Source organism: Pipra filicauda, unplaced genomic scaffold, assembly GCF_003945595.2.
Source record: "Pipra filicauda isolate LSUMZ 115617 unplaced genomic scaffold, ASM394559v2 scaffold342_size772408_pilon, whole genome shotgun sequence".
NCBI classification, from domain to species: domain Eukaryota; kingdom Metazoa; phylum Chordata; class Aves; order Passeriformes; family Pipridae; genus Pipra; species Pipra filicauda.
In genome coordinates, this window is record NW_024104468.1 from 109,977 (window position 1) to 254,155 (window position 144,179).

General features: G+C 40.9%; 4 protein-coding genes and 1 long non-coding RNA gene across 9 annotated transcripts; 2 read left to right on the forward strand and 3 right to left on the reverse strand.

Annotated features, from left to right (window-relative positions):
- Window positions 1–14,141: 14,141 nt before the first annotated feature.
- On the forward strand, window positions 14,142–24,757 carry SCCPDH (saccharopine dehydrogenase (putative)). Its single transcript, XM_027729749.2, has 12 exons — window positions 14,142–14,409; window positions 14,590–14,702; window positions 15,498–15,578; window positions 16,058–16,187; window positions 17,696–17,745; window positions 19,394–19,524; window positions 20,044–20,161; window positions 21,103–21,222; window positions 21,338–21,394; window positions 22,367–22,478; window positions 23,313–23,394; window positions 23,837–24,757. The coding sequence occupies exons 1-12, from the start codon at window positions 14,184–14,186 to the stop codon at window positions 23,940–23,942; spliced, it is 1,326 nt and encodes a 441-aa protein (XP_027585550.2). The 5' UTR covers window positions 14,142–14,183; the 3' UTR covers window positions 23,943–24,757.
- Window positions 24,758–24,831: 74 nt separating this feature from the next.
- Window positions 24,832–47,180, reverse strand: LOC113992455 (protein ELYS-like). Of its 4 annotated transcripts, none has more exons than XM_027729744.2 (27): window positions 47,076–47,180; window positions 45,752–45,878; window positions 44,316–44,569; window positions 42,788–42,968; window positions 41,812–42,019; window positions 41,077–41,193; window positions 40,345–40,429; window positions 38,571–38,721; window positions 36,734–36,866; window positions 36,465–36,646; window positions 35,939–36,000; window positions 35,024–35,152; window positions 33,645–33,735; window positions 33,469–33,558; window positions 33,166–33,306; window positions 32,521–32,625; window positions 31,965–32,058; window positions 31,450–31,573; window positions 31,288–31,344; window positions 29,978–30,124; window positions 29,050–29,237; window positions 28,729–28,873; window positions 28,501–28,632; window positions 27,237–27,384; window positions 27,002–27,152; window positions 26,323–26,518; window positions 24,832–24,994 (listed from the first exon to the last, which is right to left on the reverse strand). In XM_027729744.2, the coding sequence occupies exons 2-27, from the start codon at window positions 45,870–45,872 to the stop codon at window positions 24,965–24,967; spliced, it is 3,462 nt and encodes a 1,153-aa protein (XP_027585545.2). In that variant the 5' UTR covers window positions 45,873–45,878; window positions 47,076–47,180; the 3' UTR covers window positions 24,832–24,964. The 4 variants fall into 4 exon arrangements, with proteins under 4 accessions (XP_027585545.2, XP_027585541.2, XP_027585543.2 ...); XM_027729740.2 differs by having other exon boundaries at window positions 35,018–35,152; XM_027729742.2 differs by lacking the exon at window positions 47,076–47,180 and adding an exon at window positions 45,986–46,005 and having other exon boundaries at window positions 35,018–35,152.
- Window positions 47,149–49,282, forward strand: LOC120323788. The gene is made up of 2 exons (XR_005564632.1): window positions 47,149–47,430; window positions 48,514–49,282. It is a non-coding gene; the product is annotated as an uncharacterized LOC120323788 (long non-coding RNA).
- A 966-nt stretch (window positions 49,283–50,248) lies between these two features.
- On the reverse strand, window positions 50,249–95,716 carry AHCTF1 (AT-hook containing transcription factor 1). 2 transcript variants are annotated; one of them, XM_027729739.2, is made up of 36 exons: window positions 95,644–95,716; window positions 90,447–90,573; window positions 89,011–89,264; window positions 85,254–85,434; window positions 84,279–84,486; window positions 83,344–83,460; window positions 82,549–82,633; window positions 78,075–78,225; window positions 77,223–77,355; window positions 76,954–77,135; window positions 76,505–76,566; window positions 75,496–75,624; window positions 73,888–73,978; window positions 73,712–73,801; window positions 73,409–73,549; window positions 72,569–72,673; window positions 71,461–71,554; window positions 70,948–71,071; window positions 70,786–70,842; window positions 69,503–69,649; window positions 68,563–68,750; window positions 68,242–68,386; window positions 68,014–68,145; window positions 67,017–67,164; window positions 66,781–66,931; window positions 66,137–66,244; window positions 65,472–65,667; window positions 64,371–64,568; window positions 62,689–63,118; window positions 61,068–61,170; window positions 60,056–60,162; window positions 58,679–58,839; window positions 55,813–57,622; window positions 54,917–55,050; window positions 54,364–54,470; window positions 50,249–53,705 (listed from the first exon to the last, which is right to left on the reverse strand). In XM_027729739.2, the coding sequence occupies exons 2-36, from the start codon at window positions 90,565–90,567 to the stop codon at window positions 53,516–53,518; spliced, it is 6,780 nt and encodes a 2,259-aa protein (XP_027585540.2). In that variant the 5' UTR covers window positions 90,568–90,573; window positions 95,644–95,716; the 3' UTR covers window positions 50,249–53,515. The 2 variants fall into 2 exon arrangements, with proteins under 2 accessions (XP_027585540.2, XP_039240187.1); XM_039384253.1 differs by lacking the exon at window positions 95,644–95,716 and adding an exon at window positions 93,161–94,060.
- A 19,614-nt stretch (window positions 95,717–115,330) lies between these two features.
- On the reverse strand, window positions 115,331–141,092 carry SRD5A2 (steroid 5 alpha-reductase 2). Its single transcript, XM_027729750.2, is given in 6 exon segments — window positions 115,331–116,643; window positions 117,193–117,343; window positions 118,322–118,423; window positions 120,193–120,356; window positions 140,711–141,047; window positions 141,050–141,092. Coding segments are annotated over 6 exon segments (864 nt in total). The 3' UTR covers window positions 115,331–116,576.
- Between the last annotated feature and the right edge of the window lie 3,087 nt (window positions 141,093–144,179).

Sequence of the window (144,179 nt, forward strand, 5' to 3'; positions counted from 1 at the left end):
GAAGACACATGTGGAGGCTGGAGGCAGAGGGAGTGAGCTCTGGGCACAGCTTGAGGGTTTCTAGGAATTGGAGGAAGACAGGGGGAAAAGCTAGAGACAATCTTGTTCAAGGAAGAGGCCAGATGTAACAGTGCTCCTCTAGTGTTTAGTCTAGTTTTGTGTACATCCCCAGTCTTAGTTTTGGCAGAAATTATTTTCACTTTCCTTCCTTCACTCTTCTCCACTGTTCCTTCAAGAGAGAGAAAATTTGGTGTGTATGGGCTGATGATTTGAGAGAAGAGAGTATTGAGAACTCCTATGAAAAGAAAATTACACATAGTCTCTGAGAATGCTAAGCAGAAACCTCAAATCCAAACAAGCATCCAGATTTTCATTTCAAAACAAACGCTGACCTTTGCGCAGCAAGCATTTTCTAGGCTGCTGCTTGAAAAAACTTTTACACACCTTGTTGTTCTTCGGGTTTTTCCAATTCCCTCCCTGCTTACATCTAAAGAAATAGCATCCACTCTGCAGTCCTGACCCTGGGGACGGGGAGCCACCCCCAGCCGGACAGAGCGGCCCGTGCCGGGGGACAGACCCCTGTGACCTGCCCAGGCCCCCGCGGGCGGTACCACCTGCTGCTCCCGAGGGTTCGGCTCTGCCCAGCACCTGCCTCTGACTGGGAACCTGATGGAATCACACAATAGCCTCAGCTGGAAGGGACCCACAAGGATCATCAAGTCCAACTCTTGGCCCTGCACAGGACCATCCCCAGAGTCACACCATGTGCCTGAGAGTACCAACCACCCTCTGGGTGAAGAACCTTCTTCTGATATTCAACCTAAACCTCTCCTGGTGCAATTTCAGGCCAATCCCTCAGGTCCTGTCGCTGGTCACTACAGAAAAGAGATTCCTCTTCCCCTCACAAGGAAGTTGTAGACAGCCATGAGGTCTCCCCTCAGTCTCCTCTTCTCCAGGCTGAACAAACCAAGTGACTTCTTCTGCTCCCCATACAGCTTCCCCTCAAGGCCCTTCAACATCTTTGTAGCCCTCCTTTGGATGCTCTTTAATAGCTTTATATCTTTCTTATATTATGGCACCAAAACCACAGTTCTCGAGCAGTCATTGCCTGTTTTCAGGTGACTTCCATACTTAGATCCTAATTAGTTATTTTTAAGCTAAAATGTCCTAGTTTCAGTTTCAGCCTTCACTTGCTGCATCTTGTTATTTATTCCTCTAAAGGAGATTATTAATTCTTCAAAAAAGCAAAATTCCAGAGTGTTGTGAAAAAAAATTTATAGATTAAGAAGCACAACCAGAGTTCTTAATGTTTACTATGGATATGAAATCATTCTAGCACCAATGAGAAAGTATTCATTAGAAATAACCTTTCTTTGCTGCAGCAGGTATTGCTGTTAGGTACATAATGAAATATAAGGGCACTCTGCCTCCAGGCCCATTAAGTAGCTTTTGGTGGTGCTACATCAGCACTTGCTTTGTTTTAGTGATGTGTTGTTTTTTAACAAGGCCCTGGCATGCTGCCATTAACTTGGTTTTATGCCTCTTTGCTGCTTTCATAGCCACATGCCAGATGGTTTCAGCATTATATTCTTCCTCTGATATGAAATCTGATCATGGTTATCCAAATTACCTTCATTCCACATGCTATATATTTTGTTATATATCACAGTGCATTCAGCTTAAATCAAACCTAGAAAATTTTGCATATCGTAGGCAGCATGTAGCACTGGTCAATGTCTTTGGAAGCCTCAATTACCACTGGATTTCCAGGACAGGGTAGAATGCTTTGAAAAGCTCAAACATTTTAGTGCATGATCAAATGGTGAACTAGCCTGGGAGGTGGGGAGACAATGCAGCTGTTTCTACTACCAGTCTTCAGGTGCTTCTCCTTCTGCTGAGATCTTTTGTAAAAACTAGTAAACAAAACTCCTGTTGGTGAGTCTGTGATGAGCCTGATGTGGTGAGCAGGGAAATATTGCTGCTCAGTAATGTCAAATGCAGAGCTCCAGTTCTTTATTCTCTTTCTCATTTAGGCAAATTAACTTCCTCTACAGCACTCATCCTTGGCAGATGGGGTAACACTTCTTGTTCTGCTCTAATTAACTTCATACCCGCTCCTAAATGTGTATCTGGATTTAAGAACTCTGGAAATGAATTCTCAGTGAGGCAGGGCAGTGTGAGGACAGGAACTATGAGGGAACTACTTCTCTTATGCATCCAGAAAAGAGTTGGACTGTAAAAATTGTTAGTGGCACATATCTAGGAGACAGGGATTTTTTTTTTTTTTTTGTGAAACAGCAATCTTGAAAAAAGATGAATATATATATATAGCAGAAGCTAATTTGTGGTTGTGGCTGAAGGATGCAATAAAATGCAGTCCCATGAGCATAGCAGAAATGATAACAAGACAAAGAACAGCAGCAGCAGGAAACAATAATGTTGGTGTCCACAGCTTGTCTAGACAAGAGGTTACAACCAACACAAGAGGTCCCACATTCCTCTGCTATTTAAGCTCATTGCATACAAAAATGTCTCTTTCATTCCTCATTTCAGGAGGAAATAATGAAACTGGCAGGCTGAGAACACACATCTCAGGCTGCATGTTCCATGAGAATTATTTTTGTCTATTTTAGATTTAAAAAAAAAAAATAAAAATTGAACTATTTTAAACATTTTCCAAGGTTTATAAATGGGATATTATTGTAGTAGAACCCAAATCCTGACACTTAAATGAATTGCACAATCTCCTCTTTAGGCTTACAGTGGACATGTTTTAGAGTTCATATCTCATGTAGGAAATTAAGCAGCCTGAATTTAAAGAAAAAGTTAGTGATTGACCCATTTGCTTATTCTGTAAGATATCGGGTAAAACTGATCCATATGCCAGCTTTATTTCTGACAGTTGTTTTGCACTTGTGATGTCAAAAGCCCTCTACTACACTCCCTTCTGTGTTTTAGAAAATATTTGTGTTACCTGCAGTAGGAACTTATACAAGCCTGCTGCTTTTTGTTTTTCAAGTGTTCTGGAAACAGTTTCGTTTCAATACGTCTCCAACACCATTAAAACTGAATTTGTTCTTTTTTACTTTTCTAGAACTTCTGAAAAGAACTTAGCTTTGTGCAGCAGAATTGATGTGAACTATTACCATACAGGTACAAAGATCGTTTGCCAGTTTATTTGTTTTGAAAGTGTTTGCGTTTGAATTTAGCTAGTCAATCAATAGGTATATGATAGCTGGTAGTAATCTTTGGGCATAGAAAACCAACACAACTCACTAGAGGGAGCCCAGACACAGTTTCTGAGCTGAGCAAGGAACTACTACAACTCACCTTGTTAACTTGCCGTGTGTTTTGACGGTAAATCTCTCCAGCTGATTAACTTACAGTTCCTGTGTGGGCAACTACATAGCCTGCATTATAAAAAGTCCACTGAGCTTTCAAGTGCAGATAATTTGCAAATCAATACTGAACTGGGCAGGGAGGTCTCAAACTTTAATTTGTTTTTTAGCACTGGTAGATATTACCACAATACTTTTTCCCAGACCACAAAATGGGTCAGAGGAGGTTAGTTTCACCTTCAGTCTGCCTCTTCCCTCCTAGTGCGTTCTTCCCCCTCCATTAGGTCCTCAGATCCATGTACTGACACCCTTCTGCTGCACAAAAGGGTGCTGCTCCTACAAACTGCCATATCTCCCTCAGACTCTCTACTCTCCTCTATAACACACCTCATTCAGAGCCCAACCTTTCACCTCTGCCCCCAACCTAATCCACTCACCAACCTGCAACACGTCAGGTTTCACTAATACCCTGTGCTTTTTTTGCTTTCCCCTTATCTGTCCTTGCTCCACCATCATGAGCTGCAAGTGTAGGTTCAGGCACCACTTGTGTTGCTGCTGGAGGTATTCTGAGGGGAGTGGTTGAATGCATGATGTACAGCAGCGAGGTTCTGTTGACTCGCCATAATTGCTGTTGTGAAAGTGTTTACCTAATGTTTCAGAAGTGATTAAGGAGTAAAGACCTTCATCAATGCACTTGCCTTGTGGTTAGGCATTATCTGCCATCAGGCAGTTCTCCCCACCTCACCAAGTTGGTGCTCAGGTGGAGGCATTTGTTCTTGTTCAGACACAAGTCAGCACGAGGCAGACTTGGGATGTGCTGCTGCCACCATGTTAGCTCTTCTTTTCTTTAGAAAACACTTGTAAGAAAGTTTGTCTGCCACACCTTCGAGAGCCTTTTTGCTGGAGAACACTGAAATACTAATATGAGTTAGAAAAATCATCCAAAACACTTAGGACAGTCTTCGGCACCTGCTAAAGGGCAGATGCTACAGGAGGAGGTCAGAAAAGATCAGATTGGGGCCTTTTATGCTTATCACCCTACACATGTTCAGCAATATAGTGAAAGTGGTTAATAAGGCCAATTCATTATTTCATATGAGTTGAGCAAGCTTCAATAGGTGACAAACAAGGCATTATTACTCAAGTAAAGCATTAAACAACTGATTATCACTCCAGGTTAGACACCTTGATGATATCCCAGAAATTCAGAAAAGTGGGAGGTAATTGTGTCTGTGTTGTTAAGTGAGACTCTGTCCTCAGTGAATCACAAACTGATGCAGGTCTCTACATAGGCCTTGCAAAGACTTACCTGGTGTGTTGGAAATGTCTCAAGAACACGACAAAATGTGCTGCAATGCAGATATTCCCCATGTTGTAGGACCATTTTGTTCTTTAGTATTTCTCAAATTTCAGTTACTGACCCTGCATGCTGCTGAGCAGGCCAGTTCTACTAAATGAGGGGAATTTGCTGTCTCTGCATTACGTTCTGTGTTTTTGTTCTTTCCATCCTCACAGTAAATGCTACGTGGTCTGGCTGCTCAACTCAGGATTAAACTCAGTCGTGAGGCAAGGCAGTGGTCTGAAAGTTAAATTTTTGCTTTCTACAGAATGAACAAAAGGATGTAGTTGGTCATTCTTGTGGCAATTCTCAGAAAACCTCCGTGATGAGATGTATTTGTGAGCAGAAGATTTCAAAAAATGGGCCCCATTCCAACATTACAGACAATAAAGACCTGTTTGGACCTTTGCTATGAGGAAGATGGAAGACATCTTGCCTTTGTCCACGTTACAGACAGATCTAAGTTCAGTTGAAGCTGTCCTGTGAGAAGCTCAGTTAGGGGCTGTTGAATAGCTGCATGGGAGACACAGAAGTAGCAGCTTTGAAGTGTGGCTCCTCACCCTAATTTCAGCATAGGAATACCTCTGCAGGGTGTGGTGGCTGAGAGCACAGGACATTTGGGATTCTGCTCTCACCCCCAAAACTCTGCAGCAACTCTCCTGCACAAAACATCCACACAGAGCAAAGGCAGCTGCTCTTCTCTCCCGCTTTCTCTCACAGGAACAGGAACGAGGGAAGAAAAGCTCTACCACTGCACCATTTCTTCTCCCCTTATCAGTGATTTCCTTCCCTTCAACCTCTGACAGTTCGTGAGGGTGTAGCATTGTGGTGGTGCAACATCAGCCCCCTTACCCCTCTCTCTGCTACTTTACAGTCTCAGGAACGCTTATTAGGCCTCAGCCTTGATTAATGCTTCCTGCACAGTTGGCTCCCCTTGAGTTTATCAGAAACACTGTCTGCTCCCAGGAACTTCTATTGCCTATCGAGCTCCTGTTTTCTAACAAATAGCCTTGAAAACCTTTTTTGTCTGAATAACAGCCAAAGTGGAACAATATTATTATTAGACTTTTCAAGGAAAATTCCTGTAACTTCCAGCCTGGATTGTGGCCAGGATGGAAATTAACTGATGACCAGAGTCAATCATCTTGCAATCCTATAAACAGTGCCCTAAGTGAGATCCTTTGAGCTCTTCTGGGCTGCAGTGGGCTGCACTAGCATCTCCCTCTGAGTGGGACATCTCTAAAGCTTGACAACTCTCAAGTTTGTGATACTCAGAGGACCACTGATGACATGCCCTGGGCTGATACTCCCCATTCCTTAAAGCTCAACCCTTTTAGCTGTTGAAAGATGCAAAGGTATCCAATGTGAATACTTCACTGAAATCAAGGGAAATTTTTCACAGGTATATCTTTGTATATAATTCTTTGTGTCTGTGTGTTTGCCTGTGTGAAGTGATTTAAATATGCTACAGCAAATGTATTATGAATGTTCCCATCTTAGATTCATAGTTAAATTAGATTAATAATTAAGTTATTGTTGTGCTTATAGCAAATCCTATTGGATAATTTTGTTAAATGTTAAATTAGTCAATTATTAGATTGTGCTAAATTCCTTAGTCATAAATCATTGATCAAGTCTGAGGCTAAGTTTGGCAAGGAGATTCCCTCTGCACCTCATGACTCAACATGAGGGTCTTCCTTACCCTTTGGCACCCTTACCAATATCCATCCCCAGCCTCCATGTAAATCATGCTAGATTTGGTTCTAATCTGATTTTCCTTTGTGTGCTTTATCTATGCGATCGGCGGTAGAGTGAACCTTGCCATTGAACTTTATCATGCTTTTGCAAATTTATATGAAACTTTCTTCTGCTGATACCTTTGCCAGTGATTCTGCAAATGACCCAGACCACTTGTTCATGACAAACATTAGTGAGAGAGGGTGGCTTCAGGAGAAGTTATGATTGCACAAAGGTTTTAAAACTGCTATAAGATTAGACAAAATAACTATGTGCTCTGCTTGCAGAATGAGAGAGGAATATTTGCACTCAGCTGCTACAGCTTCTGGGATGAAGATCAGAGTTTTGTGAAGGACCGTCCTTCCTAGCCCTTAACATAAAGGAAACAAGTGCAGTGGATAGCTGGCCTCACACCAGAGCTGTTCAAGATAGTACTGGGAAAAAATAAGTCTTTGGAGGTCAAAAGATGGAATATATTATCATTTCAAAGACAGCTACAAGGCTTTTGAGAACAGTAACACCTGTATAGTTCAGCTGTGATTTATAAATGTGACAAAAATAAGTGGTTGTGATCTTGCCAATGTGTAAAGCAGATAATCTGATAGTCCTTCTTTGTCTGCGAACAGACAGTATATAACCTGAGGGAAGAAGAGTACTTGTGGATATGCTGCATGAACACTGACAGACCGTTCGCATGCACTTTACAGAAGCACCTGGGTATGGGGTCAGGCCTTGACTGACTTCCAAGAAGTTCTGTAGGCAAGAAAAGCCAATAGAGTACAGAGAATAATATTGAGGAACTGAACGTTTTTGCCTGCAAGCAGTTTTAGCTAATTAGAACTTACAGACATTCTTCCTTTATAATGACCTTGCTTAAGTAAGATACAAGGGATATTTCAAGGACTGTTAGACTCTGTTGTTATATTCACAACATACTTGAGGGAGAGGTAGCTAGACAATTTTACAATTCAGTCTAGTACTGAAGATTGCAGACACTAAAGAACGGGTGATCTATCCAGCCATCCGCTTACTCTTGCTGCAGCATATGGCTTCCTCACAGTTAACGTTCTGGTGCTTTGTCCCAAAATCCCATGGGCAGTTTCAGACAACCTGTCCATCTGCACCCATCAGCTGGTCTTGTTCTCCTGTCAGCTCCTCCCTTGCTGGGAGGAATGGGTTGTGCTGCTCACTCTATCAGCCACTGTCAGTTTGCTCAGGTGGGCACTTGTCTTTCAGCCCTAAAAGTAACATCCTCAGATATTTGCAAAGTGTTATCATGCCTCTATAGCTATTTTCAGTTTAATAATATATACCTTGAACAGTGGATTTTTCCTGGAAGGTGTATCCATTCCTATTCCCAGATAATTCATTATTTCCTGGATGATTTTCATGAAATTGTCGTCAATTTGCCAGTCTGTTCATTGTAGCAAAGTGGCTGAACTGGAACACAATGTTTTAAAATACACTTTCAAATGGAAATAGGTTTTTATATCCTTCTATGCAATCTGATGCTCTACATTGCTAATGTCTCCCACATTTTTCATCCCCTGGGGAAAACATTTATCCTTTTTTCTTTTAGCATAGTGTATTCCAGGTTTTAACTTCTCCAGTATAGATTAGTTTGCATTTTCTGAATATTTTCACTTTTAACTTCTTACTTGTCTTTAAATTATTTCTCTGCAACTATGGCAGAAAATTTCAAGTCTTTAATTATTGTTATCAAAATGACTTCTGAGCTGAGAGGTAGGGCAGAGCCCTGCAGTACACAGCAAGAGAACTCTGGTATTTAACTCTATGTCTTCATTTACTGTGCGGCCACTTTTATTATAGAGCATTCTGATGTAATGTTGGTTGTTATTCAGTGTCATCAGAGAAAATGTGTTCTTCCTCTGCACTTTCTTTTTGTCTCTCTAAACTGACAAAACTGTACATTTATCAGTCATTTCATACCTGCATTTCAAGTTCAGTGTGAGAAGTGACAACTGCAGTAAGTGTTGAAAGAAGAGCCTGAACTAGGCAATCAAAAGCTTTGTACTTCTATGGGTTAATGGTGTACTTCCTTTCTTTATTCAAGAAATTGTATGAAGTTGTGAATGAATGGAAATGTGTATAGAGCTTATTAAAAAATAAAAAGATGGGATCAGCAAGTGCCATAGGCTACCATCTGTTGTTTTATATTTCCCAATTTAGAAATAAACAAAACAGGTGGAAATAACTTTGTTCATTTGATATTATTATTATTAAATGGCTGAATATATATTAAGTTGAATAGATATATGTATACGGTATACATATTCCATATGGGTATGTATATGTACCGATTAAGATGGTGCTGCACTTAATTCACAACAACTCAATGCAACACTATGGGCTTGGGGCAGAATGGCTGGAAAGCTGCCCAGTGGAAAAGGACCTGGGGCTGTTGGTCAATAGTGGCTGAACATGAGCCAGCAGTATGCCCAGGCTGCCAAGAAGGCCAAAGGCATCCTGGGTTGTATCAGGAATGGTGTGGCCAGCAGGACTAGGGAAGTGTGCTCAGCACTGGTGAGGCCCTACCTTGAGTACTGTGTCCAGTTCTGGGCCCCTCACTACAAGAAGGACATTGAGGTGCTGGAGCATGTCCAGAAGGGCAACGGATCTGGTGAGGGGTCTGGATGCAAGTGTAATGAGGAGCTGCTGAGGGAGCTGGGATTGTTTATCCTGGAGAACAGGAGGCTCAGGGGGAACCATATTGCTCTCTACAACTACCTGAAAGGAGGTTGTAGCCAGGTGGGGATCAACCTTTTCTCCCAGGTACCAAGAGACAGGATGAAATGGCCTCAAGTTGTGCCAGAGGAGGGTTAGATTGGATATTAGAAAGAATTTCTTTGTGGAAGGAGTGGTCAAGCATTGGAATAGGCTGCCCAGGGAAGTGGTGGAGTCACCATCCATGGAGACATTTAAAAAGTGTGTAGATGTGGTGGTTAGGGACATGGTTTAGTGGTGGACTTGGCAGTGTTAGATTCACATTTGGACTCGGTGACCTTAAGGATCTTTTCCAACCTAAATGATTCTATGATTCAAGGTTGTTTGGGTTTTTTTCAAAGAGATTAGATGATATTTTAATTTTAAAATGAAATTAAAATAAAAGAAATAAAGCATTACTAAACTGCCATATGTGGCAAGCAGCTGTCTGTTGGGTTGTCTGCAGTCTTTCAAGCTTTCTGAGCATTTCAAGCTCCTCCTTTTTGTCCCAGTCTAAATGGTTTGGTTTATTGCCAGTTCTAAGTATAGGTTGGCTTTTTGGAGCCTATTGTCTCTAGATTATAAAGTAATATTCTGCATAAATTAAGAATAAGATACATCATGGCACTAAAAACTGTGGGCTTTGTTCCAGAAACTTTTGTTCTCACAGTCTTAGAGTACTGAGTAACTGTAGCAGGTACATAGATGCCTGTCTTTTTTTTTTTGTAAATCCCTTATATACTCACCCACATAACTCTTCATACCCTGCAGTGAATTATCTGTGCATTGTTAATCAACCTTATTTCCCAACACCTCTGCTTACTCTTATGCTCTGTTTTTCTTGAGCTCCGTACTAACTTTTGCAAAGGTTCCAGCCAACTATCTTATTTCATCCTTTGAGGTACAAGACAATTACCATGTTGTGTTTAAAAAGATTGCCTTCATGCAACATTGTGTAATTGACATCGTATTGCACTCTTTCTGCTACCTTATTATTATTATTTTAATGAAAAAGTAGTAATGGAACATCTGCATTTCCACTCTAATTAACAAAAAGTATCCTAAACTTATGAGTATAAAAAACTTTACCACAAAGATTGGTGTCCAAGAAAAATATGAAATACATGAAAGAAATATAGATATGAAGGATTTTATCTAAACAACTGCTGCATGAAATGAAGGAGCACATAGGTGTTTTTATAAATGCTTACACAGATTCCTTAGATCCTGTTAGAGGCTCTAGGTGGAACAGGAGAAGCTAGCAAAGGGAGGCATGACCCTTTTTATTTAAGGAATTTGAAAAGATACGGTGAATTCACGCACGGATGTGGGGGTGTGTGCACATGTTCACTTGTATGCTTTTCTATGCCAAAAAAAATTGGCAGAGACCTCTAGTAATTGAAGCTATATTAGACTGAGTCAGTCTAGCTAAAGCAGGCTTTAAAGAAATGAAATCTGGAAGTATCTGTATGCAGATACACACGGAAAAAACCAAAAGACCTTCAAATCTGAAAAAGAAGATTTTAAAAGAAACAGCAGTATCTTTTTTTTTTCTTTTTTTGGTGAGCTTCTAAAGCTGATTCAGGTTGGAACTTTCTTTGCAGAACTGCACTTGGCAGCAGATCTGACACTTCTTGTCTTCCTATTGGATGAGGAAAAACTGTAAATCATCCCACTGCTTTCCCACAGAATAATTTTTGCAATCCTGCATTGGTGACACTAACTAGGAAGACAGGTTAACCTTTGCCTTTAGTCAAGACTGCTCTAAGCCTTCCATTTAAAATCAGAGCCTTGACATCGCCTTGATGTTTGAAATCTACTTGTTATTTACACAGTCAGGAATGTAAACTGTCTTAAGAGACTTTGATTTTTGTTCTTTTTTAACCCAGAGAGCTGGAGGAAAACTGGAGATGTCTGCATACAGAATTCTTCAACTTGCCAAAGAGGGAGCTCTCTCTCTCAAAAAAAAAAAAGAGTTGGAGCTACCATAATGATCTTTTATGTAAGCCAAAAAAAGAAAAAAACGACCAAAAAACCCAAACCAAATCAAATCACAACACCCAACAACAACAAAAAACCAAACCCAAACAAACCCCAAGTTTGCCTCATGTTTTGATACCTCTCTAGTTGTTTCTCAGGTACCCTTCTGCAATTCTTAAAGCCTGATTTCTTGCTTGTGCAAGCTGCAATTTACAAGAGTCATGTTGTTCCCGCAATGTGTTTTAAAGAACAGAGATGACACTGAAAGAGTAGGTGAAATTTTGAGAGTTGTGAATTGATAAACAGGGTAGGTCTGCCCAAGCTGGTGAAATGTTTCAGTCATCAAGAGGAGACAGGGTGCTCAGCACTGCATACAAGCCTGTGCTTGCCAAGCCACTGGCCTATCAATACAATGAAGGTCTTATCAAATACGTGTGGCCCGAGGAAGCTTGTGCAGTCCTGATTCTTTACAAATGGTTGAGTCAGAATCATACATTTATAAATCGCCTTGTTTTCTGGGAGTGACAGGAGATAATCTGGAAGAGGGAGAGTAGGCAAGAGAGGCAAGCATCTGGAGCAAAGGGATGCAGAAAGCAGTCTGAGGATCCCAGTCAGACCTGCAAGCTATGTCAAAATCCCTCAGTAAATTTGCAGACTTCTTACAGCCTCCTGTCACTGAATAATTTTAAATACTAAGGCAAAGTCTGAAGAAAAAATATTTTTGTTAACTTCAAATTTGGGGAAAAATATATATTGTTTATTGTTGCAATGTTTTACAAAAGAGAAAGGAGAATGGAAGACCAAAGTCAGTGGCCTCAAAGAAAACAGACTTTACTTCAACAATTGGTGGCAGAAGAAAAAAACTGAGAATAAGAAGAAAGCAGCTCAGAGGAGTTCAACACTCTTGTGAGCACAGATGGAAATTATCCCTGAATGTAGGAAGGAGTGGAAGGTAGAAGAGATCGGCTTGACTAATAAGATGTTCAGTGACCTCAAAGACAAGAAACTGGTTTTGCAGGGTTGATCTGTAAATCAGATCAACAAAATTATCTGAATTAAAAAGGAACACAAAACCCGTCTTTGTCCTTCCCTCCCCCACTCTTTGTTTTTTGTTAGACTGATTTGTTTCACTGCCACAGCTGATGGTGTAGGCCTACAAACAACTGCATCAGCACTACTCAAGTACTGATACTGATGCTTAGAGGAGAGGATATACTGCCTTGGAGATGAGACGTTTAGCATGTATTCAGAAAAGTCATTATTCTTCGGGCAGATCTGAGATGGGAAAAGACTAGTTAGGTAGCAGTAATTTGAAAAAGCCTCCGAGGTGGAACAGATCTTGAGATTCAAGTGCAGCAACAATGACACTTGCAAAAAGGAAAAAAAAAAAGGCTATGTAGAAAAAAAAGGTATGTAGAAACAGTGGTAAACTCCACCCCATCAACTAACCTCAATCAATTTAGCACTGACAATGTGAATGTGGGGTCTAGTAGTGGACACTAGGTTATCAGTAAAATGTAAAACAGTTGGAGAAAGTTCAGAAGAGAACAGGAAAAATGTATGTATGACGTGGCCTGTATGGAAAAATCAAAAAACTCTTTTTAGTATAGGGAAAACTGAGGAGATGCATGGCAGTTTCCAGCTGTGCAGCATCTTTGTACATACTCCTCCGAGACTAAATCTTTTGCCAAGATGTCCTCAAGAAACAGGATAAATAGTATGGGGCTAAAACTACGGGTCTTAAGATCTAGCTTATTGTCTCTAGCCATATGTATAAGAAATGCAGGTGGAGACTGCCTGAGGAACAGTGTGAAAGCGTCTGTCACTGGAGGTTTTAAAACAGGTTTGACAGGCCTCTGTTGAGAAGAGTTTAGATACGGTAGATGCTACCTGGAAAAAAGGGCCAGAGAGCAGGATTCACGAGGCTGTTCCCACGTGACTTGCTGCGAGCCTCTGGAATCAAGGTGAGTAGCCTGGCATGGAAAGCACAGAAAACACAGCCATACCTCACCACTCAGTGCAGTCTTGGATGCTCCATACCAAAGTGTCTCTGCAGGGCCACTGCTTCTCCCCACCACAGCAGAAACTTCACATTTTTTGTTGTTCTGCTTTTGTTGTTGAGCAAACCATAAATATTTGCTGCAATTTTGGGGAAAACAGTGTGTTTCATTTTACTTCTAGGTAATTAAAGTTTTCTTTTTTATTAATTGCAGACCATCTGCATTACCTGTGCTGAAAAGCCTATAGTAGTAGCTCATGGCAATGAGCCATGCTCATCGCGAGAGAATATGTCTGTTGTGGGACCAATGATGGTGATCCAGAGGAGGGCCACCAAAGGTGATCAGGGGGACGGAGCACCTCTCCTCTGAGGTGAAAGGCTGAGAGAATTTAGATTGTTCAGCCTGTAAAAAAGAAGGGTTCAGGGTGACCTAATTATGGTCTTCCAGTACTTGAAGGGAACTTAAAGGAAAGATGGGGCAAGACTATTTACAAGAGCATGTAGTGACAGGACAAGGGCAAATGGGTTCAAATTGAAAGATGGTAGGCTTAGATTAGATTTTAGGAAAAAATTCTTTACTGTGAGGGTGGTGAGACACTGGAACAGGTTGCCCAGAGAAGCTGTGGTTGCCCCATCCCTGAAGGTGTTCAAGGCCAAATTGGATGGGGCTCTGAGCAACCTGGTCTAGTTGAAGGTGCCCCTGCCCACGGCAGAAGGCTTGGAACTAGATGATCCTCTAGGTCCCTTCCAACCTGAACCATTCTCTGATTCCGTGGTGGCTTCTCCCAAAAAACGTTGTTGCGTACACCGCCGGGCTCCAAGCCCTCTCGGCCGTACCCTGACACGTTTCTATTCACTTATGGTATGTCACCGCCCTCGACAGGCAGCATCCCCCCTCTGCCCCAGCTGCCGCAACGCGACCCAAGGTGGTTTCTCCCCCAGCCGGGGCCGAGAGCGCGGGCGGGGCGGGGCTGAGCCCGCGGGGGCGGGCGGGGCGGGGCGGTGCTGTGAGTGCTGTGATCGCGGCCATCCCGGCGCTCCCTGTAGTGCGGCGGCTGCTCTCGCCATGGCGGCCGGCAGCGGCACGAAGGCGGCCGAGCGGCTCTACGACATGGTGGTGTTCGGCGCCTCGGGCTTCACCGGACAGTTCGTGGTGGAGGAGGTGGCGCGGGCGGCGGCGGCGGCGGCCGCCGGCGAGGGTCCGCTGTGCCGCGGCCCCCTGCGCTGGGCCGTGGCCGGGCGGAGCCGCGAGAAGCTGCGGGCGGTGCTGGAGCGGGCGGCCGAGCGACTGGGTACGGGCCGCGGCCGGGCCGGGGGCGCAGCGCCGGGGCAGGGGGGCAGCGGGTCGGGCCCGGAGCCGCCCGCGGGCGGGTGTGCGGGGAAGGGCTGCGGGGCGACCCCGGCGCTGGGGCGCGTAGGTGGGGCTCGCCCCGGGGAGGGCGGTGAGGGTGACCGCGGTCTCCGGTGCGCAGGGAAGGCGACGCTCGGGGCAGAGGTCGACGTGCTGCTGTGCGATGTGGGCGACGCGGTCTCGCTGGCCGCCATGGCGAAGCAGACCCGGGTGGTGCTGAACTGCGTGGGCCCGGTGAGTGCGGGGTGCGGGCGGGGCCGCGCCGGGGCTCGGGCGGCCGCGTTCCCCGCCCCTCCTCGGGGCGCGGGGGGCTGCCCGCGGGCTACGCGGCTCCTTGAACCCGAACCCGAAGGACGGCCGCCTACTGCAGTGGCCGCAGGGTGTGCCACTGCAATGGCTGGTGGCGCGATGCGCGGACAGATCTCCTCACTCAAATACAGCGGGGTTCGGTTTAGGTCTTCCATAGGAAGCATAAGAAACTGATGGTAAAGTTGGCCCAACGTTTCATATTGGGCCAGGGTGTTTCGAGTGGCACTAGGGTTAAAAGTAGAGCAGGAAGAGGGGCCCACAGGCTTGCTGCTGTAAGCTCTTGGCTCTTTTAAAACTTCCAGCGACAGTATTTCCAGTACATTCAGAGGGCATCAAAGTATGGGAGGTGGAAGTTGGGTCATGGCAATGTCTTTGAAATTAAGAGTGTTTGAGCAGAGAATATGCTGATAATAAAGCACAAAAAACATAGAGTGAGACTAGCAGCAGTATTCAATTGGTCTTGGTGATCTGATTTTATGAGAGATCAGGTGTAGTAGCCTGTGCAGCAAACTCCATTATCAGTGGTGGAGTTTGTTATGCTGTTCCTTCTCCCCACACCCCCAAGAAATAAAAGTGCTATTACATTTTAGCCCCACTTAGCAAAATCAATAGCCACCAAATTTACTTTTATTGTAGAGGTGTACATTAGATAAAGCATGTTGGGTAAGTTCTGGTGTGTGGGTTTTCTTTTGTTACGTGTGGTGTTTTTTCCTTCTATAGTATAGATTCTTTGGAGAGCCTGTGGTAGAAGCTTGTGTTGAAAATGGTGCAAGCTGCATTGACATCAGTGGAGAGCCCCAGGTATGTGCCAGTAAAAACCACTACCTTACATAAAGGATCTACGAAAGGAGTGTTTATTCAGTGTGCTTCATGTTTCTGCTAATGTTTCTGAACATGAACACAAATTCTGCCTCCTCATCTACAATTACTGTAAAAGATGCAGTAAGTCTTTTAAGGTACACTAATGTGTGTTGGTTGTATAGTTTCCTTGCTTGTAAGACTAGAGCCTTTTAGGTTCTCTCTGGAAATCCCAAGTTGCTGAATTCTGTTTCAAGCCTCAGTTGTGATTCTGCATAGGAATTCTATACATTTCTTTGCCCTGATGTGAAACTTTGATACTTGACCAGGACTTATATATATATATATCTGTCTTAGAGGTGCATGTAGGTGGTTTGAAGCATGTAGGGTGCTATAACGTGACAGTAAAGCACTGATGGCTAATATTGCATATGGCCAAGAATGGATTTCTGTTTAAAATACTTGTTCTGACTGTGTTTTAGTTCCTGGAGGGAATGTACCTGAAATACAACGAAAAAGCTGCGGAAAAGGGGGTATATGTCATTGGAAGCTGTGGCTTTGACTCCATACCAGCTGATATGGGAGTACTGTACACCAGAGACAAGTTGAAAGGTGACTTGAATAAATACATCCTTATGGTGAAAAGGAAATGCAGATTATGCTTTCATCTGGTTTCCTAAAGCAGCAGTGCTTCTGTGGAAACTCTTTCAGTGACTCTTTTTGCCTGCCTTTATCAGGTGACCAGTTTCAACCAAATGTGGTAGAGAGAAATTTCAAAGTAAGTCATATTCCCGTATTGGAGAAGATTGGTAGATAGGGATTCAAGGTCATGTTGCTCACTGAGAGGACAGAACCTTCAGCTATGAGCTGTTCAGCCAGTGTGTGGACTTTTCTAGGCAAGCCTCAGCACACTGCCACTTGTGCAGAGGATCTTGTAGGGAAAAGACAGTGCAGGGGGGGACAGCTGTGGGAAAGGGTCCACAGACTGGTAGGTAATCAGGTTTCCTAAGTTTTCTTTTTCAGCTGCAATCTCTTAGAAGCTGTCATGTAAGTAGCAAGACAGTGCCATGCAATGCCTTTTGCTTTAATAGCAGCTGAAAGAGGACAAATATATTTGAGAAAAGACATGAAAGGATTTAATTCTCTGTAAATAATACTTGATCCTGGTTTCAAATGAGGATAGTCTGTTCCTCAGGTCTGACTTTCAGTTGGGAGGGCCGATAGGAGTATCCAAATGTTTTGCTTTTATGGACTATGAAAAAGACTGTTAAATGGGGTTGGTTTATATTGTAGTGTATTGTGAACTTTCAGTTGAAGAAGCCTCAAGTGGGATCTGACTGGAGGGAGAAGCAAGGCATGGAAATGAGTATCTAGTTGCTCATGAGGTTGTAATTTCATGTTTGAAACCTCTTTTGAATAAAGATGTCTTTTATATTTTCTTATTTTGACTTTATGGCATTACCACCTGTTTATCCAGTTGCTTGTTATATGGAAATTTACCCATACAAGTAGTTTTACAGTCTCATAAGGAACTAAGCAAAGCAAAACAAAACAGAATTTGGAGGCACTGTTTTGTGCTGCTGCTCATCACAACTAAGCATTCTTTGCAAAACACAAGCTATGCTAAAATGAATGTTTTAGGATGTTTTGTTTTAGGCTACTTGTTTTTTGGGGGGGTTATGGGTTATTTTATTTTGGGGGGGGGGTTTTGGTAGTTCAGGTGTACCAAATTTTTAGTCCATCTTTGCTTTCACAGCCAACATCATCCTTTATTTTGAAACTTGGAGGAAAACGAAATGTGGCTCTTAATATTCCTTCCTTTTTTTACCCCAATGAATTTTTTACATTATCTCATTAACTAGGTAAGACAAATGAAAAAAATTTAATGAGTGCAGGTAGTATTAGTGACCGTTATTGAAGTACTTTACACAAGAAATTTAATACTTGCTTACTCAAATAGCTGTGCATCCTATGTTATTTGGCTTCGAGATAAAGAGGTAACTCTGCCTTTTCAGCTGATAGTGTCAGTGGCCTGCTATTTGAGTCTACCAGAGCGTAGTGTGGTCTTGCAAACTAATGGCTGAATGTGCCAAGTAATATTTTCTCCTCTCTTTTAACAGGTACCTTAACTGCTGTTGAAAGTTTCCTGTCGGTAAAATCTGGGCCTGAGGTTAGTTGGTTTCTGCCTTCTTGGAACTCAGAGGTTTTTGTGATAACATCAGACTAGCCCATCAGAATATCTGTTGCTACATTAATACAGTCCAAAGAGCAAGCTGGCAGTTATTTGAGTCAAAGAACTTTATTCTTTAGGTGCTAATGAAAGTTTCCCAAGCAAACACCATTTTGTAAGGTCTGTTTTCAGAGGGTGTCTACCTAGAGTTTGTTGTGGTAAGCTGTTTCAAGAATTATTTTGGTTTTGCAGAGGTGTGGGAAGGATTCTTACACAAGTAAAACTATAACAAGATCCATAGTGTGTTGCCAGTAATCCTAGTGTTTGTCTTTGGGTTTTTTGTTTGTTGGGGGGCAAGTTGTTTCAATATACTTAATGCATGTAATCATGATACAGGTAGGTAGTAATTGTAATAATGTGAAATATATGTAATAATTCTAATGTCATTGTTAAAACAATGCAATGATGATCCAAGCCAGTCTTGGTGCCCAGCAACCAAACATGCTATTTCTGGCTTAATCACCCATCTTATTAGATAGGGCCTAAGTCACAGTCTGTTCTTACAAACATCTGGAGGAGTGGAGGAAGACCTTGGAATGGGAGAATAATATCCATCTATTAATGAACAGGGAATAGTAGTGAATGAGTATGTATAAATCTGTATGTTGGGTAGAAAGATGGTTTACCTATGTGTGGTGTAACTTCTAAGTGTTGGTAAGAAGAGATATCAATAATGGGAATTAACTGCAGTGGGATGGTTAGAAGAGATACAGATACGTATTAAGTATGTGGGGCCTGAGCATGTTGTGGGTCATATGGAATGAGGGATGGAGGTTGCCTTGGGTGTGGCTGAGTTCATTTCCCCATAGAAGCCATCGCTGTGCTGTGCTTCCTGTGGTAGCTGCAGAGGTGTTGATAACACACCAGTGTTTTGGCTACTGCTGAGCACTGCTCCCACAGCGCTAAGGCTGTCTCTGCAACATTCTCCCCCTCATCCAGTAGTCTGGGGTGGGCAAGATCCTGGGAGGGGGCATAGTCAGGACAGCTGACTAAAGGGGTATTCCATGGCATGCAAGTTCGTTCAGCAATAAAAGCTAAAGGAGGAAGGGTGGGAGGCATTTGTTACTACGACACCTGTGTTGCGGAGCAAGCGCTCTGCATACTGAAGCTCTGCCTCCCGGGAAGTGGCTGGACATCACCTGCTGATGGAAAGTAGAGAAGTCTTTTGTTTTCCTTTGCTTCCATATACAGCTCTTGCTTTATTAAGTTGCCTTTGTCTTCACACACAAGGGATTTTTCTGTCTTATTTTCTCCTCTCCCTATCCTAGCTAGGAAGAGAGTGATAAAGTGTCTTGGTGAGCACCTGGCATCCAGCCAAGGTCATCCCACTGCACTATAATGCATGTAATCATAACACATATATTGTATTTTATTGTATTGACCTTGTATTGGCCTTTTAGCCATCAGCACGCTTGTAACAAACGTAGGTAGAGCCCTCCCCAAATCTTCGTTTGCGAAGCCCAGCCATGAGTGTGATAACACATATATGTAATAATTGTAATATGTGTAATAGTTCTAGTATCATTTTTAAAATAATACATGAAACCTTTAAATACTGAACTGTTTACTGTTTTGGGTGTGTCGCCAGGGTGTTTGTGTACACGATGGGACCTGGAAGTCAGCTGTCTATGGCCTTGCGGATGAAGACAACCTGAGGAAACTTCGAAAAAAGATAGGATATGCCCCTGTTCCAATAGTTGGTGCAAAGCTTAAAAAAAGGTATAAGTGTAAGATGTGAAACATGCTGTCTTCTAACAGTATTTATGATACAGATTGCTAACATAGTATTAAATACTGAAAGGATGCATTTAGGACTTCAATATAATATGAACACATAGATGCTCATCTAGTAGAAGTGAAGATAAGTTCAGCTTTACTGATTTGTTCATATCTTAATGAAGAGAGAACATCTCTCAGCATCTACTAGGTTTCAAAATTCACTTGTTCGAAGACTTTTAGTGACATGGCAAACTTTTGATTTCAGAAGTGATTAGTAGAATGGGGGGAAAAAAAGGAGAAGACTATTATATTGATTATCAAATTCATCCTTGCTACAGTGCATGGAATTTTGAGTGAGCCAGGGATAAATTTGGCATTGTTTGCTTTCACTGAAAAGAGATAATGTCATAAAAATGCTTCAGAGAAAGCTGATAATGGTAAGGCCAGTATGATCAGTTTCTTTCAGTTTGCACAAACATTGGAACATTTTTAATGACTTTATTTTTTTTCCATTTGCAGAGGATTTTTGTTTTACAATCAGGAATTCAAAGAGTACTCTATTCCATTCATGGGATCTGATGGTTCTGTTGTGAAACGGACTCAGCGTTATTTGCACACAGAGTTGCAGGAAACACCTGTAAGTTACTGTTATTTGTGTACTATGTCTTCTGGGTGCACTGGCCTGCTTTATACTGTGGCTGATGAGCCTGCCTTTGGCTGCCAGCATGATACTTATGAGAGTGTCTTGTAGGGTTGCCCTGCTCTCTGATTTCTGGATATGTATTTGTAGGGAATGGAAACCATGAGTCACAGTCCCATTTGAAAGGTTGCATTAAATGCATTAATTTCTGTTTCTGTGCCGAGGCTTTTCTTGTTGTACCAGTAGAGCTTCTAAAAGGATCATAATTTTAGTCTGCGTAGCTGTAGCTAGGTCAGCACATAGTGTAGAAATTCTCTGGTAAAGAATTCATATGGTGCTCATTTATATCTTAAGACTTTGATGCTTGGGTCTCCAGTGTGCAGAGTAAAGGCAGTGTGAAGTGATGGTGGTGGAAAAGATGTTTAAATGTTTGTGTTTCATGGTTTCCTGAGAGAACACCAGCACCAATAGTCTGTATAACTGCTGTGCAGAACCACACGCATCAGTTAAGAGAGTGAGATAGTGCTTTAAAAATATCCTTGGAAGCTACTAGTGAGAAAGGCTTGCCATTGCTATTTCAGTTTCTCTTACAGAAAAGGATAAGGAGAAGGAAAGGAGGATCTAGGAAAGAAGGCTGAAATCAGATACCAAAAACATATCTTTCTGTAAAGTTGTCCATTCTTATTTACCATGCCTGCTCCCTCACCACTCTGTAGTTATATTATCTTCTCAGAATGAATGACAAAGTGAAGCATTCTTCAAAGAGTTGCTTAGAACTAAGACACTTGTTTAAGGCTCTATTTAAACTGCTATCTGTTCTATGAAACAACTGCATCTTAATTTGAGGTAGATTAATTTTTTTTAAATTGAAATTTGATGCATTTTAATGCAAAAAATTTACTGTAGATCTTATCAGTGAAAATACGTTTTTGCTTCAGGTCCAGTATGGTGCTTATGTGAATGTAGGTGGTCTTGGCTCTGTTATCAAACTGATGTTTGCTGGCATGTTATTTCTTCTTCTGGTGAAGTTTAACTTTGGAAGAAAACTTCTGACAAAAGTAAGTTTTCAAAACACAAAATAACTCAGTGTTTGGAGATTTTTTTTTTTCTCTCTAGTTTACTATTGGTCTTTTTTTTGTCTTTTTTTTTTCCCCCTCCCCTCTCATCATGTAGTATCCAGAATTTTTCTCTGCTGGACGTTTCACAAAGGAAGGACCAACCCAGAAACAGGTAACTGACTGTTTTCCATCACAGTTGTTCAATACATTTGTTATGGTAATAGTGGAATAGTAAATTAGAATCAACTAGTTAGTCTCAGAGAAATAATTTCTAAATGAATCCAAGAATATTCTGAGTTGGAAGGGACCCACTAGGATCATCAAAGTCCAACACAGGCCCTGCACAGGACAGCCCCAAGAGTCGCACCATGTGCCTGAGAGCATTGTCCAAACACTTCTTGAACTCTGTCAGGCTTGGTGCTGTGACCACGTCCCTGGGGAGCCTGTTCCAGTGCTCAGCCACCCTCTAGGTGAAGAATCTTTTTCCAACCTAAACCTCCCTTGATGCAACTTCAGGCCATTTCCTCGGGTCCTGGTCACCACAGAGAAGAGATCAGTGTTTGCCCCTCTGCTTCCTCGCATGAGAAGGCTGAAGACTGCAATGAGGTCTCCCCTCAGTCTTTTCTTCTTCAGGCTGAACAGACCAAGTGACTTCATCTGCTCCTCATACGGCTTCCCCTCTAGGCCCAAATGCACATTTTGTGTGCCTGTTCAGATAGTTATAGAATATTTACATAATCATGCCTTCTGTTATTAGACATCAGAATATGTGTAACTCCTATGAGGAATAAATGGATAATATTGCTGTATTTACATGGGTATTGATGTATTTACATGGGTGGCTCAGAGCACTCTATCAAAGGTGATGACTGAGGGAGACCGATTAGCAAAAACCTAGGACTGAAAGCACTGAGAGAATAAACAGACTTCAGAAAAAGAGCAGTTCCAACAAAGTGGAAGCAATTAAAAATTGAGATGATACCTTTTAAGCAATAACTCAGAATAAGTGCTCTTATGTTTAAATGGATTATAGTATTTGGCAGAATTCTGTATATAGAATTTGGATACTTATATTTACTACTTGTGTTTGCCTGATATCGGTGAGTTACTGTTTTGGTGACCATGCTTGTCTTGTTCACTACAGATGGATGGAACCTCTTTTACAATGACTTTTTTTGGTGAGGGTTACAGTGAGGGGCAAGATCCCCAGAGTGGCAAACCAAATGTGAAGATCTGCACTGAAGTGAAAGGACCAGGTATGTATGTTAGTAGCAGCTGACTGCTTTTGCCTGCTCCAAAATAAGTTTATGATTCCACTGCTGTCTCTTTCACCCTTGAGAAGGACTTGCAACATGAACAAAGTCACAGGCTTTACAGTGTATTACCTTGGATACTAGAATTCATTGTGACTTGGTTTTTGAAATGGCCAGTTCATTTGCATTCTTGTCATTATCTTTCCTCTGACTTTCCCTGTTCCAATTCTCATGTTTGCCGAGTGGAGCCATTGAAGGGAGAGGGCTTTAAGGATAGTTTTCAGTTGTTATAGCCTGGACTTACTACTTGTGTTTTTTCCAGTTCCCTGGGAGTGAACCTAACCAGGTCTGGTGTGGTATAATTTCTAGCTGTAGCATACTTCTGTTCAGGTCATTCCTTGAGGGGAGACAACACCCTACATGGTTTGGAGAGAGCAAGAATCTACGTTCAGAAAGGAGTTAATCTACCATAGCTTCTTTAAATAACTAGAGATGTAGCTGAATTCAAGCTACACAACAAAGGTCTGAATTTAGGCACAGAATGGAGTAAGTTCTTGCTGTATTGGAGAGCCCTCTCTCACCATGATGTAGACACTCAATGATTGTGGTGTGGTTATAAGCCTATATGTGAAGCAGTATTTGTCTGGATTAGATCTTAAGGACTTCACCAGCTACTTGGGCTGATTACTAGGTAAAAAATGCTGTTTTTAGATGGGGAAGGCCGTTTCATTGCCAAAGAGATTATTCTTCTGAATGCCGTAGAGAAGAACAAAATTACATTCTACACTTCAACACACTGTATGTCATTTGGGGTTTTTGTTTTGTTTTGTTTGTCAGAGCCCGGATATGTTGCTACACCTATTGCAATGGTTCAAGCAGCTGTATCTCTTCTGGAAGATGCACATTCTCTGCCTAAACGGTAAGTACTTTCCCATTCTGAGTAGCTTGCTCTTCCTTAAAGCTACTGTGTGCAAATGTTTCTGTTTGAAAATATGCATATCAACCCTGTGGATTTCTATGTTACCTCACCCAACTGGCTGTGCAAGGGAGATGCTTCACCCCAGGCTGATTTAAAGCCACTTGGTCTTTCCCAGTCTTTCAGTTTGAAAGGATGTAGTCATAGGCTTTTAGTCAGGCTTTTGCATCAGTGTCTATATGTTCAGTTAATGGAATGGTTTCTGTTGGGTTTGCTGGATGCAGAAATGAATCTATAATTATAACCACCTTGCCAAATTTCTTATCCACTCTGTTCTGGGACAAAGTGGCTTTTTCTTTCTTAATCATGGAAGCACATCTTTAACTTCACAAAAAGGTGTCCCTCGATCACCGTGCCACTAATGTTTTTCTCTTTTCACTAACAGGGGTGGTGTATATTCTCCGGGAGCTGCCTTCTCCAAAACAAAACTGATTGATCGCCTCAACAGACGTGGTGTTGAGTTCTCTGTTATTAGCAAGCCTGAAGTCTGAAGACAAAACATAACTATGAATTAACACCTTTACTGGGTCTAACTCCAATAAAACTCATTTGGCTGCAAAAGCCTAATCATAAAGTAGTTTCACTGTGCAATTGTTTGCAGCAGAAACAGAAGAAAACTTGAGTTAAATGTATAATACTATTTGCTATAGTGAGAAAATCCCTAAAGGGTGGGTATTAAGTTTTAATTCACAGACATATTAAATTGGTAACTTCTTGGGTACTAGTTCTAGAATTTTAATGTTGCTCATCTAAGTTTTTCAGGTTCCCACTTAGTGGACCAGCTATAGTGTCTGCTTCACAAGTAACCATAGCCACCTCACTTTACCCATTCTGCAACTATGTAAAGCAGGCAGGCCTGGGATAACAAGTGCCTTAGCAGATGAAACCACTAGTTAGTCCTTGTGTTTGGCATGTCTTTAATACCATTTTCAGTTAATCTTTATTTAATAACTGTTCTTAGTGCAGATCTGTGTGTTAGGGTTTCTACAGTTAGGTAAGTAGTAATAAACTGTATTACTTTTGCACATTGTAACGATAGAGGCTTGTTCTTTTGATCATTTTGGAAGCTGTTTGACCTGATGCAATCCAGGTTCTAGGTGCACTGGCCTATTTCATGCTACTTGATACTGTAACTGATGAGTCTGCTTTTTGCTGCTAGCATAATAATGACAGTGTGATGTCGGGTTATCTTGCTCTCTGGGTATGGATTGGTAGGAAATGGAAGCCTTGAGTTACAGAAATATTGAAAGGTAGCCTTCTTGATTTTTGGGAGTGATAAATACATTAAATTATTTTTCTCTGCAAAGGTGCTTTTTTTTTTATCTTGTAAAAACTCTGAAAATTAGTCTGAGATATATAAAGGTCTATATCTCAGCTGCATCACATTCACCATTTTTATTATCAGGCAAGCCACATAAAAACTGATGCTTTATAGAATCATAGCTGTATTGAAGATTGCCTTATGGATGTAGTTCACCATATAATGGTGGTTTAGGTGCTGCTTCTTAAGCTTTTATGCCTTCACTGCACTGTCTTCAATAACCTAAAGTTAAAAAATGCCTGTTAATACTTTATTCCTTACCAAACAGACAAACTTCACACTGATGAAACTGAAGACAGTGAAAAGCTGCTTTTCCTTTCAGATCACTACCAATTTGAAAGTTAGAAACATACAATGTACTCTCTACTAGAGATGATAGTTCATTCATTTAAGGGGCAGAGATCAGAGCAGTCAGTGTATGCAATTCACAGGCTCCCTTTCTGGTATTTCCATTCAGGACTAACAATGTGCCACTGCCCATGGACAGTGGGCAGTTTTACAACACAAGGTGTGTATGCAACTGGCACTGATCATCACATTGCAGTGCCTTCTGCACTACTCCACACCCACACAGAGTGACCCACTCTGTGTCTGACAGGGTAAAACACAATTATGTCCCCGGAGTTTAAAGTTTTGGTCGTGACAACAAAAAGAGTATTTTTCAAATTAATTTCCTGAAGAAACAAGAATATGGCATCTCCTTGTCTGCAGTGCTATCTCCTATCCCAGTACTTTTTGCAACTTCCACACTGCTCTTCCAAAAGGCACACAACATGTTATTCCGCAGAGCAGCATTTCCAGTTGCTGTGTCCAGCACGGCAACTCAGCAAAGCAACGGCCACAGCTTATTTCTTCACTAATTAATCAGCTGTGCACAACATGAAATGAAGTGACTGCTATAAAAATACCTTCACATCTTCATGTAGAAGTGTTCAGGCCTTCTCAAGTTGGCTCAGAAATGCTTTACAGTATTGAAAGGGTTTAAAAGGAGGAGGAAGAAGCTAGTTCAAGGATATGGGTGATATTTTGTAACAAGAGAAAGGTCACAACGATTTTGTTCAGGTAGGCAAATGCAAAAAGATTAAGTCAGGTTTTATTGCCTTGCATGGTATCAATTTGGTGGCAGTGAATAGAAATGCAGCTTAACACAAACAACTGATAACTAAAATTATTGCAAAACATCATCACTGAATTTGACAGACACTTGGCTGATATTGCTTAGTTGTCATTCACGTAACTGTATTAAGAATCTGAAGCATGCATATGTGGCTTCTAGAAATGCATGTCAAGCTACACAGAGCTACTGAGCACTTAAATACTAAGACGGTTAAGCTACAAATTGCATCTTTTAAATAGCGAACTGTGGATTGAAAAGTCCAAGTTTAATTTACTTTGTTCTATGCAATAAAAATAAGTGTATTTCTCCAAGCTATGGGACAAACTGATGTTAACTGAGAACTAAATTTCCCTCTTCAAGACTGTTCCAAACTTACTGTTTCCAGTATGTTTTTGGTTTGGTTTGGTTGATAGCAGCTTTTTAAAATACAAACCTTAGCCACAAGAGGAGTCTCCAGTAAATTCAGCTTTGATGCTCCTGGAGAATTCTTTTGTGAGCTAGAGCGATGTGTCTTTGATTTCAGTGGGCTGGATACCACAAAAGAAGTAGAAGCTCTGCACAGTGTCTGCCAGCTTTCATCCTGTGCCGCAGAACAGGAAGGAACAGGACGAACCACCAAATCCAGCAATCTGTTAGGACACACAACTTTAACTATGAATGTAAATAAATAAATGAAAAAAATGCTATGTTCATCTGAGATGATACAGAACAAAAACGTTCAATGATCAACAAATGCAGGTGAAGCCTCACTGCTGGGGTGATGTATCAGGGTCACAAACAAGTGACAGACACTTGAGGTGTCAAAGTCTATACACCCAACAGCTTGATGGTAGTTTTTAGTCTCAGCTATCTTAAACTCTGTAAGCACATTTACCGTAGTGTAAATACATGTATTTGCATAAGTAAGATTGTCATACCAAAACAGTTTCTCTAAATATTACTTCCGATTGATTCATAAATGTTATATATTGTATGTGCAAAACAAGTGAAGCAAAGCTTTATTCACATGCACCTTCCCACCAAAACCCTAACATAATTCAAATTTCTCTCTTTCATTCTCTCTTCCCCCAAAAATGTAGCTCAAGACTAAACTTTGTGAAAAGGCTGCTTACCTGTAATATTGTGAGATACCTGTTTTCTGCTCATTTCCCAACCATACTTCTCTAAATTTGGACAATACTTTACCGATGAAAGTTGCTCGTGTGTGCACATTTCCTGCATTAGCCTGTCGTGTTACTGCTGATAATGCCTTTGGCCTTGGGACTGTAAAGCAAGAGGGAAAAAATACCAGCCTTGTGTAATCAAGGTGATGGCTGGTTGTCAATAATTCCCCCCTCTTAAAGTTACCTTCTCTTAAGAGCGATGAAGGCACACGGTAAGGCTTGGTTCTCTCTACAGCCAGCTTCCTTTGAACTGTAGGAAGGATTTTACTATATTGGTCTAGTAGAGAATTTCTGGCAACTGCTCTCTCTCTCAAGCGAGGATCACGATTATTCTGATAAATGAAATGAGTAAAGCAAGAAGTTATTTACAAGAAGTTTATTGCATGGAACTATCTCTGCTCTTCCTAATTAGGGCCTAAATTTGCTCTACAGATACAGTAAAATATGTCCACTGCACAGAACTGCAGCAAGGTCTATCCAGCCGCACACCAGTTTCAACCAATAGTTGAAAAGTGCAAGGAAGATTGAAATAACAGCAGAACCTGCAACTCCCAGTTAAAACTACTCTGGCACTCTATAGAGCTTTATTCTTATATACTTCGTATCACCTGCAATTTTCAAGTGGCTTACAGAACAGCAGGTTTCCCCTGGTTTTTCTGAAATACTAATGTCCAAGACAACTGAAGACACAGGGCAACTGCAAATTATGTTGGACAAAATTATGGGAAAATTAAGTTAGAAAAAGCTGCTTACACAAACCTGGTTGGAACACAGTTTTCACATGCAGGAACTAATATTCCAAGACCACCTTATAAGTTTGATTTTTCAGGAAAACTATGGTTCCAGAAAACAGCAAATGTGTTAGAGATCCCCAACGGAAGTTCACATAACACAAAATTTCATCTTAATATTTTCAGAAACATGAGTAAGACTTTACATCATAAAAATAACATGAAAGTTGTGGAATCACAAAGCTTGCACTTTAGTTAGAGAAAATAATAATACAAAAAACCCAAACCACTAACCAAAGCCCACTGTGCATATTTTACCTGTGGAGCATCTAGACTGCTCTCAGTTCGAAAAATAAAATTGTGTACAAGACACAATATACAACATACATTTCATTCCACAGAAATGAGTGACACAAACACCTTCCATAGTCTAAGCCATACATAGCAAAGGGATCTCAGGAACTGAAGGAACAGATGGGCTGGTAAGAAAAGATACATATTTATTCCTCAGATGCAAACAAACTATTTCAAGTGGAGTCAACCATGGTCTGTAACATTTAATTTACAACTTCACAAAGCAGCTTTGCCATAGTAAAATTATTCCTAGTCTTTCAAAGAATGATACAAGAAATAAAGCAGGCCTTTTACTGAGGACTATCAAAACTGGAGAACCACAACTACAGAGACTTGCACACTCGACAGGACTTCTACCCTTACCATAAGATTAACCTTCATTGACTGATTCAGCTGCAGTGCAGGGATATAGTTGGCACGCTGCAGATGGTGGACTAGAAGGAATTCGTGATTCTGAACACCAGCATTGGTCTGTAAAAACTTCTCCAGACACTCCTGCGAGAAATAACACATTACAAAAACCTATTAGGATTCTGCCTCTTCTCTTGACAAACAGACCATTCAGACTTTTTTTGTCTTCTCCAAACTTACTTTTTCAGTGTCTGTGAACGGCAGCTTCAGTAAATCTTCCATTAGCCCCATCTCCTGACAGATTTCATACATGTGCTTTAACAGCTCTTCTACATTTAATTTAGTGGTATGTTGCTGCAACAGACCCCAAGCCTCCACCATGCACCTGCAGTTAATTTTTGGGAGATGGAAAGGAATGGGAACAGCATAACCAAAAAGATGCCCCAAGGTCATTGTATTCATTCAAAGATTAAAGGAAATGTAGAGGATCACCATTTGTATTATCTGCTCTCGCCCTTTCCCAGGATCTGAATGCCAAAACGGTGGGACAGATTTCCTTACCTATTGGACAACAGTACAGTGAGGAAAAGCCGCACTTCGCTACTGCTTGACATGGATGGCTTCATCATCTGGATGTACCTGAGGGCTCGCCTGTGCTCTCCTTGGCACATGAGGGACTGAATAATTCTCGTGTGTTGCCACGGCACAGTTTTGATTGTAGCTGGGTGGAAGAGCAGGGCCAGTGAATTCTGCACAAGTCAGAGATCACGTTTATCAGACTATATACATGCACACTTGCCACACATACAGGCCACACTTCCTTAAGCAAGGCTGCAGGTGGGTTAAACACACTTAGATGTCTAATGAAATATTTGGTCCGGGACACATCAATAAAAATTCCAGTATTTGCAGAGAAATAATTCAGTTGGCCGTACGGAACAAAGCAAATGTTTTAAAAGGAGGAATTCAGACTTTTCTAAGTTAACAAATCTTTGTGCACAAACATTCCTTTTTACAAATATATTACTAAATAAGAAGTTACTCTACAAATTGATTCTATTGATATGGTGACAGGCAAAGAACAACCTCCAGCATCAGGAAGAACAGGAATTAGGTTGAAAAGTCACGTCTGCAGTCTTCCACCTCAAATCTTGCTGATACCCTCATAGGTTTCACATTTAAAGTACCCAAAACATCTTAGAGAAAATGCTTAACTGCTCTGCTGAAAACCTCCAACAATAGATAGTTTTGAAAATTCAAATATCAAGTGTTATTAAAGTTGACTATTCCTTTGTTTTAAGTAATTTCCTGTCAAAGCAGTTAAAGTAAAATTTCAAATCATAGCTTACTGCTCCACAGTGCAGTGTTACAAAAATGCTTCTAATGTTTCAGTATCTCCTAATATCTAAGCACCAATTTTTCAAAAATAGTTTTATCAATTACAGCTCTGCACTGCAATGTGTATCTAAGTAAACTGTTACATACTTACTTCGTAATCACTGTGATCTAGAAGCCAAAACCCTTGAATAAGTTTAATGAGACCCCAAGGGATAGCAAAGGCATTTAGAAAAGAGTCAATTACACTTTCTGTTTTATTCGGAGAGGTATGCATGATATCCAACAGCAAGTAAATTGTCTGAGAGTGAGTACCCTAATTAAAGCAAATAAATTGGTAAGACCAAAAATTTATCACATTACATTTAGCAAAACAATGAAATGAGAATATAAAAATGGTAGGAAGCAGAACATACTAACATATTAGTCTTGCTATTTTAAGCTATTATAACCTGAAGGTAGCCAGGTCCTAATCACAAATTGCATTCTGAATAAACAGCCAGAAAGAAACACTCCTGGATTTCTGTAAGGCAATCAAAAAAGCCAAATTTGAGCATTTAAATCCTGCTGTTATAAACTTAGGCTCCTGCTTTAGTCAGTGGAGCTAGCAGTCAAACATCCAATAATTAATTATTAATTATTTTGCATACTCTGGAAATGAGGAAAAATAACTATGTAAATTGTGGTGCCCTTAAAATACAACTTAGCACTGAATAATTGAAACTAGATTTAAAATGGTATGTGGATCCTGCATTTGAAGTGTCATTTTCCCCTTCTGACATCGGTTGTTAGGGACATATTCTAATTAAAGACAGTGTGGGAGTACAACAGTATTTAAACTCCTTGCTCTCTAGGCTCCCCTTTTGGTTTACCTGACAAACAACAAAAGCAGGTCTGCATGTTCCAGCAGCTTAAAAATTAGGTTTCTGCCCAATGACTGTTCCCTTCTCCCTCTTTATTATTCTGTGTGCCTGCAACTTTCAACACAACAAAAGCAAGCACAGTTAGCTGGGCTAGAAAATGGATGATTTTGGCAAAATCACGTACTGGAAAACCACTGTTAGAAATCCTTTGGCTCTGAAGCAGCACGTTTTAGTGCACCATTCTAACACACAGTCATTTGCTACAGATATGGGTACTTAAAATTTAAAAACTGGTAAATTTTGAGAAAAACTAAGGGAGGTTTTTAACTTGAACTTTTCTTAGAGAACCTGTTTTCTCATATCAGAAAAGACTTTGCAATAAAACATTAAAAAAAAACCAACCAAGAAATCAGAAAAGATCCAAACTAGAAAGAAATAAAGCAGTGCTTCTGTCTAGGACTTAATTCTATACTAAATATGATCACTCACATTCTGTTTGAAGCATAAATTTAAAAACATTGTTAAACATATAAATGACAAACACATAAGAACAGTTATGTGCCTATTCTGAAGGCTCAATGAGAAAAACTAGAAAGGATACAATTGCATGTTTGTCACTTTCTTCAACACTTTCCAGCAAATAGAGATCCAGCAGTGCCTGAAATGAAAAATTAAAAGGTTTTCTATTGCTCCTGTCTTTCAAAATCGTTGGCTTTGGGGGACTGCTGCTGCTGGTGGTGCTTTCAGTGAACAGAACACTCACATGTAAACTAGCAGGTGGGTATTTCCCAGTTCCTCCTTCATCTCTCTGCCACAACTTCTCAACTTGGTCTCCTAACTGGGAAACCATTCCATCAATCATCAAGCAGTCAGAATCCCATTTTCCTCTGCAACAAAAAGGAGCAAGGATTTGGACAGAATAAACCACTAAGTCCAGCCTCTCAGTGTTAACAGATTTCCACCAGTCAAAACAAAAAACCCCCTTCCTATGAATCAAAGAAAGGAACACATGCACACAGGCATGATTATGGCTTGAAATGCACATGGCAGATATTTCTGTGCTGGAGGAAAGATGGTCTTTAGGTCACAAGAATTAGTAAAGGAGTCTAAAGTAGAAATCCAAGAGAAAAGTTGCAATGACCGTTTATAGGTTTTCTTTGCTGTTGTATTACGTGTAAAACCAAGGAAGCATAGGCAAAGGGTTTTAAGTGGAAAAAAACCCCACTCTCCTACAGTCTAACAGAGGAAGTTTTTCCAGAGCTTTCCTGCAAGTCATACCTTGATAAACGCTCAAGTTTCTGTCGGTGACCAGTATAGTAGCTCTGAATCAAAGGATAATTGTAGAAAGGTCTAGACAAATGCACATGGTCATCTACAGGCAAGAAAGTGAAAGCAAGTTAAAGTAAGACCATTTCTTTAAGTTTTAAGTTTTTCTCAACTAAAACTTCTCATTATAAGACAGAATATCAGACAAGCATCAATAAGCTTTCAACTCTCTAAGAAGCCAATCCTGTTTCTGCCTTTGCAAGGAGAGAACTAAGACAGAATATTTGACTACTACCTCTTGTCCGAAGATCCATTTCAAGTTTACAGCTAATGTGGCATTCAGAGTATGTAGTGTAAGCTCAAGTTCACTATTAAACAAGCAACTATCAAAGGGAATGGTTTTTTGAATGTGACATGTGAACATTCATAAGACAATTAAGGCTGATAATAGAATTTATAGTCTATTTAAATTAAGGGTATTTCAAAGTATATTTTCATCTCAAGCAACAAATACAGGTAATGCTTCTACTGTAAAAACAAGTGTTCCAGTATTACAGTATAGGCTTACCTAGATCCTCAGGAGGGAGACTGGATCGACAGAACCAGATGACCACTTGTGCATACAAAGAAATGAGGCTAGTTACCAGCTGCTTATTTGTCAAGTCTGTAAAACCTGAAAAAAGGGCATGAGATGATAAAACTTGAACTATTAGATACAGTAACAAAGAAGACATCTGTTTTTTATGTAGCAGAGATTTTTACTATAGCAAAGGGATGGTTGTCTTCTCCCCTCAAGATGCCAACAACAATTTCTAATAACAGAAGCTACAGAAATTCATGCAACTTACAAATTACTCACTTCAGCTTCCTTTATATTTTCTAGCCATTCGCACACAGCTATAAATTGCTAGCTAAGAGTCAAGAATATTTTTCAGCATTACCACACATTACCATAAGCTTACACAGCTTATTGCTGAATCAATGTAGCCTCCTCTACCCACTCACATCAACTCCACAACCAGCCGTTCCCCTGAACTCAAAGCACCTTAAATCATAGTCCCAACTTCTCAGATTCAAGCCCCTCCTCCCACCTCAATCCGACTGCCTCCCAACCATCCAAAACAACAAAAGTTCATGTCTCCACAGTTACAACCCAAGCATCCTTCCAGATCTTCATCAAACAGACCGAAGATTTAGCAGCGCTATCACCAACCTTTCTCAGTAAGCTCTCGTGCTTCTGTCAGAAAACAGTTTAAGACTGTGCTAAGGCTGCTCAAGAGCAACTGGCAGTGCTGAAGGGACTGTAATGTCTGGGGGTCAATGAAGTTGCAGGAGCCGTCAAACAGCGGAACACCTTGTCAAGAATAAATATGAAATCATTAGTCTACAGAGCAATTGTAGACTTCCAAAGGACACTTAAAGAACTGGGTGCAGTGTCATATACTGGCAGATCACTGAATAAGATCCTTTAGGAAGAGTTATTTTAGGTTTCAAAAAAGACAACAGGAGTACTCACATATTTGGTCCAGTTCATCTTTTGTACAGATTACTTTGTTCCATGTCCACTCAAGAACAAACCGTAAATTAACAGCAGAACTTGGCTGCTCTTTAAAAAGAGAAAGCAAAAAAGAAATAAATACACAAGGTCAAACTAAAACATACAGAACATAAAAATAATGTCAAGAGCATTACCCTCACAAGTCCAGTGTTTGATGCATCCAGTCAGAAGTTCTAAAGAACCTGTCTGGACAGCAGCTGACAATACTGCTTCCAACTGCTCCTCCTAAACAGAACAGACCAAATGAAATGAGAACCTCACAGACTTCTGATACCTTTTGAACCATCCACAGAAGTGTTTCTTTCCAACTGGATACTCATTCAGACAGCACAAAGTCAACTAGTGCACATGCAACTAATTCCACATTCTTCTTCTTAATTCTAGCCCTGGTTGGACTGCCTGTTGCTCTGAGGAACACAGCAAAATTTTCCTCTGACATTTCAACTTACTGCAGGCTAATTCTAATCTGCATTTCCATGCCTCTGTGTTTTAGTCTCCATTCATTGAGTTCCAATAACTATTTTCAGGAACATCTTGTGCTAATATCCCTCATGCACTTTGTGCACATGTTTGCCATCAGGAACACGTGAAGGGGACAGAACTAATACAACTGTGTCTGCATGGAAACAGTGAAGCTCAGGTCAAGCAGCTTCCAGGACTCACAACATGAAGCAGCTTTGACACCCAAAACATTAAGTCGTAATTTGTTAAAGTGCCAGAAGAGAAGTGAAACATTTCAATTCTAAGGGGCTGTTCAAATACTGCAGTATAACATCATGGCAATCATTGAGAAGGACAATGCACAGGTGTGCACACATCTGAGGAATCAGGTAGCAGCTTATTTCAGGTGGTGTTCAGACACTTCTTTCAGGTAAAATGATCCTGCATACATTTTACTTTTTTCTTTTTATTTTCCTCTATGTTTGTTGTTTTGGTTTTCTTAAATTCAACAACATGTTTGCTTTCTAGATAAATTGTTACATTCAAGGAGATTTCTACACATTAGAAATCTTTTTTTCTGAAAATGGGTTTGAAACAAGGAAACACACCAAATACTACTTACAGTGGCAAACAAAACTCCAAATCAAGCTTCTTGACCCTTATTCTGAAATTTATCTTTCTAGCCTTTAAAAGCAACCCCCACTTGAAAGCATAACAAGTCTCCGACAATATAGTCACAATTCAGCAAAGGTCATCACAAAATTTTTTGCTTTCCCAAGTTATTTCCAAACCAGAATTAATACCAGAACATCTAACGGGAACATAAGAGCCCTCATCAGGCTCGCAAAATAAGTGTTCTATGGGTTGGGTCAGCTTTCAAAGAGGGTTGTTCCCAGTCAAACTCAGTGGTTTGGATCTAACAATACTTTTACTTTTGCTAACTAAAGTCAACAATGCCTTTCAATGCAACTGGCAAAACACATAAAAATCAGACGATCATGTCTTGTAGCCTCGACCATCCCATCAAAAAAGATGGATGTATTTTCCCCTGGATTCCCCAACGTACACTTGCCTGACTCAAACTGGATGGCTGGACATCAACCAGTCTTGGAGACAGCGAGCCACCTACGAGACATCTGCTGTAGCTGTCATGAATGGCTACACTTGTTAGCGGGCCAGATTTCTTCAAAGACTTCAAGGTCTGAAACATAGGTCAAAAACCACTGATTAAGACAGTATTAATACTCAATCACTAAGGTTCTGTCTTAAAAACAGCAGCCAAACTAACAGTTCCAGTTTATAAAAAATATCCTGTAGAGGAAGATATGAAAATATCAGCCATTGCAATGCTGAAGGAAGGATTTTCTAGCTTCTCTGTCACTACACAGGCCCTGCTTTTTCCCTGACCACTGACACAAATTATATTCTGTAGAAAATAAATCTAACACACAACTTTAAATCACACTTTGGAAGATCCCTTCTATGCTTGTTTGTGCAGAAGCTGATTCATGTTGGAATATTTAGTGAGCTGGAACTTAATTTGAAAGGATTTGTCACAAGTTGTGCAGTGGCTCAGAAGTTATAATTTGGCTGATGTGGGGAGAAAAAAATATTAATTTCTTCTTCAACTGTTAAATAATTTTTCCTTTTTTCCATTCTGTCTTTCTTTCTCAAGTTAATCAGGGATCAAAACCTAACTCCAGACTGTGCAGATAGTTTGATTGATGGGCAATGAAGTAACTGCTTTCCCCAACTTCCACAACACTTTTGTTCTTGCTCCAACAGCAATGTTACATTCCTTTCTAGGCATTCAATCCCTACTTGTGCTTCCCTGAATCAGAACTATTTGCATAAAACTGGCAGGACATAACTGCAGTTGTGCATGTGGACAGACAGGATGAACATGGAGTGATCTCCAACCCTCAAGGCAGTACAAACTTACAAAAGGTTAATTTCATTCTCAATATAGATACAGTAAAAAAGTCACCTCTTTCTGGAAGCTGGTGCAAGTCATGTGAACGACTCCTGAGTTCAGCAAGCACGTAACATCTGCAGAAACAATGAGTGTTCAACAGCCTTCAATATTCCCACTGTATGACCTGTTTCTGTTCTTTAAATAGCGAGATCTGGAAAGACATACCCTGAGTGCCTCTTTTCTTCATCAGATTACTTTAAAGCTTCCTTAAAAAATCATTTCTGTCTGTAGAAACTTTATCTGTAGAGCTACCGAGGTGCTGTGCTTTGTACCTCAATCCAAAGTCATTTCATCTTATGACCATCAGCCCTTCACAGGCTATGTTACAAAAGCACCAAAACCCACAACTCAGCAGACTGTCAGATATGTTTCACAATACTGAAGAGCTTGTTAGCACAAGGTAACCAGGTTTGTGAGGGTTTGGGGTTTTCGTTTGTTTTGCTTTTGGCAGGACAAATGAGGAACAAGAAAGATAACCGCTAAGTGGCATTTGACCTCAACTGAAGCTTGTCACTATTCAAAGCAGTGAAATACCTACCAAAGTTATAGGTGCTTGGATTAAAAAACTGCTCAGGTGGTGGATAAGAAGGAGGAACTCCCCGACTTAAACTCCGCTCATGTACCAGAATATCCAAAAGGAGGTTTGGAGAAGTCATGCTTATTACAGCATCCAGTGACCACAATGCAAAATAGGGGCAATCGTGAAGGAATTCTTCTGGTCTTAAAGAAAACAAGTGCATCAGCTAAACACCAACTTTCAAAGGACTTACTTGTGGGGATATTGAAAGCAGTCTAATAAAAACCTACCTCAGTGAGTCTGGCATTTGAGCATGATACCAGCGATTGATGTCAAATACACCCAAATAAGTAGATGGTTTTCCCTGACCATATGTATTCACTTGCCAACTGAAGATTGATACACTGGTGTCAGGAGAGATTACTGTCAAAAACAAGCCATTGTTTCTTATTGTAGAAAATACAAAATATTTGTTGTTTTTAAAACACCACTTTCTATTTTGGTTTAATTCTGTTATTTCACTCGTGAAACCCGACACTTCACTAAGAATGATAAAAATAATTTACAGAATATCGAACATCTCAGTGACAGGTTTCAGTCATACTGTCTCTTTTGCTTGTTCAAATTGTATTTGTTCTAAACCAAATCAAATACATAACTGTTAATTAATTAAGTTTTGCATGCTAGATTAATAGTTTAGGGGGAAAATAGGCTAGGAACACATACATAGCTACTTTTAAAAAGCATACATTTATTTATCTTATACAGTTGTATCACTCAGCTAGCATGAATAATTTCCAGATTTGACTCAATTACAAGTTTAAAGGATAACTCCTCTCCATCATATTCAGAATGAAATAACAGCATTATCACACTAACTAACTAACTAATTATTATAATTAAAAACACAAACAGGAAATTGGAATAAAGATTTTGACATAAAACATTCATAGTCTTCTATTTTGGTTCTCTCAATAAGTGGAATGCTCTGTCTTCCCTGGGGAGAATGCCCTCTCTAGACACAAAACAAAGTATGTGAATATCATTTACCCTAATAGAGTAAGGAACAAAAGCAGACAGTATATTTGGCAAAATGTTTCTCTGTTCTCTGTTGAATTCACAGTTACTATTTAGGGATCCTCACAGACTTTGCTGTGTCTCATTAAGAACTTCTGTGCCATTTCCATTTTGTTAGCTGCTGAAACTGTCTTTGAATTTAGCAATTACTTTCACAATTCAGAAGACAGCTTCACTGCTAGCCTCAACACACATCCAACACAAGCTCATGTGTCCCCCAAACCTAATTTAAGCAGGTTCTCAACAAAATAGAAACCACCAGAAAACTCACAGGTATTTCGCTATGCCTTTTGATTTAATAAAAACGAGACAGAAAAGGATTTTCTTCTTGTTGTTATGTTGGGGGCTTGGGGTTTTTTAGGGGTGTGGGGTGGATAATATTCAGCAAGTTGTCATCCAGGACTGCTTGACCCTTTTTACCAGGCAGATTTACAGACACTCGTCCGCAATCCTGTAGTGTTGCAAGGGGTTCTTGAACCTCATAAAATTGGCCTTGGCCCATCAATCCAGCCTGTCCAGATCCCTCTGCAGAGCCTTCCTACCCTCCAGCAGATCAACACTCCTGTCCAAGGTGGTCCCAAACACCTTGAGGGTGCACTCGATCCCCTCGTCAAAATCATTGATAAAGATATTCCATAGGACTGGCCTCAATACTGAGCCCTGGGAAACACCACTAGTGACCGGCTGCCAACTGGATGCAGCCATAGGCTTGAATGGGGAAAAAAAACCTCAGGTAACATTCCTGAGCAGTAGAGAGAACAATCTTACTGTTCAAAGATGACAGCTGGTTGAATAAACTGACTGACCAGCATTATACAGATGACCCCACTATACATTCCTCTAGCATGTCAGCAAACATAAAATAAAACCTATTTTTCCCTTAAAAAATGATATTCAGAGGAATAAAAAAGTTCCACATAACTTAAGCATCCAATTTCTTTTAAATAAGCCCAACAAGCTTGGCTAGACAGTGGGTACAGAACAGCATTCATTGCTTAGATTCCCAAACCATGCAGTTTAGAATAATGAAACATGAACATCAGAACAAACCTTCATTAACGCTGTCCTCTTTGTCAACATGGTTGCAAAATTTTTCTATGGTCTGAAAGCTGAGGAATTTAGTATTGCTGATCTGCCCTCTCAAGGGAAAAATTCCACCAGTAAGATCTAAACTGTACAGTTTAACACAGTATTTAAAATCCTGGGGGGAAAAAATTGAAGAAGAGAGAAAAGGTCATTTTGAGATAAAAACATACATTATACCTAAATATGAAATAATGCAAATATCTAATATAATATGCAAGTTATACTGTATATTTCCTATGAATAGAAACTACATCTGACATGCAAGAAAATTAAGTGTCAAATCATAATGGGCAAGTCTGGTTGTAAAGAAAAAAAAAAGAGTTACTAGAGAGAGTGGCTAGAGAGAGAGTTACTAGAGAGAGAGTTACTAGAGAGAGAGTTACTAGAGAGAGAGTTACTAGAGAGAGAGTTACTAGAGAGAGAGTTACTAGAGAGAGAGTTACTAGAGAGAGAGTAACTAAGAACCTTTTACAGATTTAACAATCTTCTTTCAAACTTCATAAACTCTTACCAGCTCTTCCTCTAATCTTGTAGGAGACTAATGGGTGAAATATCCCTCAATTCCTTATAAAGAGGACATGGAGTGCACATGGACAATGTGTCTAGGATCACAAATTACTACAGAGTAAGCAACCTCTTTGAGATACACAGAAATGGACATAGAGAAAGGATTCTCTTGAACCTCTGATATCACCATTTTCTAAGAAAACATTAACTGAAATACTGTCTTTCCAAATACAACATTCATTCAAATTGTCTACCATACAACATGTGAATACTGTACTTCTGAGGGTTGAAAGTCCAACATTAACTACACCGCAGCTTTCTCAGGTTACAAACACAATAACAATATTTAATCACTTTGTGTGCTTTTTTTTGAAAAATGAGGAAGGAACTTTCCTATACATAAGGAGAAAGGGACAAAATTTAAACTCATTCAAAAAATTCAAAATGTGTAGTCCCTATAGAGTACTACAGTTGAAGAATCACCTCAGTTTTATTCCATACCTAATGAGAAAATGCAAGACAAGGTATCAAAGTAGGAGGAAAGACTTGCTCTGAATTAAGATTACTTTCCCACCAAAAAGATCTTAGAAAAGTTTCAAGTACACTTCTGAACAGAATTAAACATTGTACAGGTGCCTCTCATAGATGTTGGACATCTGAGACCTCACCTATCTTTTAAATACATCATCTCTGGAACCAGTTCTAAAAGTTTACGGAGACTCTTTGACCAAATCATATCACTATTCATTGAATTTACATATTTTGCTGGCTTTAAGAGTAGACTTCAGGGGCAACCCAACCAAATAATAAACCAGTTATATTTACAGCTACTGAGTTTCAGGATCAATGCTTAAGAGACACTTGTAGCTATGTGTTATTTGAAGTTCAGTTTGGTTACACAAAGCTATTTGAAGTCCTGTCTTCTCTTCCTACATGCCATTCATGTGACATTTAAATTAAAAATAATTTCATTGTAAGAGTTGTTTCCTCTTCAGGAATTGAATGTAGTTTGCAGATGAATCTAGTTGGAATACACAGCTCTGTAGCATAAAATTGTATGACTTGTTTTTGAAAAGTACAGACAAAAGCCATGTCCAAGAAAACTCACCAAAAGACTTTTTCTTTTCTTCAGTTCCTCTCTGAAGTTTCATTGTAAATATTAGCCTGACCAACTCAACTGATACTCAGAGAAAATCGATCTTTTCATGTCTCACACACAGGCATGTCTTACCTCATACATGACTTGTCCAGATGCCAGGCATTTTCTGTCACCAAATGCTAACTGCAACAGATGTAAACTCAGAGCATTCCCTTCACTGAAAAGGGTATAAATTAGGAAATTTGATTACAAAGTTGCTTTACAGTCCTCATTATCATTTTAATACGTTTAGGCTGAAACTTACTCAAGAACATGCTCTTGCTGAAAAGAAAAATGCCACTTCCCAAAACATGATAGTTAATTTAGCCATTAAAACATAAAGAAGAAAATTTTGACACTAACAGCTTCCATACCATTGGAAAGTTCTAATATGTTGTATGGACCTAAAATTTTTGGAAATAGCTCTTAACAGTAAAGTGTTCTCCATCAGAACTGTTTTGAAGTCAAACTTAAGACTGCCACTCTTTGAATAGCTGGGGCTGATTAAATAGCTTGCTGAGGCTGAGAGAGAGAGAGGTATCCTTCTCCCCTTGCCACCAAAGTTTATTCCCTCTCTTGCATGCACTGCACCCTTCCACACTGACTTGATTCCTTAGCCCAGCAGGAAACCATTCATTTGTCTGCTCAACACTGTTTGTTTTCTGCCAGGGGAGCCAAACAGGTTCACAAAGGCTCCAAAGACTGCTGAAGCCGTCACAAGGCAACCAGCAATACTGTCACCTCCCTCCCTTGGGGACAGCTGTATGTGAACAAGTGTTAAAAAAAAAAAACTAAAATCAGTGGCTTATGGTAATTTTTATTCACCTTTGTTGTGTAGACTGAACAGCCCACAAGTAGCAACAATTGCAAAGATCACTCTCAGGCTCTTGAAAAGTAAGAGCACAGACAGGAATCCTTCCTCCTGCAAGCCTAGTGTAGTGCCTACAGGTTTGAAAAAAGAAAAAAATTGATTCATGTACATACTTGCCTTGGAATGGGTTAATCCCCTATTTCCATCAAGACTGAAATGTAGAAAAGGATGTGTTATCAAGCACAGATTACTTATTGATTTTTTCATGTTTCACTTGTTTAATCCTGGATACTTTGAAGAATATTATCACAAAAATCACATTATTCACATACTGAAGCCTTTCAGTGTATGCCCTAATTGCAGTAACTCATTCTGAAAAATACATTCTAAAACCTGTTTCATCAAACTATACGCATTACCAGATTTCACTGAATACTACTGGATAGAACAAACTGACTTACAAAAATCACATCCCTACTGTCTGACATAACTGAAAGCAGCATGCTTTCCACAATTCCTCAATCCACAGACACAATAAGGAGAGCAATCTTAGTCCACTGCAGAGAAGGTGCTCTACTCCACCCATGTAAGACCTAATATTTATTTCAAAAGAGGATTTCTGAACATTCCAAGGTTATACTCAACATTTCAATCACAGAAAAAGATCTCTTGAAGTTAACATACTTTCTGAAGCAAAAAATTGAGACCACTGCACCTCCAACCATGGCCAAGTGGAAAGTAGTACTTACGCCCTCTTCAAAGTTCTCATATTTCCCAGTGACAGGTAGCCATCAGAAAAACCCACAATGAGTTGATTGCTTCTGCTTATGTAGCTCAGGGTTGACACTGCTATTCCTGAAGGACTTCGTAATTGAAAACAGAGATGCCTCCCTTCTCTGGTCACAGCTTCTCTTCTTTGTGGAATTTCAGCAGGAATTCTAGTGACAACTTCTAGATCTACATACATAAAAGCAGGCAATAAATGACCATGTTATGCCATTTCAGTTGCATTTTAGACTCACGTGACAACATGTATAAACTAATTCTACCATCCCAGGCAAAATACCCATTTCTGCAAAATCTTTTTTGCTGTTTCTGTATCTATTCAAAGAACAGAAGAAGTCTGCCATTGGACAGGTACTCTCACTCCTATTTCAAAGCTGGGTACAAGTGTAACTTTTGTAGACAAATTCTTCTTGGACTCTATAAATCAGGAGTATGGGTCTCAGATGAATCTACCTGAAGGGACATCAACACCTGAAGCCAATCTTGAAATAGCCAAAACAGTCTGTGCAATCTGAATACACAATGCACAGTGTTCAATCAATGCAAGACTTTTTCATAAGTCAGATTTATTTCAAAACCTCAAGTCTGCCCCAAGTCCATTAATGAAAACAGAACACTCCCAAGAAATACCTCTGACACAACTCCCTATCAGGCAGGTGCACTGACTCAAATGGTAAAATTCCTATATCCCGCTGGCAAGTATCACAGTGACAAAGGGATCTGGGTAGGAAGAGGCATTTACAACACCAGGAGAAGTTTTAAGCCACTGCCATTTTTGATCAGGATGTCAAACTGCCATCTGCAATCTGTAGGCAGAAATGTCAGTAATGTCAGTAGTGAGCCTGCACTCTGGTATCTTCAGAGTGGGACGCAAGCTGGTTTTTTACAAGACACAAATTTTCCTACTACTAAATTCAAATTTAATAACTGCAGTCTTACCTGATGCTTCTACTTCATTCTGACTGCAAGATAAATCATCCAAACAAAGGTCAACCAGAAGGACACGACCAACATCTGTAGCCACTGCTGCCACTCCAAAAAGCCATCGCAGACTCTGGTGTAGGTGTCGAGTGCTCACACTGGCTCCTCCGTCATTGCTTATGGGTTCTATTGCAGTTACCTTCAGGAAAACTACAAGTTAATATTGGAGCTGTTTGACAAGGTAAACAGCAATCACTCAGAAGTGAAGCAGTATTTAGCACATTAGAAACAAGAAAGTAAATACAGAATCATAAGACTTAAAACCAAAGCATTCGTTCCAATGATATCAAGAAAAAGGAAATTTATAAAAAGAAAGCTCTGTACAAAAATCTCTTTCTGCCTTCTATTTACTACATTTCCTACAGTTATTTAGCTGAACCAATTTCCATTTACAAGGTGCATTCTGTCTTTATAGCTCACCAATTTCCATTTCCTACTTAGAAATAAGTCTAAGAAAGCACACAAAATCAGTTACATGCAAAAAGCTTTATCATATCTAAGTGATTTAAGTAAGACAGACACAGCTAAATCCACTTCTCCCACTGCTCACAGACTGTCAGCACTGTGATACAGTCCAGGCCTTCTTTGCCAAACAGGTAGTGGGATAAATCAGGGCTGCAAGTCAAACGAGGCAGTGGCCAAAGGGCACAGTGGACACACCATTTCTATGGGAATCAAACATTCTTAGAAAGGGTTGAAGGGAGACCCTGGCTTAGCAGAAATTACACTTATCCTCACTTAGACTGAAAATACCCAACAGACAAAGACAAATTTTAAACGCACACCAGCAACTGTTGTGGATGTCCATGAAATCTGTAAAAGCCAACCTCAACCAGCCTGAGGCACAAGTGCTCTCTGCTCCCTGACGTGCCAAGCAGTCTGCACACTCTTCCAGGAAAAGGTGAAGACAGACCTTTCAGCACCCGCAGTACACCCCAGGACAACACTGGCTGTTCTAGCAGAGACACGAGCACACGAAGGCTCCTGCGCTAAAGCTGAACAACAGAAGAACATGGGCTGTTGTTCAGCCTCTTACAAAACACCACACCATGAAAACAGGCAGCTTTACCTCAACAACAAACGTTTACTGGAAAAGAAGTGAGTATCACAAGGTAGCCCATCTTTTTATGCAGATTCTTTTACCCCCAGAAGTGGGGAAAAGTATTGATACCCCTAAGCCCCCTAAAGTTGTCTTCGCTCCTATATCAAGCATGGAAACCAAGAAAATTTGGGAAAATACCATGCGACAGTTCTGAAATATGCAGCCATTATAAACCCACACACAAAAAAAAGGCCAGAAAACATGGTGATCACTGAAGCCTTAGAAGAATAATGACAAAAATGCAGAAAGGGATGTTGAGAAAAAGGCTCTCTTGACTGGGTGCTCTGAAGTGACAATACAGAAAACGTAAGTCCCACAAAGAGACACTCCAGAGCTTTTCCCAAAACAGAATGGTGTAGAAGTTAACAACACAAAAGTACATACCCTGCCTGGAAGAACAACTGCTTTAACCACTCGGGAGATTCCAAGGTCGTACAGACACAGAACACTTCCCTCGGCTTCTTCCAACCCAACCAGGAGCCCAGTTCTCTTCTGCCATGAAAACTCCTTTACCACACGAACAGTGGGAGGCTGCTCATTGACTCCGCTGAAACGATACGCAGAGAGCCGCTCTCCTGTCACAGAGCTCACGACCTCCAGCTGAGGACCACACGCCAGCCACGCCAGGCCACTTCTGCCTGTAAGAGAGAAGAAAGCTGACCAAACAAATCCCAGCCAGAAGGCGGAAACAACGGAAAAGTCACCGTCAAAGAGAGCAAGACCCACTTACCTACTTCTGGACAATTAGTTAAAATCACCCATTGCAATCCTCAGGCAGCACCTCTTACAATTAACAGCCTCAGGATTTTGCATTTCTACTTGTCATTCCTGTGCTCAACAACACTGACTGTCTGGGATAAAGATGACAATATAGCGACCTCCAGGCTTTATGCCCTATTTGGCTTGGGTTTGCTACAAAACACCATCAAATGCATACTGGAACACAAGTTGTAAAGCATACTTCAAATATAACCCATCCAAACCAATTCATTTCCAATTTCTTTATTTTACTTCACACGTGACTACTCTGGGAAGGGGTTTGGACATCAACAGGAAATTCTCTTGAAGTGGGCACTGCATGCAGAAATCTAAACTTCTCCAAGTGCTGATCACAGAAAGAATTTAACACGTGTTGCTTCCCTGAAGAACTTCAAGCTCAAAGGAAGGATTAACTCCAGTACAGCACTTAAGTCAGGTAGGTAAGATTCTACCTGGTCTTAACAGAAGTTCAGACACCCTGAGAGACATCCAGCTTGACTTTCAGGTTGCCTAGAAAGTCAACTACCTAATCTGCTTAGCTGCTTTCAGCAACTCTCACTGGGTCCTCATCTGCATCCTATTAAATACTTTGGAAATATGTGGGCAGTGCTTAACAGAGCTGACCTCTCCCTCTGTCCTTTTACTCAGACTAGAGAAGAAAAAGCAGACTGTTCTGCCTCTGTAACATTGTAGAAGAACTATTTCTGCATGGGATGTTATGACGGAGATAGAGCTTGAGCCTGTACAAAGAAATGTGGCCCAAAATGACACTACTGCTTTTTTCAAAACTGCCTTCTACTCCGTTCAAAACTGAGGAGGACTCATTGACTCATGATGGTCATGGTATATATCACTTTAATAGCACAAAATTGGTGCAGGCTTTTGCAATTTCAATGCTTAACTCTATTAATGGTTTAATATTAGCACTTCTAGTTGTTAAAATATCCTGTTTGTTCTATCAGAACCTGATGCATTTTAACAGAACCAGCCTGATGCTATGACCCTGTGCTTCAGGCAGTAAGAACTTTAAACCAAGACCAAATCTAAAGGAAAATGCTCACCTCCAGAAAACTTCCCACACAGCCCAGAATCTAGGGTGGTCTCAGCTTCCTTAAGTGCCTCAACAGTCACCTCTGGAAACTGCAGCAGACTGCTCGTTACCTGAGCTGTTAGGTCTCGCATTCTTCACTGAAAATGAAGAAAAAAAGGCAAAAATAGTCTCATGTGAGCCATAAATATTTTTGAGAATGGCCCAAGTTTCATCAGTATGCAGTGAAAAATCTCGTATACATCACCTGTAGTTCTTTTTGCTTAAAAAAATTGAACTCAGGACAGTTTTTCTTCTCACAGCTGAGTAAAGGGAGAATCCTTTATTTTTCTGATGCCTATGAGATCACCAACAAAAGGTGACACAGAGGTATGGACAATATCAATAACAGGGAAGAAAACAACACACCAAGTTCAAGTCTACTCACATAAGTTAGCAAGATGTGATTTCAGAAAAATTATGTATTAAAAAACTTCTCAGTAAGAGGTATAATTTTCCATTTGTCCTCTCCCTTGATTTAACACTTTAACATTTGTTGTCAATTGTCTTCTAGTAAATATCACACATCATTCATGTCTTATTTACATTTTGTACTGCTGTTATTTTCAAGCAAAACAGACTTTCATAGGTCATCAATTGCACGTACTTTTCCATGCACTCAGGAAGTAAACATAACATAGCCCTTCAAAACACTGGGATTTTTCTGAGATCCTCATATTCCTTATTCCTTCCCTTCCTTCCTATTGCCTTTCCTTATCATATCTTTGCAGCATTTGACAAAAATTTCTAGGCTTTGTGGAGGCATGCACCAGGACCAGAAGCAATTGTTAAACCTGAAAGACTGACCCCAACCTTTCTATTGGCAGAAGCTCCAGACTTGGAGTCACGCTTTATTAAGGAACACTTAAAACACAGGGAGCACTTTCGTTTAAGCCAGCAATTCTGCTTGCTTCATGCAAAGACCCCGAGACCCCCCAAATCACACTGGATTCCTGTGAGGCTGTGCCCTCCCCATTACACCCATCCCTCGTCCTGCGATCACCACTCTGCACACAGAGAGCACTTCTCGCCTCCTCCATTTGGACGGTTCACAAAGAGCAGATGGGAGGGGAGGGGTGTAGGCCCCTTCAGCGAAGGTGTGCATTGAAAGCCTTATCAATCAAATGATCAGACCTCTTAACTCCCAGAGCAGCAAATCGCACACTCCTTGGCTCTTACACACCACGGCCTCCTGCTGAAGTGCTTCTGCCTGGCTAAACAACCGCCATGTTGTTGCCACGCACACTCATGGTGCCCGCTCAGCCTCGCTGCTTTCACAAACAGTGTATATGTATTACCTGCATAAGGGTACGTGCAATATGAGAGCATAGGCTACATTATGGTGTTCAGATCACAGGAGGGCCCCAGTGCCAGCAGCTGGTGGGACTTGCTGAAAATTATGCAGAAGCAGCAGTTAACAGAACTTACATAACGATGAGTGGAAGGTTGGGAGCTCGGTAACAAGTCAAACCAGCCCAACACAGCTTGTTCAGAAGCATGTTGCACAGCTTACATAACCAGGGCTAACAATTTCATATGTAACACTTCTCCAAGGAATATGTATATCCCTAGTTAATAGATACGTGTATCATCTTGAGCCAGGCATGCCCATCGGGCAGAGTTATTCCCTCGCATGCCCAACTGCATAATAAGGTAACGTCTACTTCTTAATACTACATGGGTTTTAAAGAGTTTTATTCCTGCATTTTGATAACAGGACCACAGGTCATCGTGTGAGTCAGCAACCAAAGTCAGGTCATGGGGGACAGAGGCCCGTCTGTGTCTGCAGTGTCAGCAAGTGGGTGGGGCAGTGAAGGTCTCAGTGCCAGGAGCTGGGCTGGAGAGACCACAGGGATGTGGCACATGTATCCAAGCTGCCAGCAAGGGAAGGGTGGTTGTATTTTCCCCTAGCCATATCACAAGAATCACAGGGTCAACTAGGCTGGAAAAGACCTCTGAAGTCTTACATTGAGTCCATGTAAACTGCTTGCAGACTTCAGGGTGGGCAGCCAGTGAGTAGGAGGAAAAACCAGGAAAAATCTTCCCAGTCTCTGGGAAGATTGTTTCAGGCAGAGGGCAGGGATGCAGCCCAGGGTGGGGGCACAGACAATTGCTGGGCTTGAAGCTGCGCTGAGCTTCTGGGTCTCTGTAAACACAGGTGTGTGTGGGAACCGATAGGCAAGGGAGGGGGATTTTGGGGAATTGCCACAGTGCTGGATGGGAGGAGCCAAAGGCACAGCCCTGTCTCTAAGAACCTATGTAGCCAGACTTGTTGGTGTCATGCACGTGCATGGTGCATGCTTAGCCTTGCTACTGGCCAAACTTGCCAAGAGAAGAAAGCAGCAGCCACATCCATGGGACTTAGACAGAAACACCCCCAAGGTATGGAGTGCATCCGGGCAGGCTCCTGTGACCAGGAAGGAAGATGCCCTGGGTTAGCAGATTTGTAACATCCCATCACTACTTGGGCAGGCACTGACATCAGATGTTAACCTTCACAATAGTAAATTCATTAACTTTAAAAAAAACCACCAAAAACCAAGCTGTTCTGTACCAGCTTAAAGGTTGAGAATTAAAAGTACAAATAAAGATCCAGGACATGATTTTTTTTATTCCCTCTATCCAAGACCTGTCTTAAATAGGAGTAACTCGAGTTCAAATAGGGTTATGCATTTTTATGTTGATAATGCGAGTGAGATGGGAAGGAGTGAGTTTTCACTGTTGTTTTTATCACAGGGACGCACAGTGGATGATGTCAAAGGAAAACAGCAACATGTTCACAAAGTGTATCCTTAAATTATTTCTGAGGGCACAGAGCTGGGGAGGCTAGTTAGGGAAAACAAAGTGCTCTTTCTTGAGGGAAGTAACACAGGAGTAATTCACAAGCAGCCATCAGTCACCAGGGTGGTACTGTTGTAGACAGAAGGCACTACTGCACAGGAGTGAAGCTTTCTGCTTACAGCAGTGCTAGAATCCACTGGACTACAAGCACAGAAATATGGTGATGGAGGAGGAGCACCCAGCAGCTACGAAAACTGTACTAAGACTAAAAAAAGACGACTTCTAGTGCATAAAGAGGTATGGCACAATAAAGCTTCTGTCCTGTACAAACCTGTACAGAAGAAAGCATCAATTTTCTTTACTGAGGTGGTGGAAAGACTTTCTCATGAATACCCTGTGCAAGAGTGAAGTTTGGAAGGATAAAGAATATTAAAGATCAGTGTTTGAACAGTTGTTTTAAAACGGGTTACTAAAACCTGACATTTTTGGTTCTAATGTTAGGGATCAATTGATTACACACTTGACAAATTGTTTTAGGGTTTATCTGTAAATCTAGCTGTAATACACCAACTTCTAATTCAACACTATTTTATAGGATCCACAATGGCTTTACTCTAAGTTGCTCCATATACTCAGTTTCCATTTTTCCCAATTTGAAATTAACTGCGTCTTTTATAGTACAATCTGGAAAATTCTTGGAAATAAATGATGCTTTGTGCTACTCCCACGTGGTACTGCTTGGTCTTTTCCTGATGTCAGGTGACTTTGAAGAGCTCTTTACACACAACAGGCGCTGGGTCACTGCTTGCACCATAACCAATCATCAAATAGCTGTTCTCTGGGCTGGTCTGACTGTACACCAGCAGAGCAGCATTATAACCTGACCAAGTGTTTTCCAGCACTCCATGCCCAAAACCACAAAAGGCCCCTCTCTAAAAAAAACAAAACAAACCACCAAGTGCATCCTCTTCATAGATGTGCAAGCACTGCTGTCCAGTAGGAGTGTCCCCACTAAGAGTTTAAATTACAAATCAAGATTTGCAAACATGCTTGAAAGTAGCACTGAGTTGCAGGATGTCAGAAATGTAGTTAACATCTAGGTAACACTTCAAACCAGTAAACAGGTAAACACCAGACATTTGCATTACATTTACATGAATGTTAATAAGGAGATATTAAAAAACAGTCTACAACAGTATATTAGCTAAAACTGACTTTAGTTGGTTCTTTGAGAAAAATCTTACCTGGCCTGTGTGACTGTTGGATCCTGCTGAGATGAGCATGCCATTCTTGTCCTTTAGGAAAGAAGCCCCAAAAGGTCAGATCAAAAGTAAAGATTTTCCTATGCCCTGGATTCCTGAGGTCGTATATGCTTGTGCTGTTCATTTTTACAGAAATCACACACCTACTTCCTGCATCCTTCTGTTATTAAAATCCCAATTATAGTATCAAAATACAAGCCACCAGTCATTCATTAATAATTCATGTTTTCGCCTGGATTTAAACCAAGTTCCGCAGAATGCACAACACATCAATGACTGCTGTGGGATAAGCCAGCTCTTGAACCATCACAGACAAGGAGTAACTGATCTGAATGAATGGACACATCATTCAGTAAATAACCACAACTTGCATCTTTGCCTCTGCCTCACACATACTGGTCATCCACACAGCCCAGTGCATCGGAAAATGCATTTTATTTTAGGACAGCTTTAATTCAAAAGGAACCACAGTACATTTATCTCCAAGCATATCAAACAGACTCATTATCTTGACTACTTTGATGAAAAAAGCATTCCTAGAATGGTAACCCAGAAGTTTTGCACAGAAGACAAAAGGACAAACAAAAGAAGAAACAAATGCTACCCTATTATCTAAAATTCTGTCATTTTAGAATTTTCAGATTGGCCTAAACTAATCAGTTACAAGCATTGCTTAACTATTCAAGAGAACCTATGGAATGGTTTCTACCTGTAGCTTCTCTTTTCCCACCAGAAATCAACAACTATTAGCTATTTATGATTCGTTACATGGGAAGTAATCACATGGGAAGTGATGAAATTGCAGCAAATAAAAAAAATATTGTGCTAACAACCCTGAGAGTAGTCTTCCATGAGAGGAAGTTCTGATAGGAGATTACATTAGTTATCTGTGCCCTTATCTGCACATTGGGCATGTACAAATATTAAGGCTAATAAGCAAAGTCAATGTGAATCAATTAGCACTTTACGCACCAAGTAGCTATCAAAAGTAAAATAGATTCACTTTAACTCTCCTTTGTGTTATAACCTGGAAAGAATACTTTCATCAGCTTTAACTTCTAAACATTTGAAGAAAAAAGGTCTTAGGAATATTTGTGTTAACTCTCTGAGGTAATGCAGGGAACCATTTCCACTGAAACATTTCTATGCTCTATTTAGTCATGAGCTGTATTGAATAGCTCCTGTGAAATTCTCATTGTTTGCAAGAAAACTGCCACTCTATGCCCCTACAGCCTTCTGCATGCATCCACAACAGTGCATCACCTCTTCCTTTCACAGGCCCCTCACACCCTTCTCTGGCACTACGAATATTATCTTCCTCTCAGATACACATGCAAACATCTGCAAATCATCTCTTCCACTCACCCTATACATACTTGTAGCAAGCCTACACAAAAAGCACCCACATAAAATCTGTTTTCTCCACTTCATTAGAAACCCATCCTTGAGTTGCCATCTTAACACTGTTAGCTAGCTTTTCCCTTTCTCAGGCTCATACTAGAAATTCAGTGTCTGTTTTTGCTTCCATTTCCTCCTATGTCCTTCAAATTTCTGAACTCTCATTCCTTGTTACACATTATGCTCACACTCCTTTTTAAACTGCTCCTTGGGGACAGTGGTGAGCACTGGAGAACAATGCATCGAATCCAAATCACCAAAAAAAAAAAAAAGGGAAAAAAAGGAGTAAAACATTTTAACATATAATTAACATTCCTTCAAACTAAAAAATTACTAGAAAATTATGAACCTTTAGGGAGTTATTAAACCTAATGCCAATTGTCTTTTTATTGTTATTGCTCGCTTTCTTCCTAAGTACAGCCAAATGAGAATTTAGGTGATGCAAAGAAAGAGGCTAAACATTATTTAGCTAATATTATGTTTTCATCCTTTCTAATTGATTTTCATACAAAAAATATACATATATGTAAGTATATGACAGAAACATGTTAAAACCCTATTAAGTAATCTTCACTAGGATTATATCAGAAAATTCCATTTAATAGGAACTGGAGTATTTTATAAATACTCTTGTGTACTACACAAAACATAATCTGATTTGCAATCTATATTCTCTTTCAGTTTTGAAAGTTTGACTTTTTACCTTATTTTCTGAGCTATTCGCTGCATTTCTGTACAATGTAGATAAAAAAAAAATATTGCTACAACTTCCCTCTCTTCTCCTCTGACCATATTTATACTGTCATTCAAGTAGAGAATACTCAGAGAAAATAATTACTAACCTGAGTGAAAGGTCTCATCCAAACTGCCACTTTCACACTTGAAACATCTGACATTTTTTAAAGTTTTCATTCAGTCATGAATATTCCTCCAAGGAGAAAAATACTCAAGTGCATGCAGGTCATTCTCTAGAATGACCTGTTCTGATAGAAAAATCATGGCCCCAGAACAATCTTCTTTTACAAGCTTAGTCTATTATTAATACATTCATTCACTATTACAAGCTATTAGTTAATAAATAATGTCTTAGAGTAACTGTAGTAGTTTTTACTAATTGAAAAGTTTAATATCAGGTTCCACCATTCTGTAGTCTTCAAAGTTGCATCCATATATAAATTAACATACAGAAAAATAATCTATTGTCTAAAAGACTGCACATCAAAATAGTACTTCCATGTCTGCTTTTAAAAGAATAGGTTTGTGACTTTATTTATACAAATTGAAGCTTTATAGGGACATTTACTCCTTAACCAAAGACTGTTGATGAAATAATTATTCAAAAATATGGTTTGTAACTAAGATTTCTGTACATTTTTGTACCTTTTTCAGACTATTATATTAGCTTTTCCATCAAGTTTTCAGTGCTGTGATATGCAGGTCTCAAATACTGCAAAATATGTTTACAGACAGTAAGTATTTCAATTATAGTAGCATTCATATTAACATTATGAAAATAATTTTGGCTCAAATTTCAAAGTATGTGGGTAGTATCTCTTCAAATTTGATATGCTATTGTTAGCATCACACCATCTATACAGTTAATTTTTTGCTGACAACAAACTGTAAGAAATAGCAAAACATCTGAGGTGAGATCTAGTTTTATGAACTAGAGAGCAGCTCTCCCAAAGTTTAAGACAAATACAAAAAAATATTGCACAGCTTAAAACACAATTGTTTACATTCTGACTTCAGTACAGTACAACTTAACCGTGAACATAAGGAATTACCAGTTTGTATTGCGAGTCCAATTATTTGTACCTGAAGGTCAAACATAATTTCTAAAATTTAAACTAGTATGTTTAAAATGTTTACTTGTTATAGGAATTCTAAACAAACCTTTCAAAAGCTTCTGGAATTACTTTTGAGGGTCTGTAACTCCCACAAACCAACATTAAAAGTTCTGAGCAATACAGGTCATTCAACCCAATATTCCCTCAAAAAGCTATCAGACAGTAAGCACATTGTGAAGTATACATTTTTATTTAACATTCCTAAAATAAGCTGTATTTACATATTATATAAATGTATGAAGTCTTAATATAAAATAGAAAACTGCATTGACTGAAGAAATCACACTCCATATGGAGTTACTTACTGAAGACCATTTTTTATGAAATTTTACAATAATTTATATAAATTATCTCTTCCAAATTAGATGATTTTTCTTCTTTTTACTAATTCACACAATTTTGATGACTTTACAAACAGTGGTGTACATTATAAACTTTAAAAAACAGTTACAGCATCTTCCGGCGCAAAACTGGCTTTGGAAAATTAGACAGTCTTTTTTTGTTCTTTCTTAGAGTCTTCCCTGCTGCATCTGTGGTTTCTTTCTGTTTGCTTTTTGTTCCATCTACTGGACTTGCAAAAGGAGAGATGAATTTTACTTCCACAGGTGGAGGTGACCAAGAACATTCTTTTGTGGTTCTGAAAAGAAAGGTAAGTATCGAAACAATTTTTTAAGACCAACAGTATTTAGTAGAGGAAAAAAAAAATACCATGGAATTACAAAATTAATGCCGAAGAAATATTCATTGGCTTCTTTGTAGACAGAATTAAAAGGTACCTAAGTAAGTTTCATTTTGCTTTAATTCCTTACCAGACTGTCCCAAGCATTCTTGGTCACTATTTGTAAGAGCTTTTAGAGCTCTCTGTTCCAGCTTTTAAGAGGCAAATTGTCCTCAAACAGTTTTCCAGAAAGAATCAGGAAACATGTCCAGAAACAAAAAGTTCCATTCACTTATTGTCTGGCTCCTTCCTGCCTTGTGTGGGGAACTAAAGACCATAAGAGTGTGGTTTCATAAGGTGAATTAAGACAATTAATTAAGAGTGAATTAAGAGCATGACATTATTGCAATGATTAGTATCCACGGGCCCTTTTCTATCCCCTCCCTCTTCCATTTCCATCAGAAAACCAAACCCTTAAATGGGGAAAAAGGTGCCTGTTAAACCAGCAAGCTGGACCGGCTCATAAAGTCAGAGGAGAACTGCACGAACAAGTGAGGAAGAAGTAGTTAGGTGCTTGACAGCTGAATCACTGTGACAATAAAGAAATGCAAATAACTATTTAAAAATCATTTCATACTTGCTTGCTTTCTTAATTTTTGATTTTGTAGTTCTAGCTCTCTTCAATTTTTGCTTTCCCCCAGATTCTATGGATTTGGTATCCTCCTCCTCTTTAGTTGGAAGCTCCTATGTTAAGGTAACAAAAATGTTACTCAGGAACAAGTTCGTACACTTCTACAGAACAAAAATGAATGTTTATTTCATTAAGAAGTCATTATAATGTTATTGTCAAAAGTATTAGTTACCCTCTGCAAAAACAAACATTCCGCCTCAAATTATTTTACCATCCTAAAAGTTCAAATTCTGAAATTAACAGATAACATACCAAGTAAGTTTAAAGAAAGCCACTGTGCCTTCAAAAGTTTTTATCAATTCCTGACTTACATTGATTCAAAACTGATTTTTGTAGCTAGTTTTCATGCAGAAAAAAAATAAATTGTTTAGCTGATTCAATTAAAGCTCTCATTTTAGATAAGTTTCCAGGGAATAAGGCAAAACATTGCAAAGTATGATCTCAAAAAGTGGTACAGAGCAAAAATCAAGAACATCGGACAACTAGAGCTTTCACTTACTGGTTCTTTCACGATTCGGGAAATGTTAGATACATCTTTTCTTCTTGACCTCAAAAGAGGGGGTGAAAAGACGAACTGAGAAGACAAATCCGGGTCTAAATCCTTATACTGCACAGGATGATCTGCTTTTCCAGCTAAAATGACAATGCATTGTCAGCATGCACATACGTTATACATGAAGGACAGTAATGTTAAATTACAGCTGATAAAAAAAGAGCACAATAGCTTCCTGAAACAAAAGATCCAAGCAGGTTTATAAACTCTCCATGCAAAGGTATTTTTCTGCCAGTAACTGCCCTTTGGGATCCATTCTTTTACAGCAAATTGTGAAACAAAACTAAGCCAGTGTAGTGATTTTATGTGCACTTATATAATCGAAGACATTATGCTCAAAAGGCACCAACAGCCCTTACACATCTCAAAAAATTTATCATATACTCTAATTAAGATATTCCTATGCACACTAATTTTGCTGACAAAGTATATGCCCATGAAAAACAATCACATAATTTAACAGCTGTACAGTTTACTGCAAGATGCAATTTGAACTTCAAAACTGAACAGAATTTGGAGCATGGTTCCTTTATTTCTCTGCTGGGGGGAAGGGATGGCACAGCAATCACATATTCACAGATTTTCAAAACTGACAAAAACAAAAATTCAGCTTAAATTTCATTTCGGTGCTTAGATCAGCCTCATAACCTCTTAGTTCCACTAGAACTAACCAGGTAGTCAGTCATGTAGAGTTCAGTCAAAAAAAAAAAATGCCTCTAGCCAAATTTTTTTTTTGCATGCTTACATTCCTTACAATTCTTAAAACCATCCTCACAGTTTGTATTCTGTGATTTAAAGAAGAGGAATGTGTCCTATTTTGTGTACAAACATAGCGCACCTACCTTCAAATTTCTTTGTCAGTTTTGTGAGAGGAGGAGAGAAATGAAAAGACTCATTTTCCTCAACAGTCAGTTTCTGATGCACGGCAGTTTTGCGGGATCTGGTTCTTGTAACACGATCTGTTAGAGCTCTTGATGTTTGATCATGTCCTGATGGGTTTATGTCTTCAAGCAGCAAAGGACTGCCATCAGGTCCCTGCGGGAGGGCCTCCTCCGACATTGATCGCCTCTTTCTGCCCCGACGCCCTGTCCTTACTGTAGTCCTGGGTGTGGTTGGCTCCTCACTTGGCTGTGCAGGTGTTTGCTCACGAGTATCCGTTTTTTCTGGTTTCTCATGTGGCACTCTTCTAGTTCTTTTCCTAGGAGTATCAAGGACTTCTACTTTCCCACCTGAATTTATGTCTTCCTGAGTAGAGGTAGACTCTGTGTCTGCCATAAGATTTTGTGCCCCCTTCCTAGCACTTCTTCTAGGAGTGGCAGGAAGTTTAAATTCTGTTTGAGGAAGCGATGATTTAGACAGATCAAGATCAGAATTTTCTGAAACTTCTGAAGAACTCATCTTTCTTCTTCTGCCTCTTTTAGTTGGCACAGGTAAAAGGAGTTGGTCACTAGGCTGCACCTCTTGATCCTGAACAGTATTTTCAGTAAACTGTGAATTAAAGCTTTTCGGTTTTCTTGCACTTCTACTGGGACTGACTGCTGGTTTTATCTTACGATCAGTCTCAGTCTCACCAGTTTTTGGATCTCCAGCTGAAGCTTTTCCTCCTCTAATCCTTTTGGAAGTAGAAGAGGTAATAATGCTACCTTCAGCAAGAGACATTTCCTCATTAGCCTCTTCTGAGAGTTCAGATGCAGCTTCCTTTGCTCTTCTTAATCTTCTTCTTGGAGTAACAGCTATGGACTGCGTAGTGTCAGACGAGGTTAGTCCATCAGAGTGGCTGCTTTCTGTTTTTTCTAAATGAGTCAGTTTAGGTTTCCTACCTCTCCTAGGAGTAACAGGCACTGCAGGTATTTGCTCCTCTTGAAGATTTTCCTCTGTTTGAAGACTGGAAGTCTCAGATGCTTCTTTTGTTCGCCTGGTACTTCTCCGAGGAGATAGTCCAAATGGAACTGGTGGTGTGCCTGTCTTCAGTAGTTGCTGAGGGTCTGCTGACAGAATACTTAGACTTCTATTCAGTTGTCCCCTTGTGCGTGTTCTTGGAGCAATGGCATACTCTACTTGATGTCTGCTGGTTTCCTCTTCCACTCTTTCTGGCACAGGTGTTAAGAAAGCTTTTGCCTTCTGGAATCTAGTTACCTTTTTACCTATAGTTCCATGAATAGATTGTTCTACAACTTCAGATGTAAATTCTTTACTTCTTGTGTCTTTGATTACATCCAGTAAGTTCTCAGCAATAGCAACCTTAATGGGTTCAGGCACATATGGGAATGACTCTGCAGTATTTTGAGATTCCTGATCACCAGTTACAGTGGACACTGAGTTTGTAACATGTTCTTGGCTTTCAGTATTTCCTAAATTGGTCACAGGTTTTTCCTCCATTGTTGTGCCTTCTGGTTTACAAGCATCTACTAATGTAGGATCTCCCATCTCTGCTTCACCTTCTTCTCCTTCCAAAACTAAGCTAAAACTACTCTGAGACAGAAAAAGGTCTCCATCTCCCTCAGCTGCATCACATTCACTATCTCTATTATCAGGCAAATCACATGCAAACTGTTGCTCTATATTTTCATAGCTATAATGAAGACTGCTAGATGGATCTAGTTCACTATATGGTGATGTTTCAGGTGGTGGTTCTGAAGTATCTTCAATAACCTGAAGTTAAAAAATGTCTGTTAATACTTTATTCCTTATCAGACAGACTAACTTCACACTGAGCTAGATGAAACTGAAGACAGTGAAAAGCTGCTTTTTCTTTCAGATCACCACTGAATGTAAAGTTAGAAACATACAATGTACTCTCTACTAGAGATGATAGTTCATTCATTTAAGGGGCAGAGATCAGAGCAGTCAGTGTATGCAATTCACAGGCTCCCTTTCTGGTATTTCCATTCAGGACTAACAATGTGCCACCGCCCATGGACAGTGGGCAGTTTTACAACACAAGGTGTGTATGCAACTGGCACTGATCATCACATTGCAGTGCCTTCTGCACTACTCCACACCCACAAGAGTGACCCACTCTGTGTCTGACAGGGTAAAACACAATTATGTCCCTGGAGTTCAAAGTTTTGGTCATGACAGGTGTAACTGCAACAGTTAGTCAGACTGGTCAGGTATCACATGCAGAAAGTCAACACTGCACTTGAAGGAGTCACTTGGATTGCACGAGATAACACATTCTAAATATCTCCATCTCATGAAGAAATATCTTGACACCAAAATGAGCTCATTACTGGGAATTCTGTTTGTGTTAAGAAGGAACAAATAGTAAAGGACTTAAGCAGCTAAATCATTCTCAAAGTGAGTTTGGTTCCCACATAATTTTGTCATTTGGTAAACGGCTCCTCATATCAAGAAGCTTTCTTATCGTTTTTAACATTAAAACTATTTCTTTTTAAGTCAAAGAAAAAATGCTTGAATTTCAGTAAACCAAATGAATGCAGGGTTATTTTGAAAAACAGTTCAGGCATTTATTTTGTACTAATATAGCCCTCAAAGGCCTACATCTTGACAGGTTCTATTCTATGTTACAGGAACAGAAAACGCACAAGGAAAAAAAGTACATGTAATGAGGTTTTAACTCATGTCAAGCAGCTAAAGAAACTGAGACATTTTTGTGTGCCTTCTATAATTGCCAGTAAAACAGATCCGTCCTCAATTTGAAAACTCTTTTCTATTTTGTAGAAAATGGGAAATTAATTTACTTACATGGATTTCCTCAGTTTTAGGAAGACTATTAGAAACAGGGACTTTTTCAACTTCAGCTGCTTCAGGGTTACATTCTTCAGGTAAATCCACACACTTCCCCTCAAGGTGATTTTCTGAATGTGTACTGACCACATCCTCACTGTCAAGGATACTTATCACAGCTGGAAGAGATTTATGTCATTTTAATTTAACTGTTATATAAATGACACAAGTTTAATCAACAGGAAATAACAGAGGGAGCAGGAGCCAACAAAACAGTTCTCCATCCTGTCACATATATTGGGTTTTCTCCAAAAACTAGAAGCCAAAACTATTGAGCTGATTTGGGCTGGGATAGAGTTAATTTTCTTCATAGTAGCTGGTATTGCTGTGTTCTGGATTTGAGCTTAAGACTGTGTTGATGACACAGGGATGTTTTTAGTTACTGCTGAGCAGCGCTCACACAGAGCCAAAGCCTCTTCTACTTCTCACCCCACCCCATCGGTAAGTGGGCTGTGGGTGCAAAACAAGTTCGGGGGGGGGGGATACACTCAGGACAGCTGACCCCAACTGTCCTAAGGGATATCCCATACCACATGGCATCATGCTCAGCATAAAAGGCAGGGGAAAGAGGAAGGAAGCAGGCAGTATTTGGAGTTATGGCACTTGTCTTCCTATTACACACAGTGGAGCCCTGCTTTCCTGTAGACGGCTGAACACCTGACTGAAGAGAGGAACTGGTGAATTAATTCCTTGTTTTGCCTTGCTTGCATGCAAGACTTTTGCTTTCCCTATTAAACTGTCTTTATCTCAATCCACAAGTTTTCTCACCTTTAGCTTTTCAATTCTCTCCCCCATTCCACTCCAAGGTAAATGAGTGAGGAGCTGTTTGGGCCTTAGTTAACGACTGAGTTTAAATCACAACAACTATATACCTGTTAAAGGACGCAGCCCCACAGTAAGAAAGAGGAAGGAGAAAATCAGCTGTCAAGTCCACAGGCAAAAAAAGAGAGGAAAAGGTGGCCAGAAAGGCATGCTGGTAGACAGTTTCTTCAGTCTGAGTACTGAGGATGCATCAACTTTTAAAATAGTATCTCAGCAGATCCCATGGCACACAAATTAGTAGTGGTGTACAACATTAAAATAAATACTGATCTCTCCTTAAGTTCTACCAGCATTCTCAGCATCTTCATCAAGAGCAGGATGATTCACTATGCATCTTCTACAAGGGCTTTCTTTAGGGAGGGTATTGTCTCTATAGTTTAATGAAAGTTGACAGTAATGTGCTACTGTACTACTTCAATCTGAGACACCTGTAGTGGTATCACAAACTACACATTTTACTTCAGGAGTTCTGCTACCTTAACTCACAGAACACCTCCAACATACTGTACATACATTCACTGTCTGTCTCCAGGAACTCCGAGAGCTGTGGATTTGCTGCAACTGCTATGGCTTTTTCTTCTGGTGAAGAGGTCATTTTAGACTCCTTGTAGTTTGTTTCACTTCATGAACAGAAAGAAAGGAATTCATCATAACTCTTGAAAACAAACCTTGAAGAGCTTTACAAGTCACTTTCTCACTGTAAAATCTTCAAGTTTCAAGCCAGAAAAAACTCAAGAAAAATTAGAAATTCCTTTACCAACATATTTACATTCAGTTTGTGACTCATTTTACGGAACGAATCAAGTACTTCCCATTCTTCCCAGCTACCTAACACTAGATAATAACATAACAACAGAGTTGTGTTAAAGAATAATATAGTACTTCTGTAGAAAGAGGGCAACTACTATAACAGAGGTTCAGAAGAAACTGAACAGAAGTCTGTACCAGTGTAAGTTACCATTTGAAATTAAAGGTTATTTCATTGCCAACGTTCTGTCTTTATCACTAAGCATCTCCAGCTTTTAAAGTACCTCGTGAGAAAACTGCTTCCCTTTCCATAAACAAACAAATGCTAATTGAGCACACCCAGAAAACAGAAATTAAGTGTATAAAATATTGCCAGAAAGCACTCAAACTCCAAAATAAACTCACTGAAGTTACAGGAATCTCAGGATTAATTTTTAACTACATAATTTTCAGACAAAAGCAGGGCTTATGTTCACAGTATCCACTCAGTAAGCCTCAACCAGCAATAAGGTTTATATAGTCTGTTGAATGAAGTCTTTATCGTCATCCTTTAGCCTGCAACAATTTGAGAAACGAGGCTCAAACTGACAGCTAGTCAATGTGCATTAAATTCATGCCAGATTACTTTTGCTCACAGACAGAATGGAACAGACAGGCCCCTATATATAAGAACACAGAAAAGAACCAATCCCAGGTCAAAATCACAGTTTTCAAACACAGAAAAGCCAGCAGTTATATTTTGTGTGAACCTGAAGACGTATCTATTTCATAAGCTCACCCTTCATTTGTAGCCCCAAAAGTAGTGGCCTCAGCAGCTTTAAACATCAATTTATCATCCTCGGGAAGTGTAAGACATTCAGTATTTGATTCTTCCACAAATCCTACAAAAACAAACAGATGCATTACTTCCTTGTTGTACTTAACATCATTTTTAATTTTAAAATGCTCATATGATTTTAAAGTGATCCTTTATGCATTTCATCTAGGATGGTGATTTAACAAAATAATGCAGAAGGTCTGAATTCTTCTTTCCAGTACAACAAGAAGCCTGATGCATAATTTCAGTCCTGAAAACAAAACGACCACTGCTAATTCTGTTTACAAACTAAACTTGCCATGTTACTAATACATAAAAACTTCAGAAAATATCTCTCCTTCTTAAAATTGGGTAGAAACTTTTTTTTTTCCTTTGGATATTTCTCTCATTCCAGCACTTCTTTCTTTCCTTACTCCATTTCTCCTCTTTACAAGAATGCAAAGACAAAGTTTCTTTATAAGATTATTGTTTAGTGATTAGTACCTTACTAGTTTTAATGAAAAGCATCTTTGATTTCTTGTCCAAATCCAAGACGGTTAAAATAGGACAGCCAAATGTTTTGACCTCTCTTACTAAAAATTTCAGATCTGGTGAATCCTTTTTACCAATGTACACAGAGTCTGTATTTGAGCATTCCTGTTATTGAATAAGAAAAGGAGCTGAGGAACTTCAACAGCAACAATCACTCCTCAGGATCTTCCAGAACCATCTCAGACTTACGACTGAATCAGCATGCATATGATGCACCGATACTGGAGTACCCACTCACTGTTATGAGCCATTTCAAGACCTCAGGCACAGAACTCCTGACACTTGCCTACATGTCCCTGGAAAACTTTTTTATAAAGGGTTCAGCAGACTCAGCTGTTTACCAAATACTGACTGTAGCTGTTTGCATATCTTCTCCCTGTTCCTGAACTACTTTCATTCCCAGCTCTTCATCACTGCGCACAAGCTAGTGAGCTACACCTCTTCTAATATGCCAGCTGACCTGCTAATATGAGCACATCCTCTGCAGCTGGACTGGCATCAATGAGTTGAATTGAGCTGAATTATCAAAGATCAACTGAAATACGTTTGGAAAAGGCCGTATAAGCTCTTGAGCCAGCAAAATGATCAACCACAGCTGTAATGAGTAGCAGATACACAAGCAGACTCACTTCCAGAAGAAAACTATTCAACTGAGCACTAATAAGATGATTAAAAGAAAAAAAAAATAGTCAAAGCATGCCATACACTAAACTTGCTGTAAAAAAACCTGCTGACTACACAAGTACCCCTAAAAGATAACCAGAAGCCCAAGCTTTCAACTTGTCTCCTTCTCAAAACTCCCACAAATCACTGCTGCCTTTCAGCTGCAACTACACACAAAAAATGCCAGTCAAGGAAAGTATACATTCATAATGTCCAGGATACCTAAAAAATTACTGAAAACATAATGGTAATTTTTAAAACCTAGGACAAGGAAATGCCTAGGACACTTGTGAACATTCATCATTAACTGCTGCATTCATCAGCATCTTAATCTTCTAAAGACATTTGAAAAATTCAGAAATTTAGATTATCATAGGATGAAACACACCATCTTCTTTTCTTGGTTCCGAAGGATCTGGTTGATCCATCTGGAAAGGTTTATCTTCAATCATTTCACTGTCTCCTTCCTTCTCCAATTCTTGAACATCAGCAGTTTCTTCAGTGGAGGAATTAGCTGGTTTAGCAGCTATAAAGATGACATCATCTTCAAAATCACCAGGTGATTTTGCATCATGATACTCCAAAGTAGTTTGGTCTGATCTGACAGAGAAGTTACTATTTTCTTTGCTGACATCCATTTTTTCCAAATTACCTCCAGATATGTTTTCTGAAGACTCCTGCAATTCAGCATGACTGTCCCCAGCATTGCTCAGAGTAAACAGAGTTGTTTTACCTCTACTTTCAGACCAAGCATCCTCTACCGTGTCATCATGATGCTCAGATGAAGCTCCAAATAGTGCTTTATCATCTTCTGTTACCTAAAAAAACGTTCAGATCAGTAACATGAGCATGCTTTCTGTCAAAGCAAAAAAAACCCCCCCAAATATATACTGATATTTTTAAGTTACACATGTCCCCTTAAAAGGCAATACAAAATTAATTCTCAGTCTAGCATTATCTTAAATTTAAAGTTGAGTGTAAAAATTAATCACACTTTTGACTGCTTATTGAGTTTCCACAACATTAAAGAATTAAGATAAAGTCAGTCTTGTAAGTGCTTACTTATAATGTCATCTCAAGGCTGTTCATTGGGTTCAGCAGTGTGTTTTCAACAAGACAGTTTTGCCTAATAAAATCATTACTCAAGACTTGTCTCTGTTATGCTTTCCTTCCCAACACATATGGACTACTAAAATATGCTAGTGTTCACTATGCCTGTAGCACAGAACAAGTAAATTAATCTGGCTACAGTGCCACTCTTAGTAAGAACTTCATACAGGAGAGAGCACCTCTTGTTACAGTTCAGTAGCTCTTTAAAACAGACAATAAAAGACAATCAACCAGATTGAGACAATTTGTTAGGACATGGACAGAAAGGTCATACATGTACATCTTAGAACATGCCCCCTTTTCTGCCCCTGATTTTGGTACATTATGTTGGCAACTGCATGACCGGCCAAACCATGGAATCCAGCTACAGAACAACTACAGGAGCAGAAGGGGCCACTGTCAGATGGACCAACTTCAGTAGAAAACCATATGGATGCTATCCGTGGTGCAAGGCAAGAAGCAAACATGAGAACTTTACAGCTAGAGAACAGACAACACTACAGCTCTCTTCATAGGGGGTCTCTTTTACCATAATTGAAGTAAACCCAGCCTTGCAAAATGACAGGCAGGAAGTCAATGCAGCTTATGACTTTTGTTGCTTGCCAAGATGTTTAATTCACAAAATTTAACAAACCCAAACAAATGGCTCAATCTATATTCCTTACCTTCCTGCCACACCACCATTTGAAAAGGTACAGCTGGAAGCTGAATTAGCAGTTTGAACAAGCACAGGTCCTAACAACCCCTGAGTAAAAAACACCAAGGCCCCTGACATTTATTATGAATAACAATAATAAACCTGCAGGCACATGAACAGAAGGTCTAACATAACAACCTTTTTTTGACCAAATTCTGCCACTATAATTCGCAATCCAAATTCTCAGTATAAAGAGTACTGGCAAACTTTAAAGCAAATCACAGCATTTAACTGCAAAAATCACTAACTGCAGCCCAGCTTACCCCAGCAGTCCATTTTGCATTAGAATTCTCTTCCCTGAAAGTTATTCTAGGTTCCTTTGCTCGTAGTGGAGGAGTAACTGATCGTCCTGGAGATGCAGAGGGAGTTGCTAGGGGTGTAGTGCGAAGGCTAGACCTGAGAATAGACTGAGGAGTAAACCCAGGAAACCCAGAAGAAGATGTGGCCAAAACTTTAGCTCTCTAGGAAAAGAAATAAAAACATTTAATTTGAAAACAGTTAAATCTTCAAAACACAAAACTGCAGTTGTCAAAAGTATGAGCTTAAATTACAAACTGGGTTTATAGCAGCAGAGGGGAGAAAGTTTTGCCTCTGCAACTGTTTCTTCCAAAGGTACAAAAATTTTAAAGATAAAACCTCATGTTTCTTATGTTTCTTTTGGTTCGTTTTTTTTTAATGCCAACAAAAAAAAAAGATATTTTTCAAATTAATTTCTGGAAGAAAAAAGAATATGGCACCTAGCTGTCTGCAATGTTATATTCCATCCCAGTAAATTTGCAATTTCTACACTGCTTTTCCAAAAGGCACGCAACTTCAACTGTTATTCTACATGGCAGCATTTCCAGTTGCTGTGTCCAACATGGCAACTCAGCAAAGCAACAGCCACATCTTATTTCTTCACTAATTAATCAGCTGTGCATGATATGAAGTGACACTCCTGTAAAAGCACCTACACATCTTCATGTAGAAATGTTCAGGTTTCTTAGCTCAGAAATATTTTACAGTACTGAAAGGGTTTAAAAAGCAGGAGGAAGAAGCTCGTTCAATGGTATGGGTGATTAATTCATAACAAGAAAAAGATTATAATTCAGACATTAATTGTCCCAGGGAATAAACACAATATTTCTCAAAGCTATGGGACAAGGTGACCACTGCAATTAACTGAGAATTAAACTTCCCTCTTCAAGACTGTTTCCAACTTACTGCTTCCAGAAAGACTGTATACAATAACCCCATGCATACTGAAAATATCTTGCAATTTTAATCCAGCAGTGTTCCTGTTAAATACTTTGATGGCTTAATTTTAAACAAAGCTCACAAGCTTTCCTTTTGGTTGGTTGCTACCAGTTTTTTAAAATACAAACCTTTACCACAAGAGGAGTCTCCAGTAAATTCAGCTCTGATGCTCTTGGAAAATTCTTTTGAGAGATGGAGTGATGTGCACTTGATTGCAGTGGGCTGGATGCCACAAAAGAAGTAGAAGCTCTGCATAGTGTCTGCCAGCTTTCACCCTGTGCCGCGGAACAGGAAGGAACAGGACGAACCACCAAATCCAGCAATCTGTTAAGACACACAACTTAAGCTATGAACATAAATGAAAAAAATCATGCTGTGTTCATCTGAGATGATGCAGAACAAAAACATTTGATGAACAACAAATACAGTTGCAGCCTCACTTCTGGGGCGACGCATTAGGCCCACAAACAAATGACAGGTACTTTAGGGTGTTTTTTAATTATTTCTTTACATTTCATACCTAATTTCCTAAATCTCTGCCTCTGATATACAATTCGTGCAACAATTTTAAGTTGCACAAATGCTCTAATTCTCAGTTCAGGAGCAAACTCATCTACATGTCAGTGCAGGGACACTTCACATTTTCCACTTAATTGTGTCCCTAAGTTGACCTCTTCTTTAAGAGATATAAAGCTAAATGCAATAGAACCTTTGGTAAACACAAAAAGTACACACACACACACACATCTAAGAAACACCTTTTTGAAACATACAGTCTCTAGATCTTCTATACCTGGAACATTTTTGAGAAAACTTTGTAACAGGTGTCCCAAGAAATGCATCGGGCAACTCTGTACCAGGGAGAGGATGTGTAATGACTGCTGGTTCTGTAGCTCTAGGACTAGAAGGAAAAGGAAAATGTAACTGACTTTCATTCCCTCAAAGTCCAGACATACCATAATTCCAGTTTATTTGACCATATCAGTTGTAGGACAATCACCTGACAACTACGAGCCTCTTTTTCGCTCTTCATAATTCTGCTTATTTTTAAGTAAAAAAAGGCAGAAACTGGGCAGGAAATGGTAAAAGATTACTATGTGATCACACAAACAAGTCTGTCAACATATGTACACCAACTGCTTGATTGTGATAACAGTTTGAGCTTCAGCTATCTTAAACACATTTACTGTAAACACATTTACCATAATGTAAATACATATATTTGTATAGATAAGACTATCATAGCAGAAAAGCTATTATTTATGATTGATTCTTAAATATGTGGTATACACAAAAATGCAAACCAAAGCTTTATTCACATGCACCTTTCCACCAAAACACTAACATAACACTAACAGAATTCTTGCTCTTTCTCTCCCCCTCCCTCCCTGTCCAAACATGTAGCTCAAGACTAAACTTTGTGAAAAGGCTGCTTACCTATCATATTGTGAAATGTTTGGTTTTTGTTCATTTCCTAACCATACTTCTCCAATTTTGGACAGTACTTTACTGATGAAAGTTGCTCGTGTGTGCACATTTCCTGCATTAGCCTGTCGTGTTATTGTTGATAATGGCTTTGGCCTTGACACTGTAAAGCAAGAGAAAAAATGTCAGCCTTGTGTAATCAAAGTGATGGCTGGTTGTCCATAATATTTCCTCCCTCTAAAAATTACCTTCTCTTAAGACTGATGAAGGTAAACGGTAAGGCTTAGCTCTCTCTACAGCCAGCTTCCTTTGAACTCTAGGAAGGATCTTGCCATATTGGTCTAACAGAGAATTTCTGGCAACTGCTCTTTCTCTCAAGCGAGGATCACGATCATTCTGACAAACAAAATGCATAAATCAAGAAGTTAACTATTTACAAGAAGTTTATTGCATGGAAATATCTCTGCTCTTCCTAATTAGGGCCTAAATGCGCTCTACAGATACAGTAAAATATGTCCACCGCATAGAATTGCAGCAAGTTTTCTATCCAGTGGCACAGAACAATTTCATCTGGTAGTTCTATCAAAGCCCAATGAACTCTAATTAAAAAAAAAAACAAAAAAACCCACAAAACCCAAACCAAAACAACAACAAAAAACCAAAACACCCCACAACAAAACAAAAACCAAAACAAACAAATAAAAACCCAACAAAACAAAGCAAACAAACAAACAAAAAAACACCAAAAAAACAACCCCAAACCCCACCAACTAAAACCCCACCATTCATATTTCACCTGTGGAGCATCCACATTGCTCTCAGCTACAAAAACAAGACAGGACATACAACATACACTACAATCCACAGAAACAAGTGACATAAACAACTTCTGCAGTCTAAACAATACACAACATAGGGATCTGAGGAACTGAAGGAACAGATGGGCTGGTAAGAAAAGATACATATTTATTCCTCAGATGCAAACAAACTATTTCAAGTTGAGTCAACCATGGTCTGTAACATTTAATTTACAACTTCACAAAGCAGTTTTGCAGTAGTTTAGGTTCGGTTTAGCTTTTCAGTAGTTCAGCTTTTAGGTTTAGCTGTAACTTGATGTGTAGGAATTTATTCATAGTCTTTCAAAAAATGATACAAGAAATAAAGCAGGCCTTTTACTGAGGACTATCAAAACTGGAGAGCCACAACTACAGAGACTTGCACACTCGACAGGACTTCTACCCTTACCATAAGATTAACCTTCATTGACTGATTCAGCTGCAGTGCAGGGATATAGTTGGCACGCTGCAGATGGTGGACTAGAAGGAATTCGTGATTCTGAACACCAGCATTGGTCTGTAAAAACTTCTCCAGACACTCCTGGGAGAAATAACACATTACAAAAACCTATTAGGATTCTGCCTCTTCTCTTGACAAACAGACCATTCAGACTTTTTTTGTCTTCTCCAAACTTACTTTTTCAGTGTCTGTGAACGGCAGCTTCAGTAAATCTTCCATTAGCCCCATCTCCTGACAGATTTCATACATGTGCTTTAACAGCTCTTCTACATTTAATTTAGTGGTATGTTGCTGCAACAGACCCCAAGCCTCCACCATGCACCTGCAGTTAATTTTTGGGAGATGGAAAGGAATGGGAACAGCATAACCAAAAAGATGCCCCAAGGTCATTGTATTCATTCAAAGATTAAAGGAAATGTAGAGGATCACCATTTGTATTATCTGCTCTCGCCCTTTCCCAGGATCTGAATGCCAAAACGGTGGGACAGATTTCCTTACCTATTGGACAACAGCACAGTGAGGAAAAGCCGCACTTCGCTACTGCTTGACATGGATGGCTTCATCATCTGGATGTACCTGAGGGCTCGCCTGTGCTCTCCTTGGCACATGAGGGACTGAATAATTCTCGTGTGTTGCCACGGCACAGTTTTGATTGTAGCTGGGTGGAAGAGCAGGGCCAGTGAATTCTGCACAAGTCAGAGATCACGTTTATCAGACTATATACATGCACACATGCCACACATACAGGCCACACTTCCTTAAGCAAGGCTGCAGGTGGGTTAAACACACTTAGATGTCTAATGAAATATTTGGTCCGGGACACATCAATAAAAATTCCAGTATTTGCAGAGAAATAATTCAGTTGGCCGTACGGAACAAAGCAAATGTTTTAAAAGGAGGAATTCAGACTTTTCTAAGTTAACAAATCTTTGTGCACAAACATTCCTTTTTACAAATATATTACTAAATAAGAAGTTACTCTACAAACAAATTCATTCTATTGATATGGTGACAGGCAAAGAACAACCTCCAGCATCAGGAAGAACAGGAATTAGGTTGAAAAGTCACTTCTGCAATCTTCCATCTCAAATCCTGCTGCTAACATCATAGGTATCATACTTAAAGTACCCAAAACACTGTTTCTGAGCAAGTGTTCAACTGGTCTGCTGAAAACCCCCTATGATGGCTAGCTTTGAAAATTCAAATATCAAACATTATTGAAGTTGACTACTCCTTTGTTTTAAGTAATTCCCTGCCAAAGCAGTTAAAGTGAAATTTCAAATCATAACTTACTGCTCCACATGTCAGACCAGTGTTACAAAAATGCTTCTAATGTTTCAGTATCTCCTAATATCTAAGCACCAATTTTTCAAAAACAATTTTATCAATTACAGCTCTGCACTGCAATGTGTATCTAAGTAAACTGTTACATACTTACTTCATAATCATTGTGATCTAGAAGCCAAAACCCTTGAATAAGTTTAACAAGACCCCAAGGGATAGCAAAGGCAGTTGGAAAGGAGTCGATGGAAGTTTCTGTTCTATTTGGAAAGGAATGCATGATATCCAACAGCAAGTAAATTGTCTGAGAGTGAGTACCCTAATTAAGGCAAATAAATTGGTAAGACCAAAAATTTATCACATTACATTTAGTAAAACAATGAGAATATAAAAATGGTGGGAAGCAAAAAGTACTAACATGTTAGTCTTGCCATTTTATGCTACTGTAACCTGTTATCTAGAGATAATCAAGTCCAAACTACTAAATCTTGTTCTGAACGACCAGCCAGAAAGAAACACTCTTGGATTTCTGTAAGGCAGTCAAAAAGGTGATCATTAGATATTTAAATATTTAAATACTGCTGTTATAGTCTCAGGTCCCTGCTTCAATCAGTGGAGCTACCGATTGGACACTTGACTGTCAAATGCCTAATTATTAAAGCAAATAAATTCTACAGCTGTTTTGTTTTTTTCATTTCCAGTGTAAATTATGGTGCCCTTACAATACACCTTAGCACTCACTGAGTGATTCAAACTGGATTAAAAATGGTATGTGGATCCCTCGCTTAGAAGTGTCATTTTCCATTTCTGACATCAGTTGTTAGGGTCATAAGACAGCTCTCTAGGCTCCCCTCTCAGGTCTGCATGATCCAGCAGCTTAAAAATTAGGTTTCTGCCCAATGACTGTTCTCTTCTCCCTCTTTATTATTCTGTGTGCCTGCAACTTTCAACACAACAAAAGCAAGCACAGTTAGCTGGCTTAGAAAATGGATGATTTTGGCAAAATCACGTACTGGAAAACCACTGTTAGAAATCCTTTGGCTCTGAAGCAGCACGTTTTAGTGCACCATTCTAACACACAGTCATTTGCTACAGATATGGGTACTTAAAATTTAAAAACTGGTAAATTTTGAGAAAAACTAAGGGAGGTTTTTAACTTGAACTTTTCTTAGAGAACCTGTTTTCTCATATCAGAAAAGACTTTGCAATAAAACATTAAAAAAAAACCAACCAAGAAATCAGAAAAGATCCAAACTAGAAAGAAATAAAGCAATGCTTCTGTCTAGGACTTAATTCTATACTAAATATGATCACTCACATTCTGTTTGAAGCATAAATTTAAAAACGTTATTAAACACATAAATGACAAACACATAAGAACACATAAGAACAGTTATGTGCCTATTCTAGAGGTGCAATGACAAAAACTAGAAAGGATACAATTGCATGTTTGTCGCTTTCTTCAACACTTTCCAGCAAATAGAGATCCAGCAGTGCCTGAAATGAAAAATTAAAAGGTTTTCTATTGCTCCTGTCTTTCAAAATCGTTGGCTTTGGGGGACTGCTGCTGCTGGTGGTGCTTTCAGTGAACAGAACACTCACATGTAAACTAGCAGGTGGGTATTTCCCAGTTCCTCCTTCATCTCTCTGCCACAACTTCTCAACTTGGTCTCCTAACTGGGAAACCATTCCATCAATCATCAAGCAGTCAGAATCCCATTTTCCTCTGCAACAAAAAGGAGCAAGGATTTGGACAGAATAAACCACTAAGTCCAGCCTCTCAGTGTTAACAGATTTCCACCAGTCAAAACAAAAAACCCCCTTCCTATGAATCAAAGAAAGGAACACATGCACACAGGCATGATTATGGCTTGAAATGCACATGGCAGATATTTCTGTGCTGGAGGAAAGATGGTCTTTAGGTCACAAGAATTAGTAAAGGAGTCTAAAGTAGAAATCCAAGAGAAAAGTTGCAATGACCGTTTATAGGTTTTCTTTGCTGTTGTATATGTGTAAAACCAAGGAAGCATAGGCAAAGGGTTTTAGGTGGAAAAAACCCCACTCTCCTACAGTCTAACAGAGGAAGTTTTTCTAGAGCTTTCCTGCAAGTCTTACCTTGATAAACGCTCGAGTTTCTGTCGGTGACCAGTATAGTAGCTCTGAATCAAAGGATAATTGTAGAAAGGTCTAGACAAATGCATATGATCATCTACAGGCAATAATATAAAAGCACGTTAAAGAGGTATTTCAACTAAGACTTCTGACAAAAAAAGACAGAAGATTATACAAGCATCAAGAAGCCTCTGCCATCAAAAATCATCAAGAAGAAACGAAACCCTCCAACACTAGCTTTTAAGTGTTAGTGAGCCAGGCATTACTTTATTCTGGCAAGAGATATGTAGCAAATCATTCCAGCTACATATATCCCTTTCAAGACTTTCATGTACTTATATGTCTTAGGAAAAGAAGAAATTAACATTCATTGGTTCTAAGTTACACAATTCTCTGCGTTAATTAGTATTGTATCTTTTATTGGTTATTGATCTCTTGCCCTTAATGCTAATTTAGTCTGCATTCTATGTTCCTCTTATCATTCTTCCTCAGACAGAAAGTTTCCAACTCTCAGACCGTAATGTCTTTGTTAATCTCATCTGTATCTTCTGGTTACTCCAAGATCTCACATGTCCAATCTTCAACTCCCTCAGGCTTTATTTATTGAATCTTATCAGAACCTGAGAAACTCAAAGTTTCAGTTGTTAAAAGTTGATACTGACAAGAGTCTGTGAAAAGAAACCTAGTCACTCGCTGCCATTAATTCAAAAAATTTATTAAAGCTGTATCATTTCTAACACCTCCAACTCTCAAATAATGCAATACTGTTTCTGCCCTTGCTAAAAGAGAACTAAGACAGAAGGTCTGAATACTTCTTCCTGTCTCAAGATCCACTTCAAGTTTACTGCTGATGCAGCATTCAGAGCATGAAGTGAAAGCTCAAGTTCACTGTTAGATAAATGACTATCAAAGGGAACGGTTTTTTGAACGTATCATGTTAGCATTTGTAAGGTAGTAAGCAATGAAGGTTGGCAACAGAATTTATAATCTATTTAAATTAAGAGCATTTCCAACGTGTATGCTCACCTTGAGCAATAAACAAAAGGTTCAAAACATGCAGCTAGTGCTTCTGCGGTAAAAAAAGCATTCTGGTATTACAGTTTAGGCTTACCTAAACCCTCAGGAAGGAGACTGGATCGACAGAACCAGATGACCACTTGTGCATACAAAGAAATGAGGCTAGTTACCAGCTGCTTATTTGTCAAGTCTGTAAAACCTGAAAAAAAGGCATGAGATGATTTTTGTATTGCAATTCTTCTCATTTTTACAAAAGTCCCTTTATCAGACCAAACAAAAAGTATAAAGAAACACAGTGGAAATCTGTATTTGCATTTGTCCCTCTGGATTACTCTCCTATTTGAAGGAAAACCTCACCATCACACCAAAACAAAAAACAAACTCTACAAAGAACCAGATTCACTAAAGATTAAAATCAAAAAAATAAAGCCTGAACTATTAGATACAGTAACAAAGAAGACATCTGTTTTTCAAGTAGCAAAGATTTTTACTATAGCAAAGGGATGGTTGTCTTCTCCCCTCAAGATGCCAACAACAATTTTTAATAACAGAAGCTACAGAAATTCATGCAACTTACAAATTACTCACTTCAGCTTCCTTTATATTTTCTAGCCATTTGCACACAGCTATAAATTGCTAGCTAAGAGTCAAGAATATTTTTCAGCATTACCACACCCAGTTGCTTACAAAGCTTATTGCTGAATCAATGTAGCCTCCTCTACCCACTCACATCAACTCCACAACCAGCCGTTCCCCTGAACCCAAAGCACCTTAAATCATAGTCCCAACTTCTCAGATTTGAGAAGTCCCACCTCAATCCGACCGCCTCCCAACCATCCAAAACAACAAAAGTTCATGTCTCCACAGTTACAACCCAAGCATCCTTCCAGATCTTCATCAAACAGACCGAAGATTTAGCAGCGCTATCACCAACCTTTCTCAGTAAGCTCTCGTGCTTCTGTCAGAAAACAGTTTAAGACTGTGCTAAGGCTGCTCAAGAGCAACTGGCAGTGCTGAAGGGACTGTAATGTCTGGGGGTCAATGAAGTTGCAGGAGCCGTCAAACAGCGGAACACCTTGTCAAGAATAAATATGAAATCATTAGTCTACAGAGCAATTGTAGACTTCCAAAGGACACTTAAAGAACTGGGTGCAGTGTCATATACTGGCAGATCACTGAATAAGATCCTTTAGGAAGAGTTATTTTGGGTTTCAAAAATGACAACAGGAGTACTCACATATTTGGTCCAGTTCATCTTTTGTACAGATTACTTTGTTCCATGTCCACTCAAGAACAAACCGTAAATTAACAGCAGAACTTGGCTGCTCTTTAAAAAGAGAAAGCAAAAAAGAAATAAATACACAAGGTCAAACTAAAACATACAGAACATAAAAATAATGTCAAGAGCATTACCCTCACAAGTCCAGTGTTTGATGCATCCAGTCAGAAGTTCTAAAGAACCTGTCTGGACAGCAGCTGACAATACTGCTTCCAACTGCTCCTCCTAAACAGAACAGACCAAATGAAATGAGAACCTCACAGACTTCTGATACCTTTTCAACCATCCACAGAAGTGTTTCTTTCCAACTGGATACTCATTCAGACAGCACAAAGTCAACTAGTGCACATGCAACTAATTCCACATTCTTCTTAATTTTTACTTTTTTTTTCCCTTCTATTTTTTAAAATAAATTCAAAAGTATGTTTGCCTTCTAGGTAAAATCATTACATTTAAAGAAATTTCTTCACTTCAGAAAACACATGATACTTTCACTTTTTCTGGAAACAGGTTTCAGACAAAGAAACACACTAGTACTACTTACAGTGGCAAACAAAACTCCAAACCAAGCTTCTTGACCCTAATTCTGAAATTTATCTTTCTAGCCTTTAAAAGCAACCCCCACTTGAAAGCATAACAAGTCTCCGACAATATAGTCACAATTCAGCAAAGGTCATCACAAAATTTTTTGCTTTCCCAAGTTATTTCCAAACCAGAGTTCACACCAGAACATCTAATCAGAGCATAAGAGCCTTCATCAGGCTTGCAAAATAAGTGTTCTATGGGCTGGGTCAGCTTGCCAAGAAATTTATTTTAGCTACCACACTGTGCTGAAGTGCTATTTGCCATAACACATCTCCACCGAGTGGCGAAGAATCCCACAGACAGGAACACAAGGGCAGGGGGAAGACTGCTCTCCCCCTCCTACTGTTCACTGCTATGAGTATGATGAGTAGCTGACCATTTAGCTTTGACCCAGTCTCAGGAAAGACAGGCTATTCATCACAAAGGCTCCTTCTCTCATGAAACTCTTCAGATGAGAGAAAAAGGTTATTGTACTGCAAATGGAAAACCATGGTACGTGACAGAGGGGCGTGAAGTCACTATGATTGGACACAAAGGTGATGAAGGTGTTGCAGCAACAAGAGGGCAGTCTGAGAGAGGAAATCGGTCTACTGTAGCTCAAGGCCAAGGCTACAGAGGCGAAGATTAGTTTTGAGAGGGTACAGAAAAGCCTACTGATGAAGGGAAAATGAGGGGAAGTGGTGATGAAATTGTCAGAGCCGACAACAGTAACTGGTTAGCACAGCCCACTTTCTTGGAAGCAAATGATCATGCCTAGTGCAGCAAGCTGATGTTCGCAATAGCATGGCCTGAGGGAGACACCCCATCGCCAGCTACTGCACTGAACCCAGTGCTCTGAGACACTGACGGGAATGAAGGCTGTTCCAAGGGAAAGATGCTTTCCAATGCACATGACCAGTACTGACTGCACGCTTCCTTGTGCACACCTGGGGCACGACATTAAGAGATGGGTCCCTAAAGACAGACCTCTTAGGGCTGTTCCCAGTTGAACTCAGTAGTTCGGATCTAACAATACTTTTACTTTTGCTAAGTAAAGTCAACACCTGCCTTTCAGTGCAACTTGCAAAACACATAAAAATCAGATGATCATGTAGCCTCTACAGTCCTGTCAGAAAAGATGGACATACTTTCTCCTGGATTCCCCAGTGTACACTCACCTGACTCAAACTGGATGGCTGGACGTCAACCAGTCTTGGAGACAGCAAGCCAGCTACAAGACACCTAGTGTAGCTGTCATGAATGGCTTCACTTATTAAAGGACCAGATTTCTTCAAGAACTTCAAGGTCTGAAACATCAATCAAAAACACAGGTTATGACAGCATTCAATCACTAAGGTTCTGGATAATCACTAACAGAAATAATATTAACTTTTACTTAAATTGTCAGAAAGATGCATCAGTAGTAGGCTCTAGGTTAGCAATAGTAAGCATTGCTATGCAGAGTCTGAAAGACAGCAGCCAAACTAATAGTTTCAGTTTATAAAAAAACATCCTGTAGAATAGCAGTCCTTGTAATGCTGAAGGAAGGATATTCTAGTTTCTCTGTCAATACACATGCCTTGCTTTTCCCTCAACACTGACACAAATTATATTCTAGGGAAGCTAAAACTAACATGTCAAATCACTCTTTGAAAGACTCTTTCTGTGCTTGTTTGTGTGGAAGCTGATTTAGAAGGAAATATTTAGTGAGCTGAAACTTAATTCAAAAGGACTGGTCACAAGCTGTGCAGTGACTCAGAAGTTATAATTTGGCCAAGCTGGGGAGAAAAAACATGAATTGCTTCTTCAACAGTTAAATAATTTTTCCTTTTTTCCATTCTGTCCTCCTTTCTCAAGTTAATCAGGGATCAAAACCTAACTCCAGACCCCAGTGCAGATACTTTGACTGATGGGTAATCAAGAAGTAACTGCTTTCCCCAACTTCCACAACACTGTTGTTCTTGCTCCAACAGCAACATTGCATTCCTTTCTAGGCATTCAATCTCTGCTCATGCTTCCCTGAAACAGTACTATTTGCATAAAACTGGCAGGATATGATTGCAGTTATGCATGTGGACAGACAGGATGAGCATAAAATGGTCTCTGGCCCACAAAGCAGTGCAGGAGAAAACTTGGAGAAGGTACGTCTCCTAACATTCTCAGTATAGATACAGTAAAGAAAGTCACCTCTTTCTGAAAGCCGGTGCAAGTCATGTGAACGACTCCTGAGTTCAGCAAGCACGTAACATCTGCAGAAAAAAAGAAATGCTTGACAACCTTCAATACTCTCATCACTTACAAACTTCCTTAAAAAATTATTTGTCTGTAGAAACTTTATCTGTAGAGCTACCGAGGTGCTGTGCTTTGTACCTCAATCCAAAGTCATTTCATTTTATGACCATCAGCCCTTCACAGGCTACGTTACAAAAGCACCAAAACCCACAACTCAGCAGACTGTCAGATATGTTTCACAATACTAAAGACCTTGTTAGCACAAGGTAACCAGGTTTGTGAGGGTTTGGGGTTTTCGTTTGTTTTGCTTTTGGCAGGACAAATGAGGAACAAGAAAGATAACCGCTAAGTGGCATTTGACCTCAACTGAAGCTTGTCACTATTCAAAGCAGTGAAATACCTACCAAAGTTATAGGTGCTTGGATTAAAAAACTGCTCAGGTGGTGGATAAGAAGGAGGAACTCCCCGACTTAAACTCCGCTCATGTACCAGAATATCCAAAAGGAGGTTTGGAGAAGTCATGCTTATTACAGCATCCAGTGACCACAATGCAAAATAGGGGCAATCATGAAGGAATTCTTCTGGCCTTAAAGAAAACAAGTGCATCAGCTAAACACCAGCTTTCAAAGGACTTACTTGTGGGGATATTGAAAGCAGTCTAATAAAAACCTACCTCAGTGAGTCTGGCATTTGAGCATGATACCAGCGATTGATGTCAAATACGCCCAAATAAGTAGATGGTTTTCCCTGACCATATGTATTCACTTGCCAACTGAAGATTGATACACTGGTGTCAGGAGAGATTACTGTCAAAAACAAGCCATTGTTTCTTATTGTAGAAAATACAAAATATTTGTTGTTTTTAAAACACCACTTTCTATTTTAGCTTAATTCTGTTATTTCACTCATGAAACACAATACTTCACTAAGAATGATAAAAATAATTTACAGAATATCGAACATCTCAGTGATAGGTTTCAGTCATATTGTCTCTCTTTCTTGTTCAAATAGTGTCAATTCTAAGCCAAACCAAATACACAATTATTAGCTAATTACAGTGTTTCATCTGTATCATCAATAAAGATATTAAACAGAACTGGCTCTAATACTAAGCCCTGGGGAACACCACTAGTGACCAGCTGCCAACTGGATGCAGCCATAGGTTTGATCAGGAAAAAAAGAAAAACAGGTAACATTCCTAAGCAACAGAAAGAACAATCTTACTGTTCAAAGACAACAACTGGCTGACAAAGAACAAACTGCCTGACCAGCATTACACAGATGACCCAACCACACATCCTTCTAGCATGTCAGCAAACATAAAGTAAAACCTATATTTTTCCCTTAAAGAATGATGTTCAGAGGAATAAAGAAGTCCCACATAAGCAAACAACTCTTTTTTTTAAATACGCCCTAAAAGCTTGGCTAGACAGATATTGAAGTCTGTGGGTACAGAACAGCATTCATCGCTGAGATTCCCAAACCATGAAGTTTACAACAACCAAACATGGACATCAGAACAAACCTTCATTAACGCTGTCCTCTCTGTCAACGTGGTTGCGAAATTTTTCTATGGTCTGACAGTTGAGTAATTTAGTATTGCTGGTCTGCCCTCTCAAGGGAAAAATCCCACCAGTGAGATCTAAACTGTATCTTTCATCACAGTACTCCAAACCCTGGGGGGGGGGAAAAAAATCATTAGATCCACTATGAAAGAATGTAGATATCTAATATAATATGCATATTATACACTATTTATTTCCTATGAGCTTACTTCTGATGGAAATAAAAATTACATTTGACATGCGAGAGAATTAAGTGTCAAACTGTAACAGGTAAGTTTGGCTGTTTGAATATTTTTAAAAATCAGCATTTCCTGAGCTAAACTTTGCTCTGAAGTATGCACAGTCCATTTCATTTTATCCAGGAATTTTACACATGCAGGGTAGATAAGAAAAAACAAAACCATCTCTTTGAAAAAGTAACATGAAGCCTAAGCAAAGAATCTCATCTTTATTATAGAATGACTAATCACTAAAATCAATTTTAACAAAAGATGCTGTCCTGAACAAGAAGTCCACCGTTCCAAAAGACAGTTCCACAAGATAAAGCACTATTATTTCATAAACCTGTTCAGGTATTCATTTTAATGGCTAGAAATTTCAGCTTTCATTCACATGTGAAGAGCCAGTCCCACACGAAGTTGGTGCAGAGGGGAAGGAGAAAATAACATCAAACAATTCCTGCCAAAGACAAGTTTTTAAGCAAAACCACATTTTTTAAAATTTTCCACACTGGGGCAAGCAAATCTAAGTTAAGAAACTTCATCGCATGGAAGATATTAAGTAATGATGTTCTCGACCAGTTAAATAAGACAGTTTTCAAATGAGATGCACTGGTCAGACTCTTGAGGTGAATGAAAAGACTGTACACAAGCACTGTGTAGGACAAAGGTAAAGACGTGATCCATGACCATGAGTTGGTGCACGAGATACAGCAGCTGCTGAGATGGTATAAAAAAGGTCTTTGAAAGCCTAATTTAAACATATCTTTCAGTTATTACTTGAGCAAACTTAAACAAGCCTTGAAGGCAATAGACACACAAGTTTGACACACGTTTATAAAAACACAGTGTCATGCATTCCAGAAGTTCCACTTGTGATTTTTTACCGTACTCAAAGTCAAAGCTGCATGGTTTCATAGCCTCAAGCCTGATTCCTGGTATCAGTAAAGCAGTGATGTAGCAGACAGGTGTTTCAAGCTCCTGTGACCTCTATTCAGTGAACAAGGAGCAACAGTAGATTGATTTCTCCTTGTTTACTCAAGCCCACCCTGGTAAATGGGAACAACTCTTAAATTTTATACCACTGAAGGCAGACAAGAAACTTGATTCCATCATGCAAGCAGACAGTCATGTCATACTGACCAATCTGTGACCACAAGGAAGTATTCTGAGACTAAGTATTCACTGGAGAGCACAGATCCTCTCCTGATGTGTCTTTTGGGGAGGGGTTAGTAGTTGTTTGAGGGGGGTATATTGTCAGTAGTTGTTATCAGGTCTCAGCATGAAGCTACAAGTATAAGTGGCACATCTGGAAGCCAGCCGAAGAACCTGTCTTTTCTCCTCAGAGGGTCCAGATGTTCAGCTCTCTCTTCAACAGCCTTCTAAGAATGGTTCCTGTTGCAATCTTCCAACACACTCATCACAGGGAAGCAGAAACAGCAGGGGAGTAAAAGATCACAAATTCAGGGAATGGTGCCTGACACTGCTTATAAGCCTGTCAATGTACTACTGGTTGCATAGTCTGTAGGATTCAAAGTCTTACATTAACTACACGAGTTTTCCAGTTTACAAACACAATAACATTTTTTAAACGCTTTGTGTGTTTGTTTTTCTTTTTAAAGAGTGTCAACTGGACAGACCCATTTTTAAAGGCTGATGAAATATTTCAACCGTCTGAGGTAAAAGCTGACATTTTTCACATTTTGTTCAGAGAAAAAAGACAACCAAGACAAAAACCTGCCAAATAGTTAAAGGTCCCACTTTTTAACACTAAAGTGTTCAGACAGGAGAAAGTAGTCATGAGAAAAAGAGACAATTTCTTTTCTTTACAATGCAGCACACAGTAAAAGTTATTGTGTTTGTCACTGCTAAGACTGTAGCTGAAAATAACTTTTAAAAGAGGTTAAAACAAAGCAGAAATTAGAAGTGAATCTTGAAAAAGATTAAAGATACTTTCTCCTATCAACCTGCCAAAGAGCTTAGAGCACTACAAGAGAAGTAGCAGTGAACTGCAATGAAAGTCCTTTTAAAATAAAAAAAAAAACAAAACACCACAAAAAACAAATCAGGGTGCTCTGCTCCTCTAGAGCACTGTATATTTTTGTCATTAAAAAATTGCACATAGAGATGACATCCATATTTAGAACATGTTGAACCACTTGAAGATATTTCTACTTTGTCACCATGATAGATGAAGAATTTTAAAGAAACATCACCTCCAAACACCTTTATCTGTTCAAAAGCAACACTTACAAATAAGGAAGGAACTTTCCTATACATAAGAAGAAAGGAACAAAATTTAAACTCATTCAAAAATTCAAATGTTTTGTCCCTATAAAAACAAGAGTACCACAGTCCAACAATCACCTCAATTTCATTCCATACCTAATGAGAGTACGCAAGATAAAGTACAAAATAGGAGGAAAGACTTGCTCTGAGTTAAGATTACTTTCCCATCAAAAAGATCTTGGAAAAGTTTCAAGCACACTTCTGAACAGAATTAAACATTGTACAGGTGCCTCTCATAGATGCTGGACATCTGAGACATCACCTATCTTTTAAATACATCATCTCTGTAACCAGTCCTAAAAATATACGGAGACTCTTTGACCAAGTCATACCACTGTTCACTGAATTTACATCTTTTGCTGGCTTTAAGAGTAGACTGCATAGGTAACCCCACAAAAAGGTTGAAGAGAGTTATCTTTACAGCTGCTAAGTTTCAGGATCAATGCTTAAGAGACACTGTAGGTACATGTTATTTGAAGTCCAGCTGACAGAGCTCAAAACAAGACTACAGAATGGAGAACAGAAAAGAACAGACATACATGACCCTATTTTAAGAAAGGGAGACAGAGAGAAGCTTCTTCATTTTTATAGTTTGGTTACACAAAGCTATTCAAAGCCCTGTCTTCTCTTCCTACAAACACCATTCATATGATGTTTAAATTAAGAGTAATTTCATTTGTAAGAGTTGTTTCTTCTTCAGGAATTGAATGCATACAGGCTCTTTGCAGATGAATCTAGTTGAAATACATGACACTGCAATATAAAATTTATGGCTTCACTAAGGGCAGATTGTGTCTGACCAATCTGGTGGCCTTCTATGATGAAGTGACTGCAACAGTCAACAACAGAAGACACCGATGTTATCTATTTAGACTTCTGTAAGGCCTTTGACACAATCAAGACATCATCATCTCTAAATTGAAGAGACATGGATGTGAAGGGTGGACTATTCAGTGGATAAGGAGTTGGTTGGATGGACATAGCCAGGTCAATGGCTCTATCTCCAGGTGTAGGCCAGCGCTGAGTGATGTCCCTCAGGGCTCTGTCCTAGGACCAGTGCTCTCCAGTATCTTCATCAATGACAAAAACAATGAGATCAAGTGCACCCTAAGAAAGTTTGCAGATGACACAAACCTGCAGTTGACACAATAGTTGAGAAGAGCAGGATGCTATTCAGAGGGACCTGGACAAGTTTAAGAAGTGGGCCCAGGTAAATGTAGTGTAAGTCAGAAGAACAAGAGCAAGGTGTTGCACCTCAGTTGGGGTAATCCCAGACACAAGCAGACTGTGAGAAGAACTCATTGAGAGCAGCCCTGCCAAGAAGTACCTAGGGGTTTTGGTGGACAAGAAGCTGGACATGAGCCAGCAATGTGCGCTTGCAGCCCAGAAGTCCAACATCATCCTGGCAGACTTCAGTGCAGCCTTTCTGCCCTTAAAGGGAGCTTATGAAAAAGAGGGAGACTGACATTTTACAAGAATAGACAGTGATGGGACAGGAGGGAAGGGGTTTTCAACTAAAAGAGGAGTTTTAAACTAGATGTTAGGAAGAAATTCTTTACAGTAAGGGTGGTGAGGACCTGGAACAGGTTGCCCAGAGATGTTGTAGATGTCCAATCCCTGGAAGTGTTCAAGGCCAGAATGGATGGGGCTGTAAGTGACCTGATCTAGTGGGTGGCATCCATAACCATGGCGGGGGGGTGGAATTAGATATCTTTAAGATCTTGCAACCAAAAAAATTCTATGATTCCACAGCTCTAGGAATTCTTCTGAAAAGTATGAAGTAAGGCCATGTCCAAGAAGATTCACCAAAAGACTTTCGTTTCTTTAGTCCTCTCTGATCTTTCATGGTAAATATTAGCCTGACCAACTTAACTGATGCTCAGGGAAAATTACTATTTTCATCTTCTCACACACAGGAATGTCTTACCTCATACAAGACTTGTCCAGATGCCAGACGTTTCCTGTCACCAAATGCTAACTGCAACAGATGTAAACTCACAACATCGCCTTCACTGAAAAAGGTATAAATTAACAAATTTGATTACAAAGTTGCTTTACAGTCCTCATTATCATTTTATTAGATCTAGGTTGAAATTTACTCAATAGCATGCTCTTGCTGAAAAGAAAAACACTACTTCCCAAGACTTGATAATTGGTCACATTTAACCGCTAAAAACTGAGGAAATTTTGACACTAACAGCTTCAGGAGCAAATGCTAACTATACCCTTGGAAAGCTTTAATATGTTGTATGGACAAAAAAAATTGCTGGTAATAACTCTTAACAGTAAAGTCTTCTCCATCAAAACTGCTCTGAAGTCAAATTTAAGAAGACTGCCACTCTCTGAACAGCTGGGCAGATTAAGTAGTTTGCTGATGATGTTTACTGCTCTGCATCTGCAGCCTAAACCATTTTACATGGAATTTAATGTCATGGTGGGAATATCAAACAAATCCTGAAGAAGTCATCAAGAAACAAGGGAAATCATTTAAGACTGAAAGCACAAATATATAATCACTGTTGCTTTGCCTTCTTTCACAAAGTAGGAATGACTAGATCCCTCTTTAGGAGTGTAAAATCCTGAAGAATACTGCACTGTAAGCTTAACACCTTTCATACCTGAATCTCCTGCACAGCTAAATAAACCAAACATATACGCAGATATCAAGTGTATGTAAACAAATATTTTTTAAAAAAGTGGCTTATGGCAACTTTTTATTCACCTTTGCTGTGTAGACTGAACAGCCCACAAGTAGCAACAATTGCGAGGATCATTCTCAGGCTCTTGAAAAGTAACGGCATAGATAGGAATTCTTCCTCCTTCAAGCTGAGAGTAGTGCCTAGAGTATAAAAAAAAAGGAAAAAAGGAAAAAAGATAAAGAAGAAAGGTGAGCTTGCTGGCACTGTTTGTAGAAGGTAGAAGCATCTGAGAAAAAAGTACCTTACATGTTTACCCTCAAAGTACGGAAAGTCATACTTTCATCTTGAACAACTGACAAGTGACTACTTCTTAAACATTTTTCTTCCCGACTTCTGAATCTTAGTTGTACCTTCACAATTTCTTCTAGCCACCTAATTATGCCTCCACTGTCCATTTATGCATTCAGTAATTTCTGGTAAGTCACTGTAGATTTGCTTAAGTAAAGCCCTATCTGAACTGGGTCCAATATTTCAACTAGAAGATATAAAATAATCTCTTAATTTTTCTACTGCTTATAAATTTAGTTCTCCCTTATTCTGATCTCTAAGTCTTCCAAACAAACTTTCATTCACATGCATCCTTTTCTTGGAATGTGTCAACAACCTATTTCCATCAAGGCTGAAATGTAGGAAAGAACATATTTTCAGGCACAGATCAGCTACTGAATCATGTTTCACTAGTTTCATCACGCGCACTTGAAAGAATATTATCACCAAAATCATTATTCACATACTGAAGCCTTTCAGTGTGTGCCCTAATTGCAGTAACTCATTCTGAAAAACACTTTCTAAAACCTGTTTCATCGAAATACACACTACCTGCTTTTAACTAAATACTACTGGTTTGAACAGACTTGAAAAAAATCAGCTCTATCACATCCCTACTGCATGACTTCCTGAAGCAAAACATTGAGACCACTGCATCTCCAACCATGGCCAAGTGGAAAGGACTACTTACTCCCTCTTCAACGTTTTCATGTTCCATAATGACAGGTAGCCATCAGAAAAACCCACAACGAGCTGATTGCTTCTGCTTATGTAGCTCAGGGTTGACACTGCTATTCCTGAAGGACTTTGTAATTGAAAACAGAGATGCCTCCCTTCTCTGGTCACAGCTTCTCTTCTTTGTGGAACTTCAGCAGGAATTCTAGTGACAACTTCTAGATCTACATACATAAAAGCAGGCAATAAATGACCATGTTATGCCATTTCAGTTGCATTTTAGACTCGTGACAATATGTATAAACTAATTCTACCATCCCAGGCAAAATACCCATTTCTGCAAAACCTTTTTTGCTGTCTTTGTATCTATTCAAAGAACAGAACTCTGCCATTGGACAGGTACTCTCACTCCTACTTCAAACCTGGGTACAAGTGTAACTTTTGTAGACAAATTCTTCTTGGACTCTATAAATCAGGAGCATGGGCCTCAGATGAATCTACCTGAAGGGACATCAACACCTGAAGCCAATCTTGAAATAGCCAAAACAGTCTGTGCAATCTGAATACACAATGTACAGCGTTCAATCAATGCAAGACTTTTTCATAAGTCAGATTTATTTCAAAACCTCAAGTCTGCCCCAAGTCCATTAATGAAAACAGAACACTCCCAAGAAATACCTCTGACACAACTCCCTATCAGGCAGGTGCACTGACTCAAATGGTAAAATTCCTATATCCCGCTGGCAAGTATCACAGTGACAAAGGGATCTGGGTAGGAAGAGGCATTTACAACACCAGGAGAAGTTTTAAGCCACTGCCATTTTTGATCAGGTCAGGACCATAGGATGTCAAACTGCCATCTGCAATCTGTAGGCAGAAATGTCAGTAGTGAGCCTGCACTCTGGTATCTTCAGAGTGGGACGCAAGCTGGTTTTTTACAAGACACAAATTTTCTTACTTCTAAATTCAAGTTTTAAAACTGCAGGCTTACCTGATGCTTCTACTTCATTCTGACTGCAAGATAAATCATCCAAACAAAGGTCAACCAGAAGTACATGACCAACATCTGTAGCCACTGCTGCCACTCCAAAAAGCCATCGCAGACTCTGGTGTAGGTGTCGAGTGCTCACACTGGCTCCTCCGTCATTGCTTATGGGTTCTATTGCAGTTACCTACAGGAAAACTACAAGTTAATATTGGAGCTGTTTGACAAGGTAAACAGCAATCACTCAGAAGTGAAGTCAGCATTTAGCACATCAGAAACAAGAAAGTAAATACAAGATCACAGGACTTGAAAACAAAGCATTGCTTCCAATTATATCGAGCAAAAAGGAAACTGATAAAAAGAAAACCTTCTCCCCTTAAATGGTGCATTCTGTCTTTATAGCTCACCAATTTCCATTTCCTACTTAGAAATAAGTCTAAGAACGCACACAAAATTGGTTACATGCAAAAAGCTTTATCATATCTAAGTGATTTAAGTTTAAGTAAGACAGACACAGCTAAATCCACTTCTCCCACTGCTCACAGACCGTCAGCACTGTGATACAGTCCAGGCCTTCTTTGCCAAACAAGTAGTGAGATAAATCAGGGCTGAAAGTCAGACGAGGTAGTGGCCAAAGGGCACAGTGGACACACCATTTCTATGGGAATCAAACATTCTTAGAAAGGGTTGAAGGGAGACCCTGGCTTAGCAGAAATTACACTTATCCTCACTTAGACTGAAAATACCCAACAGACAAAGACAAATTTTAAACGCACACCAGCAACTGTTGTGGATGTCCATGAAATCTGTAAAAGCCAACCTCAACCAGCCTGAGGCACAAGTGCTCTCTGCTCCCTGACGTGCCAAGCAGTCTGCACACTCTTCCAGGAAAAGGTGAAGACAGACCTTTCAGCACCCGCAGTACACCCCAGGACAACACTGGCTGTTCTAGCAGAGACACGAGCACACGAAGGCTCCTGCGCTAAAGCTGAACAACAGAAGAACATGGGCTGTTGTTCAGCCTCTTACAAAACACCACACCATGAAAACAGGCAGCTTTACCTCAACAACAAACGTTTACTGGAAAAGAAGTGAGCATCACAAGGCAGCCCATCTTTTTATGCAGATTCTTTTACCCCTAGAAGTGGGGAAAAATATCCAAATCCCTAAGCCCCCTAAAGTTTTCTTCTCTCCTATATCAAGCACGTGCTATGACTGCACTGCCTGGCAACCTACTACAGAATTCACCTTTCATCTTGGGACAAGCACTCCAACCTTAGAGGTACCTATACCCATTTAGGCAACTCTGTTTTCTTTCAGAATTCCTATGATTCAAATGAAATTTCCAGTCCTCTCTGCTGCTCAAAGGACTAGCAAAAAAATTTTGGTTATTTGAATTCTTGCTGCTCCAAGTCTTGATGACTGTGATGAGGAAAGCAGGAACTGCAGTACACATCTTGCTGCAGAATTAGCCAAAGTTCAAGCATTGCTGTTTCTAACTTCTTTTTTCTTTTAAGATTTTTTTTTTGTTGTACAACTGGCTCCAAATGAATCTTTTCTACTTTTGCATAGTCTTCCAAAAATATGTCCTGGTTACTTCAATTTTCCATGTACAAACTCCTGAAATGACATTTTTCCACTGCGCTGTCCATTGCTTTTTCCTATTCTCCTAGAGTACTGCCAGCTCATTCTGGGAATGAACAAAGAAAACTTTTCTCAGTTCACTGTATTTGAATGCTGCCCTTCTGCCTCATACAAACCAGGAAAATTTGGGAAAATACCATTTGACAGTTCTGACACATCGCTATAAACCAATTTAATGTAATTTGTGTTTCTAACTCAGATTTGCTGTTACTAGAATCCAATTCAAATCAGACTCATCAAAATTTTCAGTTTTCTGCTGCATTTCACATGTATATCCAGAGGGCAATAAGAGATGCTCACATACACACAAAAATATGCTAAAATTCATTTTAAGGTCCTGAGTTTGACTTTTAATCGATTTCTTTACTCCAAATGACTAAACATCCACTATTACACCAGAAGGTAGTCATGCAGTCACTATAAACAACCTGCATTAATAAAAAATTACTTGATACCTCAGGCAAAGTTACCCCAAGGTAGTGTTAACCTGCACAATTTAATTGTCCACAGAGCTTATACCCACACAGAAAACAGTCCCAAAAACATGGTGCTCATTAAAACCTTAAAACAGTAATGACAAAACTTCAGAAAGTGATGTTAAGAAAAGATCTGAATTTTACTTTTAAAAATAATCAATCTGAAAATCAGAGAAACATTCAGACAGATCAACCCCCCAAATTACACATTACATAATATGTAAATATGAGTTGCAGAAAGAATTCAAAACATAAAGAAAGCAGCCAAATACAACTTTTATCTACTTGTTTTTGCTTACCCTTACTCCCGCTCACAGCCTGAAAGTTAACAATTCAACTAGCAATACATGTGTCCTCTCTATCGTAACTTAACTAACACAATAACAGAGAGGTAGAAAGCAAAATGAAAGCAACAGATCATACTTGTAATCAAGAGCATTCAAGGCATATGAGCAAAACTTTCAGGTCAGTTTTGGCTTTATTCCAAAATTTATACCCTTCATCACGCAACAGCCAACACTCCCTACAGGGCTTCACCATTTTTGCTATATCAAAACTCTTCATAGACATGGACTCAATATGCAACATGGCCCTTACTTCTTAACCTTTCCTTCTCCTATTCCCAGTTTACTTGGACAGAAGTAAAACCTAGCACACCAACATCACTTATCACCACACAATTTACTTATCAATTACATGTTTATGCCAGCACACAGCCTGCCTCTGCATCTCAAACTCTAACATGTACCGAACTGAGAGTGGTACCGAGTACCAACACAGTAGAGCACTCACCCAACTCTTATCTTCAGAACTTACCACAACACAAATGCTTACTACTAGTAATCACACTTCCACCTGTACCCTAGCAAGTCAAACCAAACAATGTTTGGTTTGCTAAGCAATAAATAAGCTAAGCAATAAATATTTATTTGTTGCAGATTCTAAGATGACAAAAACACAATGAATCTTGATGTTCTGATAACTGACACTTCTTTCCACTTAAGATAATGCAACTTGGGGCCATTACATCATTTGAGTTTACAGGTTAGAGAAGGCAAAAATTAGTAACATTACACCAGTGTATCCCATCTACACAAACACTAGACTCAATAAGATTTAAGGACTGCAGATTGAAAGTAATCTACCAACAATCTGACAGATAACTCACTAAAAGCTCTTTTTTCCAATCCTAAGTCAACAGAAAAACCTGTCCTCTTCCCTAGTCACCTGCTTTCTAGTCCACGATTCATGGAAATGTGTCATTTACAGCACAACGATGTAAGTCTGAGATACTTTAAAGACAGTATTTCTGACACAAATTAGCCATTTAAAAAAAAAGATATATCACAGACACTTTAAAGAGTGGAGTTTTCTTCTTTTTTGCTCTGACCAAAAAAAAGTTTTCAATGCCCTTTTTGTAGAAGTGGAGAATTAAGTCACTATGTGCTCTACAATATGTTTTACTATGAGTAAAATCAAAAGACAATGGTACTGCTAAGCCCAAGATTTTACTTCAAGGTATATGCTCTCTTGACTGGGTGCTCTGAAGTGACAATACAGAAAATGTAAGTCCCACAAAGAGACACTCCAGAGCTTTTCCCAAAACAGAATGGTGTAGAAGTTAACAACACAAAAGTACATACCCTGCCTGGAAGAACAACTGCTTTAACCACTCGGGAGATTCCAAGGTCGTACAGACACAGAACACTTCCCTCGGCTTCTTCCAACCCAACCAGGAGCCCAGTTCTCTTCTGCCATGAAAACTCCTTTACCACGCGAACAGTGGGAGGCTGCTCATTGACTCCGCTGAAACGATACGCAGAGAGCCGCTCTCCTGTCACAGAGCTCACGACCTCCAGCTGAGGACCACACGCCAGCCACGCCAGGCCACTTCTGCCTGTAAGAGAGAAGAAAGCTGACCAAACAAATCCCAGCCAGAAGGCGGAAACAACGGAAAAGTCACCATCAAAGAGAGCAAGACCCACTTACCTACTTCTGGACAATTAGTTAAAATCACCCATTGCAATCCTCAGGCAGCACCTCTTACAATTAACAGCCTCAGGATTTTGCATTTCTACTTGTCATTCCTGTGCTCAACAACACTGACTGTCTGGGATAAAGATGACAATAGAGCGACCTCCAGGCTTTATGCCCTATTTGGCTTGGGTTTGCTACAAAACACCATCAAATGCATACTGGAACACAAGTTGTAAAGCATACTTCAAATATAACCCATCCAAACCAATTCATTTCCAATTTCTTTATTTTACTTCACACGTGACTACTCTGGGAAGGGGTTTGGACATCAACAGGAAATTCTCTTGAAGTGGGCACTGCATGCAGAAATCTAAACTTCTCCAAGTGCTGATCACAGAAAGAATTTAACACGTGTTGCTTCCCTGAAGAACTTCAAGCTCAAAGGAAGGATTAACTCCAGTACAGCACTTAAGTCAGGTAGGTAAGATTCTACCTGGTCTTAACAGAAGCTCAGACACCCTGAGAGACATCCAGCTCGACTTTCAGGTTGCCTAGAAAGTCAACTACCTAATCCGCTTAGTTGCTTTCAGCAACTCTCACTGGGTCCTCATCTGCATCCTATTAAATACTTTGGAAATATGTGGGCAGCGCTTAACAGAGCTGACCTCTCCCTCTGTCCTTTTACTCAGACTAGAGAAGAAAAAGCAGACTGTTCTGCCTCTGTAACATTGTAGAAGAACTATTTCTGCATGGGATGTTATGACGGAGATAGAGCTTGAGCCTGTACAAAGAAATGTGGCCCAAAATGACACTACTGCTTTTTTCAAAACTGCCTTCTACTCCGTTCAAAACTGGGGAGGACTCATTGACTCAGGATGGTCATGGTATATATCACTTTAATAGCACAAAATTGGTGCAGGCTTTTGCAATTTCAATGCTTAACTCTATTAATGGTTTAATATTAGCACTTCTAGTTGTTAAAATATCCTATTTGTTCTATCAGAACCTGATGCATTTTAACAGAACCAGCCTGATGCTATGACCCTGTGCTTCAGGCAGTAAGAACTTTAAACCAAGACCAAATCTAAAGGAAAATGCTCACCTCCAGAAAACTTCCCACACAGCCCAGAGTCTAGGGTGATCTCATCTTCCCCAAGCGCCTCAACAGTCACCTCTGGAAACTGCAGCAGACTGCTCGTTACCTGAGCTGTTAGGTCTCGCATTCTTCACTGAAAATGAAGAAAAAAAAAAAAAAAGGTAAAATGAGTCTCATGTGAGCCATAAATATTTTTGAGAGTGACCCAAGTTTCATCAGTATGCAGTGAAAAATCTCCTACACATCACCTGTAGCTCTCTTGTTAAAAAAAAAAGGGAACTTATGGCAGTTTTTCTTCTCACAGCAGAGCAATAGGAGAAAATTTGGGTTTTCTGATGCCTATGAGATCACCAACAAAAGGTAACACAGAGGTATGGACAATATCAATAACAGGGAAGAAAACAACACACCAAGTTCAAGTCTACTCACACAGTTTAGCAAGATGTGATTACAGAAAAATTATGTATTAAAAAACTTCTCAGTAAGAGGTATAACTTTCCTTTTGTCCTCTCCCTTGATTTAATTAATATTTGTTGTCAATTGTCTTCTAGTAGATATCACACATCGTTTTTGTCTTTGTTCACTTGCTGCATGTTTATTTTGGACATCCAGGAATACAAAGTTCTTGACTGTCTTCATTCTCAAATTCTTCCAGAAAATGTACTGCTGATATTTTCAAGCAATACCGACTTCCACAGCTCATGAATTAGAGAGCACTTTTCCATACATTCAGGAGATACATTCGAAGAGCACTTCAAAACACTGGGGTTTTTCTGTACTGAAGTCCCCCTTTTCCTTATTCATGTCCCTTCCTTCCAATTGCCTTTCTTTACCACATGTCTGCAGTACTTGACAAAAATTTCTAGGTCTCTCACAGTTTCACACCTCTGTAGGTGCCCCACAAGAGTTCATGTTTCAGAATGTCAAGACAGATTTTTTGGTGGAAAAACTGAAGAGCGGAACGGATTTACAGCATTAAATAGGTGGCTAAATATGAGATATTCCATACACACTAAAGTAATTGTGTTTTACAAGTTGTCTGGCTTACGGTAAAGGCCTCTGGAAGAGATTCAATTCTCTTGTTCAAACAGCACTGTTTTCTTCATACCATCTCAAGATACTACACATAGGTCACCGTGCCTGGGTTCTGCTCCTGTATCTGCTGCCAGCATGACAACAACAAGCACGTGAAGCACAGGAAGGGTAACTCAGGGGCCTGCACTAAGCACAGGTCAACATTTTAAGAAAAATGATGGTAAAGCCGCTATTGCAGGATGCTGCTGCAGCCAGGCCTGACCACTCTGCCAGCATTCACTGCTAGCACAGAGCAAGTTCCAAATGGGACAACTTATTTGCAGTAGTTTTGCTGGGGTTCCTGTTTGATACTTGCCATCAGTTCCAAGTGACAACTTCTGCACTGCATCCAGGGGCTCCAGAGAGTAAAGAGTCCCACAGTTTCACCAGCATTCTGACTTGAACTGGAAGAATTTAATGGATATGTTTGAGGAGTAACCCATAACACCAAATACTAACACAGGTACATCTGGTTGGTGAATAGCATCTCTGAAAGGTTTCTCTGTGTGTCCATTGCCTTTGAGGCTGTCACTGGGCACCACTGGAATGTTCCTGCTTCCACCTGCTTTACACCCTCCCTTCAGGCATTTAAATGCATTGATGAGATCCCCTCTGAGCCTTCTCTTCTCCAGGACGAACAGTTCCAGCCTCTCCTCAGAGAAGAGATGCTCCAATCCCCTCTAACCACCTCTGTGGCCCTTTGCCACACTCTTTCCACTACCTTCATCTCTCTATTACACTGGGGAGCCCACACCTGGACACAGCATTCCAGCTGTGGCCTCACCAGTGCTGGACTAGAGGAATTTCACCTCCCTCCACCTCCTGGCAATGCTCCTCCTCACACAGCCCAGCAGACCATCAGCCTTCTTTACTGCAGGGACAGCAAAGTGCTGGCTCACCACCAGTGGGTGTGCACCAGGACTCCCAGGGCCTTTTCTGCCAAGCTCTTTCCAGTTGGGCAGCCCCCAGCACATATTGGAGCCTGGGGTTGTTCCTCCCCTGGTGCAGGACTTTGCACTTCCCCTTGTTCAACTGCAGGAGGTTCCTGTCAGCCCATTTCTCCAACCTGACCGAGAGTCCCTCTGGGTGCCAGCATGACCCACTGGTCTATCACCACTCTTCCTAGTTTTTTATCATCAGCCAACTTACAAAGTGTACACTCTGCCCCATTGTCCAGATCACCAATGAAAGCACTGAACAATCACCCTGAATCTGCCCAGAGTTGCCTATTTTAAAATTCAATTCGTCAATCCTGCTTTAAGGGAGAACACTGACTCTGACAACAAATATTAAGGAGTGTCAGAAAAGAGTCCAAAATTTCAAAATTATTGTAATGAATAAAAAAATCTTTTCTTTTTTTTGTAAATAAGCATGGAGATGCCTGTGTGGTAAGTATTTTACAATTATTAATACAATATATCACAGTAATAGCAATTTTAAGAAAAGAGTGAACAAATATATTCTAGTAGGGCAGGTAGCAGCATGCAAGGGAACTTCTCAGCTGCGTGCTACCCATGAGTCATCCTGAGGGACCCTGCCTGGGCCACTGCTACTTGCCAAGAGCATAGAACCTTGTGTGGCCAAACTGGAAACCAAATTTAAAGATACTCTATTAGGGAGATTGGAGTTTAAAGCAAACCACTCACCATTCCAAACTTCCCACTATCTCAGAGAGAATTCTTCTCTGATGGAAAGCTCATACTTTGACACAGTGTAGTCCTGTCCTCAGTCCAAATCAAATATGCTTATCAGTCCAAGCACATCAGTAAGAACCATCAAATAAGTAACACTCCAACATCTGGACCATTCCTGTAACAAATGAATGTTTGCTCTCAAGCTCAGGTTGGTGCAGGTTTCCTCCAGTAAGCCAATGGTCATTTTAAACAATTCCCTTTTCCTAGAAATCTGGCATGGCGATATGGAACAAGGATGATAAACTTCATAATAAATTATGAACAATATATAGCGATCTGTCTATTAAGATGCTTTGCTTGAATCACTCTGCTAAGTTAAATAATGGAATATTGGGAAATCAAAACAGAGGGAAAATAGTGATAGCTAGGTTAAAGGCATGAAGCCTCTTCTTTAAAAGATATACCCAAAGAAACTGCATTTCTGCTCTCTTTGAAAACAATTACTACAGTCACATTCCTATTTCTGTTAGAAATCAGATTAGGATGAAATGCCACAGGTTTACTCCATTCTTCAGGAACAAACCAAAATCCAACCTCCCAGCAGTATACTACAGCAAAGTGGTCAGTGTGCAAAATGACCATTCTTCTTCACCCTAGGTACTTATGACTTCCAAACATTATGAACTATTTCCAAAGAAAGGAGTGTGATAGATTTTTGGATTAAAAAGCTCCAGGGAAAAAAGAAAGAGAAAAAGAGAAACTGCATGTTCAAGCACAATCACATACAGCCAAGTCAGAGTTCTAAAATGTCACTTTTGACTGATGGTAGTACATGAAAATCAGTCTGAAAGGCCAACAATGTTATGGGCTTACTGAAGAAAAAGCTAAAAATATGGTCAGTCAGAGCTGAAGACAGGACATGATGACCTCGCTGACACCCAAAGAGAGGCCTTGCTGCCATCTCTCATCTCTCTATCTGCTCCTTTGTTTTACTACTGTATTATGGAAGACATTTCCAGCATATCACACTGCTATTCCATCACACGGCTCATGCTCTCAGCACAAATTCCAGAATCATAACAGAGAAAGACCTGCCAGAATCACCGGAGGTCATCTGTTCCAACCTCCCTGCTCAAGCAGGGTCACCTAGAGCAGGCTGCCCAGCAGCGTTTCCAGATAGATCTGGAATATCTAATTCTCAAATAAGATTTTACAACCAGCAATCTGACAAGCTCAGCTGCAGAAACATTTGCATTCCATGCAACAGGCCCAGGTGTTTGGTGACTCTTACCAATTTGAGGATTCTGTTCTCTCACCCACACAAGTAAAACAATGTCACACCACCAAAGTCATCACTATTTCTCTAAAACTGTATCCAACGCCTTACTAGCCAGAAGACAGAATTAAGAGAAGCCTGATTATGCTAATTTCACTGACTTGAAAAAGCCAACCCAGGCATATCGATGCAGGAAAGAGAGCCGAGGCAGCATGTGAATGAGGAGCTGTCCTCCGCAGCACAGGATACAGAGCTGTGCCCAAACGCGTGGGACAGCTGCCAGCCAAGGCTGACACCGTCACCCAGACCGACGGGCCCTGCAAAGGCACCTGAACGGCCACGCTTGGCCCTACACCCCACACAAAGTGCAGCAGTCCCAACACAATCAAGTCCCTAAATCTCTCCTAATTTCCCCTAACGTGATCAGGAAGCAATTGCTAAACCTGAAAGACTGACCCCGACCTTTCTATCGGCAGAAGTTCCAGACCTGGAGTCACGCTTTATTAAGGAAGACACTGAGCACTTTCGTTTAAGCCAGCAACTTTGCTACGCGACGCTGTGCTTCATGCAAAGGGACCCCCACAAATCGCACTGGATTCCTGTGAAGCTGTGCCCTCCCCATTACACCCATCCCTCATCCCGCAGTCGCAGCTCCGCGCACAGAAGAGCATTTCCCGCCTCCTCATGGAATACAAGTCGGAGGGCGGGGGGGGAGGGAAGGTGGAATTAAAAGAAAAGAAAAACCCTCCAAGAACGTGACCGAAGGAGCGAGAGCAGAGGGCGTGCGCAGCTCGTCGGGCAAGAGGCAAAGCTCCCAGCGGCAGCCGCCGCATCCCCCACGCCCCCCAGCCCAGCGGAGGCTCCCGGCCGCGGAGCCTCCCTCCCATGTGCGCTGCCCAGGCCGCGCTGCCCAGGCCTCCCCCGCCGCCGGGAGCCGGCACACGTGCGGCGGCCACGGCGCCGCAGCCCGGGGGTCACTTACATAAGGGACGGGAGGCCGGGCCCGCCCGAGGCCCCCGCGGGCCCGCGCTGCGCCAGGGCCGGTGCCGGCCTGGGCCGCTCGGGAGCGCCCGGTACCGGCTAGGACAGGGGAAAAGGAAGAAAGGGACGAACGAAGGCGGGCGGGCGGGGGTCGCCGCCGCCTCCTCCTCCCCTAGCCGCTTCCCCAGCGCAGCCCAGCCCAGCGCAGCCCAGCCCATCCCGCTCTCCCGGTACGTGCCGGCGTTGGCGGCGGCATCTCCCCGCTCCCGCAGCGCCGACAACGGCCCGGCCCGGCCCCACGCGGCCCCCGCGCGCCCCCACACCCACCTCGCTCGCTCACCCGCCGCGCGGGGGGCGGGACGGGCTGGGGGGGGGGGGGGGGGGGGTCGAAGATCTCGCGAGACCTGCCGCGAGCCTCCGCGGGAATTTTCAAATACGCGGGACAAGGCCCCGGGCGGTGGCGGCGGCCGCCTCCGGACTACTAGTCCCGGCGTGCCGCGCGCCAGCAGCTTCCGCTTTCGCCCCGCCTTTCCTGGGCTCATTTCTCGCGGGGCACGCCGGGAGCTGTAGTTCCTGGGCCGGCAGAACCACGAGCCCTGCGGAGCCTCTTCCTGGCCCACGGCCCCTCACCTCGTGGGGAAGGGTCTGCTCCCCTGCCCCGCCAACGGGGAAACTGCCGCCCCTGCCTATCTGTGTCCCTCTCATTGCAGGAGCCGCTCACTCTATTCTCCCCATTCCTCCCTCTGCCTCCCCCGGTCTATGTGGATTTCATAGAATCACAGAATCAGAGGATGGTTTGGTTTGGAAGAGACCTTAAAATCATCCAGTTCCAACTGCTGTCAGGGGACAGGAACAGCTTCCATTACACCAGGTTGCTCAATGCCCCTTCCAACCTGACCTTGAAAGCTTCCAGGGATGAGGCATCCACAACTTCTCTGGGCAACCTGTGCCAGTGCCTCACTACCTACCACAGCAGAGAACTTCCTCCTAATAGCTAATCTAAATCTATTAGTTTGGATTCTTTCCCCCTTGTCCTGTCACTACATGCAAAAACCCCCTCTGTCTTTCTTGTAGGCTCCATTCAGGAAGGCTGCAATTAGGTCACCCATTTAAAGGGATTTAAAAGGGGTAGGCTATTAATCACAGTTTTCCTCTTACTTTTAACGACAAAGTATATATAAAAACCCAACACAGTTAACATAAAATTAAGGTTATACTGTTAGTCACAGAAAGGAGAAAAAGTAAGTATTAAGTCAAAAGTGCAAGTCTAATGCTATTCCTTTCAATTTGTATATTGTAAACTGTTCAAAACACTCTTTGACATTAAAAAAAATTTAAACATTTTCAGGTATCAATAAACAAATTGGTCTAGTGGAAGGTACTCATGCCTATGGCAGGGGGATTGGAACTAGATGATCTTTAAGGTCCCTTCCAACCCAAACCATTCTATGATTCTGTGAAACCTGCAATGCTTCTTAGAAGTGGCATCATCATCAAAGGAGTGACAAAGGCATTCAGTTTCTCCCAGCATACATTATCTCTAAATTACAGCTGTGCCTCTTAATGTTGTCTGACATTTTTTATATTATTATGCAAATGTTTATTGTGACTTGGTGGCTGCCGTTGCCATTTTATATCTATTAATTTGTAGCGTATAAGAGCATGGACAAGGAACCCACCACACCAGGCAATTGCTCCTGGCCTAAGGGGGAGGTTGTGCACACAGTCACGAGATGTCAGTGAGACAGCAATACCTGCACAGAAGGAGACCTAATCCTGGTCACCAGCTGATGGGTGATGTCAGAGCTGACTCTGTTACACATGAGGGGCTGTGCATGAGACAGACAGATCTGGGTTGGACTACAGAAGGTCTTGAGAGTGAGGACAAGCATCTCTCATCTGATGTGACAGGGAGCTAAGGGAGAAATGCAAATATAGGCATGGCAGCACAGGAGGACCAGCTAGATCCATATCCTTTGCCAAAATACTTAAAGTGATTATGTGCAGGACAGGGCTGCATTTATTAAGGGCAGGACAAATGCTTTGGCAGTAAGCACAATTCAAAGTGGCAATTCGGTGTGGATGAGAGCCTTAGCTCCATGGATGGAGACAGAAAGGCTTTGTATCAGGAATTATTTATAGAACAATCCTTGGAAGGCTCAGGCTTGACCTGAATAAGGACAAAGGAAGAGGTTTGGACCAAAGATGTCCCCCAAATTGTAGGCATATGTGATCACTGTCCTAAAGAGCAGCTGAGGAGCAGCAGGATGAAGTGGGCTGGTTTAGCCGAGCTTGAGCTTGAACTGACAGCAAGGCTTGTCTGAGCAGGCATCAGAGAGGTGGGCAAGGATGTGTTTCAAAAGAAGGTCTGCAACTCATCTTGCTCAGTTTTAAGTGTTTATGATGCCAGTCATGAGCATCAGAGCTGCTCAGATGGACTCCCTTTTTAGGTGGGAAAGGAAAGAGGTTTTTCCTGGGTGCCATTCATCTGGCTGGCTTTAGATACCTCCTATAGGATTAGCTGTAAAGGGAGCTTAGGTGGTACTGTAGGTAGAGACACCTACACTGTACCCTTTTATTTTTGGTTAAGTTGATCTCACTTTTACATGTTGATCTGAATAAAGCGCTGGATCTTTAAGTTGTTCAGCAGGTGAATTTATGTTTGTGGTTGGGATTATGCAGAGATAAGGTATAGAAGAGAAAGAGGACAAATGCAGAGCTTTATACTACCCGTGCTGGAGTCTCTTGTGTGAGATAAAGAGGAATCTCCAAAAGCCATGGCGGTCGAGTGAGGGAAGGGCAAGGAAAGGCTAGAACTTCAAAAGACAGAGGAAATAACCACTCAGTGAGAGAAGCTCAAATTGACTTGTGGCAAGTGCCTGACAGGTGAACAGAGACGTAGGGGAGAGCTGGAGCTGCCTCAGAGTAGGTCATCCAAGGCTCTCACAAAAGCAATGCTGACTGAATGGCGGGGCAGAGGCCAGGCAAGGGAGAAGGAGTTGCATGAGGAAGACTCCAGGATTTCACTGAGCTTACAAAGCAAAGAAAATTGAGGTGTGTGTTTGTATTGGGCTTGTGTGGCCAGGTTTTGGTAATGGTGGAGGTACAGGCATGGCTTCCGTGACAAGCTGCTAGAATCTTCCCCTGGGTCCAACAGAGCCAATGCCAGAAGCTCCAAGATGGACCTGCTGCTGGCCAAGGCCAGGCCCATCAGCAATGGTGGCAGTGCCTCTGGGATAACGGAGTTAAGGTAAAAAAAACCTGCACAATTCCCACCAGAGAGAACACTGAGAATATGTGTGAGAAACAGCCTGGCAGACACCAAGGCCAGCGCAGAAAGAGGGGGAGGAGGTACTTCTGGCACCGGAACACAGACTCCCCTGCATCTTGTGGTGAAGACCATGATGAATCAGACTATCCCCCTGCTGCCCATGGAGCTCCATGGGGGTGCATAAGGATGCTGGAAAGAGGGCTATGACCCTCTGGAAGCCCACACTGGAGCAGGCTACTGGCAGGATCCATGGAGAGAGAAGCCCACACTAAAGCAGTTTTGCTGGCAGGACTTGTGACCCCGTGGGGGACCCACACTGGAGAAACCTGTACTTGAAGGACTGCACCCCATGGAAAGACACCTATGCTGGAGCAGTTCGTGAAGAACTGCAGCCCCTGGAAAGGATTCACATTGTTCATGGAGGACTGTCTCCCGTGGGAGGGACTCCACTCTGGAGCAGGGGAACAGTGTGAGGAGTACTGCCCTTGAGGAAAAAGGAACAGCAGAGACCATGTGTGATGAACTGGCCGCAACCCCCTTCCCATCCCTCTATGCTGCAGGGAGGGGAGGAGGTAGAGAAGATCAGCAGTGAAGTTGAACACAGGAAGAAGAGAGGGATGGAGATAAGGTGTTTTAAGATTAACTTTTATCTCTCATTATCCTACTCCGATGTAATTTTAAATAAATTAAATTCCTTTTCCCCAAATCAAGTCTGTTTTGTCCATGACAGGAATTGGTGTGATCTCTCCTTATCCTTGTCTCGACCCATGGGGTTTTCATTATGTTTTTTTTCCCTTGTTCAGCTGAGGAAAGGAGTGATGGAGCCCTTGGTAGTTTGTAAACAGTAGAGATGTTAATAGCTGCATTTATTGAAATGATAAAGAGCCAGAGAAGGGTGGGCAAGTAAAGAGGTGAAATGAGAGTGAGGCAATTAAGAAGATGAGAGAAAGTGGAACCAAGAGCAAGCAAAGGAACAGGAGGACAAAACCAAAGAAGAGAGCTCTGTGCCTGTGGCACCAGCAAAGACTTAGAGAGAGATTAAGTGGAAGTGGATGTGAGTACAAAGTCCAAACACTGGAAGAAAGCAATGACTTCCTGTGCAAATAGAGAAGGAAGCAGGAAGGAAGATGCAGTGAAGAGTGAAGATGCTGCAGCTGAAATTATACACAAAGTGTATGCAAATTGAAGGTGCTCAGCTGAGCTGGAAAAATCAGGCTGCTTGGTGTACAAGATGTCATAAGGTTTCATGCAGTTAAGTTTGTTGAAAACTTGAGAGACAAGCTATATTAGGAAGCTAATGCTCTTACTTAGCTGAGTTAATGATTGCCAAATCTAATTCTAAAGGCTGGAGTCACAGCTACAGCAGCACAGCAGCTCTGAAATGGGGCCCCCAAGATTCTTGTACCAACTCAGCTGGTCACTGCCTGCTGCTGTACAGCTACGGGTGCCTGGACACTGGATGCTGATGCATCCCATGGGAGGTAGCCAGCCCTGGCAATACCCCTCCCTGTAGGACTGGGATGCAGGGAAGGTCTCCAGCACCGCTGCCTTCCCCACTGAGGCAGACCCTCTCCTCTGGGAAAGGTGGGAGGAGGACCCAAAAACAATTCTTGAATTACAGGGAGCTGGGGGTGGGGTTCAGGCTCCATGGTGGTGCCCAGGGTAGCACAGCCTTTCTTCCAAGTCAATAAGTCGATATCTAATTAGGGGTGAGACTCACTAGCACAGTCTGCTGCTTTGTGCTGCCCTGGCACTGCGGTGCAGCTGTTGCTCCTGTGTATCCAGCTGGCATCCACTTTTGCCTCTGTGTTGTTTTAGAGTATCTGTGATTCTGACTCAGAAATTGAAAATGGAAAGTGTTGCATGTTTGATAATATTTTTTTTCAAATCATTATGAAGAGCATACAGTAGCATCCTCTACAAGCACTTCTTGGTACTCATGGTCTGACATTTTCGGTAAGCTGTACCAAAAGCAAGCAAATCATCAGATGAAGAAACCCCTGTGTTAAAATGAATTTCATACTGTCAGCATGTATCAGGGATGTAAAGGTGAAACAAAGAAAATGCTGCAGTGGCGTAATGATTATTTTCAAGCACAGGATTGTTTATAGAGACAGGATGCTCAGTGATGTGATTATACTTATCCAAATGTGTAATTACAAGGGCACAATTTTAAAAACAAGAATTAAATACTACCTTTCAATAATTACATAGGAGGAATCTATTTGAACAATGTATGTGGTGTCTTTAAAGCCAAATATTAAAAAAAGCCTCAGATGCAGCAGACAGGAGTTTGCACTCTTTGAGAGGTTTTATTGTGAATTGTTTCAGCTGAGAATTTTGTGGGTTTTAAAACTCTACTCTTAATTTAATTTTGTGGATTCAGAATGCCTGGTTATGAGATACTAGCAATGAGTTCTATACGGTTTTCACTCTTAAGTAGTTTATAAGTATTCTCAGACTTTAATTCTACTATATATTTCATTGGGAATAATTTTTTTTTCCTTTAAAATTGATTAATTGATTTATTTTCCTTTTAAATTTTTCCTTTAAAATTGTAGAGCATTAATAATCTTATACATTAAATGCATTAATTAGTGCTTTTCAATATCAAACCCAAAGTATTTAGAAACTTAATGAACCAAAAATAATATAACGGGATCTCTTCTATTCTCCACTTGAGCGGCAATAATTTAATATAAAGAGAGGCACTCCAGAATTCCCCAGAGAAAGAGAAAATAAAATGGTGGTTGAAACTGCAGTTGCTGAAGTCATGCAGCCATAAGAAAAAAGAGGGAGAGAAATGTCCACATTTCAGTTTAAACGGAAAAAGAGAGGCTTTAGGAGACCTTGAAAACTGCATTCTTGAGCAGCTCACTGTATTATCTCATCTTTGTTTCATCTGTAGAAAATGTTACAGCTTGATTGTCAGAGCTACTCCCAGATGCATTACAGCTTATATATTACTAAGTTTGGGATATTTTTTTATTTCTGGGGGGTTTTTTCCCTCTGGATTTTTTGTTTTGTTTTGTTGTTGTTGTTGGTTTTGTGGGTTTTTTCATTGTGGTAATCTGAAGCCTAGACATCTTCCTCCTGCAGGTTGAAAACATGACTTTTCTTCCCTTAAATCGAGTTGGGACAGGAAGGTGCTTTCTGGGTCTGAGCCTCTGTCACCCCTCTGCTGTGTGTAGCAATGGGGGAAGTACTGTGGCTACCAGGTTTGATATGAGTTGTGACACTAAGAAGACCTGTCCTTGCTCGAACGCTTACATGTTTTCCTAACTGAGCAGCAGAGAGAAGACAAAGACTGTAAGGTCTGGCTTCAGGGAGGTGGGAACCTCTGTGTAATATTTGTAGCTTGACTAATGCCATCCAGGCTTTTAATTTTGTAATTTATGGATACCATGTAATTTATTAAAATCTGCAAAAAGCAGTCACTTAGAATGGAGGAAATGAGGGATTTCAAATATTTTACATTGCCCACATAAGCAGGTTTCCTTTCCTTAAATCGATGCATTTCTTCACAGTGCAAACACTTTTGTGTTAACCCAAAATTAATATGGTTCTGTCAATAGCAAGGCTGAGAAGGAATGCAGATGTACCTTCATGGGAGGCAATTGCTTCTAGGAACAAATTGGTCATTATGACAGGATTTATCTCATCTAACTTCAACTGTAGGAAACTTGAGTATCTAGTAAGTGTACCCAACAGACTGTTTTTCTTCTGCTGTGCTGACTGATTCACAAGTCAGATTTCCCTCGCTTACAGCCCTGCAGTGCACTGGACCTTACCTTGTCCCACCTACAGCACCACCGCCAATAAATCAAAGTCCTCTTGTCTCCCTTTGTAGCTGGAGGAAAGCATACACACTTTAGGAGTGTTTGCCCTGTTGCAAGAGAGACAACTGAGTAGGTCAGACCCTTTGAGGTGCGTGGTTCTCCTTCTAACATTAGAGGGAACCTAGAGAAATTGCAAGAAAGATTGATTCACTTTTAGATAGCTACCTATGGCTGGGAGGAATCACTCTGTTCATCCAGAGTTGGGAAGCAGCTGCTGGTACGCCTTGTTTAGTGCATAGCCAATTAAATTCCCTTAAAATTAGCTTCTCCCATATGTTGTGCTGGTTAGACTGCTCTAAAACCTTCCAATTATCCATACTGAGCATGAAATGAAAGGCAAAATAACTCCCCAGATGCAGGAACCTCTAATTATATAATGCAGTTCTTTATAGGGAAGTCCATGGCCTGCATTTATTTGCCCTTCCTTTTATGTTTATTTTTAGGTTTGTATGGGTAAAGGTAGGTGGTAGCTTCAATGTGTCTAAAATAACCCACATATCAAAGCAAACCAAGGGTAAACGAAGCTGATGTGGATATGCCTTACACCAGTCAATTCAGAACAGGAAGTTTCTTTCTTCTCAGTTGTTTTGTTAGCTGACCACACAAGAAATTCCTGAGTTCACCAGTAGTGTTTCGCTTGCCCAGCCTTTTTGATAACTGATATTCCTCTCAACAAAGCAGAACTTTCACATTCTGGTAGTAGCACTTGTCCTGCATTGCACATCTTGAGAAAACTGGGGTTTACACTAAACGGTGTAAACAACCAATACCCCTTTACACAGGAAAGGAATAGAATTTCCTGCATAGCCCTTGTGCAGTGTGGGGCTGAATTAATTACACTGTTCAAGCACAATGGTTTTTATGCCTATGGTTTTGCTGATAAATCCCAATGATTAGTAGTCCAAAATCAAGTCTTTCCCATGAAATTAAAAGGAGAATTTATTCAGACCTGAGGTTGCATTTCTGGCCTCTCTTACACCTCTGACAAATCCCTGTCAGTCTTCCTATTGAAGCAATGGAATAATGAGCTTGCACATTTAGAAACTAAGAAATTAATCCTAAAGAATGAAGTCTTAAAATCTAACATGGAAATACAGTTTCCCCATGTTTTCCGGTGCAGAGGGATTTTTGAACTCAGTTGATGCAGTGCAATAGCAAGAGACAGTGCAATGAACTGAGAAGTGGGTTGCTATGCTGAGGTGCTGCAAACGAGCCTGCAGATGCTTTCTGAGGTCTAAAATAAAAACACTTCATTTCCATTGGCACCAAAATCACTCTGCTGACTACAGTTCATTATCACTGAGCAAATACTGCATATGTAAGGTGGCTTATATCATGTTCAAATTTGGAGTGCCATAATTCAACGCAAACTGAGCTGGGAAGGGATCAATCTGAGATTGTTGGTATTAGGCATTTTCTTGGGTGATTATAGTCTCCATGTGTGACCTTAGGGCAAAGAACCAAAAGATGTTATCTGGAGGCAATCAAATCCAAACATATGTAGCAAAACCCCAGATGCTGGAAAATGCAATCTAAGGAAAAAAAATTCAGACTGGCTTCTTTTCATGAGGAAAGTGGTCATATATGTTGAAATTATTATCAAGGACAGATTTTTGAAAAACACACAGTACCCAGCCGTTTCCTTATAAGCATAGAAAGCAAATTATAGAAGTTGCTCATGACCTTGTGCAGGGGAGCTCAGGATATCTGTGTTTCCTCAAACCATCTGCAACAATATTTAAGAGAAAGAGTAATTTCCCTGTGCAGGTAAGGTTTAATGTCAGTGTGCCCAGCTGTGTAAGAAGCACTGCTGAGTGTGAGTGACTAATACATTTGCCATCACAGCAACTTCAACGTGTAATTTTTTGTGTAGGCTGTCTGGATAGCTCATCCCTGCAGCCTTTTATTCTGCCAGATGCTGATCACCTTCTGAGAGGTGCTAAGACATCTCATTTGTCAATGAGGCGCCTTGTAGAAAGTGATCACAACCTTGTTGGGTTTGACCTACGGTACTGAAAAATTAAGCTGATCTATCCTCTGTGTAGAGACGTAGATGACATCTAAATCTACATGATGTAGAGACAGCTAACACAAAGCCAGTGCCCTTGAAAGAGCCACTGCGACCTTCGGTGTGAGCAATTTAGAGGAGACAGCACTCTGCTGAATCTGCTCATTAACTGCTGGAACAAAGAATCACTGTGAATAAATAGTCTTTTTATCTTCTCCTACTTCACCATTCCAAAGCTAGAAAGTATTTTTCTGGAAATGACATATGGAAATTAACTGAGCGGCACCAGCTTGAGGTTCTCTGTGGCAGGTTCAGGCATGGGGCAATGCCCAGCCAGGCTCCCAGGGAGCCTGGGGAGAGTAGCCCACATGCTTCACCCTCCTGCCTGACTGCCCCTGCCTGCATGCCTGAGTCGGCTTGTGTTGGGATCATGTCCCTGGCACACCTGGGGCAGCTCCTAGTGCTGGTACTACCTGACCTACAACAGACTTTACTTCTTTTCCTGGGGCCCCAAGGTGCTTTCTAGGGAGGTGTCTTTTTTCTGCCAGAGAGGCCCAGTTTGTATGTAGCACCAGCTCCGTTGAAACACATCACCTGAGGCAAGGATCACCAGGATTGTCCCCTCATCGCCATTAGAAACTACATGATCAGCCTCTACCATATTAATTAAACAATACCATGCAGCTTTCAGAAAATAAAGGGATGGTGATGTCCTATAATAAGCATTTAAGATGGGTATGTTTGCCAGCTTTTGTTGCTTGCTGATTGTAAGAATATATTTCTTTTAAGTGGGGGAGGTATATTCACTATTTTTTCCCTTCCACTAGCAAATATTTCTGCTGTAGATTGTGTGGCTTTCAACATCAGCCAGTGGGAAAATCATGGGGTTCCCTGAAAAATTGCTGACAAAGAAGCAATGCATTTTCTTGATGCTGAGCCTCAAACGGTGGATAAATCTAGGAATTCTTTCAATAGCTCAATAAGGACGCAGAGCAAGGTGCTGCCTCCCTGCCAACAGTGCCTCCCACAGAGCCAGCTCCTCCTCCTGAATGCCACCATTGCATACTGCAGCACCAAGGCTGGCACACTGGTTCCACAACTACATTGTGTCTGGCTTATTTTCATCCAGAATTCCATAGAATTTGGAAAACGACCGAAAATTTAAAAGCTGCCAGGGATCTCTGGAGGAAAGAAGCCTGTCCATGTGTCCTGTCAGAGACATCATTAGTTGTGTGATCCAAAACTGGTTGTGAGCAAGTTGTGTGATTTCACTTACTCTCATTTGTATTGCAGCATCTCAGTGAGAGGACTCTGGATGGGGAATCTCGCTGACACCAAGTTTTGCCTGGTTTTGCTATGTGACTTGTCCTGCAGTCCTAGAGGAGATTTCAGATTTCTTTGCAGTCTCACTGTGGCCCCTGGCTCTGCTGCTGCTGGCAAAAAGGCTTATGAGCTTTTTTTTTTTTCTTCCAGATGTACCTAACAAAAAAATCTAAGTTCAACAAGTTTGATCTAGGTGCACTGGCTGAGGTCAGAGTGCCATTTCATTACCCTTCTATATATGATTACATTCATCCTGCCACACAAAGTGCTTGCACCTTGACAAACTGGAAGGGAAACGGCTACAGTAAGAAACGCCTTACCAAAATTCAAGCAACAGATCAAATATTGAGCCAGAAATGTTAGCCAACTATCCCAGTTCCTGCCATCCAAGTAGACCTGCTCCAAACTGGGTAGCAGGTGGATCTGTGTACTTATTCATACCAGTGGCTTCCACCTCTTAAGAAATATGCTTGAAAACTTACAATGCAAAGTTAAATAGACTTTGGAGGAATTGCTGGCCTCTGGCTGAGCAGCACTTCAGCCAAAGAACAGCTCCAGGAGCAGCTGCTTGTGCTGGATGATGAACAACAACTTCCTTGAATTTTGCGAAGCTTTATAACAGCATACTGAAGGGCCAAATGGCACCATTGACTTCTAGTCCACATTTGCCCCTGATTGCATCAGATTATTTTACCCAAAAATAATTGCTGTGACTTGGCCCTGGCTTTGGAGAATAAAGATACGCAGATTTTTCAAGCTGTAAGAAGGTAATTCAGTGTCCTAATCCCTCTCTGTGTGAGAACGAATCAATGGATTTTAGCTAGTCCACATGCAGGTCATGACTTCTGACTGAATGACAAATTATGCTGCTACAGTATGCATGCTAGCTGAGCGCCTCTCACTTCAGCTGGAATTAAACTGTGGGAGTGGGGATCCTCCTCCCCAGCCCACTGCCCTTCTGAATGAGTGCAGTTTGTTCCAAAGTATCACAAATTATTTTAGCTCCTGGCATATGTAATAGATTTTAGCTTCTCTGCACATTTCACTTTATTAATCAAAAGCAGCTCCCTATGAAGCAGATAAGGTCTAGGATTTGCTTTTGACCATGTTGCCCATTAGATCTGCCAGAAAAAAATGTACTGCTGTAACTGAAGAAACATAACCCTGGAGACTGATACACTGGATCCCTGAGCATGGACCTAGAATTATGTACATAATAGTTCTGTTGCAGTTAACCTGCTGGATTTTAAGAAGGGGATTCAAATCCTTGATACTAGTCAATCTCTTATAAGACTTTTTTGCAGTGAGCTGATCCAAGTTATTTCGCCTTAGCCTGAAGCTTTTTTGGACAGTACCAGAACACAGTGCAATGTACCAGTGAGACAGACAGAGGGACAAAGTTGAGATCCTCAGAATGAAAAGGAGAGAAACAAGGAACCGAACTGTGAAGGTTACATACAATATTAAAACCCCAGAGCCAACTGAGAGAAATCAAGGGTGATGCTGATGAGAGTAAGTGAACGGCTTGGCTACAAAAAAAAATAAATTAAAAAAATAATAAAATTCAGAACTCAGGGATTACCTGTACTGAGAGGGTGATTTTTTTCTTTCTGTGATACATAGTAATAGAGATTGGGTTTGCCCAGCAAAGGTTTAGCTGCCCTGCAGAGCTAGTGCTATATGGGTTGCTAGTCACTGTAGTACCCAAGCTGCCTTGAGAGAGCTTCCCCTGGGAAAACTGTTCTTGTGGTCATGACACTGAGCAATCATAAGAAAAGGCTGAGTGCACCACCAAAACAATGTGTTTCCATCTGCTTTGTCAACTCAGGTAAGGAAATGTGGTATTACTGAACCAGACATAGCTTGCAAGTGTATGCTAGCAGCAGAGAGCAGAGAGGGAGAGCAGCCACATGCTGGGGAGCCCTGCTGCACTGTTTAATTGTCACAAGGCAGGCACTTTCTCATGGCTCAATGTGGAACAAATAAAGTTTTATCAAGAAAGTGACTTGCTCTCCAGAGGGAGAAGGAGTGCCTCTGCTGATACAGCAGCAAAGGACTTGTAGGAAATCTGAGACAGTGCCCCACCAGGTGACAGAGGGTGATAATTTCTGCTGCTGTTGCCTTTCTTCCTAGGTTAGTCAAGGGGGCAAGTCTAGTTTCAGGGTTATTATGTCTTCATGTGTTCAGATTACTCTTTTTTCTTATTTGGGTGCCAACCATAGAAAACAAGTTTGATTCATTGCACAGCTTCTACCATTTTGGGGAGTTATTTTCCTTTTGTCTGTTATAAAATTCTGTATGGGGTCAGCATCAACACGGCAAACAGTACACTTGCCAGAGGCAACAGCTGTTATACTTGTGCTTGAAGAGGAAGAACGAAAATCTTTTTGTGATGACTGCCAGCAACTTATTCATGTTTTTTGGATAAGAGTGAAACAACAGCTGGTACAGACACATGTTCCTCTCCCTCCCCATCTTGCATTATTAGCAACTGTTAGTGCAAGTCAAAATAATAGTCATTTGGTGGCAATAAGTAATTTTATCTGAAAATAGTTAATTCCCTACATGTGTGAACACATTCTGAAATGAAAAGATACAAATTATTCACAATAGTTTTATTGAAGTGAAGGGGATTTTAGGCTGTTTGGACTAAAACTTGTACAGCATCTGATGTTTACGGCTGTAGCAATAAAATTATCATGGTATTTTCATCAAATCTTTTGAATGAGAGGTTAGAAACTTTCTGTCTAGAAACTGTTTCTGTTAGAAACTTCTCTGTCTGAGAAACTACTAATGTGACAAAACTCTGCATTAAGCAATTGCAGCATTGCACTTGGTAGGAAGTGAACCTGTTGACATCTCCTCAGATCGAAAGACAAAAACATCATCAAAACACACTTTGGTGTGATTGAGAAATCCTTCCAGTGAAGAATTAAATATTGCATGAAATACAATAAACCGAAAGGTTTCAGATCCAGCATCAAGTGCAGGTGACATGCAGCACTTGGCCCAACTCAGGCAAAGTACTATGGATGAGCTGCTCCTCCAGCCACCTGTCTTCTTCACTCCTTGCTCCTCAGAGAGGAGCAGGCCCCAGACACCTTTGCTTTCACTATTTCCACATGATAATGTGTCATTGCTTCTGTTACCTTCCTCAGCTCAAGGAAGTGTTGGAATAAATCTGTGTCCTATCTTGGGTGCATACTTTTTTTTTTTTCCAGGAGGAGTCTGTTTTACTCTTTGAGCTCTTCTGGATATGTTTCTTAGCCCTTCCTGCCACGTCCCATGATAGTAGCTGAGCAACATGTATTCATACTGAAGGACAGTCTCATACAGCAGAATGGGGAGATCATAACATCCATCTCAGGAGAGTGAGCATGTGCCTGCCTCTAGCAGCGACTCCCCCATGACAACTCTGGCTATGGGGGGTGCTAACAAGCTTCTTCTTGCAAGGATCAGCTGCTAAAGCTGAGCAGTTGTCCAGGCTGGATAAAGCCTCCGTAGGAGGTCCTTCCAGTTGGCACAGAGATCCCTTAAGCAGGTGTCATGGGTAGTCACTGTGGTGCATTAATCAACCACAGGACTATGATGAGTCCCCAGCGTAATATAGACATAAAACAAGGTAAATACAGTTGTCAGATGTGTCAGATCAGGCATTTGCAGTAGGCTTTGGTGCTATCACATAAAGGCAAAGGTTGAGACCTTGCCTGCAATCCTGTGACTAAGCCTGGTCACTTGTGTTCAGAGAAGATTAGGTCAGATGAAAGCATGTGAACATTTGGGGCATTTTTTGGCATAGAATGTGCTAAATGGTGCCAAGAAGAAGTCACTGCATCTTTTGGCGGGGTTGCTAGTAAGGAGAGTATGCTGGGAGCCTCTCCAGCTCCACCACTGCCCTGTGACTTCAAGCCAGCTCCACCTCTGCGTCATTCTGCCTCCAGCATGGCCATGAATCATGCCTCCTTGGCTGTTCCTCCTCTCAGAGTTTAAGCACAGCAGAAACACCCAAATAAAAGTGTATTGGTTGGAAGAATGGTGTCAAAAGCATCACACACTCACTGACATCCTGGGCAATGCCCAAGCAGACCCACTGCTGCAGTTAAGATCTATTTCTCTCTCTAGCTCTCTAATTGCCCAGGGCACCTGGCAAAATGAAAGCCACTCTTTTGATTTTCTCAAATTCCAGTTCACTCAGTTCCCAGTCACTGCTCCATGTCCTCTGAGCAGCAGCAGCAATGCAGTGTCAGTAGAGCTCAGATGAGATGTACTCACAGCTAGAAAAACTGAGAAGATATAGTGCTATGGCACCAGCTGCTCTGCAAAGACGGGGCTTGACCAGAAGCTGTGGATCAGTTTCACTGAATATTGGTTGCAAATTAATGATAACGATTAGTTGGATATAACCAGATGATGTCTGGATTAGAAGAACATCTAGACATCATGCAAACAACATTGCACAAATGGGTACACTTGAGGCAGCATCAGAGCCCACCTAATTTTATAAAGGAAGCCCATTAGTAAACTTTTTCATGGTAGCTTTTCTAACCAGGACCCATTCATGTAGTCTGGAATATGTCAGAGGTAGACTAGGTCTAAACAGAACCCTGGTCAATCAACAGAGAGTCCCAGGAGACTCACATCCCAGCATCAACTGCTAGCCTGTGAAAAAATACCTCAGTCAGAAATGAGGGAAAACAGCAATATTGTTTATGAAAAGAAGCTTGCCTGAATTGCCAGAGTTAACAAATGCTGGGTAGGAACAGTGCTGAAAATCACTGGCTACAGGCCACTAGTACATCTGAACAGAGAAAACACATGTGGAACCAAAGCCTTGCTGAAGTCAGGGATAATTTCACCATTTGACATTCTGCAAAGTGCCGGTTGCCAAGCTCGAGTTCAACCCAATGTTATTATGCAGCTCTATGGTGCTTATCTCAGTTTTGTTGATGAACTTTATCTACAGATATGCTGTTGATGACTTTATCTACAGATAAGCTTGTAACCCCTTGGGCTCAGTCTCTGGCTTGCTGGCTGTGAAGCCAAAGTTGTATCACATGTAAGAGGACTGCCTGGCATAGCTCAGTTAGCACCCCCAGAAACATTTCTCAGTGTGCAAAGCTGCCAGGATGCATGAGGGTAAAGTTTCACCCTATTGTGTAGAAGACAGGATTAGTACATTCAGTGCTGAAATATACATTTTCCTATTTACTACCAGAGTGCCAGATATACATTACCAGCAGAGGGAAGAGAGGATTTAGATCAGGGGACTCCATTGATGCAAATGCACTTTGATTCCAGCTTTTTATGACAAGAGTGATGTTTGTTGGTATTTTAAAATTGCCTGTAGGCCTGCCAGAGCCAGCTTCCCACACCTTTAGAAATCCACCGCAAACATAATTTTATTGGTTTTCGCTACTTGAATGTCTTCCAAGTTTGTAACTGGTGAAAGGACAGAGTTTCTGTTCCTGCAGAGATCTGAAACAGATTTTCTGGTCAAATGGCAGAGATACTATTTTGGCAGAGGCAGATTTTCAAATTATCTGCAAGCTGCTCTCTTGCCAGGGAGATGAGAGTCAGTTCAGGAGTTTCCATCACAGAAAACAAATTCTCTCAGGATTGCACTGGGTGAGGAGGGCTTTGCTGTGGTGTAATATCCCAAGGTGTGACAGCCCCCTACTATGAGGATGAGGATGAAAAAGATGAGGATGAGGATGCAGAGGAGGACTCTCCCAGGGTTGCCAGAAAGCTGAGTTCCCCTTCACAGTTGTGATATCCAGTGCCCTATGGGCATGGGGAGCTCATGACCAGCTCCTGAGGTCTGGTGGGAACAGAATGGGGGCACTACAGACTCATGGAGCTGCTCCCCCTCTTACCACTTGGTCAGGCAGGGCAAACCAACCCCACCCAAACTCGGTTCAGGCCCAGGCAAGGCTGCTGTGAACTCATTGAAATGTACCCCTTGGCAGTCTCCTCATCTTTTACCACACAGCATAAAAATGCAACATATCTCCATACAAGGAAAGGCCTTTCCTCCTGGCAGCAACACTGCCAGATGGGGACAAATTCAGCCTGAACAGACATAGTGTATTTGGTGTAGTAGGGAAGTGTGACTGTGACAGTATTATGTGTAATCTCACATGGTAAACCTGGGAAAGGTAGGCAAGTAGACTGGAAAGCAACCTGACAAGTGCCTGTCATACCAGTGCTGATATGAGAAGTGTTCAAACAGGATAACTCAGGTTCTGGGAATGATACTGCTGGTTAAGGGACTCAAACACAGCTGTTTCCCGCCTGGTCATAGGCAATGCATATGCCATTAAATGGATGGATGTGGGCTTACTGGGATGTACTTCTAGCATCTTTGTCTCCTATGTGGTATTGTAGCCTTCCAGCCTGGTTGTTGACTGTGAATCACTGCCTGGAGGAGTCAATGTCTCCACTGACTCTGCTGGAGGGGAGATGCCAAAAGGCATGGTACTGTAATTATTCCAAGCACTGGATCAGTTAAGATCAGTTTGCCCTCTTCTTAATATGCAAAGGAATTAACTTGAACAACCTGGTCTAGTGGAAGGTGTCCCTCCCTGTGGCCAGGGGGTTGGAATTGGATGATCTTTACGGTCCCTTCCAAGCCAAACCATTCTGTGAGTCTGTGATAATGAACTTCTGAAAACTGTGTCTTTTTCTTTTACCTTTTAGACTTAGAGCACTACACACAGGTTGGTTAGAAAGGCAGTTGTAACTTGTGGTACCATAGACCAGAACCAGATCTGAATGTCTCCCTTTACATTTCCTGCTGTTACTATTAGGTGCTGCTTGATGTCTGCCCACCAACTTTGCTCCTTCAGAGATCAAACTTGCTACCTCTTTTTCTAGTGAAAAATAGCATATTTCTGAGCAGCTCAGTGGCCATCAGTGCCTTTACGCACAGAGTACAGTACTACTCATGAGGAACTGGCAGGCCCTGGCCCTGAATTAGTATCAAATGCTTGTGTTTTGTAGATCACATTACTCAGGGACAGCAGGGAGGGGAGAGGGGAGAGGGGAGGGGAGGACCCCAAAAGTGGTGAGTAACTTGATGGAGTTTCTCAGTCAATCAGTGACACAGTCAAGAACACAAAACAGATATTCTTGAGCCTAAGCCATAGGAGCACTCTGCCTGCTTAGGGAGAGTTCCTCAGTATTTGTGGTTTCAGGACACACCACAGTTTGATATTTCTGCAGAAACATTCAGAGCTTCTGTACAAGCATAAGAGACTCTATATTCCAGGAGAGTAATGGGAGCAGGAGTGCAGCTCCCAGATGAGTGCTTGTCCTGAAGACAGTCACTCAAGGGCCAAAATGGGGGGAGAGGGGAGCAGGTGGATGTTGCCCTTTGTGTAAATATACTATGTAAAATATGTTCTTTAAAACAACAACTACAAATGCCCTACATTGTCTGGAGCTGGTTTCTATTGTCTTGAGTGACCTATCATCTGAAGCATGGACTAAAGCCAGGCGAAGGCTGAAGTGTGTGTGGCACACTACGATGTGAATGAGGGCTGGCAAGTGCCATTGTTCTCCTCTTTACCTCCCAGTGAACAGCATTTAATTCTGGGTTTGGTTGTCAGAAGAGATTAGATGTCTAAATTCTGGTATCCGTAAGTGGTGTATCTGATCACTTAGGTGCAGAAAGCATGTTCTACAGAATAAACTGTCAGATGCATGATTAAGCCATTTGTGTATTACCACAGCAGTATTGTGCACGTTTGTAGAAAGTCAGCTTTTGAAAAAAAACACTCAAACAATACAAAATTAATTAAATTAACAAGAGTCCTGGGCATAAAGGATGCATTTTCCCAGCAGACTGCCTGCAGGGATGAAGGCTGGGTAATCAGCTTTGCGTAAGAGAAGTCTTTCTAGCAGAGCAGCGACGCTCAGAGCTGTTCTGAGGAAGACTCTCTCCAGGCGAACAGGACCCAAACATAAATGTTCCTCAAAGATACATGAAAACTAAAATGTGAATGGTGGGAGGAAACCAAACAGAAAAACAGTGTTGCAAAAGGGAGAGAAAAGGAATGATCTATTATTTTAAATGCTTACCAGCAGAGGACACATTTGTTTGGTTTTGACAGACAAAAGGACATTGCAAAGAAAGTCAGAGAAGTGCTGCTTTACAAAACAATTTACAGTCGTCTCTGAAATCATATGTGTACATAGCCTCCAGAGGCTTGAGTGGACGGATATGAAAATGTCTGCTGCTTTTTTTCTCCCACAGACAAGGGGAATATCTTTTTCCTTATAGAAGTAAGGGGTAATGAAAGAAATTTCTCAGGACCATTGTGGTCCCAGGTGTGCTGCATTCCTGTGCACAGTGGGACAGGCTGGTGTCCCTGCAGGGAGGGCAGCTGCCACCAGCCCCACAAGGGAACTCGATGTGGGGAGAACCTATGTCTCCTCTCCATCATGATTAACCACAGTCAGTGCCTGTAGGGGGTTTAAAGCACATGTGTGTGCTGTCCAAAAATGCCACAGGAATGGGCAGTAGGAAGTTGTGCTCCTTTCCTACCTGCAATCCTTTTCCGTGTTACATGTCTAAGACCTATGATAGAGAGGATGGAGTTGTTCCTGCAAGGCATTTACCACCTCAAGGTACCCTGTGCTCAGCCAGTGTAGGGGTGCCAGGCTGTGGGGCCCCCCAGACTGCAGGTAGACTATCTCCCACCTTGGGTCAGCACCAGTTCTCCCACCCTGATTCCCAACTCCTTGCAGTGGATATCTGGCACTTACAATGGCAATAATGTTCCATCTGTTGCACATATTAAGCAAGCCAAAATAAATGCAGAGGATAGTCCTGTTCTGATGTGAGAAGCAGTTAGGAAGGAAAGAAAAGTTTGCGTAAGTTCTGTTCTGGTCCAAAGAGTGAGACAGAGCTTGGTCCCTGCTCTCCCCCGGCTTAGAAATAGATGGAGGAGAGAGCAGCTAGGAACACTGGCACTCATGGACTACTTGCTCTCTCTCATAATTTGCAAGGCTTTGGAGGTAAAAATTGCAAGGAGGAACCATCAAGGCAGGGAGCTCTGGGGAGCATGGCTGCTGCTCGCATCTAATGTCCGTTCCCTAGGGAAGAGGCCATTCCCTCCAAACTGGTATCTTTGTTGCCTTCAGCCTTGCTTTAAATAAGGAAACCAGAGGAAAATATAGTTATGGTGCTAATGTGGAACTCTGATCCCACGCAACAACAATTCTGCTTGTGTCTTATTTTGTCCCTCCATTCCCTTTGCCTACACAGGGCAAAGGGTCCAGTTCTCTGGTGGGCTGTAGAGGGACTGTGCAATGGCTCTCACTCTCAGCTGGCTACTCTGCTCTGTGGAGATGAAGACAATTAATAATATGAGCAAAGAAGGGAGGGTTTGCCCAGTAGGAGGAAGCCAGTGTGAGCAGGCTTGGTAAGCAATATTGCAGAGACTTGTTTCTGCAAACAGTAAGTTATAGGCTAGCACAGCTCTGTGTTTTACATAAATTTTATTGTGTTTTGGAGGAAATTGCATACAGTCAATCAGGTTACTCCAGCAGCAGGTAGTATGTTTCATGTGTGCAGTCTGCTCTTTTTTATTTTCAGCTGCTCAGCATAATTCTTAGCAGGATTTTATGCTCTGAAGGATAACTGAAATCATCCATGAGGACATCTCTGCCTAAAGGGGGTTAATGACTTTTTTTTAATATTCCTTACTGTATTCTGAAATTAAGAAGAGACATTTTGTGCTTTTGTGAAAATTCAGTAATATCTCTGCATCATTTCCTAATAAGTGTATCTGAAAATGTTTTCCATAGACAAAATGTACTGCCAGTGTCAGAGAACATTTTCTTTAACACAGAACTTCTTATTTGTTGTCATTTTTGTCATACACCAGCATCTCAAGTCACTCAACACAACAACTGAGTGTTTTTGAGTGGAAAAATTTTTATTCTGAAAAGAGATCTGGATTTGCAAGAGAAAAAAAAAATCCTAATGGAGCTGCAATTGCTATAATGAAGTACATTTAAAAAACAAACCCTGGTGGCTGAAGATTAATCATCTGACAGTGAGGAGAGTATTGCTTAAGGAAGGAACACAGACATTGTGCTTGTGAGTGCCAGCTTCCATCTCTGTGTACTTAACATCACCTCTGTGCCATGGCATACTGCTCCCAGCCTGGTGCCAGCACAAGTACTCTCTTGTAACATTATGTTTCTGGGAGCTAAGCTGGCTTTTTGATGAAAAATAATGGGCTGAGTAATTTTTCAGGCAAATGAGATCCCTACTCTGGTTTGAAGTGTGACAACATGTAGGGCACTGCCGGCAGAGTGAGGGCACGTGTACTGCAGCACGGAGGCAGGAAGAAGCAGTTGCAGAAGTGCTATAAACCGGAGTGGCTGCTGAAGACTTTCTCCAAAGTAATGGGTTTACATTCTACTTTTCTTCATCAGTATTTAGCCAGTGTTTTTTCTGTGATGTCAGTGTAGTTATATATTCGTTTTCCATAGGTAGAACTCCACCGACAAGCAAATACGTTGTTTGGGAAGTCCCTGTGCCCACAACTATCTGCAATTTACCCCGGAGTTAAACACAAGAATTTCCATTCCAAATTACCTTCTTTTCTGTTGCAACCTCAGATTATCATTTGTAAAATTGTAGTCAGACCTAACATTAAAACCAGGAATTGAAAAAAAAATTCCTACAAAAACCAAAAAAAGAGTCCATAATTCAATCATTAAAAAACAAAAGGAATCAAGGCTTTCCTTGATTTTGGATAGTCCGTAAATGTCTTGAGATAGTACCTGAAAGAAAATAAGCAAGAGAGTGAACCTGCATACATACAGGGAAACTGCACAGTTTTAATCCATCTGAGCTGAGGAAACTTAAAACTCTTCCAAACTGACTTGCTTTGTTATTTTGGTGTGTTACTCTGCAAAAGAGCGTTCCAAGACTATTTAGACCAGTTTATTTAACTAAGTGAAAGCTGATAATACTGCTAAGGTTCTAACAGACCTAAAGTAGAAACTTCAGGAATTCAGAGCAAGGGACCATATCTACTCCAAAGGACTGCAGAGGTTGCAAGAGAACCCTTAGGAAAGGCTCACATTTACGAGGCTCAGTAAAAAGAGGCTTTAACACGGCAGAAGCAGTGATGCAACTCATGTTGGATTAAATGACTGTCTGGCCCATATGACAGGGGCTCCACCCAGTCACAAATAGGCCAATACACTTCTTGTACATAGTATTAAATTTCAGTTATATCCTGAATCCTGGCTCTGCTTCCTCTCTGACATTTTGCAAACTGCACTCTAAGCGTAAACAGCAGCATACAGCAAGGAACACTTTGATACCTGTGATGGTGATAAGCCCGTGGCCCAATACAGCAAAGAGTGAAAAAGGCAAAGGCAAAGGCTGGTAGGGACCAGGTTGCTATGGCAAAACCAAACCATTCCACAATTTCTCCAAAGTAGTTGGCTCCAGAAACATAGGTGAACAGTCCCCCTGCATCAACAGACAAAATATTTAATTCTTTTAGTCATCTCCTGCACATGGAAAATTATTTCCCATAAAGTCAGCAGCAAAACACATTCCCTTTCTTATTCAAGGTCTATAACAGCAACCCAAACCCACTTCCCTGAAGCCAGTGGAACCATGCTAAAGGGGGATTTTGTACTGGACTCTTGTATAAACACAAGAATCAAAGAATTCAAAGGTAATTCTGACCCAGAGGCTTCCAGCATTTTCACAATCATTTCTTTTCATTTAGCAAATAACTTAAGAAAGCCCATTATTAGCTTTAAATTAAAATTATTAACATTAGTCAATTCTTTTCATGCCCTAAAAATATTTTGCAAATTCACTGCCATTGGGGAACGCAAAATCTGGATCTCAGTTTTTCACAACATTTACAAGAGGCAGGTAAGTGTTGGAGGTGAGAAACTCCAGGGGAGAGATATTACCATCTATAACAAGGCAGCAGAAGGAGTCAACACCAAAACGAAGAAAGTCTTGGGTCCCCATCCATATTGCTCTACATTTCTTAGGAAAGGCAATTCAGCACCTTGCATCCTTGGTGTTATTTTTTCCCCCTAAAATTTACACTTCGAATCTCCTTTTTGCACTGTAAGAAGTCTGCTACTTCTTCTTCTTGGGCATGGAAAAGACCTATTTACATCTTTACAGCTGCCTTTTACAAAGCTAAAATCCTCTTCCGATTTCCCACTTCAATCTTCTTGAAATTACCCACCCCATTTCCAAAAACCTGTCCTCACAGTTCATATTTTCCAGATAGTCTTGCTGCTTCTCTTGGACTGTCTGCAGCCAGCTCATGCTGGTCCCTGTAGCTTAGAGGGACACCTGAACCGAGTACCTGTGTGATACCAGCACTTCTGACACTACTGTCGCTTTCCAGTGAATTCAGTCAGAAAACATTATCCTGCTGCCCTACTTTCTTCAAGGACGTAGGGGACAAGAATATACCTTGAGGAATCTTGTAAGTGACTTCTCCAGGTTTCCTCAGCTGGCGCAGCAGGAGATCACTGTGAATGTTGATTCCCATTCCCAGAAGAAATAAGAGGAGGCCTAAGTAACCAACAAAAAATGAATTAGAAAGACAGCTCTGTCTAGTCGTTCCTACTCAAGCACAAACGTGGGATTTAACTTTGCAGCAGGCAGATAGGGGTCCCAACATGATGTGGGTGGATTCTTTCTCAAGTCAAAAGATGTGCTGCTACCAAGAAGGTTGGTGAACAGGAGAAGCATAGATGACTGGTGACATCAGAGCACTTACAGCTAATATGAGAAAAAGCTGAACTTCCCAGGTGGCCATTTTCACCATTTATTGAACATTCAAGGGGAGACACAAAGTACCCAGCTGACACTAACTGACTGATGACAGCCAGACAGGGCTGTGGACATAGCTGTAGAGTAACCACTGAGCTGTAGACAAGTACCTAGACTCTCATTTTACTGCTGGGGAAGAGGAACACAGAGACACAAACTTATCCAGGACATCCCTGAATCCAGGAAGGGAACCTACATCTCAGCACCACTCAGTCTGCTGCCAGTGAGGCTGCTTGGACAGAGCAAGGCATGCACAGAGAGCAGGTACTCCCTGAAGGATGCTGACAGTTTCTGGCCAGAGTGATCCATTAATCATATTCCATTTAGCTGAAAAACTAGAGGCATTTGGTTGAGAAACTCTGCAGATGACCCGCCCTACATTTCGTGCTACATTAGACACTGAGAAAACCACCTCTGACAATGTGAGGAAAGTGAGGAAAGTAATAGAGGTGGTGTGTGTGCTATGAAGTACAGGAAAAAGGCTAAATGCTGATAAAACCTCAACACTTCCAGTAGCAACAGTCTGTAGAGGAGAATATGCTGTTTGTTTTCTATTTAATATTTCAAGTATTACTGATGCTGATTTTCTTCCTCCCCCCATTAAATATATATTTTATTTATCATAAAAATTAAGTGATGTGGTATTTTCTTTATTGGGTATGGGAGCTCTTACTAAACAATGTCCAGAATTTTTAATACATGATGCTGTCTGAAAAGACTGAATTTGCATCCACAGTCTGAAACAGGGTACAGGAAGTACCTTGGTTAGTTTGTATTTACCATATCCAAAATATTTTCTCAGACCTCTACATTAATCTTCATTTCTATGTTTGCATTTAAAAAACACTGCTCTGTGCAGCACCAAATTTGTAATGCCATCTAGCTACTCTTGTTCAGTTACTCTCTGAAGGATTTTACAAGGGGAAATTCAGCTAAGCTATTAAGTTACAAAATATAAAGGAATTGTATTAGCGTACAACCAGACTGTGCGTGATCTCTAATCTTCCCCTGTGCCTCACACAAGAAAAAAGAGCCCTTTGTCCTTAAAGCCTCATTCATGCTGGGGTTTTGCCCTTCTTTTATCTCTCAGTCAGAATAACTGCATCAAGTGCAAAGCTCCCTGGCAGGGAAGAGAAAGTCACAGCTTGCACTCACGCACAATCACTGCTGGGTGGACACTTCTGGCTGAGCAAGGGTACATCCCTGTGCACCTGGGGCCTGAGATTGCATCTCCACAGCCCATAGCAGCAGAAGGCTCTGGAGTGGTGTCAGTAAAAGAAGGCTTGTGATTTGAGACTAATGCACAACATCGTACATCTTCTAAAGTGGCTGGCTAGCAGCAAAAAAAAGTCACATTTATTTGTTTTATCTGGGCCAGCAGGCAGGTCTTAGGCTGATTTCCATCACAACAGATTTGACTCACATGTTCAGTGAAGATTAGAACATAATTCAAAATGCTTACAAATTGCTTGGAGATTAGATCTTTGTAATCCTGCAGCTGTAATTACCTGATGTAAATCTGATGTCGGTGCACCAGTCGTTTGGATATTCAGCACAGTAAATCAGGTAGTAGCCCTGGAGGAAGCCATTATAGATACAGAATAACATGCCAAAGAAAAGCAATTGCAGTGGGAAAGGTCTGCCTCTAGTGAAGAAAGGGTAAATAAATGTCCTAAGGTAGATAAGAAAACAAAGTCAGCATATTGCTCATGATAACATTGTATTTGCAATTTCTCTGTAATAGGGAAAAAAACTTGAACAACACACAAAACAGAAAAGAGGTTAATAAAGATTAAAAAATGAAAACAGCTGCAAAAATATAAGATCGGCAATTAATTGGAACACGAAATGCTACAGATACCCATCTTTTTCCTGTCCTTCAGGACTACACACAAACTGGGAAGTTAGAAAGCTCATCCATGTTCACTGAAGCTTTGAGAATGTTTCTGTACCTCCCTTGTTGACAAAAATGAGGAATTTGCGCCCACTAACAGCATTTTCATTTTAAGATCTTGATGTAAAGCTCTGGTGGACCAGGTGAAGGATGCTGTGGAGGCTCATGGGCACAATGATGTTCAAACATCATCAATGTTTGTGAGGGGCAGTACCAACTGCAATATTGATTCTCTAAATGAGCATTACTATGCCACAAGCATCGTGGAGGAGCTTTGTTATGGAGAAAACATTTCTGATCCATCTACAGGGACCAATCCCTGAAGGCTTTAGCACATGCTGGCAGATGGAGTTGAAGACAGTGTTGAGACCCCTCTGGCACTCTCATCCCCTGCAGTGTATAGTCTAAGATGTAATCCCCTTTCTCAGCCTCTCCCACTCCACTCGGAGACTTCCACTCATCTCCGACACACAGCAGCTTTGTCCTGCTCTGCTCAGACACTTTGACGCAGAGGCAAAGCAACTTTTTTGGCTGCTTGGGGAGCTGGTTTTCCTCCAGTCCCCATCTCCCCTCCATGCTTTCAAGTGCTTCTTTAAAATAAGAAAAGCTAAATCCCTAAGTTTAATATGCTGAACACAAAGATTCCCATGCAGCTTCAGCACCTAGGTCTTCCTTAGACATAGACTATGCTAACATTAGCATTAACATATGTGTGAGCAAATAATTGGTACTTGTATAGTTTTAACTTTCACATATGTTTGTTTCAGGTGGGATTATCCCTCTTGACACTTTGAACAATTCATATCATCCTTGGAAGAGTGAAACAGAGAAGTTATACTCAGTAGGTATTTTCTTAACTGGCCAATTAAGTTCTGTAAGTGTTAAAATCTACGCTCCTAATTTCTTTCTTTTGCCTTCTTGGGCTTTGGATGGTGCTCATCATACTAGTATATAAGCATTGTTGATAAGTAATTCACATCCCATGTTGCCAACATCAACTTAAGCAAGCTGAGGCATAAAATGTCATAACATTGTAAATCTAGATTAAGTCATACTAAGCGTATCTGAAAGGGAGTAAGCAGAGTACAAGCAGCAACATGTTTCATTCACTATTTTCCAAAGCAAGGTAAAATAGATTTCCAGCAATTAAGGCAGCTGTGATGCAGAAGTGATAAATATTTCTAAATACCGTAAAACCTAAGAAGTCGTAAAATATTTCTCAGATAGTGATATCACATTTGTCATATTTATTACAGTATAGAAAGGAATGCCCTTTGGAGCTGTGTTACTAATAATCATTGGTTTTGCCCCTTCAGAACGTGATGCTGGAGTTATGAGTAGGCAAGGCCAGATTTAGCAACCGAACCTGCCTGTTGAAGTCATATTGACAAATTGGACTGAAAAGTTATGAGAAAAAGTGTGAAAGTTGCAAAGAGAGGCTTGGAAAAAGTAAATTGTATGGAAGAGGGAATGATGCCAAACCACACAAAATGAGTTTAGGAGGGGAATTTATGTAGCAGATTTGAGAGGGACTGGCATTGCTTTATCTTTTGTCAAAACATTACATTTAAGTAACATTTAAGTTACATTTAAGTTACGTGTAAGAGTCTCTGAATTTTTACAACTGATGCAAACAGAAGTTTTTGTCAGCTCCCAGCAAAGCTGATTGTTTCCATGATGCTTCCTGATGCTACTATTGCAGGACAGAGGTTATAGGCCCTTGAGAGGCCAAAGACGTACCTAATATGGATGTGGTGGACACAGGACAGAAAGAACCTACGTGCAAGGTATAAGTACAATGGCAGGGTAGCCAGGAGGCACCAGCTCTTTTCTGTTGTTGTTGGGGAATTGAAATCCTGGCATCACTGTAATCCTGCCTCATAGCAGTTTGGATAATCCAAGTCAGGATTTCATCCAAGAATCTTTATTGTGGAACAAGTTCTCCAAGGAAATCTCTGTGGATCTGTAAATCCAGAGGCCAGATTCAGTTCCCTGTATCAGAACAATGCCCTAAGTAGTTATTTTAATACAGCTTGTTGGGTGGTACTACATGGCTACTTGAGGGTACAAAAACTGTTCCTTATGGGGTTGAAAAAGCAACAGAGATAAAACAGGGACATTTAATAGGTTTAAACATTCCGTGGAAGAGTCTGCATCTCTGCTGGAACTATTTTGCAGTGTGAAAATCTAATGGGGACTGAAGGCCACCATTTTAAAATAACTTAACAAATCCGGCCTTCTGGATTTAGTCCAATGACAAATTCAACCTTTTTCTTTCAGTGCAGTATTGATGACTAATTCATTATTCCTTTATCATCTTTATTGGCCAAAGGCACTGCATCTGACTAAACCATTGCCAACAGCTTCTTTTTAAATGAGTGAACACTGAATTATTCATTTTCTTCTCCATCATTTATTTTCTAGAACAACAGGTTTTACAGAGAAAATAATCTGATATTGCATGAAATTTCTTGCTCAAGTCCCGCTTCTGGAAAATTCCAGAGACTCTCACTTAAACCAAGGGAAACTATAGGTTTGCTCTTCTTTCCACAGAAGGTGAAAATTTTCTCACAAATGTTATCACACTCCATTAAGAGTGGGCTCTCAGTCCTCCAGCAGCTTGTCATTTGGAGCTGCTTATGCTCCTGCTGTGTCTTCTCCTCTACAGGGCCTAGATGCAATAGGTCAGACAGCAGCAGCTCATGTTTTCTGGTCTGGAAACTTGTGGTGTTTTACACCTGGGGCAACTGGGGCAAGGGCTCAGATCTGGTGCTAAGAATGAGGGGCACCTGGCTGCCTCTAAGCCTGGGGGTCACCAGTCTCCTGCTGGGTCTGTCCAGCTAGCCCTCTGCCAACAGGGCCTCTTCTGGGTCTAACTGGGATGAACAAGGGGCTAGGAATCGGAAAGGTTGCAATGGCAGGCAGGGATGATGTGGTGCCCTTCCCCTCTAAGACAAGTGCTGGCCATAAACCAACTGTGTCCTTCCCATGCTGGGGCACTATCTGAATGCCCTGGCTCATCCCCTGTAACCCTGGCCAGCCTCCAGAAGAGAGTTGCAAACTTCTCCTGACCAGGAATGCTCTGAATCCCTGCAGGGATTTTTCAGCTCTCCTCGGACATGTGGAGCAGGGTCTGCCCTGAATCCCTGGTGAGGATGAACCAACATACTGAATGGTGCCTGAGAAGCATTTCTACATGGCCTGAGCTCCACACGCTCTGGTTCCTTGCTTGTCCCACCCAGATGCACAAAAGCCGAGGAGGGTTGGTGGCCCAAGTGAGGGCAGGCAGCCGAGCCCCAGCCAAGGTGATGCCTTCAGGGCCCTCACAGCTCACCTGCCGTGGAGTCACTGAGTGACTCCATGGCACCGAAAAACATGCCACCGAGGGGTGTGTATGGGAGCAATTGCTGCAGGGATCATGCAGGTAGATGAGACACCCTGTTACATTGAGGGCACAGGTTGCAGTCCCTTTTCTCACTCACTAAAAACTCTTTGCTGAGGTGTTGTCTGCAGTTCTCACCACCTTATTGGTACATTCTCAACTGAAGACCTCTCTAAGTCAGAGTTCTCTAGACCCTTTACTGCAACTCCTTGCTAAGGGGGTGCTTTCATTTTCTCATTTGTACAATTATCTGTACCTCAGGTGATAAGCAAAACAATATGATTTGTGTTACACAAACTTACCATCAGATCTGAAAAGAAAGGACTTGTCTTCTATCAAACAGTGGAGTTAATTTGATCTATTTTGTGCACAGGTTGAAAAGGTCAGTGTTCAAACCTGGGGAGATTACACCAACCTCAAACCAGTTCTGTTTGCAACAGTTATCATCATAGGAGTCTTTGCCATAGATTGTCCCTGGAATCACAGTACCAGAGAGCTGTGGACATCCTCAGCATACCTGACCACTTGGACAAAGGCTCAAGTTGTTCTCAAACATGATGGACTTTTACCTAGAGGATTTGTGATGCCTGGCACAAAGACTCTAATTATTCTGGAGAGTTATAGATATCAAATGACATGTCCCAAAGGCATCTGTTGCTGAAGAGTCTGCACATACTTTCTCTTTTTGAGCCCAATCTTGGAGGTTATTTGTGAATTGCACTCTGAGGTAATTTTTAACTTTTAGTATTTTTGAGTTGCATTGTACTGGTTCTTATGGAATAGTTATAGGAGTAGACTGTGAAGTCTATTCTCCATCTATAGTAAACGCCAGAACAAAATCTGGCACCTAAGTTTCCTGTGGTCAATTAAAAATTTTCAGTTATCCCAGACTGGGTTTAAACAAATGTACTGGTTCAATTGTCAGTTCCAAGCAGCAGGCAATCTTGTATCCATTCAAAGGGAAAGTAAAACAAAATACTGTAAAATACTTTCAAAAGTAAAATGAACCATTTTAACCCTCCTTCATCATGATGTCTACAGATGCCCCAGCATCACATACCAGGTAAAACCTCCTCATTTGTTGTATTCCTCTCCTCGAACATCCTACCCTGAGATGCTTTGCCTTTTTGTTCCCCACTTATTTTTATGGATTCTGCCATAGTCTGAGAAGGTAAACAAGCCAGGAATATTTAGACAAGAAGAGAAAGTAGTTTATTAGCAGCCATTTGTACTGTGCAGGGTGGACCATGTCCCTTTTTTTAAGGTCTGCACTGTGAGACATACTCTGGCACAGCCTCAGGAACAAAATCTGCGCTACAACCCAGGTGACAAGCACAGCAGCAATGATGGCAAGCAGGAATGCTGGACTGCCCATTAAGCCTCTGGCAATACCTCCTGCAGGTGCAGGACAGACGGCAGATCTCGAATGCTGTAATGCAATTGTCTCTCATCTTCTGGTGTAAGGAAGGCTGTAAGTTCAGGAGCTGAGCTCTTTTTTTGGAGCTGATGTCTAGCTACAGCTGCCTGCGGAGTTCGCTAATGCAGAGAGCGTGCAGTGGCTGTGTGTGCCAGCGGGTGACCACCAGCTGCAGGGCACATCTTCCTGGCCCAGGCAGGGAGCCACTCTGGGCCCCATTCCTGTACCATTGGGACAATGTGAAAGCATCAGCTAACTGTAATCATTTATCTTCCTGGTCTCCAGCCTGATTTGTAAGCTCATTTTAAATCACATTGAACAGTGACATTGATGGGAGTAAGAGAACTCCCTTTTTATTTTAATCATGCTGATTTTTGTATCTAGTGATGACTAACACAAGGTTGCAATGAGCTCTCCTTCCCAAGCCATGTACAAAACATCCTACTTCCATGTTCCTCTAAAGAAAGACAGACATATTATTGAAAAGCTTGCATTTCAGCTGTATAAAACAATAGTGAACCTGTCATGTCAGGATCATATCCGAGTATTCTGCCTAAAAAAATTGACTCAACCTACAGTCCCTGCAGCCCCTCTGAGATGTTTGTGGTTCACTTGTGAAATTCATCCAACCTGAAGTTTGTTGGTAGGGACAGTCTTTCTTTGTGGTCTCAGTAGCAGGTTCAGAGCTAGATAAAGACTTCTGTCAGGAACAGATTCCTTTTTATTGGGCAAGACATACAGGCATACATCTGACCAAGGGATGGGAGAAATATTGAGGAAACCCTGAGCCAGCTGGTACCGTGCTTGGGTTTGAGGAGTTCTTGAGAAGAAGAACAGTGGAGAGGAGGAAGACTGGGCAGCACTGATTTAATGCAAAGATAGAAGAAATGCAGTGGGATTCAGTAGCACAATGAGAAGAGGCACAGAAGAGATTGCCATACTGAACTTGTACTGGACAGACTTACTCAAGATAAAAAATAACACACAATACTAGAAAGTAATTTATTTAGGAGAGCTGAATAGCTGTGACCAAGAGTTTTCATGACACTGAAACGAAGTTAGTTTGAATGCAATGAAAAGAAATTTCTGCTAAAGTAATACAGGAATAATATCAAATTAAAGAGTTTGTAGGACTGAGAGAAGAAGGAGAATAACTGCAGGTTACAGACAAAGGCAGGTCCTTTATTAAAAAGAAGAAAAAGTCTAAAGGTTTGAAATCCATATTAATATTTGTATTTCAAGGGATAAATTGTGTTCCACTTAAGGGAGGCAGAAGGTAGCAGCTGCCCCAGACAACTGACCACCATCTACTACACTTTGCTTTGAATGATCTGATATGGGCTTCTGTCAAGGGAATGCTGACTATGAAGGATTTCTGCTCTAATCCAGTGTGATGTCTTCAAGGTTTCCTAATGACTCATCTAACATTTTACACAACTGAACATTTTAAAGATTATAGAGTAAAATCCCTAGAATAGATTAGCAAGTGCTTAACACCAGCATTTATGGGTGAAGCTCCAGAGTGGTACGTGCTACGCCAGGAAGGCTGACACCATGAATGACAACACCTGCAAAACAGTCAAAGGGAATCAGCAACTGTGCTTGACTTGTGGCCACACTGTAAATACAGACTTCAGGTTGAAACCATGGCAAAGGGTCAGAAAAGCTCAGTTGCTTACCACTACATTTGAATAAAGTGGGATCAGAGGAAAAAAGACACAAATATTTTCAAAAGCATGTGTATCTGATGGGAAAGGCTAAAAATAAAATGCTACATCTATTTTACTATCAATCATAGCTGAAAAAAAACATGATGCATTTGACTTGGAATAAATTTAAGGAATCTGAACTATGTAATGCTCAGTTCCAACACTATAAACACCTGAACTCAGTCAATTCTCTCTATCTAGTACTAGTCAGTAATGCCTCATTGATTGATATAAATCTTAAGCATGCTATGCAGTTAACAAAGTCAGAAGGATAGGGATACAGCTTACTCCTCGTCATGTTGCATACAGATATTATTAGCTGTACTATATTTAATAAAATATAAGTATTTGAAAAAAAGGAAGAAAAAGGAAAGGTATAGAACCTAAAAATGGATATTTGGTTTTACTTTGTAAAGAAGAATTGTGTAGGCTTAATTCCAAGGCATAAATTTTTGTTCTTCTAAATTCACTACAACAGCAGACGGGTTTCAAAAGTGTTTTGCAAGTTTGTTTATAAATTGCTTTGCTAGTCCTCTTGATTTTCTTCCATTATTTCTGAAAATGCCACTAGAAAATCTGGTATCTCCCAGTGATTATCAGTGTCCAGTTAGAACCAGCAAAGGAGAATTCTTCCTTGTCACTGGTAAAAAGTTATTGAGTCCTGAAGAGCATTGATCTTTTCTACTGGTTTTGCAGGTGTAGAAACAAAACCCTATATTTCAATTATTATGCATTTTCTAAAGGGACACCAAGGACAGAATTGTTTGGTTTGGTGCATTAACAAGCTGACTCAGCAAGTCACAATCCATCAGCAAGTTACACTCAATATACATTTATACTGGTATATTTGTTTCTCAAATGCTTCCATTTTGGTGTATAAACACGAAAAAGGTTTTATATACCCTTAATTAAAAATATTGTTTTCTTTTTGTTTGCTATTTGCTAGCTCCCATTTTCCCCCTTTTTGTTTGTAATGTGCAAAGGAAATCAGAATGAGAAGTGAACTAAACAATGGGAAAAATTGACTGAATGCCCATAACCAAAAGCAACTGAAGCAAGAGCCAGATGAACCAGATGTTAACATCTTTCTCACCATCACCTGTAAAATTGGACTTATTCTTTGGAAAAATGGGGATTTGTTTTTAAAATGCTTTTCTCTCATAGCCAAATAAGGTAAGGTGAAGCTAACAGAGCAAAGGAAATATGTATCTTGTACAGATTCTTGTCAAAATCAGCACCATCCCATACAAACTCACAACTTCTCCTCAGGCACTGCACAGCCAAGATACTGGAGTCCAGAATGTACAGCGTGATGGACTGTTTGTCTAAAAAGCCAAACACTTCTACTTGGAACAACTCTTTGTCTCGGAATCCTAATATCTACAACAGCAGGAGACAGGACTCATTTCTATACTTGACTTAAGTAATCCTATCTACTTTCCAAGTAGAAAGACTGAAGGACTCAGGGCTTTTTAAAATAGCTAAGACAAAACCAGTGGAAGATATTATAACAATCTACAACTGTACAAAAAACTGCTGCAAAGAAGAAAGTAGTAAAATGTTCTCTTTATCTACTGGGAACACAATAAGAAGCAATAGGCCTAAACAGTTGTATAGAAAATGCAGCTTAGACATTAGGGAGAGACAGAGAAGCACTGGAACATATTAGGAATCTCAGTCAGGCCAGACAAACATCTGTCAGGAATGAGAAGCAAATCTGAGGACTCTATGTGTCCAGGAACCACCTGGGAATGGGAACTTGGAGCTATTTGGTGTGAGAGGGGCTCTGATGAACTCGGCGCCAGGCCAGCTGTCACAGTTGAAACCCTAATTAAACTTGTTCCAGATTTATATTTGTATGAGGAATAGAGGACAAGACAAGGTTCAGCATGACTAGATGGATTATGGTGATGACAAATGTGCAGATCTAGCAGTGTTTCATGATTACCTCTGCTATTTGACATTATCTAAAGGGCAGCAGTACTTAAATATTAGGAGAATTTTTTGTTGTTTTATCTAAGCAATAGTGTGTCAAAGGCTTAGCCAGCCAAAGCATATGTTTCAGCAAGGTATCTTACTCTTTTCTTCTTCAGAAATAACCACTTGATATTTATGAAAGCAGATCACTTTGCTCTTGTTGCTAAACTGCGGGTGTCTGCCAAAAGCGTGAAGCGTGTGCCAGAGTAACTTAACCAGACACTATGTTATGCACTTTGAAAAGCTCCCTGCTCTACTGGAGCAGAGTGTGCAAAGAGTTCACAGAGGCTGAGAGCATAAGCAGAACACAAGGACACATCTACATGAGAAGTGGTGCAAAATCCAAGGACGCGCAAATCTGTGCTCTTATAGCTGCACTTAGCTGATTAAGTGTCATTATTTTCCAGAAATTGTCTGCATGGGCATGAGAAATTACCATTTGGTAAGCTATCCCTCTTCAAAGTTAAAGCTTGGTCAGACTGTATCCAACCAACATCCACTAGACTCTAGAGTTGCAACTAGATTTATAAGACACATTACTAGTAGTTTTTAAAATACTCTTAACTGACTTTTCTCACTCCAGTAGTTCCTTCTTTTCCTCTTTTATGCCTGAATTCCTGCTCTGCCTGCATTTTGCTTTTCCATTCTTCCTAACATTGTTCCTTCTTTGTCGTTCCTTCTTCAGATTCTCACCTCTTTATGGCTCTCAATGTGCTCACAAAACTGAGAAATCTGAGGCTGTAAACTAAAGCGGTTTCTCTTTAGCTCCATTTTATAGATGCTCTCATCAAAACCAGTTTGAAGTCCTGCCTCTGTTGAGAGTGCTTTTTTCACCATGCAGCAGAATACTGATAAAGGGATTTTTGATCATTTCACCACAGTCCACAGAGTTCATAAGTACCTCATTGGGTCATCTTCTTCCTTATTTTTTACGATACAATAAAATTTGTTACGAAGCTATGAAACTGAAAGATTCAGTAATAAACCTCTGCAGCAGTTTAGGCCTGTTTTGTTTTGGGAAAGTCTTCTTCATAACTAAAATGACTAGAAACACTGAATACTTTTTTCTTTCTTTTTTTTTATACTGTAAGGAAGTTAAAGCTGAAAACTGTAATTTCTAAATCCTTAGGGTCACATTTTGAAGAACTTTGGTTGAAATATCTTACATTTGGAAGATTAGTATTCCAAATTTCTTCTGAACCTGAATGGCCTCATGGTACTCATGTCAGTACATATACACAGAGAAGAACAAAATTTGAAATGAGCAAGTCAGGTCCTGAGTTTGCACTTACTAAGTCCTCTGATCATTCTAATGTATCCTCTCTTTTTTTTCTAAGGAAAAACACTACCAAGGGCTGACTCTGAGTCACAATCATCTATCTTTCCTCACAGAATACATCCAAAGATTTCCTAACACTGAAAGTTGCTAAGTGAATCACTCAACACAATGGACAGTGTCTGTATTAAAGTGCCACTTGATACCTGGAAACTGGCCTCTCACATTGCCTCCTTTTCCCTTCCATTTCTTCTCACTCATGCCCCACTACTGCCCTAGCTGTTTTAACAGCTCTCCTACTTGTCCCTTCCTTGCTATTCTCTTCCCTCCTTCTAGCCCTCACTGTAAACCTCACAGTATTTTTTGTTTCACGGCATTCAAGACAAGTTGTATTTTCCCAATCCATGCTGGCAGGACTCCAGCTAGGAGACCACTTTTTCTCTGTTGCATAAAAGTCTTGCTCTGCCCCACAGTGCCAGCCTGGACCATACTTAGCTGGTTTGCAGGCTCACACACTGTGGTTCTACTTACAGCCTCAGATGAACCAGAAGAACAGACTCTAAAAATGTTATCTTTATGTTTGAACAGATACAAGTGCATTTCTCAAACAACTCCACCACTTTTAAATTGCTTTCCCTGGGAACAGCCAGAGAAACCTTTCGCTTCAGTAATCTTAACCTGGGCCAGGTTTGAAAACGTGAATGCTTTAATAATTGTCTTTTTTTAAAAAAGTTTCTAAAGAGAAGAAAACAGACAGAAAAAATTCAGTAGCATAATGTACAACTTTTCTTCCTCTCTGTCATTGTTCTCAGGAGCGACAAAAGCTTTGTAGAGGCATATGCACCCTGATAAGGTGACATTTTCCAAAGACATTTCTGGGAAGCAGTCTCCCAGCATGGTAAATGTTGGATTAAGTTGGTCAACTCTAGCACTGTTATAAGCAAATTGGTATCTTATATATGGCAAAAGTTGACTTTGGGTGTTGCTACTCTATTGCATGTTTATAGAGAGTAATTAGGAAGGAGTAGGTCAAACCCAACTTAGTTCAAATAGGACCTTTTTGCACTGTTGTTGCAGGTCATATTTTGACTCACTTTCTGCTCATTCTTAGGTATTAACATGGTAGCAACTGGTGTTTCAAAGATTCACATCTGGGCTCTTTATTTATTAATAATTACTATTAATATATTTATATTTAATATATAATAATAGATGACAAATAATTATATAATAAATAATAATTAATAATGTATTAAATATTAATATAACTGGCTCTTAAATAAATTCAGACCTGTAGAAAAAGATGCTATTTTTTCTTCTTGTCCATTGACTTTTTCCATTTCCTGCACTGGATATTTTAACCCAGTTTTAATTGGTTGGTTGGTTGGTTTGTTGTTTTTTTTACAAAATAATTTCATCGCTATTGTTGTATCTATGAGATGCTGCAAAAATAATTAGAACGTCAGCTCTGTGGCCAGCAAAGAGTAACACAGCTCTTACATTCAAATGGGTGTAGATGTACATAAATTTAATTATTTGACGAAATTCAGTAAGGACCACCCTACTGATCAATTCACCTGCCACATATAAATCAATTTCTAGTGAGAGAAGGACACTCCAAGGTGTGTAATTTAAGAATAGTCTCTTAATTTATAGCTTGAAAGCCTTTCTTTATCATAATTCTTCTTGAACAAAATTACTTTAGTTTTGAAGGAGATAACAAGAATACAATCTTTACCAAGGAAAATAGATGTAGTGTCTGGGATGGACACTGATTTATAATCATGATACTAAGAGGTTATTTCATAGGGTTTTTTTTCTTAACTGAACTCCACAAAGCTGGGAAATTACCTAATAGTATAAGCTTTTGAGTACGTAAAGGAGCTGATTAAAATGTTTCCTTTTGTCAAAAAATATTTATTGTCTTAGTAAAAAAGTGTAACTTCCCCCCATAGTGACTGCCTCTCTTATGATAAGAAATCAAGAAAACAGACTTGTGGATCTTGAAAGAGTGAAGTCCATTAACAAATTTCCCACTGCACATATAGAATGAACCTTACACTTTTCTCTTGCTTTTCCCTTCCTACTTAAAAAAGCAGCCCCAGTAAGGGACTACTACAGACATCCCATGATTAAAACAAGTAATTTCCTTCTTTGGTAAAAACATCATTATTTTCAAGTAAAAACATTTACTGAAACTTCTGTATATAATTTAATTTTTTTTCTCTCTCTGTCTTAGCATAGCCCTTTATAACCCTACTTTTCCAATATATCAGCAGGAATCTGATAATGCAAATACAGATTTTTACATCCTTGTCAGTCTTATCGAAGCTCAATGGAGTTTGGAGCTCAGAATGTATCTTCCAAAAAAAGATTTAAATTCATAGGATATCAAGTGTTTTAACTTCCTCAGTGGGCTCAAACCTTACTTAGGTGAGATCAGAGGACCCTACCTGAGCCTCGGTGACAGCCTTGTGGTTGGGACTGGAGTCTCTGCCCTGGGTCTGCAGTTTGAACAGCTCCCTGCAGAGCAGCTGAGACAGAGCACCCACCAAGTCCTTTTGTATTTAACAGGGACAGTGAAGTTTCAGAGCAAACATGAAAACTCCTTGAGTGCATTTAATGGCTCTGCTCCAAGTAGCAGAGATGAAACCAAGAAAAAACTTCTGTGACCTGTTCTGTGTGTATGGTGCTTCCCTTTACTTCTGGAGGACAGAACAGTCTTTCCGTATATGGACCTCAGGCCAGTGATCTGACTGCAAAACAACAAATATCTCTGGAATGGTAAACTGTAATATCCTGGAGAACACAAGCATACAAAACCTTCTTGAACAACTGGATTAGGGAATTACAGCCTTAGTTGTACAGTAGGAGTAGTGGATATGATGGAGAAAGGAGAGCGGGAGCATGGCACGTGGTAATGTCTACCTGGGAAAAAAACATCTGGAGCACAAATACAAAAACCATAAAGGATTGTAAAGCTGCCCAGTAATGACAAAACAGCACAGACAAACTGGAGTCAGACAGCAATATACTGTTAATAGGCTTGTTGTCTTGAAAAGAAATGAAGAAACACAAAAGTCATAAGTTTAGTTATCTCTTAGTTTCATCTCTGCATAAAATCTTCCAGACCAAGAGACAAAAGGAAAAGTCACATGAGTACAATTTGGGCTGGGCAAAACCGATAGGTTTCTGTAATGTTATCCCACTTTCCGATGGGAAATGAATGTATAGATAGAATTATTTATACTAATAGTTAGGAAAGCAATCAGCTAGTATTCTATTTTGAGAGTAGAATTTGGAAGGTATTTCATAATGCTAGAGAAAACTGCAAAGAAACAAACTCCATAAAGCACTGGGTACATGAGCATCTTACAAGTCTGAGGCAAAGAGTATAAAGACATATTTTTATTGACTATTAGTACGTTAATTTGAGGAACCTGAATAAAAATACCAATGAATCTAATATTTTCACTTAAGAGAAGAAATCATATATTAGCATTACTGATACACACTGGGATAAATCACAAACACACTCATTGAGTGGGGAACGAGGAATGCCCCAAAGACGCAGAGCAAATGGTCAGCTGCTGTTAAGGATATCACTGCCAGATCTAGAATTACTGCCAAGTTCAAACAGCAGGAGAGAGGATGCGAACGTATTACTGAGTAGCTGGTGAAGGCCAAAAGGAATCTGGTTAGGGTTTACTCCAAAGCATCAAGGTGAAGGAAACGAGAACAAGATTTGTTACCTGTTAAATACCTGCATGTTGTATACTGGGAGATTAATGATAAAGGTTTCATGAAGCCCACAATGAAAATGTCTTTAGTTATTGACACTTAATGATGGCGACATTCTAAGACAAAAGGATAAAATAACTATTTCTATGGGTAAAAAAAATAATCTCTGGATTGGATCTGGTGGTTACTATATAGGCTGATAATATTCACTAGCATATTCCTATAACAAAGAGAGTACCACTTAGAAATATATAGATACACTTCAAACTTAATCTAATTTCCATTTATCCACTTAATGTTTTAAAAAAAAATAACTAAAACTCTGTATGAACTAATACAGAATACCTCTAAAAATTATGAGCAAATTAATTTATACATGACTTACTCATTTGGAGCCTCCATCCATCTGCATCTGTCTGGAGGCTTGAGCTGCTTTTCTTACTGATCATAAGTAGGCACACCTACATGAAAAAAGGACCAGCATGCCCAGGTAAACATGTCACCTGCCTGACCAAACAGGCAGTACAGACAGGCTTAAAAAGGGACTTCATGTGTTGCATTGTACAGAGCAAAGGAAGAGGGAGAGTCTGTCTTTCTCCCCCCAACTTAGTTTCAGAGAGAGGGTAACTGGCCAAAAGAAGTGCTAAAAACTGTTTTAACATTTTAAAAATGCTGTTTTCAAATGTTGCTCATTTTCCATTCTCTTGCCGTGAAAGCCTGCTTTCCCTGATCATTTTAGAAAGATGACAATTTGTAGAAAACCCAGTACAGGCGCACTAAACAGATCACCTTCAATCAAAGGAGTTTGGGGATCCAGCCGCATCTCAAAGAGCAGCCTACTTAACATCCTCCAGATTCACCTCAGTGCACTTCAGAAATGAAAACAGCAGTTTGGTTTGTTTATATACTAACACAGTAAAGAATTACGGCTTTGATTGAAAACAAAGCTGCAAGAGAAGAAAATAAATAAATAAATGTGATTCTAGGTAGATTTTGAAACTGAAATGCCTCTTTTAATTGCTAGTGCCTCAGCTATCACAGGCAGCACAGTAGGGGTAAATCCAGCACCCTGTCTTTTACACCAGTATCTTCAGGATTAACTTTGTAAATCAGTGAAACAAGGCCTTTCCTGCTGCCACTGCACATAGTGACGTCTCCTCTGCTCCCTCACCACTGTCTTGCTCACTGCATGAAGGAATGTAGCATTAAGGTTTAAATGGAATTGGATTCCAAAGGCTTCTTCTCATCACCTTATGTTTTGTTTCCCACCTTTGGTTTTTGAAGCTGGACTGCAAAATGGAAATGCAGCAAAGGGGCTTTTCCCCACCACCTGAGGGCTTTAGCTGCTATCTTCTTAGCACAAGCCCTCTCGCAGGAAAGGCTGTATCACAAACTACATTTCAAAGCAAAATACTTTGTAAGTCATTTATCACGAGAAGTATTCCTGTATGCACATTTTATGCCACTCATCCTTTTAAGCTCATGGCCAGCTTTCCACTGAGATTGCATATACAGATGGTACACTTGGCGTTTGTTGCTTTTCTCCCTTTCTTTTTCCTTTTCTCTACCCTCCCACCCCATCACTTTGGGAGGTCCTACCATCACAGACTCTACCTTCTCAGAGCAAAGAAGCTGTGAGATTAACTAGAACAGATGTGATAAATTCAGATTTATATTTTTTTCAGATTTTGTCTAATTCAGATTTTAAGGAGGTTATCTTTAGCACTAGAAAGCGTTTGAATTTGATTAAATTCACACCATGCTGTGGCAATAAAGTGCACATTGAGACACAAAGAACTGGCTAGCTAAGGATAGCAGCCAAACAAATAGGGGGTGGGATTGGAGATTTCTCCCTTCCATCTCCTCCCCTAAGCAGCAGCAACAGCAGCAGCAGCAGCAGCCGCCACCTGCTTTCAATCCTTCATGAAAGCCACAAAGAGAGAGGCTGCTGCCTAGTGGTGGCAGAGAAAGGCAGAAACGTACTGCTGTCACAGTTCATCACAGGACACTGGGCAAGGCAGGATGGAGGCAAGGTCTCCTGGCTTCATCCACCTCCCTCTTGCATCCTCTTGGGCAGCAAATCTTTGTGTGAGCAGCACTTAGTGAGGGCTGGCCCTTTGTCCAGCAGTCAGTACTCAGATGACCCTCTCCTTTCTCTGTCAGCAGTGGGCTGGGTGGGGGCACAGCACCTGCCAGACCTGGCTCATGGGGCTCCTTTGGGCAAGAAGAGAGGTCCTCTAAAGTCCTTGTCAGTAAGGAGCCATCAGCATTAACCCAGGGATTTTCCAGAAGAGGGTTAGAATGATCATCACAACACTCCAGCATACTCCTCTATAACCTGACAATAAATACGAAATTACCACTGATTAAGCTGGCATATGGCACAAATTCTAGACAACCTGTGTGAGACAGAATTATTGAGCAGTATGCCCAGATAGAAAAGTTACTTTAAAATCAAAGAAATACAGTGACACAAACAGAAACAACTCCTAAGGAGCGATAGATTGTAACCTTGGTTACAGTCGTGGTTACACCAGCTCCAGAGCGTTGTAAGCAGCTTGGAAACACAGGGCATCCTACCATGACTCCAACTCGAAAAGCACTCTCCCAGTCTGTAAACATGGGAATAAGCATGGGGAAACAGGAAATTAATGTTGTCTTTAGACATGCTACTACAACTCCAGTTCTGTATTATACACCACATCGATATCTTAATTTTAAAATGGTTATAGAAACAGAGGAGAGCTAAAAATGACACAGAAATTATCTGAGGACTGAGGAGGGGGAGAATATCTTGCGTTGTAGGCCTTCTGCTGTGGTTCAGTGTCATTATAAATCTAGTTTACGATACCTCGGATCAAATAAAAAATGTTGTAGCTACTTGACACCACGTCCAAAAGCAGGACAAATTAATTTTGCTGGTTTAAACCTGTTCCTAAATTTATGAAAAGCTAATTTTATCCTGACCAACTTCGTGTTGGATGAAGTATCATGTGTCTGCACCACTCTAACTCTGTGTCAGATCAGGTAATATCTGTTCCCCTGTAGCTGGCATAAATCCATCACAAAACCACAAATTCAGTATAAACACCACAGCACATCCAGTAACTAATGCATGAGAAATATGATCATGTTCTCCTACATTATGTGGATCAAACTGGTGCTGATAAAGGACCTGACAGCTCTGTAACAAGTAAATTGGAACATGATCCAGTTACTGTATAAGTGATATCATGGTAAGAAAATACTGAAGGATACTAAGGAGTGCTTTAAATTAGCACAGGGTGAGAAAGGGCAGGCACCACTGAGAGAAAATCAAGACTAGTCACATTTAAGCAAGACATTTTAAACACGTTTAAATAAGAGTAAAAGAGTTCAGAAGATAACACTACCAAAGAAAACAGTGAAAACTGAAGGATTTTTTTATCTTCTGGGATCCTCAGGTCAAGACTTGGAGTTACTCTGAAATATGTGCTTTAGTCAAACAGAAGCTACCAGCAACAACAACATAACAAAGGAAGGCAGAATAGCTGGGCACAGTGATCCTTGAAAAATTTGTTTCTCCACTATGGACTATATTGTCCTTCTGAGCATATCTCTACTAAAAACTACCCTTCCTCCTGCATGTTTGGTATAGCAGATGAGACAAAATTAGGAACTAAAAAAGCTTCCCTACAGAGAGAAAGAAGTCACAAAATTATGCAAAAATATACAAGGAAACTTTTCTATATTTCATACAAACATAAGGGAATGCTTAAATACAGATGTCAGACGATCAGTAGTTAAAGTAGGAGTGGATTAATAAAATATGTTTATAATTAAAAATTTATTCATTTCAAAAATTTAAAGTCAGAAAATGCAAAATGTTACATCCATTGAGTAAATGTAATTTTATTATCAATTGATTGAATGTTTTACTCATTATCCTTGCAGTCAAATTTCATCACAAAAGTATTTTAAACTGTTATTAGGTTATTCGTAGTTAAGATAATAAATTGAAAAGGAAAATCTAGATTAAGCCTGTCTGTTATATCAAACTACTGAACTTCTTTTCAAACACTGTATGACAAAGAACCATCCTAATCCACTGTGACCAGTGCCCTCTGGCAATATGGTTAGCATAGCAAATATCATTTTATAAGGCAAACAGCCATTATACATAAATGCACTGCACATATACACACACACACACACCCTTTCTTTCTACCCGTTTTTCAACATTGCAGTAAGATCGCTTGCCCACCAGCGTTGTCACCAGGATGTGGTGGCACTCAGTACAGAATAGGGAAGCCTAAGAGCCCGTGTGGACTAACAGCCCTAACAGCTGCAAGTGGACTTAGACTGGAGCTGATGCTGGATGGCAAAACCTGTGAATTCCTGATGGTCAGGGATGTCTCCACCATTGTCATCTTCTTCCTCCAAGGGCTGAGTAGCTCATGTTTTTTTAGTTAAAGGTTGAGTCCAGATTACAGTTATTGTGTCACATGCTGATTACTAAGAATTTATCCCAATCTGCAGAGGGTCCAAGTAACTAAAATGTCTAGGTAAATAAAAAAATTCTAGGAAATAAGAAAGCTACCCACTAATTGCTGAAAAATTCTGTGTAACAATAAACTATCCTACTGGCTAGAAATTGTAGATAACAATCTTATGCTGATTGTTAAAGATTTTATTTTATAATAAAGCTCTAATTATAATCATAACCATGTGGAAATTGGTCATTCTACCAAGGACCCCTCAAAGAACCTGTCTGTTCCCATAGTGTCAGGTGAAACCCAGAAAAATTCCTAATTTGTGATTTTGCTGCTCTTTTACATAACAATAGAGTACTAATATTCAAAACCACATTTCACATATTACTTGATTTAGTAGAATCTTAGAATGGCTTGTGTGAGAAGGGGCTGCACACTATAAGAACAATATTGGAGTAACATGCAGTATTAGAAAGAAAATTGTTATACAGACTTCGTTGAAGTGAGGACTTTTACAAGAGAAAAAGTATACTCCAGCGACAGATGAGAAGACCTTTAAATTATTTGAGAAAGAGAATGTATGAAAACACAGTACTTCTGCCTAAGTCCAGCAGCAATGTTGGAAAAGTCACAGGCTCAATAGATGTATGCATACCAGTAGGGTAACATTTCTTTTGATTGTCTAGTGGTGTTCATTGATAGCTGTGTTTCTCAAACTATCAGAAATTCTTGATAATAACAGAATACATTAAATCAAATTTTGTATAATTACACATAATTAATACATCTAGCTTTCTGGAAGCCAAATGTGTTATAGATGGGTCCTCCAGCTGATTACTTCAGCAAAGACAATGCTAGTGATAATAAATATATCTCTAACACAGTGTTATTGCACTGTAAACCATTCTTTGTTTTATATTTATCTACAACAGCCTAGAGTTTCTATCCCTAAACTATTGGTAGAGACACTGTAACTGGATTTTCAATATATTGATTTTGGTTGAGTTGCAAATAATAATTTCTGATTAAATATTAAAATAATGTTTTCTATTTCTATGAAGCAAACTAAAAAAAAAAAAAAGAATTATGATAAAAAATGGCAAATGAAGCCAGAAAAAGATTTGCCTCAGAAGTTACATAGCTCTTTACTATGTAATGCCATAAGGTTCACATGCATTTGCCCTTTATTAATAAAACCATTTTTTTCCATATACAGATAACCAAAAATCAAATTCCTCATGAAAGAACTCCACAGAAAATCGAAGTGGAGCAGAAGATATATTCTGGTGATATACTCCAGAACCAAGTCTCACTGGCTGCAGAACCAGATGGCAATTATAGAGCTATGTCTCTTAAAAGTTATGAGCAACAGTGGATCAAAACTCTACTTTTTCTTTGAGCTCCTGATTAGCAAATACAGAATTAAGTAGAGTTACAGCATTCGTTGACTCTGAGATGACAAGGTTTCTAAAAAGAAAAGAAATCAGAAGAAAAAAAGATAAATTCACTTCACTTAATTTTGGTAGTGAAGTAAGAATGACGAATTGAGCATAAAGAACCAACTTTCCTGCTGTGGCACAGAAAGCCCGCAGTATCTCTGTCTCCCCTGCCCTGACGGCTGCTCCCCGCGCTTCGGAGGGTTTGCCCTTGGCCATCCTCGAGCGTGTTCCCACGGCTGGATTTGGCGCCCGGCGCTGCTCCTGGCGCTGCACATGCGGCGCTTCTGCTGCCCGAAATAAGCACTTCGCATGTGCCTTTACATAATATTTCGATTAGTTTCGTCCAAACCTTTGCTCCAGCTTAGTGAAACCTCTTTTTTTCTTTATTCTTTTTTTTTTTTTTTTTTTAAGAGAACAATCGAAACCATACACCATCCATCCTCTCCCCTGCTTCAAGCACCCGAGCACCTCCTGTTCCTTCCCCCGGCTGCCGACCCGGGGCAGAGATGCCCACCCGGACGGCCTCTACACTTGGAGCGGAGTCCAGGGACGCGGACCAGCGATCGCCAGCCGGACAGAGGAGGCAGCGATGCTGCAGAGCCAGGACCTGCCCCGACCCCACTGCCCGTCCGGCTCCGGCTGCGCGCGTTCCCGCAGCTTCCCTTGGTTTATCGCTTCCCGCGGGGAGGCCGCAGCGGAGCCGTGCCCGGCGGCGGTACCTGTAGAAGTAATGCCAGCAGAAGAGGCAGCAGAGGAGGCGGCAGCCGAGCGGCTCGAGGCGGGGCGGGCTGCGCAGCGCCAGCAGCAGCGCGGGCACCAGAAAGGAGGGAAGCTCCTGCAGGAACCAGGCGCAGCGCGCAGGCAGCCGGCCCCGCGGCCGGCACAGCCGCTCCTCGTGCTTTCCGTAGCGGGACGGCACCCGCAGGTACAGCGAGAGCTGCAGCAGCGCCAGGGCGCCCAGCAGCGAGCTCAGGGCCAGCACCAGCCCGGGAAAGCACTGCATGCTCGGGGGCGGGCGGGGGCAAACAGCCCTCGGCCAGCGCCAGCCCCGGCCTTATTAGAGCCGCGGCCGTCACCCCGCCCCGCCGCGCTGCCTCCCATCGCCCAGGCTCGTCAGAGAGCGCAGCCCCTCTGGCCGGCGCGGCGAGGCGCCCCGGCCCGCCAGGAGGGGAGCTGCCCCCCTCCATTCATCCATCCATCCATCCATCCATCCATCCATCCATCCATCCATCCATCCATCCATCCATCCCACCCGTCCGGTCCGGAGGGGAGCTGCCCCCCTCTATCCATCCATCCATCATCCATCCATCCATCCATCCATCCATCCATCCATCCATCCCTCCCATTCGTCTGGTCCGGAGGGGAGCTGTCCCCCTCCATCCATCCATCCCATCCGTCCCACCCGGAGCGAAGCTGCCCCACTCCATCCATCCCACCCGTTTCTCCCAGAGGGTAGATGCTCCCCTCCATTCATCTCACCCGTCTCTCCCAGAGGTAAGCTGTTCCCCTCCATCTCTTTTCCCGTTTCGCCCGGAGAAGAGCTGTCCCCTGTCGCCCCTTCCTTCCTCCCTCCTGTCCCCCACCGCCGACGGGGCCCTCGCCGGCCTCTCCCTTCTCCGGCCCGGTTCGGCCCGGGAGTGGCAGCGGTGGAGGGAGGAGGGAGGGTCGGATGCGGCACGGTCGGCACTGGGCAGGGGTGAGCCGGCAGCAGGGCGGAGGTGTGCGGGGGTGACTCCCCCGGGAGGCAATCGCTCCTGGCGAGGTGGGAGCGAGTGGCGGAGATTTCATCCCGCTGCCCCGGTGTGTCACCCTGCCCCGCGACTTGCCTGGCGATCTGTGCTGCAAGGGCTGGGCAGCCGCCTAGTACCAGGGAGTGCCGCTCCACTGAGGTCACGTAGAGAGTAAAGGAGATGTGCCAAAGGTCAGGTGAAAATAAACAAATGTAGATATGCCAGTGGTAGAATTAGGGAAACCCAGTGAGCGCAAAACCTACAAGTCTGACAAGTCCAGCTCACGTTTAGCAAAACCAGAGCGTGCTTAAACTCTTTAAGTGCCCCAAGTTTTAGAGGATGGTCCTAATGTAAGTGCTAGCTTTGGGGTATGCTCAGAAACCCTTTGTGTCACAGTAGTTGTGACAACAGTTTGCCTAAAACTACAGGTCAGGAATTAGGCTTTTCCTTGCCTGTTTCCCCACGGATCTTCATTCGGTAAGGATTATCAGGGTGCTGAATTACTGCAAAAGGGCTAACAGGACATTAAACTTTGTATTCTTACTGGCCTCAGCATATCACCCCAAGGCCATAAATTACAGTTGCATCCATTCATTTTGCAGCTTCATTGAGAAAGCAGTTGGATGCAGCTCTGCAAAGGATTGGATGCCACACAAGATGCTCTTCTGGAGTGGTAATTGATTTTTATCCAAGGTCTGAGTGGTGAATGCACTGATTTAGGATGTGGGAGACTTGGGTTCAATTGCCTCTTCTGTTTACAGGGATTCTCTTCCTGCAGAGGGAGACCAAACCATCAGCTGTAGTCTTGGAGGCACTTGTTCTGTTATGTTGGCTATTCCATAGGGCAGCTACTTAGAGGAGCAGAGCTCTTTCAGTCAGAGACAATTTCGCCCTTATCCTTGTAGAGTGCTGTAGTCACTTAGGTCATGTTTGTTGTAGTAAGTAAAACAGGTCAAGATTTTTTTGGCCTCAGAGATATGTGACATACTATGGCTGTCAGCCACATGCCAGAGCACTCTTCCCCCACAGAAGATGTATGTCGGCTTGCATGCCATCTCCCACCTGTGAAGGAAAGAGGGCTGGACCAGAACTGTGCCAGGTATACCAGCCATAAAATATATAGATGATCACAGGCTAGTGGCATTGGCACCTGTGTTCAAGCAGTAGTTCCTGGCTGTGCACCATCAGCGGAGGAAGGTGCCTGTAAGGCAGATTTTGGAAATCTACATGTGTATCTGAATTAGGAAGAAGGGCAGTACAAAACAAAATGTCTCTGTAACAAAACAGATGAATATGAGAACCTGTCAACCATAATATGCATGTTTCATAGGGATTACTTCAAGCTTTCTCTGATCCCATGAGTTGAAGACATTAGCAACAGGGGCATTTATGGAGTGCATCTTCTGGCATAGTTTCATCTGAAGGAGAACCAGTGATGAACTCAGACTGTTTCACAAAGCATATCAAAGCTCAGTAGTTAGTTGGGAATGACTGTGGGAATGACTTCAAAAGAATGGTTTGGATTCAAATTAAAACCCTGAAGGAGGCACAGCATAAGAATCAGAGAGGGATGTGATCTCAAACACAGCACTGGTAGCTTCAGGCAGTCCCCTGCTCATTATCCTGGTTGGTTGGATTCAAGCTGAAGGGGTCTAGTTCTACATGTTTATAGGGATGGAGTGGAAATGCTTCTAATGGTGAAAAAATGAGCTGGTCACAAAAAAACCCATTTCCAGTCCATGGAGTAAAGGAGGCACTTTTAAGGTGAAATTGATCTCATTCAAAGAGGTAATAAAACAGATCAATGAATGTAGAAGAGCTTGATTCTCTCCGTTGGCTTTAAAAGACATCTAGACAAATGTGTCAGAAGAACTGAATCCCACTCTTGCTCTGTAAATTAGGGTTCTGAGAAATTTCTGTGGACAGGCACTCCTCTAAGTTAAGACCCCCAGCGTTTACGTTCACTGTTAGAAACAAACACTGCATAATCATTCATCATATTCAACCACTGCACAAATCTTCCCCCGAGAATTCCTTCTTCTTGCCTAAGCACCACACCAGGGATTGTGATGTGAAAGGTGAAAGCTGTGCTGTAAAAGCATTCTTTGTATTCATCACTGGGGTTTGAGAAGGTGGCAAGGTGCAGCATGGAAAGTGTGGTTCGTTTGGGATCACCAAAACCTTTATTTTAAACCAAGCTTTATTTTTTCCATGGGAACGTATATGGATATTAGTTTCACCAGCCCAAAAAAGCACTAGGTAGTAATGAATCTTGTCCTGAGATTATCTCAGGCCAGCAATGATCAAGCTACAAGACACAGACCATTTAATTCAGACTTTTCCCCCTCTAATAAATTACAAATATTCTGAAGGCTTTTTATGTCTCAACAGTGAATAATTCAGTGGGAGTGTTTGTTTAAAAAAAATATTTCAACAACAAAGCATTTTCAGGCCTGCT

What these genes read in the sequence shown, in the direction of transcription:
- LOC113992455 (XM_027729740.2), bottom strand. Translation starts at nt 45,872, where the DNA reads ATGCGAGACCTAACAGCTCAGGTAACGAGCAGTCTGCTGCAGTTTCCA. An exon ending in CAAACACTGGACTTGTGAGG is followed by an intron (nt 33,559 to 33,644) that starts GTAATGCTCTTG and finishes CTCTTTTTAAAG; the next exon opens with AGCAGCCAAGTTCTGCTGTT. An exon ending in GGTATCTCACAATATTACAG is followed by an intron (nt 26,519 to 27,001) that starts GTAAGCAGCCTT and finishes GTGTCCTAACAG; the next exon opens with ATTGCTGGATTTGGTGGTTC.
- AHCTF1 (XM_027729739.2), bottom strand. Translation starts at nt 90,567, where the DNA reads ATGCGAGACCTAACAGCTCAGGTAACGAGCAGTCTGCTGCAGTTTCCA. An exon ending in CAGTTGTTCTTCCAGGCAGG is followed by an intron (nt 85,435 to 89,010) that starts GTATGTACTTTT and finishes GTTTTCCTGTAG; the next exon opens with GTAACTGCAATAGAACCCAT. An exon ending in CCTGGAGACAGACAGTGAAT is followed by an intron (nt 58,840 to 60,055) that starts GTATGTACAGTA and finishes AATCTCTTCCAG; the next exon opens with CTGTGATAAGTATCCTTGAC.
- SCCPDH (XM_027729749.2), top strand. Translation starts at nt 14,184, where the DNA reads ATGGCGGCCGGCAGCGGCACGAAGGCGGCCGAGCGGCTCTACGACATG. An exon ending in CAGAGTTGCAGGAAACACCT is followed by an intron (nt 20,162 to 21,102) that starts GTAAGTTACTGT and finishes TTTTTGCTTCAG; the next exon opens with GTCCAGTATGGTGCTTATGT. An exon ending in CACTGAAGTGAAAGGACCAG is followed by an intron (nt 22,479 to 23,312) that starts GTATGTATGTTA and finishes TTTGTTTGTCAG; the next exon opens with AGCCCGGATATGTTGCTACA.